Source organism: Artemia sp. Qi Xiang Cuo, chromosome 8, assembly GCF_049724085.1.
Source record: "Artemia sp. Qi Xiang Cuo chromosome 8, ASM4972408v1, whole genome shotgun sequence".
Taxonomy (NCBI): domain Eukaryota; kingdom Metazoa; phylum Arthropoda; class Branchiopoda; order Anostraca; family Artemiidae; genus Artemia; species Artemia sp. Qi Xiang Cuo.
In genome coordinates this window covers 3,152,153-3,296,331 of record NC_142801.1, presented here as the reverse complement: position 1 = coordinate 3,296,331, position 144,179 = coordinate 3,152,153, and the positions used below count along the sequence as shown (strand labels likewise).

The window sequence follows — 144,179 nt, the reverse complement described above, 5'->3', positions numbered from 1 at the left end:
AACAAAGGATTATTGCTCAATCATTTTTGTAAATTTCTTTTTCATTGATTCCAACCTGGTTCTTATTTAGTTTTTGTTCTGTCGTTGTCAAGCTAACTTCGAAAGGTTCGGTATTCGTTGTTTTCTTTTTTCTTTTCTTTCTTTTTTGTTTAGCACTGAGGACGACTTGGCGGAGGTCCTTGTCGAAATATTTGCTTGTTTCTTCGTCTTCATGGTTCGCCACTGGCTGACAAAATCTTCGTTTTTTCATCCTTTTTTTATTTTATTTTTCATTCTGTTATTGTCTTTCCTCTCTGAGTTTCATCAGGAATACATATACATCTTAAAATTTTTAAAAAACACGCAATTTTTATGAAACAGCCTCCACGTTCGGTAATGCTATTTTTGGTGGCAGCGGCTACCTAATCTAAAAGAAAGAAATGTGGATAAAAAAATTAGCAAAAAACAAAAATATATGGCACAGTTTAAAAATCTGTAATTTTCGCCTGAAGGCGGAGTTGTCGTAAGGAGTCAACATGTTCTTGATGTTTGAGTTTTTAATGACGAAAAGCGTTAACAAGCTTAACTAATTAGCTCTGCTTGATTATTTTCACGGCTCAAAGTGGCAAAACTGAAAAAATGTGATACTGCCCTAAGAACTTCGTAGTCCTGAAACAACCCAAAGAAAAATCTTAGGAAATCTCGGTTTTCAGGCATGAATAGACGTAATATAAGCTCAGGGGACAAAAAAAATATTTCGATTTTTGGTATAATTGGTATTTTAAAGGGAGTTTATTTCTCAAAAAAAAAGAAAAGAAAAGAACAGAAAAAAAAATAAAAAGAAAGATTTGAATCAAGTTGAAAGTTGAACCATGATTGACTTACCATCCTATTCTGGATAGTTCTTACTAATTCTTCTTTCATTCTTGAATTTCTCAACTTATACTCTGGGATTATCTTCGATTTCAGTTCATGAACATGTGACTGCATTCCAGTGAGCTTTGTGGTTAACTCCAAGACATCCTTTTCTAATTCAGCTGTTCCTGTTTTTGCTTTAATTTCGGTTACTTTGTTTTTAACTTGCTGTTTAAGCTGCTCCGTCTCGCAGAGCTGATTTTTCGATTGTTTCAGCAATTCCTAGAAGAAGTGAACTTAATGAAAGTTATAAAAATAGTTTTGACAAATAGATAAGTATAAAGTAATTACTAAAGCATATTGAAAACTGACAAAAGTGTGTCTCTAATAGGTCATAAGAAACAAAATTTGTACATGAGCAAACTTGTTAAAAATAAAAAGGGGGGGGGGAACGAAATGCCCATTTACGAATATTTTAGGCAAGTATTTATGATTTTTATACAGTATTTTTCAGAATTTCGTAGGTTTTCTTCATATGTGCCCCTCTGCTTAGCAGTTCTGACATGTAACAAAACAAACAAGAATTGTAAAGCGAAAACATTACGCATTAAAATATTAAGTAACATACAGTGAGAATAACATACAGTCCTTCCCAAGTCGTTCTGTTCTTGAGTAAATTAGTGGTATTTTAGTTAAACTAGTTCAATTCGAGCAGCCAGCATAGTGGTAAAGGCCTATAGTAACTTTGGTCAAAACTCATCATAAAAAGGAATATTCAGAAAACAAACCCCTGATCAAATGAGAGTACGTCTGTGGCAGCCATTCTGATTTCTACACTACTGCCAGCAGTTCTTTGTACCGAACTTTTGGCAAAATTTGTGGAAGAGCCAGTGTGATTTTGGGGCTAATCTAGAAGCAAATGCCTATAATAAGCATAATTGAACCAGAATTCTCACCAAAACTCACCATGAGAAACAGGAAACAGCGCACATCAAAAGAGAGCATGTGTGAGGCAGCCATTCTCATTTCTATGATTTTGGCAGCAATTTGTGGAAGTTCCCTTAAATATTGATTGTTTTTTTTTATTTATTCAATTACTTTTTATTGTGTTGATATGTTAAATTTTTATCCGTGTTAATTACGAGTTAACACGAGTTCTGTTATCTGTTGGGGTGTATAGTGGGGTGTCTTGTTGCTGTGTTGTATTGAGTTGAGTCAATAAATTCATTCATTCATGTTAATACAGGCAAGTACTAGCAAATTGGTGCCTAAGATCAAATTGGGATTTCGCCCATTCTGTACTCTTGTTTTGAAAGTCACATTTTCTTTCCCCATCCCAGTCTCATCTTAGTAGTATTTTGTTATATTTAGTTTTCTGAAAAAGAAAGATTTTTGACGACAGAAACAGTCAATCCCTCATTTATGTACTATTATATTATTTTATATACTATTATATACTATTATAATATTGTTTATTATTTATGTACATAAATAATATACAATACGATCACGGCTCAGTGATTTTTCGCTACTACATTCTCGGTACATACAAACAGCTCCCCCCATTTAATCTGCCATCAGCGGTCCAGTGTAAATTGCCGTGGAACACGTATTTCCGCAAAAACTTTCTCAAAATGCCTTTGATACTAACTCGAGACTTTGAAGCCTACTTGTAATTTCTATAAACATCTAATAATAACATTACACTATTAATTACCGGTTTTCATATATGTATTGGAATAAATTAATTTAAAATTAGATTCTTTAAAATTTAGTATTACAAAGGTGAAGCCAAGTTTCGCGTTCAAGAGAAATCTGTTTTGTCTACTCGTGAAAAAAACTTATGTCGCTTATGTTTATACTTGTTTGAATGTCCTCCAGAGACCTTACATCTCGGTCCGGCTTTGTATAATGGTTGAGATAGGGAATGATCCTACTGTATTTTATTTATATACAGTGGTTTGGACGTAGAAAATCTAAAGTAAACAAAAATGAAAATAGTACATGGTTGAACACAACTTATTTCTTTTTCTTTTTGACTATATTTTGGCGACACTAATTATAATCGTCAGCCCAAATTAGCAAAGTAAACTTCAAGTTTCCGATGGCTGAAAGCGATGATCAGGAGGTTACACACACCAGGTTGTCTGACATTTTTATACTAAATTTCGTATCGGATATAATGCGAACACTACACTACATTCATTACCTTTGACTTCATGAAATGATTTAAAAGCTTACCTTTTTATGTTTCTAAGTTCCACTCTTCTAACAAATGATTAATTATCCGAACCTTACTTTGCGCTTGAACATTTCGGTATATGACATTTCAAATTTAAGAAGATATTTCATGGTCTTTCTACGTTCAGTTCAGACTAGAAATAATAGGTTTGCTTCTTTTCTGCTATTTTGAAATTATCTTCTTTTCTTTTACTCTTCCTTTGAAGTAATGTGAATAATGGATTGTTGATTACATAACATTTACATCTGCTTCCATTTTCATCAGATGACTGAAAATTCTTCTCGTTCTTGCAGGGTGTAAATTGTAAGATATTACTAATAGAAAACAGACAAAATTTCTATAACTTTCTGTGTCCTCCAAGGGTGCATCCTCTCCCCACTCTTTCAACCTATTCCAGCAAAATGTCATCTCCCTGCTCCGAGAGCATATACTCCGAGAATGGGGTGGAAATAGGAGGGACTTAAATTAACAAACTGGCGTATACTGACGATGTCGATCAAATAGAATAAGCGTTCAAGATTTTTAAAGAAAGGCAGACAGCAACTCGGTATGTAAGTAATGACAACAAAACTTTGGTTACATCATTCCACAACAATTCTGAACCGCCTCTACAATAATCTATGGCGAGCAAGAGGAAAGAGTTCATCAAATTCTTTACCCCAGCAGTCTCTTAACGGATAACAATTGCCACACTACATACATTAAATCCACCTATTCTTTTCTGGCCACAGTTTCAGAAGACTTTCAAATTTACAGAAATCCAGCAGCCTTTCAAAGTTCACCTTTTCAACACCTTGATCATACCAATTGTTCTCTTGAGGGTGTGAATTATGAACAGTAAATATCAAAAACGAGCACAGCCTTCTTGCATTCAAAATGAGGTGTTGACGTCGAATAGGTATGATTGGATGCACTGGTCATGTCACAAACAGAAAAGTCAGAAAGACTGAAGTCACCAGACACGATTCTAAAAAAGTCATATAACAACAACTGCGCTAGTCAGGCACGTTAAGAGAATGAACCCTGTTTGCCTACCCACAATATTTCTCAGAAGAACAGTTGAAGGAGACGAAGAAAAACAGCTCCTATGAGGTGGATTTATAACTTTAACGGACAGCATTTCATCCTACTAACCAGAGATGCCCCTCAAAGGGCAGCACATAAGGCCCTGGTATATGAAACTTCCAAAGGAGCGGCACATCGCAGTGGTTGGGGCCCCAGTTTGTTTGTCGTCACCTTGTTTGGACCTTCTGAGGCTGATTCTGATTTTTAAGCTTTTCCTGTTGTTGATAGCTGCTTTAGCTGCCTCGCTGTCTGAAAAATAACGACCAAACAGTCTGCACAACATAATCTCATAAGACCTATGTTTATCCATGGCTGTTATTTCAGCTTGATATGCTCGAGCTCAATTTTATTGCATAAAATCAATTTTATGCTCGAGTCTTTTTCGTAGATTAAGACCTCTTCATCGATAAGCTTTTAATGGTCCCATTCTTCTTCTAGAACACCGGAAACACATGAAATTCTAATAATTCCTCATGTACATTATCCATTTTAAAATTTAAATTCCTTTCTCATTTTAGTCTCCGTCGACAACTCAACTCAAAATCATCTATTACAAAGAACACCCACTAAATTAAAATAGTCCCCGAAAAACAGCTCCAAAAGCAATTGCAGCGCCGTGGCTTTATACACCAAACTATTAATCAAATACATACCCCCCCCCCAAAAAAAAATATTAGCCAATCCCTTATCTGCCTGAATTATCATGCTAATGAGAACAATAACAATACAAAAAGGAACCCCATTTGTTGAGGAATTTATCTCAAATCCTCGGAACCAGCGGTAGGGGCTGGTAGCCGGGAAACAAAGCCAAGATCCATAGTTAAAAATATGTACATTGTAAAATAAAAATTGACTCTTTCATAGGTTTAAGACATACATGCTTTATCTAGGCTATATATCTATTCCTAAAAGTTTCTTTTAACCAAGTAGAACGAAACTTCAAAGCCCCTTTTTTTGAAAACATCTTTCTCTGAAAAAAAAAACTTTCACTGTCACTTTTTAAAAGCTAAAATTATAATAAATAAAAATTCAAATAGGAATGACTATCACTGAATATGTGACCGAAATATCTAGTATTTTTTTTCTGAAATTTATAACTATCTATTAAATGGATTTTATCACTATTTGAACTTTTGTTTATCGTAATGGAAAATCAGCAAGGTCTTCGAAATTATCTACTACAATTGTATTAATGCTCATAAGAAAAACTACAACAGGTGATGTCTCTAATTGATGCCTCACAAAAGACACATTCCAAACTGTTTTTAAACTTTTCTATTCATAGAAGGTGAATCGAGTTCTTCGAGTTTGCTAAAACTGTTTATATATATTATTATAAAGTAAGTCAAAAGGGTATTATGAACCGTTTTAATCCGTATTCAGAATTCAACTAAATATAATATTTACAACAGTTGTTTATATACTATCAATTCATTCTTTCTTCACTCGGCGTTCATTGTTCTGTGACGTCAGCCCATGCGACAGATCACGTAAGCCATTAATTGGTACATTTGAGATCAGCCCATTGGAAAGGTCACGTAAGCCATTAGTTGGTACATAAAAGTCCCTCCCTTTCCTCGAAGTTTGTAAAGCGTCAGAGGTTTGTGTTGCGGTAAACTTGGCAAGCATATTATCCGGTTGCTTTGTTCTCGCTTGGATTATGATTCTCTCGCCATTGTTATTGGTGAAAACCATTTCGTTTGTCACTATTGTTAGTAGAGGGGTAGCAGGAGAAGTGTAGTCAATCATTTTTCTAAGGCACTCGTGCTGTTTCCTCCGTACAGCTGCCCCTGGACGTTTCCTTTTTGACTTCGTCAGTGTCAGAAATGGGATCTCGGTAGCGTTGTTCACAGCCGATACGGCTGGTCGGAGCTACCCGATGGCGCCGGATGCTTCCCTGATTGGCTCGAGTTCCGGAAGGTCCTCATAAAAACCCTCGGCGATGCCAACAAGCTTCGCAGACGTCTCGTCTATTTGAACGTCCCTGTCTTCCAACAGGATGATTTATGCATCTTCTTCCATCTAAAAAAGAATAATATTAACACACATATTTACATACAGAGCAACACCTGCTACTTAGAGGCGCGAGAGGGCGTCCGCGTTAGCATGTAATTTCCCTGGTCTTGCACGGATTGTGAAACTCTATTCTTTAGGAGACAGAGCCCATCTTTCAAGGCGATGATTACTACCTCTCACAGAGTATAGCCATGCCAGGGGATTGTGGTCCGTTCCTACCTCAAAATGTCACCCATATAGGTAGTAGCGGACTCGTGAGAGGGCCCAAACCACTGCAGGACACTCCTTCTCTATCGTCGCATATCGAGTCTCTCTGTCCAGCAGTTTTATCGACAGGTAGCAAATTGGATGCTCTCCATCACTGAAGAACAGGGACAGCGTGGCTCCAATTGCTATGTCGGAAGCGTCTGTTTGCAAGAAGAGAGTTTTAGAAAAGCCAGGAGGACACAAAACTAAGTATAATGTAAGTCTGCATTTTAGTTCTTCGAACAAGAATTGGTGTTTAGGCTCCAACGGTAAAATGCCAGGAACTTGTTTCTTGGTTAGTGTACTGAGCTCCCATGAGAGTCCGTCATACCCCTTGATGAACCGAGAATAATAATTGGTCATTCCAAGGAAGGTTCTCAGCGCTTTCTTGGTGGCTGGGCGCTGGAATGTTTTGATTGCTTGTACTGAATGATTGCTTGTACTTTGTTCAGTACTGGACTGATCGTACCTTCCCCCACAGTGTGTCCAAAATATTCTACTTTGGTATAACCAAACCTACTCTTCCTGGTATTGATTTTTAGGTTCACTCTGTTCATACGTTTTAATACTTCACTCAGGTGTCTCAGGTGCTCTGCCAAAGTGTCGCTGAAAACTTATGTCATCAAAGTATGCTCGAAAGTGTGGGTATTCTCTCAATACTTCATCGATCATCCGCTGGAAAGTAGCGAGTGCGCCTTTCAGCCCAAATGGCATTACACGAAACTGGTAATGACCAAATGGAGTCGAAAATGCAGTTTTCTCGACCGAACTACTTGCCATCTTTACTTGCCAGTATCCTTTTCGGCAGTCTATTATCGAGAATAACTGTGCAGTCTGGACGTTTCCCAATACTTTATCAATGCGCGGCATGGGATAGGCGTCGAATTTAGTTATAGCATTTACTTGCCTATAGTCAATGCAAAACCTCCATTCACCGTCCTTTTTTTCACGAGAACTACAGGGGACGACCATTCACTATGTGAAGGTTCGATAACGCCATCTTGCAACATTTTTTTCATTTCTTGTTTCAGTACTTCCCTCTGAGACTTTGGCACACGATACGGTGGAATTCGAATGGGATGATGGGTTCCAGTGTGTATTTCATGTCTTACATTTGTAGTCCCGAGGCTCGTTGACAGAACTTCTTTCTGGACCACGATGTTATTTAGGATTTCTTCCCTCATCTTGTGTGGCAAGGCAGGGTTTATATCCGGTATTACTTCATATTCCTCTTTTTCATAGGTTTGAATGGCAACTGTGTTTTCTTCTTCTTTATAGACCGTTGCGACGAAAACTTCATTGGTGTCTTTCTCATCTCTTTCCTCAAACTTCCTTAGGAGGTTGATGTGTTAGATTGCTTCCTTTTTTCTTGAGCCTCCAAGCTCTATTTCATAGTCGGCTGGCGAAATAATACGAAGCACTTTGAATGGTCCTTGCCAACGGACATCAAGTTTATTACTTCCTTCCGGTTATAAAAGTAGAACTTGGTCACCGATGGACAAGGTCCTTGGGTTCGTTGCTCGGTCGCTGTACCGCTTCATTTTTGCTGCCTCAGTTTCTTTTGTTTCTGTGGCAAAATCGCATATTTCCGATAATCGCAGGCACATCTGTCGAATATATTCTGCAATAATTATTAGGTCTTCCCCCGTTTTATCTTCCCACTCTTCTTGCATTAGGTCCAGGGCCCCGCGAGGATTCCGTCCATACAGTACCTCGAATAGGCTATACCCAAGACATGGATGAGTTTTTTCTCGACATGAGAATAGTGAGAATGGTATATACTTGTGCCAGTCGATAGTTGATGTCCCTACGTATTCCCAAAGCATGGATATTAGAGTCCAGTTCAACCTTTCAGTTTGTCCATCCGTCTCCGAGTGGTACGGACTTGTCCTTATCGGTTTTATATTCAGTACGTGGTACAACTTCTTCAAGACAAAACACAGGAAATGATTTCCTTGACCTGTCAAGTTATCGTCGGGAATTCCATAACGCGAGACGAAACTGGCAACTTCATCTGCAATAACGGGTGATTTTGTTGACCGCAGTGGTATAGCATCAGAATATCTAGATCCGTAGTCAGTAATAACTAGAAGCTACCAATGACCTGCGGAGCTTTTAGGTAGAGGTCCAACTATATCAATGGAAATTCTCGAGAATGGCTTAATTATGGTGGGAAGAGGCCTAAGGGGTACCTTTTCCTTTGGTTTGCGTCTGGCGGTCATTTGACAAGCTGTGCATGACTTGATGTAACTACCGACGTCTTCGCAAATTCTGGGCCACCAAAAACGACATAGGATGCGGTCACTGGTCCTTGCCCTGCCTAAATGACCACTCATCACGTTGTCATGACCTATCTTAATAATCTGTGATCTATACTCACCGGGGACAATCAGCGGCTTTTTTGTTCTACCAAGATGATCAGTTCAAAGTCGGTAATAAATTCCGTATTAGAATAAAAACTGCTGAGGAAGAGAGCCATCAATTTCTCGCAATGCTGTCTCCTTCATAAAATTAAATGTTGGGTTCTTTCCTTGGAGCTGAGACAGTGCTTCAGATGTGTTGTTCTGGCGCTCCCTGCATGTTGTTATGTTACTGACTAATTCCGGATCAGAACCCAGATTTCCAGCTTAGGTTGTTGTGTCTGAAATCAGATCCTTGTTGTTGGGGTCAGACTGATCTGTGGCAGAGAAATGAGGCAGGGTTGTGACCTCTGTCTGAGAAATCATTTGTCCTGAGCTTGAAACATCTTGCAGTTTTGTCACTGATGACATGTCGCGGGGTCAGAATCATGCAGAGCCACAGTCGGGGCTTCATGGAACTATGGTTCTGAGCTGGGACAACTATGATTCCTTGATGATCTCTGCCTGGCTTGACATCGTGTCGTCACAAAGGCTTCCTTTGTTTCCGCTTCGAGTTGGTATCCTATCAAGGTGGTATCCAGAGGGAGGGGGTAGGGAGGTATTATATTTAAATGATAATATCTCGACATTTTTTTATTGAAAGCAGGGATGCCAAAAAGTTATTTTTTTTTTAATTTAAAGCAGAAATGGCATCCTATCAAGGTGGTATCCAGAGGGGGGGGGGGTTAGTGAGCTATCATATTTAAATGATAATGCCTCGATTTTTATTTGAAAGCAAGGATGCCAATAATGAAAAGTTGACAACAATTGACAAGATTTTCGTGAGTTATACTTGATACAGCAAGAGAAAGGGACACATGCGTCCAACCTGTTTTTTTTTTCTTATTGATAAAGCGATTTTACTTTGAAAACATTCATTCATAAGTACCAGACAGATTCACACTAAACCGGATTGGTGTGACGAAAGCGATATCGACATCCCCACCTAACGTTGCGCTCCAGTGAAAATGGTGTCCTTGGTCCAGTGCCCAAGTTACATTAAAAGGCCAGGTCATAATAAAAGCTTTCAATTTGAAAGGTTTAAACAGGAGTCTTTGACAGTCTTATAACCTCAGGATACTAGATGTTGTAACGTTCATGCGTATCTACAGTGGTTTAAAAAATTCGATCACCCCAAAAATGATGACCAAAAATATGCACAAATATAACAAATGTAACATTCGGAATATTATAACACTTTTTTCAAAGCTTTGAAGAAAAGAAAAAAAGGCTAAATACCCCTAACTACGCTTGAAAACTATTTTAAAAAGAAACTCTTTGGAGATTTCCACGGATATGACCATAGCAGAAGCTTTGAGCCTGGGTAGGGATCAAAGAGAAGTCTTTGAGTATTTTGACCATAGGTGACTTATTGTTGCGATTTTCTTAAATTTGGTAATTTTTGTGAGCATTTGAAAATCAAAGCTTAAACTCAATAACTGATACTAAGTCTCCTAACATTTTGCTTGGATTAAAAGTGACGAACTAGGATGAAAAATCTCAACATCTTCCTGGAGCTACTTCAGTCTGCAAATTATTTCATTTAATTACATTTAAAACGGATGAGCTTTTCATTTTTTACCTAAGAAAATAGCTGGCACTTCATTTTTCTTCATACCGAATAAACCATTAAGTATTTTTTGTTTCATTGTAATTGAAATGTTTTCATGTGAAGTGTTCATCATGTATTTTTCAATTTGATAAATTTACTCCTTTTAAATGCAGTTTATAATTTAGCTGATATTAGGTATTTATGAGTTTATAATTTGGAATGGATCTACAAAAGAAAAAATGAATAATATCCAAAAGAGCAGCCAAAAGCAATAAAAAAGCAGCAGTTCAGCCTTAGCCTATATGACATATATTCTATAAAGAAGCCATAAAAAAAACTTGTAAATGCATTTTTTTTTAATTGTTATTAAAAACCAGTTTTTAATACAATGAAGGCTTTTTAGGAATCCAAAAGAGAAAAAAAAACAATCAATATCAAAGTCACCCATTTCAACTGGTTTAAAGGTGACAAAACAGATATAGGCAAAGGGCTTTATGAAAAAATTAAGCTTCTAAGTTCAAAGTTATATTCAAAGTTTTTACCCAGATAACTAACGAATTTTGTGTTGAAGTTTTATTTTTGGTAATTATTTATGTTAAGAATACATAGCTAATAGATACGTCAACTATTATGCAAGGGTTCTGAGACGCCACAGCCATTTCGTTTCTACTAGATTTCTACTTCTCTTGATGAATAACAAAGAAGACCAGTTTCCAGCCAGCGACTTATGAACTCATGAATAGGCTCGAATCTGTTGTAAATTTAAGGTGTGATTTGAGAAAGACGGATGAAAACATTAATGTTTGCGGTCAATATATATAGCGTCGGCGGCGCACCGCCGACGTCTTACCGGCGGCGCGTTGTTTTTGGCCCCGGCGCCACCGGTCTTCCCTCATCGGTGCGTTTCAGCAATCTCGAAGAAAATTTGCAATCTTAGTTTCACCTCAACATGCCAACATCGTAGCCGTTACGTGCATATCCCCTATGATAGATGGGAAATCTATCTGTAATTTTGTGCTATGGAAAAGCTGGTTACCTATTTATAGGTTTGATGGCATGGTAATAAATAAACACTAAATTTTTCTAAAGCATTGTTTCTCAGATTTTATAGTATGTGGAACCCCTCCCCCCCACCAAAAAAAAGGTAAAAAAGTCGACTCCTAAACCATTTTATAATACCCACAAAATATGCGCCATATTAGCTGTTCTTCAAGTACTCAGTGCCGGGTGTCTCCTGTTCTAGGCAGTCTAACCATACCATATCCCTGCGTGTTTGTTGTTCCGACTTGGCAAACAGCACTACAAGTCCGAGGAAAGGTAGTAAACATACTTGCTGAAAAAGGCTACTTCATGTCACATCAAATGTCCAACTTAGAAGAAGTATTGGTACTCTTTCCCTTTGCTAACCTTCTTAATAGCCTCATTTCAAAAGCGAAGAACGGAAGTCAATGCAGTGCCTTCAATTGAGTAACTGATAGCTCCTTTGTCTTGGATGCAGTAAACTGACCATCAATACATCAGGTCATTATTCAGGCATTTTCGGCTATTCTTGGAAGCTAAGTACGCCAAAACAGCATAGCTGCCTGATTGCTGTATAGCCGCTCAAGACTCCAGAGAAGAAACCCAGAGAATGCTTGCGTATGGAATTTCTTCAATAGGCCCAAATGTCAGGATCAATCAAGCAATTTTACAGAGTTAAAAGACAGTGCCCTAATGTAAAATCTCGGAACCACGAGCTTGAACCGCCCTGATGCAAGGATTCAGGAAACTAGAATACAACCCTTCCTTTGCTTGTCAATAATCGGAGTCTCGACATGTGCAAAAAGTTTAACTCGAAGTTGCTTCGTAAAACGTTAGGTAATGCATGCGAGGAAGTTTATATGCTTACATAAGCAAATTTGAATTGTGCCGCCATCTGGCTTAAGATAGCACTGTCAAATTTCTAGGGTTTTTGGAACCAGCCAAAGCGGCGGTACCAAACCAGCAAGTGCAATACTGCAGTTATTGAGGACAACACATGCTATCAGGATTAGATGGTCTAGTCGCATTCAGGCTCTGTGCAGGCTGCAAGACGTATACAGCAGAAGTAGTTGACATGGTCATGTGCGGTATCTGTGCCATCGGGGAAAGTCACTCATCTTTGTTCATCATTTTTTTTCTTTATTTGTATCTATACATTTTTAGATACCTATTAACTAATAAACAAGGAATCTTTTTATTGTAAGTTTTATTTTTTCTGATCGACTGACAACGCTTGCCTATGTGTTCGAAAATTTCCCGGGGGGGGTCCCAACCTCCTAGGAAGAGAAACAATTTGCAACAAGATCTTCTCGGAGTACTGCTTTATAATAGATCGATAAAAATATTTTGTCTATACAAAGGTCAACAAGGATCGTGAAAAAAAAAAAAAAAATACATTGTACTCACATCGATCTTTACTATAAAAATTTCAAGCCTTCCAATCACTTTCGACTATTAAAAAGGGCACCAGCCCTTTCAATTTCCAATCTAATGAGCTCGTTTTGGACTTTCTACAACAACCCTTTCTATAAAAAAAAACTTATATGCCCACAGGGCATAAATTACAACCCTTGCCCAGAGGGCTGTGAGGGGGTTCTCATCCTCAAAGACCTAATTTCCAGAACTTTCAACTAGGTTGAAGAAAATTGCTATTTTAATATTTTGATTGGATGTGTTTGGGAAAATGGTGGGCGTGAGAGAGGGGTTAGTTGCCCTCCAATTACTTTCAACTATTAAAAAAAGGCACCAACCCTTTCAATTTCCAATCGAATGTACCCTTTTGAAGTTTCTACGACAACGCTTTCAATAGAAGACCTATTTTGCCCCCCTGGTACCATTTACAACCCTTGCCCTGAGGGCGGGGGGGGGTTGTCATCCTCAAAGACCTAATTTTGACAACTTTTAACTACATTGAAGAAAATTTCTATCTCAAAATTTTGATTGGATGTGTTTGGGGAAATGGTAGGCGTGAGGGGGGGGGGTTGGTTGCCCTCTAATCACTTCCGAATATTGAAATGGGCACTAGCTCTGTAAATCTCCAATCGAATGAGCCCTTTTTGAAGTTTCTACGACAGCGCTTTCTATAAAACCATATATGCCCCAGGGCATAATTTACAACCCTTAACCTGAGGGCTGTGAGGGGGTCGTCATCCTCAAAGACATAATTTCTGGACCTTTCAACTACGTTGAACTAAATGGCTATCTCAAAATTTTGATTGGATGTGTTTGAGGAAATGGTGGGCGTGAGAGGGGGGTTACTTGCCCTCCAATCACTTTTGACTATTAAAAAGGGCACTAGCCGTTTCAATTTCCAATCGAATGATTCATTTTTGAAGTTTCTACGACAACGCTTTCTATAAAAACAAACCTTATATGCCCCCAGGGCATAACTTACAACCCTTGCTCTGAGGGTTATGGGGGGAGTGTCATCCTCAAAAACATAATTTCCAGACTTTTTAACTACGTCGAACAAATCGCTATCTCAAAATTTTGATTGGATGTGTTTGGAGGAATGGTGGGTGTGAGAAGGGGTATAATTTATCCTCCAATAACTTTCGACTATTAAAAAGGGCACAAGCCCTTCTAATTTCCAATCGAATAAGCTCTTTTTGAAGTTTCTATAACATCACTATCTATAAAAAACCTTATATGCACCCAGGGCATAATTTACAACCCTTGCCCCGAGTACTCTGAGTACCCCGAGTACTCAAAGACCTAATTTTTAAAATTTATAACTACTTTGAACAAAATGGCTATCTAAAAATTTTTATTGGATGTGTTTGGGGAAAAGGTGGTGTGAAAGGGGTGCTAGTTGCCTTCCAATCACTTTCGACTATTAAGAAGGGCACAAGCCACTCCAATTTCCAATCGAATGAACCACCCCTTTCGAAGTTTCTACGACAACTCCTTCGATACGAAGTGCCCTGGTCTAAGACCAAAAACACACAAAAAAAAATAATACATTGTGCCAACATATTTCTTTACTTAGGTAGCGCTGTTGCGCTGCCTATGACAACCCAGAAACTATTTTTGGCACATGGGTAGGTGCACTTTAGGTAAGAAAAGGAAAGAAGAGGAAAGATTTAAGCAAAGGAGAGATGAAAAATTACCTCCAGAACTGAAGAATGGTCATACTTTTCCACCAGATTCATTATTTTGTCTTTAGCCGACTCGTCTTTTAACATTTCGTTGCTAACAAAAAAATCTTTAATTTGGCCAATCAAAGAGCTAACCTGAAATAAAAAGAAATTAATAAATATTATAAAATCAAGAAATTCAATGCAGAAAACAAGAAGCTGAAATGCTAGAAAAGCAAGTGCGTTGGGAATTAAGTTTATTGACAACAAAAGACCTGATCAAATTTTCCCTCTCTAGCTTCCTTCTAAAAAGAAGTTACGTTAGTCTTTATCAAAAACTTTTCAATTATCTCCTTTCTTTTTCACTCATCCACGCCTACTTAGGACTAAAATGCTTCATCAATTGATGTTACAATTACTTTACCACTCCTATAAACCATTATAACAGGGGGCGTTGAAGTTGGCTGCCCCACCGTCTAATGAGGATATAGAAAGGGCTTCACGAAAATTCATAAGTTTACCCCCATTGCTTAAATATTTGAATAAGACAGAAATGACAAACGCAAGGCAAGCCCGGGAAACGGCAATTTGGTTCATCTGGTCATACTCATAGCTACTATCACGATTGCGCAGCTTCCGATTTTCAGGTGAAGCTATGCGCAGATTTAATGCCCACCATCCTCCATCCTCTTTGCCTCAGTTCCTTTTACTTCGCTCTTTTTGCTGACTAAACCAGTTATTATGATTTCCGATACACTAGACCTAAATGTCAAATACTTACATTTTAATGACGCAGTGATCATTCTATATGGCAGCGAGATTTCGGCCTATTTCTAAACACGACATTTACATACTTTCATAAAGTAAAATACACATTTCCAAGGATCAGCATCAATACTTAAGAGGAAAAACCTTCCAGTCTTCTATTGAAATTAACGGATCCAAGCCTCAAACAAATTAATATTTAGCATTCATCCTTTTAAGATAGGAAGGCAACTTTTGTCGTTTTTCGGAAACAAACACCTTCCAATGTGAAAATCAAGACTTACGGCTAAGAAAAAATTTAATGAATATTTTTTATAGCCGGAGTTGAGAGTGGTCGTCAGAAAGGAGGTCATGGGCCAATGCGATGATTCTTAGATCAATATTATCCCGTCAAGGTCAGTTTTATTTCCAAGTCATATGCAGCGCACTAGCGCTGACTAAGTAAAGAACGATGTGGGCACAATGTATTTTTTTTTCTCGATACCCGGGCAATTCGTATCGAAGGAGTTGTCGTAGAAACTTCTAAAAGGGCTCATTCGAATGGAAATTGGAGTGGCCGGTGCCCTTTTTAATAGTCGAAAGTGATTAGAGGGCAACTAGCCCCTCCCCCCACGCCCATCATTCCCCCAAACACATGCAATCAAAATTTTGAGATAGCCATTTTGTTCAGCGTAGTTGATTTCCCGATAGAAAATATATTTTTGAGGAGGACACTCCCCCACAACCCTCAGGGCATGGGTTTTAAGTTATGCCCTGGGGGAATATAAGGTTTTTATAGAAGGCGTTGTCGTAGAAACTTCAAAACAGGCTCATTCGATTGGAAATTCAAAAAGCTAGTGCCCTTTTTAGTAGTTGAAAGCGATTGGAGGGCAACTAGCCCCCCCCCCCACGCCCATCATTCTCCCGAATACATCTAATCAAAATTTTGAGATAGCCATTTTGTTCAGCATGATTGATTTCCATATAGAAAATATGTTTTTAAGGAGGACCCTCCCCCAGAGCCATCAGGGCAAGGGGTTTTAAGTTATGCCCTGGGGGCATATAAGGTTTTTAAAGAAGGCGTTGTCGTAGAAACTTCAAAAATATCTCATCCGATTGGAAATTCAAAGGGCTAGTGCCCTTTTTATAGTCGAAAGTGATTGGAGGGCAACTAGCCCCCCCCTCCCAGGCACATCATTCCCCCAAACAAATCCAATAAAAATTTTTAGATAGCCATTTTGTTCAGCTTATTTGATTTCACGAGAGAAAAAATTTTTTTGAGGAGGACACTCCCCCAAAACCCTCAGGGCATGGATTATAAGTTATGCCCTGGGGGCATAATGGGTTTTTATTAAAATCTTTGTCGTAGAAATTTGAAAAAAGGCACATTCGATTTGAAATTGAAAGGGCTAGTACCCTTTTAATAGTCGAAAGTGATTTGAGAGCAACTAACCCCCTTCTGACGCCCACCTTTTCCTCAAACGCATCCAATCAAAATATTTAGATAGCCATTTTATTCAACGTAGTTTAAAGTAGTAGATTTAAGGACGTCAAGGATGAAAGCCCCTCCCCCCAGAGCCTTCAGGGCAAGGGTTGTAAGTTTTGCCCTGGGGGCATATAAAGTTTTTATTGAAAGCGATGTCATAGAAACTTCAAAAAAGGCTCATTCGATTGGAAATTCAAAAGGCTAGTGCGCTTTTTAATAGTCGAAAGTGATTGGAGGGCAACTAGCCCCCCCCACGCCCATCATTCTCCCAAACACATCCAATCAAAATTTTTAGATAGCCATTTTGTTCAGCATAGTTGATTTCCAGATAGAAAATATCTTTTTGAGGATGATACTCCCTCCCAACCCTCAGGGCAAGGGTTGTAAGTTATGCCCTGGGGGCATATAAGGTTTTTAAAGAAGGCGTTGTCACAGAAACTTCAAAAAAAAGCTCATTCGATTGGAAATTTAAAGGGCTAGTGCCCTTTTTATAGTCGAAAGTGATTGGAGGGCAACTAGCCCCCCCCCGGCCCCTCATTCCCCCCAACACATCCAATAAAAATTTTGAGATAGCCATTTTGTTCAGCTTAGTTGATTTCCCCAGAGAAAATATATTTTCAGGAGGACACTTCCCCAAAACCCTCAGGCATGGATTATAAGTTATGCCCTGGGGGCATAATGGGTTTTTATTGAAATCTTTGTCGTAGAAACTTGAAAAAGGGCTCATTCAATTTGAAATTCAAAGGGCTAGTACCCCTTTAATAGTCGAAAGTGATTTGAGGGCAACTAATCCCCCTCTCACACCCACCTTTTCCTCAAACACATCCAATCAAAATTTTTAGATAGCCATTTTATTCAACGTAATTGTAAGTATTGAAAATTAGGTCTTTAAGCATAAAAGTCACTCTCCTAAAAGCCCTCGTGGCAAGGGTTGTAAGTTATGCCCCGGGGGCATATAAAGATTCAATTGAAAGCGTTGTCGTAGGAACTTCAAAAGGGCTCATTCAATTGGAAATTGAAAGGGCTAGTGCCTTTTTTAATAGTTGAAAGTGATTGGATAGCGACTAACGCTCCTCTCTCGCCATCCATTTTCCCAAACACAAAAAAAAAAAAATTTTGAGATATCAATTTTGGTCAACGTAGTTGAACGTTCTGGAAATTAGGTCTTTTAGCATGATAGCCCCCTCAGAGCCCTCAGTGCAAGGGTCGTAAGTTATGCCCTGGGGACATATAAGGTTTATATAGAAAGTTTTTGTATAAATCATAGGCAGCGCAATCAAGCTGCCTAAGTAAAGAACGGGGACACTCGAGAACGAGACAAGAAACTGGGACTAAGCAAAGAGGAGGACACTCGCCCTAAGCCCTCTTGGCAAAGGTGGTAAGTTATGCCCGGGGGGCATATAAGAGCGGCGTTGGCACAATGTATTATTTATTAAATATTCCCTTTAGAGCAGGGCACTTTGTATCGAAGAAGTTGTCGTAGAAACTTCAAAAAGAGCTCATTCAATTGGAAATTGGAGTGGCTCGTGCCGTTTTTAATAGTCGAAAGTGATTGGAAGGCGACTAACACCTCTTCCACGCCCACCATTTCCCGAATGACATCCAATCAAAATTTTGAGATAGCGATTTTGTTCAGAGTAGTTGATTTCCAAATAGAAATTATGTTTTTGAGGAAATTCCCCCACAACCCTATGGGCAAGGGTTGTCAGTTACGCCATGGTGGCATATAAGGTTTTTGTATAGAAGGCGTTGTCATATAAACTTGAAAAAAGGCTCATTCGATTGGAAATTCAAAGGGCTAGTGCCCTTTTTAATAGTCGAAAGTGATTAGAGGGCAACTAACCGCCTCTCACGCCCACCTTTTCCCCAAACACATCTACTCAAAACTTTGAGATAGCCATTTTGTACAACGTGGTTACAAGTTCTGTAAATTAGGTCTTTGCGGATGACAACCCCCCCCCCCCCCCACAGCCCTCAGAGAAATGGTTGTAAATTATGCCCAGGGGGCATAGAAGTTTTTTATTTAACGCGTTGTTGTAGAAATTTCAAAAGGGGCTCTTTCGATTGGAAATTGAAATGGCTAGTACTCTTTTTAGTAGTCGAAAGTGATTGGAAAGCAACTAAAACCCCTTCCACGCCCACCATTTCCCCAAACACATCCAATAAAGATTTTGAGATAGCCATTTTGTTCCACGCAGTTCAAAATTTAGGAAATTATACCTTTTAGCAAGACACTCCCCCCACACTCTTCCGGGCAGGGTTTATAAGTTATGCCCTGGGGGCATATAAGGTTTTTATTGAAATCTTTGTCGTAGACACTTGAAAAAGAGCTCATTCGATTTGAAATTCAGAGGGATAGTGGCCTTTTTAATAGTCGAAAGTGAATTGAGGGCAACTAACCCCGCTCTCACGCCCATCTTCTCTCCAAACAATATTTCTCTCCAATCAATATTTTAGATAGACCTTTTATTCAACGTATTTGGACGTTTTGGATATTATGTCTTTAAGGATGACACCCCCCCCCCCAGCCCTCAGGGCCGGGGGGGTAAGTTATATTCGGGGACATCCAAATTTTTTATTGAAAGTGTAGAAACTATAAAAGGGCTCAATTAATTGGAAATTGAAAGGGGTAGTCCCTTTTTAAATAGTTGAAAGTAATTGGAGAGCGACTAACGCCCCTCTCACGCCTACCATTTTCCCAAACACATTTAATCATAATTTTGAGATTTCCATTTTGTTCGACGCAGTTGAAAGTTTTTGAAATTAGGTCTTTTGAGATGATAACCCCCTCAGAGCCCTCAGTGCGAGGGTTGTAAGTTATGCCCTGGGGGCATATAAAGTTTATATAGAAAGTTGTTTTAGAAATTTCAAAAAGGGCTCATTTGATTGGAAATTGAAATTGCCCTTTTTAATAGTCGAAAGTGAGGGGAGAGTAATTAACCCCCCTCTTACGCCCACTGTTTCCCCAAAAATTTGCACTTAAAGTTGAGAGGGAACCATTTTGTTCAACGTAGTTGAAAGTTCTGGAAATTATGTATTTAAGGATGACAAACCCCCCACAGAGCCCCAGGGGCAAATGTTGTAAGTTCTGCCCTGGGGGCATACAAGGTTTTTATAGATAGAGTTGTCGTAAAACTTCAAAAGGGTCTCATTCAATTCAAAATTGAGGGGGCTAGCGCCCTTTGTAATAGTCGAAAGTGATTGGAGGGTAACTAACCCCCCTCTCATGCCCACCCCTCCTCCAAATACATCCAATCAAAATTTTCAGATACCCATTTTGTTCAACGTAATAGAAAGTTCTGGAAATTGGGTAGTTGGTAATGACACCCCCCCCCCCAGGACTCAGGGCAAGGGTTGTAAGTTATGCCCTGGGGGCATATAAGATTTTTATTGAAAGTTTTGTCGTAGAAACTTCAAAAGGGCTCATTTGATTGGAAACCGAGAGGGCTAGGGTCATTTTCATAGTTGAAAGTGATTGGAGAGTGACTATCGCCCCTCTCTCGCGCACCATTTCCTCAAACACATCCAATCAAAATTTTGAGATAGCCTTTTTGTTTAACGTAGTTGAAAGTTCTGTAAATTCGGTATTAGAGGATGACAACCACCCTAACAGACCTTAGGGTAAGGGCTGTAATTTATGCCCTGGGGGCATATAAGGTGTTTAAAAATAGCGTTGTCGTTTCCAAGAGTGTTCATTCGATTGGAAATCGAAAGGCCTAGTGCCCTTTTTAATAATCGAAAGTGATTGGAAGGCTTGACATTTTTATAGTAAAGATCGATGTGGGTATAATGTATTATTTTTTGTTGTTATTGTTGCTTAGACCAGGGCACTTCGCATCGAAGGAGTTGTCGTGGGAACTTCGAAAAGGGCTCATTCGATTGAAAATAGAAAGGGCTGATGCTCTTTTAATAGTCGAAAGTGATTTGAGGGCAACTAATCCCCCTTCCACTCCCACCCTCCCACGCCCACCCTCCCATTTGCCCATTATGTTTCAAAAACTTAAGGCATCCTTAAGATTAAAATGCACTTGAGATCAAAAGGCACTGTGTAAGTGCTAATTCCGAATATAACATCTCAGCAGTATCCCAAGAACGACTGAGGGTATAATGTTAAATCTTTCGGGGTTACTTCTGCTCTAAAAATTTAACCAAATAAAAATACCGTAAGTGTATCCAGGCTATCAAAGAAAGTAAACAGATTTTTTTGCGAATTGTATCAAGTTTTCCATTTCAGGTCAACTAGGGGAGTTATGAAACAATTAAACAGTACTATTTGTGTCCAGATTTTTAAAAGGGTGTATGTTGTTAAAAATTGTTGAAAATTTTTCTCCAGCATACAAATAGCAGGCCAAACTATAAAGTCTTAAGAAACGAAAAGATTTACAGTATTATTTTCTTTTTCCCTGAAAAGACTATGTCAATATAAAATGAACAGAAATTAATTATAAAAACTTTTCCACAAAATAAGTTTTTCAAAGAAAAGTAAAGAACTCCATTAAACAAAATATGAGCAAAAATTAAATCAAATAATCTACCAAGCATGAAACTACCACAAATCAGAATCGATAAATAAATGAAACACAAAACGAACAGAAATAACAATAAATAACCAAGTTAGACTCAAAACGAGCAGAAATTAACAAAAGTTGGGCGAAAAACCCCTATGCCTTCCCAAGGCCAGAACAAAATTTGCGCTTTACTGAAAAAATACAAATGAATGTGCATTGTTTTTCAGTAAAGTGCAAATTTTATTCTGGCCTTGGGAAGGCATAGGGGTTTTGAGCCCAACTTATGTTAATTTCTGCTCGTTTTGAGTTTGACTCGGTTATTTATTGTAATTTCTTTTTGTTTTGGGTTTCATTTATTTATCGATGCTGATTTGTGGTAGTTTCACGCTTGGTAGATTATTTGATCCTCATTTTTTGTTTAATGGAGTTCTTTACTTTTCTTTGAAAAACCTATTTTGTGGAAAATTTTTTTTTAATTAATTTCTAATAAAACCGCTTTTTTCTTTATTTTACATTTTCGACTCTCTTGTTTAAGATATCTAACTCTATTGTGGGATAGTTTTAATATTAGTTTTAGAGGAAGCTAAATCCCTTAGCCTACAACACGGAATGACGTAGCCAAACCACAAAATTACAAGAAATACCTCAGCTGAAAGTTGTTCACTTTCTTCTTCTTCTTTTTCTAGAGAAGGGACTTTAAACTTCTCACAAATAATCTTTATGCTCTGAGCCAGCGCTTCAATCTCCTTTGCCAGGGATATACATTCGGATTTGTGAATTCTGATAAATTTAACGTCTCTCCAAAAGGAAAGCTTCTTCAGTTGTAAGCTCCTTATACTTCTATCTGAAATCAACAAGTTGATCAATAAATAAATAAAATCTATAAATTTGTATACGGAAATTAGCGGAAATACAAACAATTGACAAAAATTATTATCAAGCTTAATGAGATTAAAAAAATTGAAAAGCCCTCTAACTAAAAATCAACCAAAGGAAAAATTTATAATTAAAAAAATTGCGTCAAGAAAAAGTGACATTGTACGCGACGTTGCAAGCTGGTGACATAGAGTTCGTGAAACTTATACAAACAGAAGTTCAAACTGGTTTCCCAAATGAGCATCAACACCACGCATTGTTACTTACAAGTCATAAGGCTGTCTGCTTGCACATCAGTGCTATCAATGTGCTGCTTGTTGTTCTTTTTTATAACAAGTCTGTTGTTAGAACTTGCCTGCTTTTCTAGTTCCACTAAGTAACGCCGTACTATCGATGGGACAAATGAATTCAATGTTGAAGTAGCCACGTAAAAGCGACAAGCATTCTATTTTTTATATTTTCTTACCGGAAGTCGATTTTTCTTCTTCCCTTTATTTGAGTCTTGTTCATTCATTCATTCATTCTATTTATAACCCACAATATAAAAAAAAGATTGGGCATGCCCAAAAAAGTCGGAGTAAAAATAAGAACAATAGAAAGAAACAACCAAAAGAAAAAACAGTTGAATAACTACGATCACAGGGTATATAGAAAAGACCAAAGATGAAAAGACTCCTGGCATTCAGAAGAAAAATTACTAATGCGCTTCTCAATAACTCCAGCTTTGCTTACCAATCGATCATTTCTCTGCAGTAAGGGTTTACTTGTAAATGTTGGGAGTCCCATCAAATACAATAAAAATTTAAAATAAAGGCGGCAGACTCAACAATTAAAAATAAACCAGACAGAAGCCGTCCTGGCCGAATGGTTAGCGCACTAGCCTTGACATCTTGAGGACAGGGGTTCGAGTCCTGTTGCGCTAGTTATTTGGTTTGGAATGTGGGTCCATAGTGTGACTCTATAAGCTCAATCAGATTTGACCGAGTTCTAAATAGGAGAAATCTAGGGGAAAAGCACGGGAAGCGTCGGAGGAATTGCCCCCAACAGCGTATTGCACTCCCGGATGAAGGCAGAAAATCAGAAGATCGGTACCTGCGCAATGCAGACCATTGATCAGCATGCGAAAAAAAGGAAAAAGAAGCAAGATCTATTAGGTAGGGAACTTGGATGATCTACTGAAACGTTTGAAGTCAGGAATAAATTCGCAGCCTCGATATTATGAGCAAAAGAGTCTGCCATTTAATACCCCTGGGATCTTCTCTCCAGGGGAAGAAAACTATTTTGTATTTTTTTGTTAATAAATACCTTTCTCCCCCCCCCCCCCCCTATCCTTCGGCAATCCAGTAAAACAAAAACCAGTTGATTAAAATTTTCGATGAATAAAATAAATTTGAATTGAGTATACTCAACTTAGCTCTAAATGGGTACCTGGAGAAATCTGGGAAGGGTAAGCAGGACGGATGTGCCTAAGGTAGGGACTGTAAAAGTTCAACGCTATATTACTTACTTTTACTCAACGGATAATACTGATAAAAGTTGAATTCCCCTTTTAAATTCTTTTCCATAGAATATACAAACGGTCTCTGGCTCCCCAAGAAATGAATCGTATATCAGAAGGCGTCTAAAAAGCATTCCGACACCCTTGCCCCCTCCACAGAAGGTTAGGATACAGACTCGTATACATAACCCATGAAAAAAGTTTACGCGATGCAGCTTTTATCCTGGCTATCGTTTTATATTCAACGTACAATGAATACTGAGGAATACTGATAATACAACAGAAAGAAGATGTAGGAGTTCACTAGTAATTATCAGCGTTGCCAACACGGTACAATTGTACCGTTTTGGTACAATTTAGAGATCCTGGTACAATGCGGTACATTTGGAGATTATTTTGGTACAACATATCTTCGAGCAAAATATGGCTTTAATCGCTCATTTCTGACTTGAATATCTGTTCAAGTTTTTGTTTATCTAACATATTCTTCTTGTTACGGCAAATTTTTAATTTGCTGCCCAGATGGTACAAATTATCCTTTTACGGTACAATTTTAGTCGTGAAACTGGTAGTTTGCTTCAAATCGTTGGCAACGCTGGTAATGACTGTAGCTCCATAACTGAAAAAGCTTTCTTGACAGACATTCTAGTCTTAAATATAATTTATTTCAAATAATGTAACAATTTGACAGCTAATATATAATAATTTACTTTTAATTAAAAAACTTTAATTTACTTAATTTAAACTTTAATTTATCCCCTTTTAATGAACATGTACCAATTTTATATAAATTTACACAATTGAGGTGGGAACTTCCTTTATACATGAAGGATAATGTTTAGAGAGAATGGACTAGTATAGATGGTCCTCTTATATGCGATAGAATGCTCACTGAAAAGTTTTCTCAACCCTATTTAAAGGTGGTTTTAAGACCTGTTTTTTGCCAGTTGATAACTCCATCTTTGAGGTCAGTATTTCTTAATGATCCTTTAACCTAGGGCGAGCATCATCTATTGGTGTCCTTTGGCACCAAGCAATGGGTGACCCGCAGATTATTGCTGCATATTTGGATTATCAAAAAAATATTTCATAGTTATTTTCTTCATTTTGAAATGTAATTCAAATACATAAAACAAAAGCATAAGAAGGGTCATTTATCAGAGCAAGTATCAGCTAAAGTTTGATCAAGGAAAAAAAAAAAAAAAAAAAAAACAACAACGGATTAATTAATGGTATAAAGAAGGAAATTTTTATACTGATTACTGCTCTGATCATGACAGAAGATCCAATATCGAAATTCAGCTTCTTAAGAGTGTTTACAAAGCAGCACATATAGGCATCAAGCAGTAGGCATCAAGACATGGCTATTTGTAGAAAAAGCCAAGACACATAGTCCAAGTGATGGAGGGGGAAATCTGGGATAAGCCCTCTTTAAGATTGTATAAAAATGATTTTATTTGTTGATAGATAAGTCTTTCTATCATCCATACATATGTCATTGCTAGGGCAGAACTAAAGTAAGTAGCAGAACCTAGGGCAGAACCTAGCCACCAACATACACAGTTTTGAGAAAGGGGTAAAGGCTGCTACGGTCACGTCTAGTCGATTTCATTTTTTTCCTTCTTGGTTGGATCTTCCCCAGTTTATTCATCTGAGGCCTTACTTGGCCACTGTCAATGCAGTGGCCCACATTATTCTTATCTTAGTTCACAGACTAATCTTCTTATTCTTCCAGGACAGTTCAGTTGATGATTACTAATCGTAAATATGGACAAGATTAACACATACCACATTTAAAACACACAAAGCAAGATTAAAATCGTGTGTGATTGAAAGGATTAAAAGCACAAACATTTTAAATTGCTATTTCCTGCAATTTTACACTTACTTTGTTTGATGTTAGGAAAACGCTTCCCTTGCAAGCTACCTTTAAAACGCTTATTTCTGCCATAAAATTTCCCCATCTTATTTAAAAGTTTCTAATGCTAAAAAGACTGAGGTTCCGAGCCCAACGTAGCATTGCAAAGCTATACAGGTTGTAAAGAAAGCATTAGTTTTTTTTTTTTTTTTTTTTTTTTTTTTTTTTTTTTTTTTTTAGAAAAATAATGATGGAACAATAATTTTGTTACTAAGAAAATACAACTGTTTTGTCTTAAAAGCGCTTCAGGAATGGATAGACATAGCGCTTTCTTTTAGTATTTTAAAAACATTCGCGTGCAAACAGTAAAATGACTTTCTAACAGAAAAGGGAGCATAATTTCACCAAATATATGTAAAAGATTGAGGCTTTACAATAGAATTCACCTGACCCAGCCAATATATAGTAAAGTGATGTTGCATGAGCTGAGTTGTTAGCATTCCCTTGACGTTTGATAACTCAGGGTAAAAGACAATCAAAATTAGAATTAATCAAAAGAGACTGAAAACTAGCGTAAATTCAATCCATAATTAAGCGAATAGGGTCATTTTAACTACAAAAAACTACTTCTTTAGACCCTTTAAGTGGTCTAAAATCTAAACGTACATGATGACCAGGACCAATGTCCCACTAGGTCCGAAACGCTTTATATCACTTCTATGTTTAACATTTAAAAAAGGCGACAGAAAGCAAGTAACGATGATATCTTTTAAATATTACCTTTAACCAAACACTTTTCCTGACATTTTAGGATTTCTTTTTCTTTTCTCTTGTTATCTTTCTGTATGCTCTCGATGTCTTCCTTTAATAGTTCAATCCTCTTTTTCAAATCCAATTTTCTACTATTCTGAAAATATGAAAAGAAGATACAATTGACTAAACTATCCCTAGGACTGTTCACATCAATGGGTAATTCTTGTACGTGATCAATATTTATGACAACAACAACACTGAAAAAAAAACAATTAAACAAACAGGGTCTTATAACGCATAGGTTCTAAGTCGACGACCCTGGTTCTATACAGAAATTTTAAGCCTGAGGGGGATGAGAATATCCTTTTCTTCTGCCATATGACCGAAACTACTTAATTTGTAAAAAGTATTTCTCTTTTGGCTAAAACTGAATTGTTAATAAAATTAAAACTTCTAATTTGTAAACATTGATCTTTGGGAGGTGGGATGAGGATGTTCCTTGTCCCCTTCATTCTCTTCAGAAAAAATTATTATTACCAAGAAGATTGGTATTACCTTTTTGACAACAAACAATAAACAGTTTCTTAGAAGCCAGAAGGACCAGAGAAAAAAATAGTAAAAATAATGATGAAGGAGGTCTTGAAGATGCAGTTGCCCTCCCCACCTCCACCCCATAGAAAATTATGCCCCAGCTTGATAGGGCTACATCCTGGGTCAAAAATTACATCATGGAAAAAATATGTGCGAGCAAACAATATGTAAGAGCTTCACACTCTAACCCTTTAAGATTTGAGAAACTATAATCCTAACTATATAGTAAAAAAAAGAGGAAAAATTACGAGATTGAATGAAAATTATGGGCATTGAGGATTTATTCCCATAAATTAAAATTTGAAAAGGAATTGTCAGTACTATTTCCACAATAAATATCATTCTCACTCTACTTTTGCTGAGCAATTGGCTCCAAAAACATACATACATACAAAAAAAAAAAAAAAAAAAAAAAAAAAAAAACACTTCCATACAGCCAATAGGGTGTCTAAAAAAAAAATGAGTATCTGGTTATACCTAAAATCGACCCAGGCATACAATGAAAATAGCAAAAAAAAAAATTCAGTTTTGTTATTTATTTAATATGATTAAAAATCTGTCTAGACCTGCTTAAAGACCAGTGTTCAAGGCTTCTTTGAACAATGAACAGTAGAGAATTAGAGAGTAGTAGAGAGTACAGAACAGACCCGTGTTCAAGGCTTCTTTGAACAATGAACAGTAGAGAATCAACTTTTGTGTCGAGCTTTTGTCAACAGTTATGTAAAAATCGGTTCTAGGTGTTTACCCCCCTCCCCGGAAAATAGGGTTTTTCCAATTTGAGAATTTTATTTGAGAAGTGTTTTCTTTAGTTAAGTTGAGAAGTGCTAAGGAAAGTGAAAAAGCGAAGTTTACATACCAAAAGTATCTTAAAAGTTTAGGAAAAACAAACACAATTCAATTTTTGTTGAAAAGACTTCCATATGAAGTTCTGCAATTTTGGCAGGAGAGGGCACCAAATTACAAAAATAAAATAAACGTAGCCGAAAGATCATTAAAATTAAGCTGAACCATATGGCACCAAAAATTTTAAGAAGGTTTAGCTTTCCTTTGAAAGGATAAGTTGGCTTTGGGAACCAACAAATTCTTGGTACAAAAGAAAATTTCAAAAACGTATCAAAAACATGAAATTGATATCTACTCCCTTGTGACATCAGGGAATATTTCTGGTTTACGTTGTTATTATGAAAGTAAAGAGTAAAATTAAACCCCAAAATGAGCAGAATTTATTCCTTATAGGAGGGAGACTGCCCCTTCCTTATCCACACAGCCACTTCGTGGTAGCAGAAACTTCGAAGCATGCTCATTAGATCAGAAATTGATAATCCTAGTCCTTTTATTAAGGTCCAAAGTGATTGGAGACCAACCAGCCGCGTGGGGGTGGTATTTTCCATGGGGGCGGGGGTACTTTCCAAGGGGAATTTTCCACGGGAGGATTTATCGGAGGGGTACTTTCCGCGGGGAGGGTATTTTCCGGAGGACTATTTTCCAGTGGGGGGTATTTCAGGGGGGTATACGCCGGCCACCGTAAAAATCAAACAACGGAATCTTGAAAACTTTTCACCCAACTAAATAATGCTCTTAGCTGTTTATTCAAAAACAAAAAATTCCTGAATCTCATGTTATCCTTAAAAAAAAAATCGTGTGTTATTTTTACAAAACACAGAAATGTTCCTGAAAAAAAAGGACAAAATTACATCACCAAATTCAACATGTCCGAGAACTTTGGGAAACAGGGTATAGGTCAATGTCTATGTAAGGACAAAAATTCATATTTTTTCTGAGATGGACAGTCACCGATGACTGTTTATTAGTGTGTTTTTTCTCCAGGTGTGACAGTATCGAGCAAGAAATTTTAGAATACCAGGAGAACACTCATTAAAAGACATGTTTAAAGTTCTAAAGCCCCTTCCAACTAACGAAAAAATTACACCCCAACAAGGCACCGATTTTTGCCATACATGGTTGCCAATCAATCAGATTAGTTGAAAGAGAAACAAAATTATATCAATAGAAATGAGATACACGTACATTTGGTTTAGAACTACCAAAAATACATTTATTTATGCAACGTCACAGTTTTAAACGTCATGCAGCTTTGCAGAAGTGTATTCCTCCTTAAACACATATGAAGTCCCTACAAAACGAACATCTATTCTAGGTTGTCTATGACATAAATTCTATTGGTTATATTGTCACTGCAAGGTTGCATACTTAGTAGTGAGTGGGGGGGGGGGGAGCAGATCTTTTCGTGGTGGAGAGGTAAGTTACAGCTCAAGAATTGTATTTTTGGCCCAAGTTTTTAACATTCCATGACAGTTTCTTGATATCAATTAAATAAAAAAGTTTTCTTCAACTAAAAGTAAGGAACGACATTAAAAATTAAAACGAACAGAAATCATTCCGTATTTTAGAGGGGAGGCTCCTTCCCCATCCCTTACTCTTTACGCTAAAGTATTAAGACTTTTTGGAAATACTTCTCATTCAAATCCTGCCAGGAAATCCCCACCTCCCATTGTGAAAAAATTTCCAAGGAAAATTACCCCACAGAAAGTTCCTCCTGGTAGAAATTCCTTTCACATAACATACCCCCCCCCCGAAACATTTACGTATGTTTACCAATAACATATACTATACGTAAACAAAAGAAAAATTTCATAGCCAATAGCCCATTCCTCAGGGACTGTGGTTGACCATATAATCCCCAGAGACATAGTTATTGGACCTTTCACTTATGCTGAACCAAAATAGTTATTTCAAACTTTTGATCGGATATCTTAGGGATAAAAAGCGGCGTGGTAGGGAGGCTAGTTCCCCTCAAATCTTTTTGGTCCCTTGAAAAGGAAACTATAACTTTTTTTTATGTTATAATAAGCCCTCTCCCGTTTTTCCAGAATCATTGGTTGGACACGATTGCACTTGGAAAAAAAATAATAAAAAATAAACACGGATCCGTGATCTTCCTTCTAGCAAAAAATATATAAATTCCACATTTTTGTAGATAGGACTTGGAAACTCTACAATAGGGTTCTCTGATATGCTGAAACCGATGGTGAGATTTGCATTAAGATTACTTGATTTTTTGGGTGTTTCCTTTATTTCAAAAATTAGGCAAGTTTTCTCAGGCCTGTAAGCTTTGATGAGGAACATTTTTTTTTAGAGTTTTAGTTACAATTGGGCCTAGTCGGTCCTTACTTAAAATTTGTTACCCCGAACCAGGTATGGAAAAAGTTCCAAAGCTGCCAGTAGCAGAATTCCAAAAGCTGCCGACACTTTAGCAGCACAACTTGTGTTTTGACAGCTTTTCTTTGATCAAAAAGTATTTTTATATGTAAAAATGGTATTTTCAGACAAAATATGCTAATAAATTTGAAAACTGCCAAGCAGCATTGCTACTTGGCTACCCCACTTTTTAAACGGTGGCCCCGAACTGTTTGATATGAAACAATGAATTTACTCCCTAACGCTCCTTAGTTGGAGTAAGATATTTTGGCTACGAAGAAGAATATGACAATAAGTTATGTTTAGTGTAGAGGTCATATCTCCACTCTTATGGAGGAACCACAGCTTTTAACGGAGAACGGTAAATTTCTAAAAAAAAATATATTGTGATAAAAGAGTGGAATACTTTTATTTGACATTTTTTATAGAAAAAAGTTGAAAATTTAACATGAAGAGGGGAGTTGGAGAGGGCTGAAAACCCCTTAATATTTAGGATAACCATGATACCTTCCACACCTCACTTTTCATACTACATTTTTACCCTTTTTTTATCTATATTTCAAAAATAATCGTCCATCTTTTACTATTGTTCAGTTGTTTTCTGTTTTAGTCACTCTGTCAAATCATTTTGTTAATATTTTCCTATAATTTTTACACAATTTAACTGTTATTTGTTATTTTCGAGAATTCACCCAACCCGTGCATTTATAAGTTAAACATACGTACAGTTCTTTAGATATACACACATCCAAAAGGTTACGCTGGGGGCTTTCACCAGTATTTGTGTATTATCCTTTACCCCTTCTTTTCAAGAATTTGGCAAGGGATTAAAAAGGCAATACGAATTCCAACAAGTACAGAAATACACATTTCGAAGTCGTTTTTTGCAATTATTTTAGATTAATTTCGTCGAAAATTACTACTACTACTACTACTACTACTAACAACTCGCCGCAGCACCAAGCCACCCGAAGCCAACATATATTCGCACACTCCTCCTTCATCCGAATTTATTCAAAGCCTCCTTCTTTACACCCTCCCAGAAAGTTCCCGCTAACTTTGAGTCTTTTTTTATGAAATCCTCCCACCCCCGAAGAGGACAACCTGCTTTCCGTTTAGCCCTAGACGGTTGGCCGAAAAGGACAATCTTTGGCAATCTGTCATCCTTCATCCGCAAAATATGCCCAAGTCATCTCAACCTTTCTTTCAATAGCCTATAGCCCTAGAAAGCGGGATTCAACCACATTTTTCGTACAGCCTACAGCTTGAAATACGGTCAGTCAGACGGTTTTGTATATTTGTACCAACATTTTATTCGCTATTTTATTATTTGACATTTACCTTTATTTCCATCAGCATTGAAGCAGCACAAGTTAATTGAAATATTTTTTTTGTACATTTACATGCTAATGTTAACTTTAATCAATAAAAGCGTGTAAACATATTCTATATACTAAAAAACAACATTTTTTACAAAAATTAGAATTTACTATTAAGATAAATAAAAAAAACAACTCATGTTGTTTAGTATTTTGGACATATTTATACACTTACACGAGTAAAATCCTTTATTTCTAAATTTGCTTTTATTTTCCAAGCTTCTTGATGTGGTTTGACATGTCTCATTATATGCTTCCATATCTCTTCCATTTGACTTGATACAAATAAGCTAAAATTGGATTTAAAAAAGCATTAGATCAGTTAAATTAAAAGAGTAAAAAATAACGCCTACAAACACCAGAAAGATCCCCCCTTTGAGATCTCTCCTTCCTGTAATATTAGTCTCCCAAAATTAATTTTCCCCCTTGAAAAATACTTACCCCCAAGATCCAGACAAATGTGCAGGCGCCTGACATATGGAGCTAGGCCAGGCTTAAGATTGAGACTACTTTACCAAATCTTACATTAAAAATGAAACGAGACCCAGACCTTTGTGCAGGAGCCTGAGATAAGGAGGCAGGTAGGCAGACCCAGGTTATAGCCTGAGTCTAAATTTATCCAAATTTTAAATTAAAAAAATGAGGATATTTAACAGACGGGAAAGAATGAGAGGGTTAAAATCTTATTTTATATAGTTGGTAAGTGCTCATCACTTAAATTCTCAATCTGGGGCCATGGATTCGAGTCTGACTTTAGTGTTTGTTTTTTTTTTCAAATCGAGAACATATTTCTTGTCTAGTAAAAGTTGCATTTATGAAGAAAAAATCAACATTTAACTATGCCTATTTTACACTTGTTTATTTATATGAAGAGCCCAAATAAAAGGAAAGTCTATCTTATTTATGTCTCATGGTCAAAAGTGGTATGAAGCTGCACCAGCCTGAGCAAAACCCGAGCTAAAGACATTACTACTGAACGAGCAGGCCCATAAAGACCAGTTTTATCTTTGCAACCAGAAATTGCTTGTTTTATTTTTCGCTCTGAAAATATCATTAAAGCAGATATAGCATATGACTAGAAAAATGGATCCCTTGCCAGAATTTTTCAGCTAGGAATCGAGCGTACAACTGGCCTAACAGCCCGCGATTGAATTGGCAATGATATTATTATAGCCAACATGAGCATAAAGAAATTCCTTCAAACTGACACTTGACTCTACTTTGATGATCCATTGTCTAGTAGTTTGTAGAAAACTGTCAAAACTTTAATCTCCTTTAAACATTGTCACTGTGTGCGAGATGCTTTTCGGATTTAGAGGCAGAGGTCGTTTCCATTTGCCCTTTCATTCCTTCAGCCCAACCAATACGGTGTTAAAATGCAGTGCCTAGCCGACTCCTATACTTTCTATCTGTATAATGCGTTGATTCACAGAGGAAAGGAGACGGAGTTGCTTGGATCCGATGCCAACTAGAACAGCTTTATCTTTCGACGATGACAACCTTTAGCTCAGGCAGATAGATTACGACTGACAATTTACTGGTATATTTTCACCCTTTTTGATTTTATTTTTCATTTTGTTAGTTTATTTCCTCTCTGAGTTTCATTTGACTGGTATATTTCTTTTTAGCTCATGGATGAGCTTCTAAATTGGAAGTTCACCTCCGTTGTTCCTGTAAAGAATAGCAAGCGTGAAAAACCAGCCAGATTCATGTTAAACGAAACTCGTGAAGATGGAAGTCTCTTCATTGGCTTCAAAAGTAATAAAACAGTAGCTTCATACGTGCCAAAGATGAGCAAGGCCGTAGTGCTGGTATTAATCAATCAATTTATTGTCAAAATATTAAAAAAAAAACAATTCATACCTCTGGCTCCACAAAAGGCCCTATGCCCTTTGCATGTAGGGGGAACAACTATAGAACTAAATCATTGAAAAAAAAACATCAATAAAAATATACTCAAATGAAAAACTGAACCAGCCAAAACCAAGCCACACGAGATAATGCACACAAGTCAAACACTATTCACGACAAAAATATCCAACCCAACCTAGAGTCGTCCATCCCACCAATAAAAACATGTAAAAAATAACTTAATAAACATGTCATCTAGGCATTAAAACATTTCTAAAAATTCTTATGAAGATACGAAACGAGTGATCTTCTTGAGGTGATTCAAGTAGAATATTCAAAACGATATGACAAGTTGTTAGTAGATTGAAATCAGACCACACAGATGGAGTAAATGGAATATTAATATTCCTTGAATTGAGGAGATGATGTGTAAATCAATCAGTGACGAAATAGAGTAGTTTTTAGGGCTGCAGTAACATTCCCATGGAGTTGAAGAAAAGTGAAAGGTGCACATAAAAGAATGTAGAGTGACTGTAAATTTATTTCCTCTCTCCTTGCTTTATCATATAACATTGATAGTGATTTCAAAAAAAGAAGAAAAGCTGACATCCATACAGTAGGGCAAAAACAGACGTAGGACTGAGCTAAGCAATGGAACAACTACTACTACTAACAACTCCCCGCAGCACCAAGCCGCCTGAGGCCAACATAGGTACACAGACTCCTCATCCCTCCCGAACTATTCAAAGCCTCCCTCTTTACACCCTCCCAAGAAGTTCCCATTTCCCTTAAATCATTCCATAAATCATCCCACCCCAACCGCGGACGACCTGCTTTTCGTCTAGCCCTATACGGTTAACCGAAAAAGACAATCTTTGGAAATCTGTTATGCTTCATCCGCAGAACGTGCCCAAGCCACCTCAACCTTTCTCTCATTATAGCACTTGAAAGCAGGGTTGCCAACTGCCGACGTAAGAAAAGAGTGCAAATCAAGGCCAAAAAAGAGTCCAAGTTGTTAAAAGCGTGTGCAAGTCAAAAAAGTTGCGCACGCGCGACTGCCACAGCGCGCGTAGCCCCTTTCACTGTTCGGACCATTTTCATGCCATTTACACATAATTATCATATCAGTTATCCTTCGATCCATACACATATTATCTCTAAATTTTTCATATGTATTTGAAATAAAGTTAGGAAATCAACCTCTAAAAAATAAGTTAGATAATGATTATCATTCTTTTTTTAGTAGCTTAAAAGGTAAGGATCTGCTTGAAATTTGCAGGTGCTTATTTTGATTACTTAGATCTTTAACTGAACTATAGTTGACTGCATCCAATGTTTAGTTAAAGTTCTGTCTCCATTTTATCCAAAAGTTTTGAAAGGAATATAAGAGGTCCAAGTAACTAGTCGTGAACTATAGCTTACTTCACTGTAGTCAAGTCAAGTTCCGTACCCTAGCACGGCGAAAAAAAAAATGGAAGCAGAAACAAAAAGGATTTATCATCCTTCAAAACAGCACACAAAATTGCGTGTTTATTGCATTTTTATTTGCGTTTTATCACATTCTGCCTCAGTGTCACCCAGCAAATTCGGAAACCACTGAAGAAGATGCACAAGAGTGTCCACATCTTTAGGTAAGGCAACATTTGGACTTAAGCATTTAAGATTTTCCTACGTTAGGTCATTGTAGTCAATCCGTTTGCTCATTTGTGAGCCAAATTCCAAAAAAAATTCAGACAGCTCATCTGAATGCAGTGAACCTACTAAGCACTCAATAGGTCAGTGTTTTGCAGGCTTCTTATGAGGCACAGTGCATTTGGTCCCTTTATACCCAACTTTATACAATCAAGTGCAAGAAAATGAGCTGGGCTCAACCGAACTTTAAATGGATCTTGTACGCGCCCTATTTCTTCCTTTTTGACAAAGCACTTGAGGAGCAACAAATACGTCTGTCGCGAACTTCCCAAAAGCCTGTGCATCCATCTTCCCTCTGCTTGAAACTCTTTGTTTAGTGCATTGATCTTTTATAAGACAAATGAAAGAAAATACTAAGCAACTTTCACAAATGAATCACGCACAAAATCCAGAATTTTATTAGCCTTTTCTTTGGCTCCTCTATCTCAAGCAGAGTCACCTTAAAAGGAGAGTCAGAATAAAAGGATCGGGTTCCACTGCTCAAGGCTCCGCTTCAACGGAAGCTTTAAGGGTGAGCTATCGCGTACTTGAAGTCTGCAAAAGCTTATGGTTTTCCATATGTCAGAAATTTTAGTAGATCTTTAGTTCATCCTGTCTTTTTGGGCTATTTACCACATATGACACTACGTCACGAATAAACATGTCAATTCCACCTGGCAACGTCTTAGCTGCATATACAGGACAGAGAGCAAGGGAATGGCTAGTGCAGCCTAGCACAACCAAATCTGGCACATATTCTTTTAACAGTACACCAAGACCTTTTTGATGTCCAGTGTTAACACTTTCATTGTCAAAGTCAATCGCCATCAAATTTTGCAAAGGTATTCCTAGGATTTCCAAATATCCAAGCATTAGACGTTTCTGCCCTTCTGAACTGACATCACTTACTGGCAAAAGCCCCAGAAAGTCCTCTTGCACTGTATCTTTGGAGTCTTTGCACTTTGCTATAAGGACCAAGACCTTCTGCCAAGATTTATCGGTACATACGTCAACTATTAAAGAGATATGAGCTTTCTTCAGTTCACTAGAAAGCACATCTCTTTCTGCAGGGACAATGACGTGTCTAATTATCCCACTAGTCTTAGTTCTACCCTGACTGGAGCTTTTACAAAGTTCTGAGTCTCCAAAAGCATTTTTTAGGACAGGGATTAAAGTGTTCATTTTTGAAATGGGAATGTCTTCCAAGACGACCCACGACGTAAGCTTCAAGCTGGCTTCAATTATAGGCTCAGCATAATCTTTTGGGGAGGTCTTCATACTGCAGCATTTATGTCTGATTGTTCTGAACCCAGCTCTTGTAGAAGTTTGTTCAAAGATAGCACCTCACGTTTGCCACACATCCGATTATGTCTTTACAACACACTTAGTAAGCTAAGTCCTGGCATCATTTAAAAAACGATCAGAAATTAAATAAGAGACAAGTTTTCTCAACTGAAAGTAAGGAGCAACATTAAAACTTCAACCGAACAAAAATTACAACGTATATGAAGGGGATTGCCTACTCGTCATCACCTCACTCTTTACGCTAAAATTTTAGTTTTGTCCCAATTCTTTAAAACAGACTCATGAAACACAAGAGTTGTTTAAGTAGAACAATAAGAAGCTTTTTTAAAAGTACTAAAAAACTTTAGCGTGAAGAGAGAGGTGTTGGGGAGGGGGCGTTCCTCTTCAAATACGTAGTAATTTCTGTTCGTTTTAAGTTTTGATGTTGCTCCTTGCTTTCAGTTGAAAACACTTCCTTTTTTTTAATAGTGTTAAAAACCAAGGCTGAAATAAGTATGCAAAAAAGGGAAAAGGCTTGGACAGAAATACTAGGTATCTTGTTTCTCCTTGTCTCTTGTACAAGATTACTTGCTTACTGTATAAGCTCTCGGGAATGTTAAAAGGGGTGATTAGCCTATTCTACAATCAGCTTTGCCTAAAATTGAGAAAATAAGCGCTAAGTACTTCTGGCAAGCTTTGTATTATAAGCAAAGCTTGGCAAAGGCAAATAAGTTTTAAACTCAGCCCTACTTCAAATTCAGCAGGCGAAATGGATGTGGATGATTTTAATACCTGGCCACAGTTTGCCCCCCTCCCCCAAACTGAAATTTTGAGTCTTCAAAAATTTTATCAAACCTAAGATATTTTTTAGTATATCTGTCTTTTTGGTACTATATTGCTCATTTTTTGGTAAATATTGAGCAGTTCATATTATTGACTTATGAGTAAAGTAAACATACCACTCGACGCCTTTTCTTATGTTCTTTCCAAATATACTAATTGCTTTTGGCGTAAATTCACTTTACTCCCAACCCCTAGGTTATATATTTAATCATTAGGGGGGGGGGGGGCTTGTAAAATTTATTTCTGACGAAAAGAAATGTTAAATTTGGATTCAGGCTGCAATTCTGACTATAGAGGTAAGTTTGAACTTTACCCCCACCCCCATCCCAATATGAAAATGTATTCCCTTATTTGATATATTTGGGTAAAGTGAAGTGAATCTGCTCCAAAAGCCATTCTTATATCCAGACAGAGCATATGAAAGGCATTGATTGGTATGTTAACTTTATTTTACGGTCAAAAATATGAATTGTTCAAAATTTGTCTATTTTCATTGTCATTTTCAATTGACTCGAATATTTTTGGCCCTGGATTCATTTCTGAAAGTGTCATTCACCTAACTCAACTGCTTTCCAAGATAGCAATAAGTGTCTAAAGTCTAAATTACAATTTTAGCCTACCCCATATTTTACTAATTTACCCTTTTATATCATTTTGATAGTATGTGTCCCATCCAAGGAATTTGGACCACTGGCTGATAAAATAAGATGTTTATTTCAGAAAAATGGCTATCACAAGAAGATATGGGTCATTCACGCTTTAAAATGGTGCAAAGGCCTAAAGTCTTGGCAAAATTTTGTCAGTTTGAGATTAGACATTTAGTAGGTTTATTTTGGTTGTTGCTTCTAAATCGCCTTACTTCATTTTTCATACTCACGTTTCCATTTCCATGAAGAACAGTAGTTCCCAACAGCTTTCAACTTCCTTCTATAAAACTTGATTTGAATTTACCACGTTTTCACTGGTTATCTATGCTTTGATCTACTTCTTGGTAAATGGTTGACAAAACGAGAAAGACACCTGGCCTAGGGAACGGCCAAGACGTAGATAACAGAGATCATACCGGCTAGCTGTTCTATCTTTTGCATTTAAATAGTTTTATTTTAATTTTTTATTTCGCTTCATACGTTTTCTATCATCATTTCATAAAAGTATCCAAAAAAGAGTGCAAAGAGCAAATAATGTGCAAAAACAGTGCAAATCCGGTCCGTGGTGTGAAAGAGTGCAATGAAGAAAAAGAGTGCATTTCACACGAAAAGTGTGCAAGTTGGCGACCCTGCTTGAAAGTGGGATTGAACCACACCTTTCGTACAGCTTACTGTTTGAAATCCGGTCAGTTAGTCGGGTACCCAGAACAATCCGTAGGCTATTTCTCTGGAAACATCTAGCAAGTTTTCTACCGTTTTTTGGAACGCCCATGCTTCAGAACCATACTTGATCACTGTCATCACTATAGCTTCCAGTATTCCAATATTGACTGGCAGACTTATCTTCCTATCCTTCCAAATGGAACAATCGAACAGAATTTTAAAATTGATCCAGGAAAAATGCGTTTCAGTTTCCTCAAATTTCCTATATTCCTTTAGATCTTCGTGTTAATGAGTCCAATATGATGTTTGAACGAAAGGTTTTTCATTGAGAAGAATACCAAAAGATCCAAAATAGGGCAAATAGGATGGGCTGCGCCTCCACACATGGCTCTTGAAAATAAAAAACTTGACTTAGCAACATTAAGGGCAAGACAATTAGCGTCGAACCTACAGATGACTCACTTAAAAAGGTCCACTAGCTTGGGAGGAATTTAAGATTCCATTCCTACTGCCATACCAAGGGTAGTGTCATCAGCGAAAGCGTCGAGAGCGTCCTCATCCTGTTAAGGCAATTGACTTTTTTGAGCATTTTAGATAAAATTCACAATGACATAGGCGACAGCAAACTATAGTTTTCTGCTTCTTAACTGTCACTATAAGATCATTAACATAAATGAAGAACAGAAGCAGTCCAAGAACAGAGCCTTGAGGATCACCAAACTCGACTTCAAACGAAGAACCGTAAAGGGAACCTACAAGTATAGTTCTACCTGACAAATAAGAATCAAACCAAGCATAACCCTTCCCTCTTAAACCATGTTGTGATAACTTATAAAGCAGAATCCCATGAGTTGAAGAATCAAAAGCTTTATGGACATCCAGGAATATAGCAGCAGGAATAAAACCAGAGTCAAGCGCAGTGTGGATAAAAAATAAGAGTTGCTCTCTTTAAACAAGCAATAATTACGTAAGTATGAATGTATGTTTAAATTTTTTCTTGAAAATGGCTCCATATTTTTTTTTTTTTAAAATTGGCACACTGAGATTTTCTAGCCTGAAAAAAAAAGATCTAGATAGGTCAAGAGTTGGAGAAAATTCTTTTAGAGTCTTAATTTTTGAAAAAGAAATCATATAAGTGATGTCATATTTATAAGCAAATTTTAACAGCATAAATTACATCAGATTTTCCTCCAGGAGTGGTCATACCGTCTTCAGTATCTATGACGAATGCAAAATTACAAAAGATGATGAAATACTCCGAACAGCTAAGTAAAAAGACGTGGAACACGAAACAGCAAAAATCGTCTGTGAAGAATAAAGAGGAAGGAGGAATTAATTTCTAGAATCTATGAAACGTGCAAAATCACACTAGATGATGAATGACTCGGAATAGCTAAACAAAAAGGCATGACAAAAGAAACAACAGAAATCCCATTGAATTGCAAACAAAAAAGGAACTTAAAACTAAGGAATAAAAAAAGAATTGTTTTCTTTTATTCACAGCGCCAGTTACTTGAAAGTATCTGATATGCCGCTAGTCAACTACCTCGTTCCAAAACCTCGATGTTTTAAATGTCTGATGAACCTTCTTTTGAAGGAGTCAACAGAGGGATGTGCAGGAATAATATCTCCACGAAGATCATTACAGATAGAAGTGCAACGCCAGATGAAGCTGACCTTCAAGTATCAAGTACTCGGTTCTTGGCGTGGCCTTCTTTACATAATTGGACCGAGCAGTGTGCCTTCGTGTCTGCCTTGACAGCGAGACAAAAGGGGGAGGGGACAATGCAAGACAGCTCGTCTGAGAGAGGCAAATTCATGTCCCTTTTGAAAACGGCCATTGACGCTACATGAAACCTTTTATTTAGAGGCTGGAGCGAGTCATGTGTGGAGGCGCAGCCCACCCTATTTGCCCTATTTTGGATCTTTCGGAGTGGTGCCAACAGTGTTTTTGGAGCACCAGCACATAGCAAGCATCCATATTCAGCCATAGGTCTGATGCAGGACATGCAGAGTGGGATAATCAAGCTGGATGGAAGAAGGTCTTTGCAGCGGAAGAATAGCTACCAGCTTTCTTGCGCAGGAGGTTTTCACCCAATCAAGGTGGTTATTTCAAGAAAGATTGGTGGAGAAATGAATCCCCAGTAGACGAAGCTCGTTGACTCTCTTTGTAGTTTCATTTTTGAAAATTAAACTGTGTTGTTCACATGGCACCTTTGATCAACTTTTGACAGTTTTAGAGATATGTCATAAAAATATCTTTAGCAACCCAATGGGCATACTCCAAGATATTGCCTGTGAGGCCTCTTCCCTTGACATGACAGTTAACCCTTCTAAATCCACAATAGTCTCAGTAAGTTTCCTTTAAATCCCCTCCCCTTTTTCTTGCTCCTATTCCTCCTGAAACCTCTGTCACATCTCTTAAACTCCTTGGTGTTACAATTTCTTCCAATTTGAAATGGAATGCCCATATAAATAATATCCTACGACAAGCAAACTCCTCGCTTTCCCTCCTTAAACTTTTAAATAAATTCAGTTGCCCCCAATCACATTTACTACAAGTATACATTTCTTTTGTGCGTCCCATATTAGAGTATGCTTGTCCTGTTTTGCACCCTAGCCTCTCAAATGAAGCAACACAAACAATTGAACATGTCCAAAAGAGAGCTCTAAGAATTATTTTTAAAGAGGGCAAGATACCATATTTGCATTTGTTAAATATTTCAAACCTAGAGACCCTCGAGAGACGAAGAAATAATTTTTTCCTCCGTTTTGGTAAGTTGGCACTTTTGAACCCCCGTACTGCAAACCTTTTCCCTGAATACCATGTACCTGATAGAAATCGTCCTCCACAAACTGTGTCCCAGCCTATCCCCACCTTATCTCCCATTCTTTGTACTACCTTGCGGTATAAGAAATATTTTATCCCTTTTTTTTACTGATATAATAAATAGTGGTTAAATTGTACATAAATTTTGTCTTTTCTCTTATATAATAAAAGAAACAGCTCGTTTTTCTTTTTACCCTCTTTTTGTTTTTTTTTGGTTGCCTATCCCCTTTTTATGTTGTTTTTTTAACATTTGTTAATGTATATATTATTTATTTTTTCAGTTTTATCAGTTTTCAGCTTTTTAACTAGTTGCCATTTTGCAGTTTGTAATATAAGTGACAAAGGAATCATATAGCATTCCGATATTTAATTATTTATTTATTTTTATTTTTTTGCATTGGATGCCAATGTTTTAGTTGTTGTGCTTTTGTTATGATTTTCTTGCTTGTTTGTTTTTTTATGGACTTCGAAATTCGAATTTCGGCCCTTCAGGGCTTGTGATAGTAATTTCTTGAAATAAATATCTCTCTCTCTTATCAGGTAATGAGAAGCTCCTTTATTTTGACGCATTGAAGTTGATCATCCATGCAAGAGACCACTTTCCTATTTTAAAAAGATCAGTTTGTAAGGAAAAGGAGGCTTATGTTGGGTCTTCGCGTTTTGGGACGGCTGATTGTGTCGTGGTATTGTCGGTAAAATGATGTAGAGGGCTTGCCAGGTTGTTTCCCATGTCGTTTATGTTGACGAGGAAAACCGTAGGTCCCAAGACACTACCCTGGGGAACCCTTTCTTTCACTGAATATTCACAGGAAATAAACCCTTAATTATGCTATTATCAAATTAAGATATTTCAGAAATTACAATGGAATAAGGAGTGTCTGTAAAGAATAAAAAAGAAGGAGATATTGAGAATGACTCTGAAACAGCCAAAGAAAATGGCATAGAAAAAACAGCGAAAATCACATTGAATTACAAACGAAAATGTGACTTAAAACTAAGGAATAACACAATAATTATGATATTGTGTAATTACGATATTTCAGAAATTACAATCGAAGAAGGAATTGTTTTTTTGGCACATGTATAAGGAAGGAGGAATTTAATTCATATCAGAATCTGAAATTGCTGATTTGCCACCCTATGACCTAATACTAAAGAATAAAACAATGATTATGCCAATACGTACTTTAGATATTTTAGACAATATTCAGAGGAACATTCCTGGTTTATCTGAATTATCTAGCAATGTCATTAAAGCAAAAATATAACAACTGGGATAGCTAGGAAAGAAGTGTTTTGGTATTTACGATGTCATGCAAAATTACAGATGATTTTGAATGAATCAAAACTACAATTGAAATTGCTGATTCGACACCTCATGGCTTAAAATTAGAAAATAACAGGATAATTATGTTTACACATAATTAGAAAATCAAATATATACAAACCTGTTGCATGCTAAGAGAGCACACATACGTCATATTTGCCTCAGTAGTGGTTGTATTACATTTAGTGACTATGATCCAGGCAAAATTACAAAAAAAACATAGCTAAGTATAAATACGAAGCGTAATGAGTCTTTTTTTGCAAAAGGTGTTTTCATTGAATCAACATTGAAAATGAAGAACAAAGAAATATCTGGTTAAAAGAAAAATGCGGTTAGAAGATAAGCTGTAGGGAGACACAATTAGGATACTTGCGCCGGCCACAATTAAACAAGTCTAAAACAAAATTGAAGATCAAAGAATATCCTGTTCAAAGATAAGCAACAGCAAGAATTAAACAAGCCAAAAACAAAAGTAAAAAACACAGAAATATGCAGTTACAAGATATGCAACAGCGAGGAGAAATATGTGGTAAAAAGATATGCCACGGCGAGAACAGAAATATACAGTTAGAAGATAAGCGACAGCAAGAACTACAAGCGATAGCAAGAAAGCAAGTATCAAAACGTGTTAAAATGAAGTGATGAACAAAGAACTGTGCTGTTAGAGGAAAAGCGAGAGCAAAATTATGAACGCGTCAAAACTGAAAGCGAAGAAGAAAGAAATATTATGGTAGAGGAACAACACCATCATAATCTTCGACGCCAACAAAATATGGTGCAAAACCCATCAAAAACCTACAAAGATGCCATAAACTATGCAACTGTTAATTACAAATCATTGGGACCCTTAAACGTTATATGAATACCCTGTGGAACCATACATTTTCCCAAAGAAAGAGTAGAAAACAAAAGGTGACTCATTTGGAGGTGTCTGCTTACAACGAGAATCAATGTACACAAGCCTGCCGCATGTCGAGTGTCGGGGCCAAGCCTCAAAATCTGGTACATAGTCTTTTTCTTAAAACTGGCATACTGAAATTTCTGGCCACAAAAACGATCTAAAAAGGTTACAACTTTAAGGAAGAAATTGTATTTTTCCAGGGTGGTTGTATTGTACCTATAGTAATGCCATGAAATAAAGAAGAGGTTCACATTGTCTATGATTAGAGGACAAGCGAAAATAAAATCAATAGATACAAATCTGCCACGTAGCTGTACCAGGGCCAGGCCTCGAAATCGGCAACCTTTTTTTTTCTTTTTTTTATAACTTGCACATTGACATTTCTGACCAAAAACACGAACTAAATAGGTCCCGAACTAAATAAGAGAAATTAAAAAAAATTTCCCAGGGTGGTTGAATCCAACCTACGGTAACGTCTCAATATCAAGAATAGGTTGTGGTTTAAAGACAAGCAACAATGAGAATCAAAATATACAGGATTGCCGCATAGCTGTGCTGGTGCCCAGCTTCGAAATTGGCTATATATTTTATTTTTTTTTAAACACTAAGTGACTGAATTACAAAGTTGTTATTCTACAAAGGCGCTACTTCTAATTTAAGGTACATTTGCTTAAACCAAATACAAACAATATGACATGATTTAGCTTTCAATGGTTGGAAAAAGTATGTCCTTTGGACAACTAAAAAAACAAAACAAATTCAGCTTTTCAACTGAAAGCGAAGAAGAAAGAAATATTATGGTAGAGGAACAACACCATCATAATCTTCGACGCCAACAAAATATGGTGCAAAACCCATCAAAAACCTACAAAGATGCCATAAACTATGCAACTGTTAATTACAAATCATTGGGACCCTTAAACGTTATATGAAGTCCCTGTGGAACCATACATTTTCCCAAAGAAAGAGTAGAAAACAAAAGGTGACTCATTTGGAGGTGTCTGCTTACAACGAGAATCAATGTACACAAGCCTGCCGCATGTCGAGTGTCGGGGCCAAGCCTCAAAATCTGGTACATAGTCTTTTTCTTAAAACTGGCATACTGAAATTTCTGGCCACAAAAACGATCTAAAAAGGTTACAACTTTAAGGATGAAATTGTATTTTTCCAGGGTGGTTGTATTGTACCTATAGTAATGCCATGAAATAAAGAAGAGGTTCACATTGTCTATGATTAGAGGACAAGCGAAAATAAAATCAATAGATACAAATCTGCCACGTAGCTGGACCAGGGCCAGGCCTCGAAATCGGCAACCTTTTTTTTTCTTTTTTTTTATAACTTGCACATTGACATTTCTGACCAAAAACACGAACTAAATAGGTCCCGAACTAAATAAGAGAAATTAAAAATTTTTTCCCAGGGTGGTTGAATCCAACCTACGGTAACGTCTCAATATCAAGAATAGGTTGTGGTTTAAAGACAAGCAACAATGAGAATCAAAATATACAGGATTGCCGCATAGCTGTGCTGGTGCCCAGCTTCGAAATTGGCTATATATTTTATTTTTTTTTAAACACTAAGTGACTGAATTACAAAGTTGTTATTCTACAAAGGCGCTACTTCTAATTTAAGGTACATTTGCTTAAACCAAATACAAACAATATGACATGATTTAGCTTTCAATGGTTGGAAAAAGTATGTCCTTTGAACAACTAAAAAAACAAAACAAGTTCAGTTTTTCAACTGAAAGTAAGGAGCAACATTAAAACTTAAAACGAACAGAAATTATTACGTATATGAGGGGATTCGCCCCCTAGTCAATACGCTCTTTACGCTAAAGTTCAAATTTTGTTCGAATCACAAAGGCTGTTTAATTAGAATAAATAGCTCTTTTGAAAGTAGGGCTACTAAAAAAAAAATCAGCGTAAAGGGCGAGGTATTGACTAGGGGCAGAACCCCCTCACATACGTAATAATTTCTGTTTGTTTGAAGTTTTAATGTTGCTCCTTAGTTTCAGTTGAAAAAAATCGCTTTTTCTATCTAATGTCTGATCGTTTCTTAAATAATGTTGGAAAATCTCGTACCCCTTTTATATAAATTTCCTTTCCCCCAAGAAAACATCCTCCATGGAAATATCCTCCTCCGACCCTCCCCCCACCAAAAAAATCCCTCCTGAAAACGTCTGTATATTTCTCAATAATCAATTCTATATGTAGACAATGGGCAAAGTTCATAACTTGCAGCCCTTCCCCTGAGAACTGTGGGGGATTAAGTCACCCTCAAAGACATATTTATTAAATTTTTGACTATGTTAAACAAAATTGCTATCTTAAAATTTTTATTGGGTGATTTTGGGAAAAAAATGAGCATGGGAGGGGGCCAAGTTGCCCTCCAATTTTTTTTGATCACTTAAAAAGGGCACTAGAACTTCAATTTCCGTTCAAATGAGCCCTCTCACGATATCCTAGGACTACTGGAATGATACAGTCACCCCTGGGAGAAAAAAAAAAACATTTTTGCAGATAGGAGCTAGAAACATCTACAGTAGGCTTTTCTGGTACGCTGAATCTGATGGTTTGATTTTCATTAAGACTAAACCACTTTTGGGGGGGGGGGGGGTTCCCCCCTTTTTTCAAAAATAAGGCAAATTTTTTCAGGCTCGTAACTTTTTCGGGTTTTATACTAAATTTTATGAAACTTATAGATTTGAAATCAGCATAAAAATTTGATTCTTTTGATCTATCTATTGGTATCAAAATTCCGTTTTTTAGACTTTTGGTTACCAATGAGCTGGGTCGCTCCTTACTTACAGTTTGTTACCACAGCACTCGGCACGCAGGTTTCTATGTATAGATTCTCACTGTCTCTTGTCTTCTAAACGTAGATAATTTGAGCCTTTTAGTGATGTGATGACGTCCAAAATGGATCTTAAATTAGAATTGGTGTTTTTCTAAAATTGCATTTTTTTTATTGGACCTGTAACTTTCGCCTCGGGTTGCCTTTTGTCATTATGAAAGACATATCGCCAAACCTTTGTTTCTTTCAATTGTTCAGGTATGGTAGTGGGACAAAAACTTCTTTTTCTTCCAACAATTTATCTAGTCCAGGTTTTTGATTTTACAAGGTATGGAAGGCATTCATAACCACCTTTGTTTCTTTTGATTGTTCAGGTGGTGGGACAAAAACATCTTCTTTTGCCTTGGCTTGTCTTTTGTCATTATGAAATACATATCGCCGAACCTTTGTTTCATTTAATTGTTCAGGTGGTGGGACAAAAACTAAACGCAGACAATTTGAGCCTTTTCTTGATGTCATGACGTCTAAATGGACCTTAAATTAGAAATGGTGTCTTTGAATAATTATTTTTTTTTTTTATTGGACCTTTAACTTTTCCCTCGGCTTGTATTTTGTCATTATGAAAGAAATATCGCCAAACCTTTGTTTCTTTCAATTGTTCTGGTAGTGGGACAAAAACTTATTTTTCTTCTAACGATTTATCTAGTCCAAGTTTTTGATTTTACAAGGTATGGAAGGCATTCACGACCACCTTTGTTTCTTTTAATTGTTTAGGTGGTGGGACAAAAGCATCTGCTTTTGCCTTGGCTTGTTTTGCGTCATTATGAAAGACATATGGCCAAACCTTTGTTTCATTTAATTATTCAGGTGGTGGGATGAAAATTTCTTCTTTTGTCTTGGCTCGTCTTTTGTCATTATCAAAGAAATATCGCCAAACCTTTGCTTGTTTTAATTGTTCAGGTGATGAGACAAAAACTTCTTTTTCTTCCATTGATTTATCTAGTCCACATTTTGATTTTCAAAGGCATGGTAGGTATTGATGACCTTACCCATGTCAAAATCCAAAACTCAATCACCATAGGTATCATCATCAATTTGTTTGCTTTGTTACACCTTGGCTTATCTTTTGTCATTATAAAATACATATTGCTGAACCTTTGTTTTTTTTTAACAAAGGTAGGATAGGCATTGATGACCTTATCCATGTTAAATTCTCAAACCCTATCATCATTGCTATCATTTTCAATTATGATACATTTTGATTCTTGCTGTCCAGGGTGATTTTTATTTACTTTCTGCTCTTCATTTTTACTTTTGACTCCCTCACTTGTTTGTGTTTGTATGTCTTCTAACTGCGTGTGTCTTTGCTCTTCATTTTCATTTTTAACACGCTGTAATTGTCGTTTTCGCATATGTTCTAAGCGCCTGTGTCTTTGCTCTTCATTTTCATTTTTGACATGTTAGTTCAGGTGTTGGTTCCAAAGAACCATCATTTATAGTAATGGCAACTGCAAATTTTCGTTTTTCTGGCCCTTCCAACAGACATTATATTATATAATTAACTGATGCGTTGGATACTCAACAATCTTAATTATGCTATGCCTAACATCATATGAGAAAATGCTTATATGATTTCTTAAGAAATGCTTGTATTATGTAATAACATAGTGCGTGACATCATTTGCAAAAACCAAAATTAAGGCTCTTAACGATTTTTCTCAGACTTCTGAACTATCTAGATCGTTTTTTTTATGCGAGAATATCCCAAGATACCAATTTTCCCCAAAAAAACACACACATACACAATTATTAGTCACATATAAAGATGAAGATAATTTCGGAGACCACACTGCCTTTCCATGACAATAAAACAAAAGTTCAAAATAGTGATAAAATCTTTTTTAAGATACAGTGTATAGAAAATTCACACAAAATACCAGACATTTTGGTCACATATACAGTGACTGTCATCAGTAATAAAACTGAGTTTTACTGCTGATGACAGTCACTGTATATCTGACCAAAATATCTGGTATTTTTTGTGAATTTTCTATACACTGTCTATTAAAAAGGATTTTATCCCTATTTTGAACTTTTATTTTATCATATAAAGATAGTATATATAAATAAATATATTGAATAGAGAAGGGTGTTCACTGCTGTGTTTTCCTTAGGGCAACATTAACTGAAGATTTATAATCAGCAGGATAACAAATAAACTTGGGTGGTGAAATAGTAACAACCCAGTGATAAATAAATCACCATCATTGAAAGAGTTGGCTAAACTATTTGCTTAGTATTATTGAAGTAAATGATAGATCAAAGTAGAATCTTAACTCAAAGAATTAGGATTTTACATTCTTCCATTGTACATTGTTTTACCAGCTATAAGCTAATAATGAGGGATGTGTAAATATTTTTGTCATTTCTTTTCTTTCACTTGGTACAGCCTATGAGTTTGACTTAATGAATGGGAAAATTTGTCTGTAAGGAGCTTCAAAAGACCGTCCTTAAGAATAACTTAAGTTCTGGATTCATCCCCAAAATTTTCAATCACCTACCCTAGCTCCTTTGCAAGATGCCAAAACACCAATTATCTAGTTTTACCATTTAAGCTTAACGCAATTGAGAGCATGTGTATACATATAGGCCTAAAAAATATTTTATTGCATTCTTATTATGAATGCAAGTTCCCTCCCCCCTATACTTTGGAAGCTATGATAATGTATCCTAGATAATTCATCAAACTTAAAAATGATAGCTAGTGAGAAACTGGTTCATGTATTACCAGGAACATTTTTTGTCACAACATAAATTGAAGTAGGTTTAGAAGTATATTTTAAATTAAAGTTGATATGGCAAAAATTACAATAATGCTAATTTTGTTTAAAGTTTGACAGGGAAAGGTAAGTGTACAAAAGTAGACATGCACAACAGATGCTGGGCGCCAAGAGTCTGCTGGTGAGCATCCACCACCAGATGAGCTCACTAGCAGGACTTCCAACCTAATCAGTGGCGGATCCAGGGGGCGCCCCCTAGCATAGTCTAAAGTAGTGTAATTTACTTAATTAACTCAAGTTTGCATTAATTAAACTTGCTCATAATGCAAGTTTACTGGATCAACCTATTTTGCGCCCCCCCCCCCTAATTTTTCTTTATTTGATCAACCTATTCTGCGCCCCCCCCCTAAAAAATCCTGGATCCACCCTTGAACCTAATTCTGTTTGTCTGATGGTGTGTGTATTGTTTATTATGCACTGTGTAATGTTTTTTTTAATTAACCAAGTAGCTTCTTTGCTAAATAGTAACTTTTCTTTGTTACTACCTGAAGAAAAATGTCCTACTGAAGACTCAGGACAGGCCTGCTCTATATTTACGTTTTACTGTTTTGTTTTTGGTATCCATTATAAAATTATTTCTCAAAATAAGTTTTTCAACAGCTTAAAAAAAGCCAATGTTTAACCTTGCATTTTTTAAAAAAAATTTCAGGGAAGAGACCCTAGAATATTCCTCTCCCCCCCCCATTAAAATTCTAAAGTTAAGCTCATGGCAGTGTATTTATCTAACAGAGGCATGAGGAAAGTGAAGCAATTCACTTTCAGGAATGAGACAAGTAAGTATGCTACTTAGGCTATGATTTTCCTAAAGGAGTTTTCAGAATTTTTTAGGGTTTCTTAAAGAGTCCTATTATGTTAACAATTACCAGTTACTTCAAAATAATCACAAATACTTCATCATCTCATTCCCAAAACCACACTGCTTCACTTTCACCCCACCCCCCAACTGGTGGATACATATATATATCTAACTATACAGCCCTTATATCTTTTTTTAAAGACAAATGGTTGTAATGCCTGATTTGTCTATGAGACTATTATATGAGGCATATTTTATCATCAGGCATTATTGCCATCAATTTGGTATAAGTATTTACTATTGAACAAATAGTGAAAACTCAGGCTATATACAATTGGCTGTATATTTATCTATCAAAAGTTGAGCACTGTGTTCTTAGGAATGGCATTGGCTTAAGGAAATATTTATGATTGTTTCAAAATAGTTTCTAGATGTTTTAGATTTTTTTTTCAAATGTGCCCATGGTTCTAAGAATTAACTTAAATATAATTATATGCCTAATCCATAGTACATATGCAATAAGGCTGTTCTTTTGCTCATTATTATTATTATTTATTTTTAACCCACACTATACAGAGGTACAATATGTGGAGTATCACAAGGAAAAACACAAAAAATGCAACACAAGACAATATATAAATAAAAAATTACCAAATTACAGTGTAACACATTATAATTTAAAAGAAACGAGAGCAAAAAAAAAAATAACGTGAAAGGAGGGGGAAAAGAGGAGGAAAAAAAAAAAAAAAAAAAAAAAAAAAAAAAAACTGACAACTTGCAGAATCTAATAAGCAGCCATTAATATTATCATTATTGGATTTTTACTCATTATTGGATTTTTACTCACATTTTTAAATTAGGATCTAAAGACCAAATAGGTTTATGCGTACCATGTCTAACATTGCAGCAGCACTGCAACTGCCTTGGCATCTTTTAAACATTTAATTATTTGATTATAATAGCAATCCAGGTCCTTTTTGCAATTCCCTTGTATAGAGCTCTGAAGCAGATGATAGGGAACTCGTATAGCAGACAGCAGCCTTGTTAGTGTAAACGCATAAAGAGAAACATCAGCTTTCTTCCAATTACTTTTTTCAAACCATTTTGAAGACTGGGGTACTTTGCAGAAACTTGCAGGGTTTAAATTCAGCATAAGAGTAAGTGAGATAGGGAGATGGTCTAAGTCTTGTTCTTCAGCATGTACAAACACTATTGATGTAATAATACTAGGTGAGCAAATAATGTGATCAATATTGCTCTTACTGCCTGAATGGTGAATATAAGAATACAGATGATTTTTGGGTATAATATGATAAGATGGAAGGCAATCCAACAACAAATCACATCTCACTGATGAGTTATTTACATCTGTATTGAGGTCACCAATGATCATATAATCTAGAGAAATAGAAAGAATTTTTTCCACTAGAAACTTCAACGTGTTACAGGCTTTAGCAAATCTAGCCATCAATCTAGAGGAACGGTCATCATAAGGCAGATAAGACTTAATGAAAACTATAGTGCCCATACAAACAGCCAAAAAAAACTCATCCGAGTAAAAAATCACCAGCGAAACCAAATTAGGATTGTGCTTAAAAACACAAGCTAGTCCAACGGATGGCCGGCCTCTTGTGGCTCTGGCAGTAGTAAAAATTACATCATGATGAAGGCTACAACACAAAACGTTAATGCTAGAGTCTGTAAGAAGATGCTCCTGTGGTCTAAGAACAATGAAGAGTATATCATCAAAGTTCTCTTATCATTGTTCTACATGGCAGAAAAATGGTGTTCTTCAGACTTTTCACTAACATCAGGGAGATGTAAGATCTTAGAGCAAAGATGAGCAAAAGAATGGAAACCTGTCCAGAAAGATGTAAGATCTTAGAGCAAAATAATGGCCCTAATGAATCTTCTACTGGACAAAGTATTAAAGCAATGCCTATATACAATTCAGGGTATATATTAGCACATTAGGGGAGCAGGGGTTAGTAAAGTTAATTTCTGAGACAAATTAATGTTATATTTGGTTCAGGATAGAATTCTGACTCTAAAGATTCATCTATTTCTTAGCTAGGTCAGTAATCTGAACTCCTCTAAATTTATCAATTTTTCTACATATTATGAAGTAAGAATAATTTTCTTGAAATGTTTCCTTCTCAATTGACCTTGCTGTACACTAATATCAAAATTACATTTTCAAAAAATAAATTCAATGGAAAAAAGTTTGAAAACTCAAAATTAGGGCAAAACATGGTAAAATTCTAATTTGGCTACTTCTGGCTATCATGGAAAGGGTTTAAATTAGTAGAATGAAACTTTTATGGATGGTTCTACAGGCTAAAGTATGTCCCAGGAAGGCATTTTGAAGTATGTACCTCTACTCTTTCTCCCTCTTGAGGGTCTTAACCCTTAAAAATCTGTGTTAGGCCTATATAAAACTGAAACCTTGCAAAATAGATGTTCTGCTTAAATAATGTACAAAAAAATTCTTTTCATCTTCACAGATTTCCTCAATCCAATGTATAAGGCTTTTAAGGATATGCAAATACATTTTATAAATTAAAAAAAAAAAACATTGATAGCCTATAGCCTAGGCTAGCTTAATATTTTACTCAAATAACAGGAACTGCATTTTCAGAACTAAAGCCAGAGAAAAATGGTAAATATTCACCAAATAATATTAGTGAGTTACAACTAAAGTGAATATACCACTTGATGCCTTTTTTTATGCTCTTTACACATATACTAATCATTTTTGTCCGAAATGAATCCTAGCCCCCACCCCTATATATTCCAATTCAGGCAAATATTTGCATATTAGGGGGGTGGAAGGAAAGTTTAAACTTATCTCTCATTTACATCAGAAATAAAATTACCCCACCCCCCTGGGGAGGGTATTACACTCTTGGCATGTATAGCCTAGCCTACACATGGTTAATCTTTATTCAAAATAGAGCTGTCAGTGTTAACCTGTTGTTGCTTAAAAGATGTTCAACTTTTTCTTGATCATGGAATCCGTGTGACCAGAGTATTATAGACTTTTCAAGAGATTTACTTTTTCTTGTTTCCATTTTTCTGCATGTACACAATTTGAATTTTTAAATTTCATTAAAAAAGGGATTTAAGGCAATTCTGAAATTTTCCAAAGAACGAAACTTTATTATTATCATAAATAAACATCAATATTTTCAAAAATGATTAAACCTTGTTTACTATTGAAATTTAAACTTTTGTATCTACATGTAATCTTTGCTGTTTATGCCCTTTTTCACTGTTAAATCAAATTCTGAAAGTTTCAATTAAATACAAAAAAAAAATTCTTCAGTGAACTTTGGAGGGAATTAAATTAAAAAAAACTAATTTTTTCGGTACAATCCCATTTAATGGGCCTCTCGGCTCAATTGCTGTAGACTAGGCAATGCTAAAACCCGTTTTTCACGTTTTAACTGTTATAGAGCAGGCAATGATAGCAAGGTTTTCATTGCGTATACGATATTAAACTGTGGTTTTTTGGAGTTTAGAGGGGGAAAAAGGTACCTAGGCTAGGTTAAGTTCCGTATTTAATATATGCAATGCTTTACCTCCCCCGACCCCCCCCATCCCTAATGTGCAAATATACAGCCCAAATTTGTTTCTAAACTATTATATATTCATCCTATTTCATTTCATTAGCATCAACCAAACTTGACTTTTTAGAGAGGCCCATAAAATGAGATAGTGCCATTTTTTCAACTGAAAGTATAAAGCAAAATTAAAACTTAAAACGAACAGAAATTATTACGTATACGAGGGGATCGCCCCGTCGCCAATACGTCGCTCTTTACGCTAAAGAATTTTGTCCCAATTATTTAAAAATGACTCCTAAATTACAAAGGTCGTTTAATTAAAATAAATAGCTCTTTTAAAAGTACTAAAAAAACTTTAGAGCAAAGTGCAAAGTATTCATGAGGGAGCGATCCCTTCATGTACGTTTTATTTTCTCTTCGTGTTAAGTTTTAACGTTGCTCCTTAATTTAAGTTGAAAAAGCTCTTTTTATTTAATTTTAAATCATTTCTTGCTCCCCCCCTCCCTGAAAAATCCCCCCCCCCGCCAAAGAAATTCCCCCTGAAATCGTCTATATACTTCCCAATAAACAAAACTTTATGTAAATTAAATAAAAAACAGGTTTTTCCAACTGAAAGTATCGAGCAACATTAAAATTTAAAACAAACAGAAATCATTACGCATATGAGGGAGTTCGCCCCCTCGTCAATACCTCTTTCTTTAAATTAAAGTTTAAATTTTGTTCCAATTCATTATGAATGAATTTGTAAATCACAAAAGGATTAATTAGAATAATCAGATGGTTTAATCAAATGGGTGCTAGTAACAAGTTTAGACTTGAACTTGTTTATTACTTAAATGGATGAATGTGGCATATATTGAATACATTCATTATTATGATGGAGCTTGTACATTCTAAGCTGCAAAACTTTGTGGAGTCGAACTTTCATAAAGGAGTGGATAATGAAATTATTGCCAAACATGCGGCTGACTTTTTTGATGGAAAGTCTATTATAATAGCTAAAACTGACCTATGGTCTCGAGTGTTCGTGGGCAAACGTGTGCCTCGACGGCAAGGTGATCTCGCTAATTACCGTCACATAAAGGATATAATTGAGACCTTTCAGAAATGCGAGCCTGATGATTTTATTTTGCCTACTTACGTGATTATTTTGCCTACCGAGGTTCCTGTCATTCTAGCCGTTGCATATTTAAGCCTTGCATCAAGGCTTCAAAACATTGACTCCGAACTCAAGCAAATCCGTGAGTAAATTGTGTCATATGATCAAAATTTCCCTCCACTTAGTGACCCCAGTCCCCAGCTAATCTCTGATAATCAAGGTATTATTGTCATTTCAAAAGTTCCATCTCACCTTAATAATCCTACTAAACGCCGTGAAGTGATTGACCTTATACCTGGTCATGAATGTATTCATAGCATAAAGCCCTCCGGCGATAAATTGGTGGTGCGGATTGATCAGACTGCTGCTAAGGACTTTTGCGATTCTGTTCCCTCTATAATGAGCAACTGTGACGTCAAAGTAAATGAAACAAAATATATAGGTATTGTGAAAGGTCTATCAAATGCCTTTGACGTGAGCATGCTAATTGGCTGTGGCAATATTAAGGATGCAAAACGAATTGGCAATTCTTTTGCTGCTAAAGTGTTTTTTGAAAATGCAATTGCTCTTGCTAATGCGCTGAAGCTTAGCGTGAAAGCTGGTAATCCGATTTTCCGTGTCCATGAGTTCCAGCGTCCACCGAGGTGCTGCTATAATTGCCAATCGTCTAATCACCTGAAGTACTCTTGTAATAACCCTAAACGTTGCTCCCGCTGTGCAGAAGAGCATGAATCGTCACGTGATTCCCCGTGCCAGGCTACCCCTAAATATGCTAATTGCCACGGCAATTATGTTTCATTTTCTCTAAAAGGCAGAATCCTTCGTAATGCTGTAGCTAAATGTTCCAGTCAGCTAAGAAAATGACTATTAGAATCGAATTTTCTATATGCTCATTCAACATTAACGGAACGAAGGATAAGCATGATTCTTTGAACCAGAAACTATCTCATTCCAAAATTTTGTTTCTACAAGAATATCTTTTGCCCTTGGTGAGTTTGAACTCCCTTTGCAAGAGTAAAGAACGCTTGGTTTTGGCTAGAAGTGCCCGAAAAACTTCCGGGAGACCTTCAAGCGGGCTGGCAATGGCATGCCTATTAAAACATAAACTAGTCCTTCTCTCCCCTGTGTGTTATCTTGAATGTGATTATTTCATTGCAATCCGCTTTGCTAACCTAGTTCTTATTAATGTATACCTCCCTTGCGACCGAAGATCCTTTTTCTCTCTAACAAAGCATACTAAAGCATGTGCATCCCTAAAGACCCTTCTTGTTAGTGTTGAGACTAGTGGATTGGATTGAATCTTGCTAGGAGATATGAACTGTGATATAAACTCTACTTCAACACGGACTGATTTATTTTTGGATTCACTACCTAATGATTATCGCGTTTTAGATAAAGATGCATCCCATTGATACATACATAATAGCGGTTCATTGTCTGATATTGATCACTGTGTTGTTTCTTCTGGTGTTTCCATTAGCGATATTCACATTGACCAGGATGCACGTGATTATGACCATCTGCCCCTTTCAGCCACTGTCACCATCAATACGACTGGGGCTGAACAGACCTTATGTACTAATTACAAAAAGTGGACAACCAAGAGAGACTGGAATAAAGTGGACTGGCCTCTATATCTATCAACTCTTGCTCTTCTTTTATCTAAGATTAAAGTTCCATTTAATTTACTCTGTACTGGTGTTATATCCCCACAAGCTTGAGCTCAGCTCAATATATATTACAGCCAGATTGTTACCTGCCTGAAAGTGGCTGTTCCGCTTTGTTGTTTTAAGACTAGAGGTGCAATACGGAAATCTGACCCTGATTTAAAAACCGCGAAAAAATCGTGCAAAATTCTGGCTTAGAACTTGGGTAGCGTGTGGCCGCCCTTTAAGGGGTCACCTTTTCGACATTAAACAGAAAACGAAGTTGGAGTTTAAACGTTATCTTCGTAAAGTAAGGTACACTGGCGTGGAATTTCCGAAGACCTCCAGTCAGTGGAAACAAGTGATTAATGTTGCGAAATTTCATTTACCTTCTAATGCCGGTCAGATCTCTAATGCCTTTTGAATTAATCATTATAATAAGATTTTCAATATTATGAATTATGCGGTTCACTCTCAGTTTGCTAGCCTCTGTTCTTATGTATTACCTGCGAAAATTTACCTAGGCCATGTGCCTCCTGTTTCTGCTGACTGTTTGATTCGTTGTGTTAAGAATTTAAAATCTAAATCATGTAATATTGATGGTATTAGTGTGTTTTTCCTTCATATTGATTCCAAATAATTGATTTATCATTTGCAGTTAGTATTTCAAATTTGTCTATGTAAGTCTTTGGTGCCTGATTCTTTTTTGTGCGGGAGTGTCACTTCGATTCTTAAACGTGGGAAAGATCCGACTAATTGCGCATTATATAGACCTATAACGGTAGCCTGTTTGCTGAGAAAAGTTTTTGAATATGTCCTGCTTCCTGAAATTCTTCCAAAAGTTGATTATGTGTCCAATCAATTTGGGTTTAAACCAAATATAGGATGCCAACATGCGCATCGAATTTTTACTTCTTTTTTAATTCAAGCACAAAAAGACGGATCTGAATTTCATTTATGTGCGTTAGATATTTCAAAAGCTTTTGACTTGGTTTGTCACAGCCAACTATGATATTCTCTTACCCAGCTTGGAGTGAATTCATCTATTATGTGTCCTTCATTTTTGGTATGCAAATTCATATGTTTGACTTTGGTCAGGAGAGGTCTTTTTTGGTACTATTCTAATTTGGTCTGGACTTAGGCACGGAGGGGTTCTGTCACCATACCTTTTTAATGCTTGTTTATACCCTGTGCTTTCTTGTATTTTTCCGTCGTGTTTTATGGGTCTAACTAATTTATCTTATATTGTTTATGCAGATGATTTATTACTTATTAGCCGTTTAAAATTCACCCTAGCTAAGTCTACCCAGTTTGTTTCTAAGCTTTTGGAAACAATTGGCCTCGTACTTAATGCTGAAAAATGTGAGTATTTAGTTTTCAATGCCGAAACCCCAAGTAGTGATTTGAGTTGTAGTTCTTTTTCAGTTAAGCTGGCTCCTGCGTTATGTTGGCTCGGGATTAGTATCTGCTCTTCTATTTCAGCTATCTGTGCTAGTGCGCTTGCAGATATTAAGAATAAGCTTAAAGCAGGTTATGCTAAAATTGTCCTAAATCGCGGACGACATTCTCGTAAGGCGTTGGCTAAACTCTATTCTACATATTGCGACCATTCCATTTTTTTTCTATCAGGTTTGCGCCGAATTTTTTAATACTAGTGATATGCAGGATATTAGAGTTTTACATTTCCGTTATTGTAAATATCTTTTGGATTTGCCTCGTTGGTAAAGAAACCTTTATATTATTCGAATGTTTAATGCAACTGATATATTGACGTCATATAATAAGTTGGACTTTAAGTTAAAAGATGAGGCCTGCAAGCAGTTGGGTCATTTACATCCTCTTTTGCAATTGTTCTGATTTGCATTTGTAGTTCTTTATATTGATGTTGTTTTGCATGTGTTTTGTTTTGTATGTCTTTACCTTTTATTTTCTTTTGTTACTCCACTTTTTTATAATGTTAGTGGGTCAAAAATAAATTATTATTTTTATTATAGCTCTTTTAATAGTGCTAAAAATAACTTTAGCGTAAAAAGCGAGGTATTGACGAGGGGGTAAATTTCCTCATATACGTAATAGTTTCGGTTATTTCAATTTTTAATGTTGCTCCGTACTTTCAGTTCAAAAAACTTGTTTTTATTTAATTTCTGATCGTTTTTTAAATAATGCTGGGAAATCCAACACACCCTCCATCGAAAATTCCCTTCCCCCATGAAAAGATCCTCCCACGTAACTTTCTCGCCGACTTCCCCCTACCAGAAAAATCCCCCCTGAAAATGTCTGTATACTTTCCAAAAACCAATATAATATGTAAGCAATGGACAGACTTCAAAACTTGCAGACCTTTCCCCGGGGACTGGAGGGGATTAAGTCATCCTCACAGACAAAGTCATTAGATTTTTCTACTATGTTGAACAAAATGGCTATCTAAACATTTTGATCGGGTGACTTAGGGAAAAAATGAGCGTAGGAGGGGGCCTAGTTGCCCTTCAATTTTCTTAATCAATTTAGAAGGGCACTAAAACTTTTAATTTCAGTTAGATTGAGCCCTCTCGCGATATTCTAGGACTACTGGGTCAACACGATCACTCCTGGGAAAAAAAACAGCAAACAAATAAACACGCATCCGTGATCTTCCTTATATTATATGTTTGAGACTTATATGTTTGAGAAACTTATATGTTTGAGACCAACATAAAAATTCGATTCTTTTGATCTGGGCTATTTACCTTACCTTAGACCTTAGTTCCTTTTGTGCCACCAGAGGCACCCAGGGCATCCAGGAAGAGCCGCCAATCATCCCTCATATGTGCTGCTGCCCATATATCTTCCCACAGGGTCTGGACCGTCGTATTGATGTGTTTGAGGCCCCGCTGGTATGTATGACGAAGTGTATTTTTTGGCCGTCCTCTTCTACGGGATCCCTGCGGCTGCCATTCCAGTACGGTTCTAGGAAGTCTATCCTTCGTCATATGGATAACTTGCCCCATGTACCGCCATCTTCGTTGGTAATCCTCGACTGTGCCTCTTTTTCACTAGATCCCGTTCGTTCAACTGTATTTCCAAGGTCTTTAAACTCCACCACCTGCTCTACTGCGGTATCCCCGCACCTTATGTCCAGTGACGAGTCGCTTGTTGTCATGCTTTTTTTCTTGCCCGCGTTGATCTTAAATCCTAAAAGGCTCGCCATCTCTCGGATGACATCGAGAAGGTCCTGGAGCCTTTTCTTGTTTGCCTCCATCAGGGTGATGTCGTCGGCTAAATCGAGATCTCCTAATTGTTTATTGTCGCGGAGTTGAATAAAAAACCCCGTGCAATCTCGGAGCACATAATCGATTACAAGGACAAAAAGGAGGGGAGAGAGGACACACCCCTGTTTGACACCGGACATAATATGTAAATACCTTGTATTTCCTTCATTGGTCCGAACGCAACACTCGGTAAAATAATCAAGGATACAAGTTTCTCAGGGTGCCGTAATAACGGAGGATTTTCCAGAGCGACTCTCGATGTATTGAGTCGAAGGCTTTTTCGAAATCCACAAAGACATTGTACATCTTTTGCCTCCATTCGTTGCATTCCTCGATCATCATGCGCAGGACGTATATAAGGTCGGAGCAGGAGCGAGATGAACGGAAGCCATGTTTTTCATCTCGTAAGTGTCTATCTAGGGCTGCTTGAATACGACTAAGGATTATCTGCGAGAAAATTATCCCAGGGATTGAAAGGAGACTAATGCCCCTCCAGTTATTGCACTTTGATGCGTCTCCTATCTTAAAAAGTTTAATCAGTGTGCTTTTCCTCCATTCTTCGGGAACTTCCTCTGATTTCATAATGCAAGAAAAGAGTCCAGTCCACACAGTTATGCAGGCACCTAACGAGGTTTTGATCATTTCTGCTGATATCCGATCGCTTCCTGGCGCTCTGCCATTTTTTAATTTGTGAGCGGCTTGTGTCAATTCCTCGTTCGATGTTTCTGCGGTATTGATTTGAATCTCTAGGAAAGGTATTGTGGGAATATCCGCTGTTTCAGGGGGGGGGCTGGGTCTGTTGAGAACTTTCTCAAAGTGCAAGGCCAAAACCTCAGAGATTTCATCAGGGGCTGTGACTGTCTTCCCATTTACGTCTTTCACTGGTCCATTAAGGTTATGACGTTTCCAGATGATTTCATTAGTGATTCTGTAGACGGCACGAGAATCACCAGGTTTGGCTGCTTCTTCCGCCATAGCTGCCTTTTTTCTAAAAAATTCTGTTAATCCCCTCTTGCACTCTCTTTCACTAGCTTGTCTTGGTCACGGTATAGTTGATTTTTCAGTACTATGTTACTGTTGTCCCCACCATCTAACAAACGATGTTTTAGTTTTCAACGTTCTTCAATAAGGGTCTACGTCTGGTCAGATAGCCATTCGTCTTTAGGTTGCCTTTTGTGCCCAATTGTTTCTTTGGCTACCTGGTTATAGGTTTCCTTTAGGTCGTCCAGGTTGTCTTCACCCTAGCAGCGTTATCCAGGTCTAGGGCCAGGCTCTCAAACCTGTTTGTTAGCTGTTTAGTAAACTCGTGTCGCACTTTGGTGTTGGAGAGATTATCTGAATCGTAGGCAGGACTTTCTTTGGTTTGGGTTTTCTGCGTGGCTTTCAACTTGACAGCTAGCTTTGCAATCATCAAGGCATGGTCTGTAGCAATGTCGGATCCTCTATAGGTTCTTACATCTTAGAGGCTCGATTTCCACTTTTTGTTGATCAAGATATGGTCAATCTGGTTATGTGTTGTTCCGTCTAGGGAGTTTCATGAATACTTATGGATGATTTTGTTTTGGAAAAAGGTTCCTCCTATGATAAGGTCGTTTGCTATTGCAAAATCAACTAACAGTGTCCCGTTCTCGTTTACTTCGCCGAGGCCTTGGCTCCCAAGAACCTCAGGACAGTATGACTTGTCACTCCCCACTTTGGCATTGAAGTCACCAACAAAACACAGATATCGTGATGGGGGATATCTTTGGCAACGGCTTGCACGGTGTTGTAGAAGTCGTCTTTTGAGGTTTCGTCTGCATCATTAGTTGGCGCATAGCATGCGACTACTGTTAGTTTTGCCTGGCTGCCTGTGAAACGTGCTACGATGATCCTCTCATTTATAAGAGTCCATTTCAAGAGGGCTCGAGACGCCAATTTTGACAGCATTATGGCAACACATGCCTCTTTCTTTTTGTCGGTGCCACTCTGTAGGATTGTGAATCCCTTTTGAGGTTCTGATTTCCTGCAAGAGTCCAACGGACCTCCAACAGAGCCAAAATGTCTAAGCCATAACTTTCCATTACTTCGAGGACCTGTTCTGTCTTCGAGGGCTGAGCCATGGTCTTTACGTTCCAGAAACAAAGTTTTTTTTGGCAATTTGCTTTTAAAAATCGTGTCTGGGGGAGGTCTGAAGTCGTCATAAAGGGGTCCGGGGGCGGTCCATGGTCGTCATCTGGTTGCATATTTGGTATCATGTGGCTCTCGCTGAACATTTCTGTAGCAAGGCTTCTTTTTTCAGGGGGCAGGCTGCTGGTCTACCGCCCAACCCTCCTCCTTTATCCAGGCTTGGGACTGGCTGTATGTCTACAGGCGGAGTTTATTGGTATTGGTACTATTTATTGGTACCAAAATTCCGTTTTTTAGAGTTTTGGTGAGCAGACTTGCTCCTTACTTACAGTTTGTTACCGCACACTGTTTGACAATGGGCAAAGTTCATAACTTGCAGCCCTTCCCCCATGAATTGTAGGGGGCTTAGTCATCCTCAAAGACATAGTTATAAGATTTTTTGACTATGCTGAACAAAATCATATCGAAATTTGGGTCGGGTGACTTTGGGGAAAAATGAGCACTGGAAGGGGGGGGGGGCTAGCTTTTATCCAATATTTTTGGTCACTTAAAAAAGACACAAGAGCTTTTGCTTTCCGATCAAATGAGCCCTCTCCCTATCTTCTACGATCACAAGTTTGATATGATCACGTATGGGGGGGGGGAAGAAAACAAACAAAAAACAAAATAAAAACTCTTTCGTGATCTTTCTTCTGACGAAAAATGCAACATTCCACATTTTTGCACATAGGTGCTTGAAAACCCTCTAGCAGGGTTCTCTGGGCGGCCGCGGCCGGTGTTTACCGTCCCCCAAAGCTCCCCCCCCCAAAAAAAAAAAAATGACCCACGTGGAAAATAAACCCCCCGGAAAATATCCTTCCAAAAAATACCCCCCCCCCCCCGGAAAATATCCCTTGGATAATACCCCTCCCTCCCCCCGTGGAAAATAAGGTTTTCAAATTTGAGATTTTCATTTGAGTTTTTTTTTTAGTTTCGTTAAAAAGTCCTAAGGAACGGGCAAAAGAGGAATTTACACAACAAAAGTATCTTAAAAACTTGGAAAAAAAATCCAACAAAAATCCATTTTTGTTGAAAACACTTCCATATGATCTTCTGCAATTTTTGGTGGTAGGCTAGCGGGAATCAAATTAAAAAAAATTGAAGAAGAAGAAAAATGTAGGCAAACAATCATCAAAATTAAGCTAAAACATATGACATCAAAAATTTTAAGAAGGTTCAGCTTTCCTTTGAAAGGATAATTGGCTTTAGGAATCAATAAATTCTTATTGTTTAAGTTTTTACGGACGAAAGCGTTGTCAACGAGTTTTTTTTATTTTCAAACTAAAACTACCGCGAATCACTATTAATAAATAAATGAAACCCAAAACTAGCAGAAATTACAATAGATCAGAAACGTCAAACTCAAAACGAGCAAAATTAAAAGAAGTAGGGCTGGCAATACCCATGTGTTCTGAAGACCAGAATATAATTTGCACTCTACTAAAAAAAAATAAAAAAAAAAAAAAAAAAATTACCGTGTATTGCAAGTTTGATTTGCAACAGTCTTTTTATTGAAACAGAATGGCGTAGGGGTTGCTTCAGACTAGACAACTTATCAACGAGTGGCTAGACAAAATTTAAAGCCAATGCTGTCCAAAGCCTTTTAAAATGCGCGGCTCAAAGGCGATAGGCTTATCATTGAAGGTAAAGCGTACGCATACGACCGTGAATGTCAAAAAATAAAAGAAATAAATGTAAGCCACCGAATTAGGCCCCCTATTAGCGCAGTGCAAATTAACTCAGAGATCAGGGGCACAAATGCCACTAATGTGAATGAAAACGACCAGAGCTCAATGCAGAATTGCCCTTCAGATCAGTCGGATTTATCTGGTAATGAAAGCTACACGAACACGATAGTTGAAAGAAACAGCAACTTCCCGAAAACAGTAGGAACAGGGAAAGGTTGTAAGAGCAGCAAGAATAGCCCCGTCGACAATACTCAGAGTCGCGCCGCTAGAAATGTACGGTAAAAAAACGACGAGCCATCAACAAGCCGGGCTACTGGTGGCAATTGGCCACCAAGTTACAAACAACAGACACCCCATTCAGCCAACTACAGAGAAATCAACATTGGCATTACAGAGGTATTAATAGGTCTAGAAGCGACGAGTATTACCGGTTAGCTGTCCCCTTGAGTGATTAAAGAGCCCAATAGGATTGGCAAAGCCATACGCAAACTCTGAAGTTCGTATCTTGGAATGTAGAGGGTATAAAAAATAAGTTAAATTCTGTGGAAAGTGGGTTGTAAAAATCGTGACTTTGTAGCATTAATAGAAACCTGGCATAGCCGTAGTGAAACACCAAAAGGAAGAGGTTTCAATGCGGAAAGTGTATCGCAAGAGTTAGCTTTGAACAAGAGTTATTTCGGAAGCCTTTTAGTGTTGATAAATGATGAGTCTTTCATAAGCTATACAAAGCTGGAAAGCAAATCAGAAAATGTAATTTGGATTAGATTATAATGTTTAGATGGTCTGCGTATCGCAGTAGGATTGATTTATATTCCGCCTAAAAATAAATTCTACTGAAATGAAGATACTTGGAATTTGTTGGTAAAAGAAGTAGAAGAAAAAAGAGCTCATTTTGAAAAAGATAAGTTGGTATAACGGGTGATTTTAATGTTTATACTAGTGATGAAGTTGAATTAAAGACGTGTTAATTCCAGGTATTCCGTCAGAAGTCCCAGGTGGCTACAGGATTCCCAGAGCTAGCAGGAATGAAAAAAGAAGAATAAATCAATGGGGAAGAAGGTTGCTGGCACTATGCGCAGAATCGGGTCTGATGATTGGAAATAGAACATTTGGAAAGGATAATTGTCAGAATGAGTTTAAATCTGTATCAAACAGTTCGTGGTAACGAACTGTAAGTAAGGAGCGACCCGGCTCAATGGTAACCGAAACTCTAGAAAACGGGTTTTTGATACCAATAGATATATCAAAAGAATCAGATTTCAATGCTGATTTCAAATATATAACTTTCATCAAGTTTAGAGCTACCCATCAAAAGTTACGCGCCTGAGAAAATTTGGCTGATTTTCAAAAAAAGGGGGAAAGACCCCCTAAAAGTTATAGAACCTTAATGAAAATCACACCATCATATTCAGCGTATCAGAGAACCCTACTTTAGAGGTTTCAAGCTCCTATCTACAAAAATGTGGAATTTTGCATTTTTTGCCAGAAGAAAGATCACGGATGCGTGTTTATTTGTTTGTTTGTTTGTTTGTTTGTTTTTTTTTTTTCCCCAGGGGTTATCGTATTGACCCAGTGGTCCTAAAATATCGTGGGAGGGCTCATTGGAAAGGAAATTAAAATTTATAGTGCTCTTTTTAAGTGACAAAAAAAAATCGATGGCAACTAGGCCCCCTCCCACGCTCATTTTTTTACCAAAGTCACCCGATCAAAATTTTGAGATAGCCATTTTGCTCAGCATGGTCGAAAATATGATAAATATGTCTTTTGGGATGACTTAATCCCCCGAAGTACCCAGAGGGAGGGCTAAAAGATATGAACTTTACCCAATGTTAACATATAGTATTGGTTATTCGGAAGTATACAGAAGTTTTCAGGAGGTTTTTTTTCTGCTTGGGGGTGGGAAGGGGGGGTCGGGGGTTATGTTGGATGATCTGTTCATGAAGGAAGTTTTCATGGGGGAAGGGAAATCGCCATGAAGGGGGCGCCGGACTTGCCAGCATTATTTATTGGTTATTGGGAAGTATACAACCATTTTCAGGAAGGATTTTTTCTGGAGGGGGGCTAGAGGAGGGAGTTACTCTGGAGAATATTTCCGTGGAGGATGTTTCTTTGGGGTAAGGGACATTTCTATGAAGGGGCGCCGGATCAAGCATTATTTAAAAAACGATCAGAAATTAAATAAAAAAAAAACAAGTTTTTTCAACTAAAATGTAAGAACGAATATTAGAACTTAAAACGAACAGAAATTATAACGTATGTGAGGGGGTTCTCCCCCAAGTCAATACCTCGCTCTTTACGCTACAGTTTTTTTTAGTGCTTTCAAAAGAGCTATATATTATAATTAAACGGCCTTTGTGATTCAGGGGTTTGTGAATCAAATTTTTTTTCATTTTTAACGTAAAGAGCGTGGTATTGACTAAGGGAAGAACCCCCTCATATACGTAATAACATATACGTAATAAAAAAAACAATAAAAAAGCAAGCGATACGGCTCAATAGTAATCGAAACTTTTAAAAACGGAATTTTGAGAAAGAAAGAATTTTAATGAAAATCACACCGTCAGATTCAGCGTATCAGAAAACCCTATTACATAGGTTAAAGCTCATATCTGCAAAAATCTGCAACTTTGTATTTTTTGCCAGAAGAAAAATATACGAATATAAAAGTTAGTTACGTGAGTTAATTTGTAAATAAATACATTTAGAAAAATAAAATTAAAATTTTTATGAAAATAAAAGCTGCATTAAATAAAAAACGATAATAAATTAAATAAAAAAAACAATTTTTTTAAACTTAAAGTAAGGAGCGACATTAAAACTTAAAACGAACAGAAATTATTCCGTATATGAAAGGGGCTGTCCCCTCCTCAACGCCTCGCTCTTTACGCTAAAGTTTGACTCTGTCTCACAACTTTATTTTTTAAAACAATAAAAAACTTTAGCGTAAAGAGCGAGGCGTTGAGGAGGGGACAGCCCCTTTCATATACGGAATAATTTCTGTTCGTTTTAAGTTTTAATGTCGCTCCTTACTTTCAGTTTAAAAAACTTGTTTTTTTTATTTAATCTAGGACTAAAGCAGGTTTAATTGATTATGTTTTGGTGGATATTCGATGGCCGACTGACCTTAATGTGGACGTGCATGAGCTAGTAGGATCGGACCATCTATAAACAAAAAATCGCGAAGAAAGGAAACGAGGACAATTAACAGCCAGTGAAAAAATTGAAAAATTATGCAAATATTTCGGTCAAGACCTCCGCTTGACCGTCCTCAGTGCAGAATAAAACTGATAAAAATATAAAAACCAAACCTTAAAATAAAAACACAAAACTAAAATTGGACGAGCCTTTCCTAGTAACGGGGAAAGGGTAACTTTATTCTGCACTGAGGACGGTCAAGCGGAGGTCTTGACCGAAATATTTGCATAATTTTTCAATTTTTTCACTGGCTGTTAATTGTCCTCGTTTCCTTTCTTCGCGATTTTTTGTTTATCATGATTAGCCAGTGTGGTCTCAGAAATTATTTATCGGACCATCTGCCGGTATTTTAGAAACTAGATCAAAGAATGTGCCCCATAGGAGGGATATTTCAAGGGAAAATCAGATTTATAATGAAAAAGTTAGACGTCAGATACCTAGGGAATGGTCTACAGAGGAAAAAGTTAAATTAAGTGAAGCGTTTTCAGAGGATAATATAGCTATGAGTCTAAGTGAATTAGAGATGGTAAATAACCTAGATAGATTGATAGAAGAGTTCACGGAGATTTTACAATAAATAACAGGCCCAGTTTTAATTAATAAAGGAGGTTGTAAGGATTAAGAATTTTTTTAATGAGAATTATAGAATAGTAAAAAAATAAAATTGATTAAAGAATTGGAGATTTTTAGGGGAGAAGAAAACGAGGAAAATAGGCTTAGACTAGTAACAAGGTTTAAAAATGTTCTCCGGGAGCATAAACGCCTTTTAAAACAGAAGAAGAGACTGGCTATTCAAAAAGGTAAGGAGGAGCTGATCCAGTTTTATGAAAAGAGTGATATTTTGCTTTCTGAAGAAGGATAAAACAAGAGGCCTCCCTAGCCCAGCCAAAAGTATCTGACCCACAAACATGGCCGACATACTACAACGTCACGGTCCAGGAAGACTATTCGTTTGATTGCTGGCTCAGCAACGAATTATTGAGTACAGAGAAGGAGATCAGCCTCCCACTGAAAGAACACGATTTTGATCTGATAAAACCCACATCGAAAGTGGAAATCGAAGAATGCATAAGCGCCATGGAAGGTGGATCAGCACCTGATAGCGATGGAGTCCCAACAAAGATCTTAAAACAATTCCGACTTATTTATGCCCATCTTCTTGGGTATCTTCAACTCAGTTCTGGCTTCTGGAGAATAACCTTCGCCGTGGAAAACATTCTTGATTTTGCCGCTACTTAAAAAAGGAGACCCGGTGGATCACAGTATTTATCGACATATATCTTTAGTTACTTAGTTTTAGCAAAATATTAGAAAGAATTCTAGATTCTAGATTAAATCATTGGTTAGAAAAATATAGGACTTTGAAGGAGGCGCAGGCAAGGTTTGGAGATGGATATAATGCTATTAATAGGATTTTAGTCCTACCAGCGCTTGTAGAGACATATACAAAAGAGAAGAATAGGTTGTATGTTGCATTTTTAGATCTAGAAAAGGCCTTTGACAGTATTGATAGGATTCTCCTGTGCTTAGAACTGCTAACGGTAGGCCTAAAAAGACTTTTCGTTAGGTTATTAGCTGATACGTATAGAAAGACATTTGGTGTAGTGAAAGTTTTAGGGAAGGGATTTTCGTCGCCGTTTGAAATTAGATAAGGAGTAAAACAGGGTAGCAGTTTTACGCCTAGGTTGTTCACGATGTAAATAGATAATATTGTTGACTGTTTTAAAAAGCTATGGCTCCCTATAGTGTCACTAGGGAACCTGACATTATCCTTGTTGCTTTTTGCTGATGATGTGGTATTGATAGGCAAGTCACGAGAGGAACTCCAGATCTTATTGAGCATATTAGAAAAATATTTAGGTAGAAAGAAGCAAGTGTTGAATATGAAATAGACTTAGATTGTGGTTTTTAGAGGAATTCATGTGAATAAAGATGATCAAAAACTAGAATTTTATTATAAAGGTGAAACAGTAAAAGAGAATAAAAATATTAAATGTTTGGAAGTAACAGTTTCAGCAAAAGGAAGATGAAAAAATAGTGTAAAAGAGATGATTACGAGAGGGAAAGCAGTTTCAGGTGTTATTTTACGTAATTCAAGGCTTTCAAGTATAAAAGATCTAAAAATGTAGAAATGTGTTTTTACTTCTAAAGTTTTACCCACTATCTATTACGGAGCTGAACTCTTGGGGCATGACCCTGCAGCACAACTGGAATCAGTTCAGCTGCAAGACTTTAAAAGATTAATTGGTCTTCACGTAACGACCCACAATCAGGGAATAAAAGGGGACATAGAAAAATTTTCGCTCAGAATGAGTAGATTGGTACAGATGATTCTGTATTAGCTAAAAGTTCTAAGTTTGCCAAAAGATAGGTTAGCAGGAGTAGGATAATCCTATATCTGGAATGAGGGGCTAGGACCCTCAGATCAGGATGAACCGTTTTTGGCTAAGATTATAGAAAGAATAAAAGACCAGGAAGTCCAAATGTGGACCCAGCAGTTAAAACATCTGAGACATTGAAGTTTTATTCCCAAGTAAAAGGGATATTTGGATTTGAATATTTTTTAAAACTAGGATTACCAACGGCGACATTAAGGACTTGGTTTTGGATCCGAGTGAATTGCCTGCCACTAAAAAATAGAAAAGAGCATTTGAAAGAAAAAGGACAGCCCCCGATGCAGATAAAAAACCAACAAAGAGAAAAATCTCTAAAAAAAAACCAAACAAACGAGACTGTGGCCAGTGTATAGAAAAGAAAAACAACAGAAACAAAACAACGCGGATATTTCGCCTGTATACAAACAAGGCGTCTTCAGCACGAAAGACACACAAAAAAAAAAAAAAAAACAAGATAAAACTAAAAACCAATAAAACCACCACAAAAACAACAAAAATGTACAATCGGCGCAAACTAATCCACGTAGTGAAAAGATGCTAATATAGAGTTACTTCAGTGAGGAAACCAGAGTAACTGAGGAAAAATAAAAAAAACAGTAAATTACTTTAATTATTCAGTTGCAAAATAATCCTTTTGTTAGCTATTACTGAAGCAAATCGTTTTGGTCTAACAGGTAAAATAGTCCCCTGTCGATTATTTAAAATCTTTACTCCCTTATTGACAATTGATTCACTCTTTAGAAGGTTATCATAAATTGGGTAAATATTTAAATTACCCGTGTCCCTATTTATGGAAAGGTTAGCAAACATATGTTTTTTAATTTCTATGAGTTCCCTGGCCCATTGGGTGTACCCCTTATCATTAGAAATAGCCAAAGCTTCATCAAATTTTACAAAATGGTCTGGTTGAAGCCAAATATGCTCTGCTAAAGCTGAAACGAAAGTTTCTGGAGGCTTGCTTAATTGTAGGTTTTTTTTTATTGAATTAACGGTGTTCAATAAACCTTTCAACAAATTGTTGGTGAGTCCTACCAATATAGAACTTCCCACAAGAACACGGAATTTTATACACCCCACTTACTAAATTTCCCCGAGTTAAATCCTTACCAGAACTAAAAAAACTACTCATTGGCCTCAGCGATTGGAAACATGTATCAGTACTAAATTTACGTAAAACCCGTGAAAGTTTCTCCCCCAAACCAGGTACATATGGTAGTGAAATGAAGCTTTTTGATACAACTAAATCTAAAAACTGAGAAACCTCAATAACCCTACTACTATGTTTGGCCCGTCTATTTTCAATTATTTTATCAATGAACTTAATTGGATAACTATTAAAAAATAAAATATCCCTTAAGTATAACAATTCCGAATCCAGAAATTCCTGGGAACAGATTTTAAAGGCTCTATCCACTAGTGAAATTACAACCCCCCTTTTGACCGACATAGGGTGGCAAGAATGAAAATTTAAATACTTATCATTGTGCGTAGGTTTTCTGTAAATCGAGAAAAGTAAATGGAAATCCCTTTTAATTAATAAAATATCCAGAAAAGGTAATTTATTATTATCCTCAAATTCAACTGTAAATTTAATATTATTATCAAAACTATTTAAATGCTTACAAAAAAGGTCAAAGGAGTCCAATCCATGTTTCCAAACGCACATCACATCATCCATGAACCTACCCCAGAAGCAAGGGGAGATTATAAAACTGTTTATAGCGTAGGTTTCAATGGCATATATGAGTAGATTTGCCAATAAAGGAGAAAGAGAAGCCCCCATAGGTAACCCAAAAATTTGTCTATAAAACTCCCCTCGAAAACCAAAATAAAAAGAAAATTCATTTTCCAGCATAATTACCTTTTTAAATCACAATTTGAATACATGGACACAACATCAAAACTGCAAAGAATTGAACTCTCCTCCAGCGTGAAATTGCGCAATTTATAAGTAAGATCAGTCGATTTTTTTAAATAAGATTTTTGTGTTCCCAAAAGTTGATGCAAAGCTACCCACAACCATTTTCCTAATTTTGAAACAGGTGACAGAAAAGTTGACACAGTGGGGCGGAGGGGGGCTCCAGTCTTATGAATCTTAGGTAGACCATAGATCTTGGGTGCCGAACAACCCCTAGGATAATATTTGTTATAAAACTGTGGGGTAATGTGAAAATTATTTTTCATTGACTTTAATTCCTTTCTTATTGATTTTACATATTTATCTGTAGGATCAAAATCAAGTTTTTTGTATGTAATAGTATCCAAAATAATGGATTTCATTTGATTATTATAGTCTTCAGTGTTCATAATTACGATCGTTTTTCCCTTATCGGCTCTGGTGATGGTAAGGAGTTTATCCTTTTTCAAATCAGAAAGGATTTTAATGTCATTTTTTGTGAAATGTCTTTACCAATGAAGTTCATATTAAAGGTGTTTAGTTGTCTTACGATCTCAGCTCTGAGTTCTTGAGGAGTACCAACCTTATCTATAGAAGCCATAATTCCTGACTCCACCTTTGAAATTATTTTTGAATAGGAGACTGGTGTTGGAAAACAGAACTTAGAACCTTTCAACAAAACGGCTTCCTGTTGAATATTAAGAGGCTTAGAAGACAAATTCTTAATTGCTGGACCCAGACAATGACGAGGATAAAAAACATCTGAATATTGGACATTCTCAAACAAAAGTTTATTAAACTTGTCAACCAAACGAACCTTGGACAAATGAAAATCATGGCGAAAAGATCTAATGGCCATTTCCTTAATTCGTATAAAAATATCAGATGGAAGGTTATTTCTTAAAAAGTTTTCAACAGAATTTAAGTCCTTAGACAGTTTAATGTTGTGTCCATGTATTCAAATTGTGATTTAAAAAGGTGCGAGGATATTTTAAAAAGTAAATTAGAAAAACACTTTGATTTAATACAGGATGTGACGTTAGCCAGTTTGTATATTGATGTAATTATGAGACTAATTATGCTGGTAAATGAATTTTCTTTTTATTTTGGTTTTCGAGGGGAGTTTTATATACAAATTTTTGGGTTACGTATGTGGGCTTCTCTTTCTCATTTATTGGCAAATCTATTCATAGATGCCATTGAAACCTCCGCTATAAACAGTTTTAGAATCTCCCCTTGCTTCTGGGGTAGGTTCATGGATGATGTGGTGTGCGTTTGGAAACATGGGTTGGACTCCTTAGACCGTTTTTGTAAGCATTTAAATAGTTTTGATAATAATATTAAATTTACAGTTGAATTTGAGGATAATAATAAATTACCTTTTCTGGATATTTTATTAATTAAAAGGGATTTCCATTTACTTTTCTCGATTTACAGAAAACCTACGCTCAATGATAAGTATTTAAATTTTCATTCTTGTCACCCTCTGTCTATCAAAAGGGGGGTTGTAATTTCACGAGTGGATAGAGCCTTTAAAATCTGTTCCCAGGAATTTATGGATTCGGAATTGTTATACTTAAGGGATATTTTATTTTGTAATAGTTATCCAATTAATTTCATTGATAAAATAATTGAAAATAGACGGGCCAAACATAGTAGTAGGGTTGTTGAGGTTTCTCAGTCTTTAGATTTAGTTGTATCAAAAAGCTTCATTTCATTACCATATGTACCTGGTTTGGGGGAGAAACTTTCACGGGTTTTACGTAAATTTGGTATTGATACATGTTTCCAATCACTGAGGCCAATGAGTAGTTTTTTTAGTTCTGGTAAGGATTTAACTCGGGGAAATTTAGTAAGTGGGGTGTATAAAATTCCGTGTTCTTGTGGGATGTTCTATATTTGTTCTTGTGGGATACAATTAAGCAAGCCTCCAGAAACTTTCGTTTCAGCTTTAGCAGAGCATATTTGGCTTCAACCAGATCATTTTGTAAAATTTGATGAAGCCTTGGCTATTTCTAATGATAAGGGTTACACCTAATGGGCCAGGGAAGCCATAAAAATTAAAAAACATATGTTTTCTAAACTTTCCATAAATAGGGACACGGGTAATTTAAATATTGATCCAATTTATGATAACCTTCTAAAGAGTGAATCAATTGTCAATAAGGGAGTAAAGATTTTAAATAATCACCTGGGGTCTATTTTACCTGTTAGACCAAAACGATTTGCTTAAGTAATAGCTAACAAAAGGATTATTTCGCAACTGAATAATTAAAGTAATTTACAGTTTTTTTTTTTTTCCTCAGTTAATCTGGTGTCCTCACTTAATTAAATCTTTTTTATCAAACTGACCCTACTGTGTTTTTTTTGCGCCGATTTTCAATTTTTTTTTTTTTTTTTTTTTTTTGGTGGTGGTTTTATTGGTTTTTAGTTTTATCTTGTTTTTTTTTTGTGTCTTTCGTGCTGAAGACACCGTGTTTTTATACAGGCGAAATATCCGCGTTGTTTTGTTTCTGTTGTTTTCTTTTCTCTCCACTGGCCATAGTCTCGTTTGTTTGATTTTTTTTTTAGAGATTTTTCTCTTTGTTGGTTTTTTGTCATGGCTGGCCAGTTCGGCTTAAGATCTTTCACCCGATGCAGATGCGGATTACTTTTGCGGCAGATGTAACCTAGGTATTGGTGATGTGGCCCATATTCTCGCCGAGTGCCAGCAACTTTTAGAGGGGAAAGTATTTTGAGGGTGGTAAATTGGAGTTCCAGGGGATCCTGCAGACAACTGTAAAAAGGACAATCAGGCAGGTATGTAAATATGTAAATGAAGCGTTAAAATCAATGAGTGAACATTGATTATTTTTGTTTTTGCTGGGGGGGGGGAGGAGAAGCTAGATATTTATGTTATTTTACTTTCAGAGTGTATATAAGAACACGGTGTTGCATGGCCTAATTTTTTGGCTTGTAATACTCATTTTTAGTTTAATGAGGCTCTTTACTTTTCTTTAAAAAACTTGTTCCGTATGTTTCTCATTAACAAATACCATCTGTAAGTAATTAAATAAAAACAACAACAAGTTTTTCAACTGAAAGTAAGGAGCAGCACCAAACCTTAAAACGAAAAGAAATTATTACGTATGTCGAAAGGGTTGCCTCCTCCTACTCAGGAACACTTTCTTTACGCTAATTTTTTTTTAGAGTTTTAAAACAAAGCTTATTGCTCTAATTAAATGTCCATTGTGTTTCAGAAATAGATCTTAAAGAATTGGGACAAAAATTCAAAACTTTAGCTTGAAGAGCAAGGTCTTGCGGAAGGGGTAACTCCTTTCATATACGTTATAATTTCTGTTCGTTTTAAGTTTTGATGTTCCCCTTACTTTCAGTTGAATTTTTCGGATAATACCGGGAAATCCGGCTCTCTCCCAAAGAAAAATTGCGGTACTTGTGTATTATACGCCATTCACTCAAGTTTACGGTGTTTAAAACTCGAGAAGAAGCCGGTTTCTTCGTTAGTTTCTTCGTGATTTTAAAAACAAATTTGGGCCATATATTTGCACATTAGGGGGGGGGGGGTAAAGTATAGCGGGTCTGCATGCAAGGTGTATTAGGTACAATTATTCTGCATATTATGAACTAAGAATTGGTTTCTAACTTCAAGCTGTCCAAATACTTGACCCCCCCTCCTTATATTCAAATATATAGCCCAAATTATATACTACATGAATTCTGTCACTTATCTTGTCTTGTCTCGCGCTAAGCTGAAAGAAACAAACAAAGAAACCGGTTTGTTCCCGAGTTTTACTCGGCGTAAACTTGAATGAGTGGCCCAAAATACACAAGTACCAGAATTCCTTCTCCCTACAGAAAATACACAAACAAAACTTAAATAAAATTCTCAAATTTGGAAAGCCTTATTTTACATACTACTACTAACAATTACTAACAACTCACCGCAGCACCAAACCACCTGAGGCCAACACAGCTACGCAGGCTCCTCCTCCACCCCAATCGATTCAAAGCCTCCCTTTTTACACCCGTTCACAAAGTTTCCATTTACTTTAAATCTTTCTCTATGACATCCTCCGACCCCAGACGGGGACGTCCTGCTTTCCGATTAGCCCTAGACGGTTGGTCAAAAAGGACAATCTTTGGCAATCAGTCATCCTTCATCCGCAGAACGTGCCCTAGCCATCTCAACCGTTCTTTCATTACAGCCCTAGAGAGCGGTATTGAACCACATTTTTCGTATAGCCTATTGTTTGAAATACGTTCAGTCAGCCGAGTAACCAGAACAATCCGTAAGCAATTTCTCTGGAAAACATCTAGTAAATCTTCATCTGCTTTTTGGAGCGTTCATGCTTCAGAGCCATATTTGACCACTGTCATCACTGTAGCTTCTAATATTCTAATCTTGTTTTGCAGACTTATCTTCCTATTCTTCCAGACTTATTTTTAACTGTGTAAAAACACCCTGAGCCTTGGCTATTCTATTTTTAACATCTTCATAGCTCTCACCATCTTTACTAATAATGCTACCAAGGTAAGTGAAGCTGCCCACCTGATCAATCTTTTCATTACCCAACGTCGCCTTTTCATCTTCACTTATTCCTAGCCTTAGTGACTTAGTCTTTCTAACATTAATTTTCAAACCAATTCTAGCACCCTGAACTCGCAAAACCTCCAAAACCTCATTCATTTTGCTCACACTTTCATCTAGGATGCTTAAATCATCAGCATAATCCAAGTCCAGGAAACTTTTTCCTCTCCATTTGATTCCGTGGTCTCCCATTGCTTTTCCTGTGCTCCTTGAATCAAAGTCCATCAAAATAATCCATATAAAGGGGGATAGAACACAAACCTGCTTAACTCCTGATTTAATACAAAACCAGCTCCTATCCTCATTTCTTACCTTAACCGCAGCAGTGTTATTCTCGTACATAGCACTAATCACTTTAATGTATTTGTCTGGTATACCATACAAGGATAAAACCTTTACCAAAGTCCTTCTATAAACAGAATTGAACGCTTGCTCATAATCTATAAAATTGAGGGCCAAAGGTGTTTGAAAACTCAGGCGCTTCTTAATTATTAGCCTAACAGGGAAAAATTTGTCGACACATCCTCTACCTTTTTTTAAATCGCACTGCTCTTCTCTTAAAACTTTGTGTACGACATCTCTCAGTCTAAAAAGCATCATATTACTAAGTAATTTACTACCTACAGAGACTAGACTAATGCCTCGATAACTATCAAACTCACTTTTCTTACCTTTCTTATAAAGTGGCTTAATTAAGGTTTTCCTAAAATCGTTAGGTACTTCCCCTTTTTCAAAAATTATATTTATAATCTTCAATAACTTATTTTTAACCTCAGAGCCACAATATTTAAGAAACTCATTTACCACCCTATCAGCACCTGGAGCCTTATAGTTCTTTAATCCTTTTAGTACTGTTGCTAATTCCTCCTCACAAAACAAATCTTCCTTCACATCCAAGGCATCACAAACTTTTTCGTTTTCCTCTATATTTTTTCCTGCAACTCTATCTCGGTTAAGCAAGCTCTCAAAATGTTCGGCCCATCTCTCTTTAGTTTTTTCCTTATCGCTAATTGCGACCCCATTCCTATTTTTAACTGGGACAAGTCCAGATTGACTACTCCCTCTCAATTTGTTAATATGCCAGTACAATATTTTACTATTATATCGTCTAGCTGCATTTTCCAGGTCCTTAGCAACTTTATTCATAGCCTCCACTTCACACCTCCTTACTTTATATTTTAATGCTTTGTCCACTTTCTTTACATTTCTTTTGTTTTCATACGATTTATCAATCAGATAATTCTTGTACGAGTCCTTTCTCCTCTCTATTAAACATAAAGCTTTTTCACTAATATTCTTAGCTGCAGTCCTAGCTTTCTTCCATATGACACCTTCAGCAACTTCACAAATTATTTTTCTAAAATTATTCCAACCATCTCCCACATTATCAAATTTTAAACTCTCAAGTTTAGTGTCCAACTGGTCCTGGAAAGTTTCTCTCAAATTATTATTCTGGAGTCTACAAACCTCATAGCTTCCTGGAAGGTAGTTACCCTTCTGATACTGCAGCTTTAAATTAACCCTTGACACTACTAGATGGTGATCTTTACTTTTAACATCAATAACAGCACTCCTATATACCCTAGTATCGCGTATTGATCCTGCCAGTCTTCGGTTCACTATAACAAAATCAATAAGGTTTGCTGTCTTACCATCACGTGAATACCATGTTAACTTATGAGCCATTTTAAGACCATTTTATTTTACATAGGGGGGGGGGGGTATTTTCCGAGAGGGTAAATTCTACGGGAGGTATTTTCCGGGGGGGGGTATTTTCCTAGGGGGGTATTTTGTTCGGGCGGGGGATATTTTACGGAAAATGTAAGTGCCAGGAGGGTGGTAAACGCCTAAAACCATTATTGATGCTTCTAGTCCCATTATGATGTTAATATTTCTCCAATAAATGGGGTTTCAAATATTTTAGATACAGACAAACAATGAAAGGAAAACCAGAAAAAAAGTAAAAATTTTGCCTTTAGCCAGAGACCTTAACTTATACTAAGGTTAAGGTCTCTGACCAGAAAAGGTTTCAAAATCTTTTCTGGGGAAATAATTGGCTAATGGAAGATTAAATATTACATAAAAAATTATAATTGCAAAAGCTAACGTTGTCAGCCATATTTAAGATAAGGAAAGAGCAGATAACAGAAATCGGTTATCATACTTATTTGCAGTGTAAAGGGAAATATAACGCTTATTTTACCAAAGTGTATGAGTAAGAACAAGAAACAACTGGAATAGACATCAAATCCAAGTAAGGAAGAAGTTATGCCTTTGGAATTTAATCTTGTTTTCTTATTTCTGGATATTTTTTGACCAAGCAATTTTAATGACTGATTCTATGGAAGAGATTGGGGTATTCTACATGCTTTTGATTAGTTGTAATTGCCCCATACAATATATATGAAAACACTTGGATAACTTATTGTGCAAAGATTAAAATTTCAATATTCTATCTGTCTTTTCTTTTTTCCTTATTTGCTTTCTTAAAACATTATTTAATAGTCTTTCTATTAGCCTACTCGTGAAGGCCAGAACTGTTTCAAATCCTGCATAAGTGAAGTGAGTTCCTTCAATATTCTGTGACCATTTTGACTTCTATTCATATCTTTTCAGTTTGCTATACGTGTTCACTTAGTTTTAATACAAATTAATAGTAGTATTGAAACAAAGCAACTATTAGCTGTTTTGTCATGAAACATACAGTTGATGGTCCAACTATATTGTTGAATGTCTCGGATATTAAAATTGGGGGCTAAATAACTTTGGGCTACAATTTCCTGACCAAATGAGGATTTGAATTTTTTCTTTATTTTTAGCATCATAGACTTCTTGTTCTACAAAAGCAAAATATTTCCGTCGCTTTAGTTTGTCTTCTTCTTCTAATCCCGTTGGTATTCTTCTTCTTGAAATTTCATTTTCCCTTTGCTTTTCATATTATTACCTTTTAATTTTGATTTGGTGCCATTTTCGTGAGATTCAGCTCTTTTTGTTCATTTTAGGATAGACTTTTAATATTAGATTAACTCAAATAAAAGTTACCATTCGTGTATTAGCATAAAACAAAAAATGTTTTTAATGTCTGAAGAGCTTTCTTATTTTTTAATTTTTGTGAAAGCATATTTTATAGAGCTTTCAGAAAAAGTTCAAAGACAAATAACTTATCCAGCATAAATTTTTGTTAATGCCGTCTGCCTTAACTCTATTAAGTTTCAGACTGAAACTGCTGCTTTACAAATTAAGTTCAAAATATAGCTGTAGGTTTTATATTTGTTAACCAAACAACATATACATTCCACTGCTCCCTAAGAAATTTTGCTAAATCAGCGAAGATTGGTCTGCAGGAATGAATTATTCGTTAGCATAATTTAGTAATCTAGAATGTGTGAATTAATTTAAATAATGTTAATTAATATGATTAATTCTATTTTCTTAGAATTAATACTATTATTTTAATTTGACCAGTAAATTGTATTATTTTTTAACGTGTCAAAAAAATTATTTGTGCAGATAATATTTCTTACAATAGTTCTATTTAGATATTCTTAAGATCCATAAAATGATTTTATGATAAATAATAAATTATTCATAAGTATTTGATTAAAACATTTATTCATTTTATGGCTCCTGATAAACTTGGGCTAAGTCGGTATAGATTTTTGCGTAAGAATTGTTACAAAACGATAAAAACCGTAAAGAAGAGAAAAACGAGGATAATAACAGCCAGTGAAAAAACCCGCATATTACAATGCAAATATTTCGGTCAAGACCTCCGCTTGACCGTCCTCAGTGCAGAATAATGAAAAAAAAAATACAGTTGAAGATGTCTCCGATGAAAACTACCGATGATGGTGTACTAGCTCAGGATAGATTTGTCTTTAAGTATTAATGTGTGGGCACTACAAGATATAATCGAAATCAATGTTTTATTTGTTGAAAACTTAAATTAAGTTCTACAATTGAGCGAAAAATTCTAAGGAAATATTTTTTTTTTAACTTACGCCTGCCATCCCATCCTGTTTGGTGGTGTTAAAGTTTCTTTTGGTGGTAATTCTAGTTTTCTGTCATAATTCATTTACATGCAATTATAAATTTTTCCTAACTAATTCATAATTAATTTTTACAAGCAAGATAAGAAGAAGAAAGCTTTCAAGTATGCTGATAGATTAAAACTGATGCACACGCCATTTATGTGAGAACACACACTTTAAAATTTGCTTTTATGTTTTGTGCAACACAGTGCATAAGTGTTAAGAATGAACTCTAAGGATGATTTGTTTGAATGTGGGGTAAAGTGCTGTGGGACGATACAGCTTCCAGGAGAACAAAAAACCCAACCATTCTTACAAGCAGCAGAACAGGTTTTGCTGGACTATATTGACAAAAGATGTCTCTTTGACATTGACAAACCAGTGCTAATTCCAGAAGTGATTGGAAAAATTGGTAGCCAAGGTCCTCACGGATTCAAAGCAGAATACAAAGTTTATGATAAATTGAAGCAATTATCTCTCCCTATTTATATTTTTTACAGCCTTAAACCTAATAATACAAATGAAGAACTGGGTGATTTTTTGCTAATAACTAAATCGTCAGTTATTATTTTAGAGGTAAAAGCTCGTAGATTGAATGAAAATGCATCAGAACAGGATCTAGTGAAATTTTTAGAGGAAACCATTTCAAAGAAAGGAAAAAAGAAGACCCAAAAGGACCGTGTCACAGAGGTTATTAGAGACTTTTTAAAAATACATATTAGCTTTGAATCTCCTGCAATTCACTATTTCTATTTGTTCGTGAATACCGACTGTCCGAAGCAAACTGATTCCAATTATGACTTCTTTCATTCAAAGGGGATATTTGAGGTCTCATTATTCCAAGACAGTTATTTAGAAAAAATCACTCAACTGTGCACTAAAGAAGTCGAGCCAGCATCATTGGACGAAAAGAGCAAATATTCAATTAGGACGCTATTAGCATGGTTAGTAATCTTAAATTTTGATCAAGTGAATTTTGGAAAAGGCAAAAGTGAAACACTACTGTGAAACATTGCGCTTTACTGAAAAAAAATATAAATGTTTTTACTTTTATAACTTTAATAAATCAAACAATATTAACATTTTGATTAATAAATGTCAGTATATGTATATTAAACTGACAATGCACATTCATTTGTATTCTTTCAGTAAAGTGCAAATTTTGTTCTGGCCTTGGAAAGGCATAGGGGTTTTGCGCCCAACTTATGCTAATTTCTGCTCATTTTGAGTTTGACTCGGTTATTTATTGTAATTTCTGTACAATTTGGGTTTCATTTATTTATCGATGCTGATTTGTGGTTGTTTCACCCTTGGGTAGACTATTTAATTTAATTTCTGCTCATTTTTTGTTTAATGGAGTTCTTTACTTTCTTTGAAAAACTTATTTTGTGGAATTTTTTTTTTTTAATTAATTTCTTTTCGTTTTATATTGACATATTCTTTTCAGGGAAAAAGAAAATAATACTTTATATCTTTTCGTTTTTTAAGACTTTATAGTTTGGCATACTATTTGTATGCTGGAGAAAAATTTTCAACAATTTTTAACCTGATATACCCTTTTAAAAATCTGGACACAAATAGTACTGTTAAATTTAGTTTCATACCTCCTCTAGTTAACCTGTAATGGAAAAGTTGATACCATTCGCAAAAAAAAATCTGTTTACTTTCTTTGATAGCTTGGATACAGTTACGCTATTTTGATTTGGTTAAATTTTAAGAGCAGAAGTAGCCCCGAAAGTTTGAACATAATACTCTCAGTCGTTCTTTGGATACTGCTTAGATGCCTTATTGCGAATTAGCATTATCACAGTGCATTTTGATTCAATGTTAAGGCTACATTTAGTTTTTAAACATAATGAGTAAATGGGAGAGTGGGCATGGGAGGGGCGGAGTGGAAGGGCGATTAGTTGTCCTCCAATCACTTTCGACTATTAAAAAGGGCATCAGCCCTTTCTATTTTCAATCGAATGAGCCCTTTTCAATGTTCCCACGACAACTCCTTTGATACAAAGTGGCCTTGTGTAAACAACAATAACAAAAATATCAATAATTACTTTCGACTATTAAAAAGGATACTAACCCTTTGAATTTCAAATAGAATGAACCTTTTTTCAAGTTTCTACGACAGAGATTGTAATAAAAACCTCATATACCCCCAGGTCATAACTTAAAACCCTTGCCCTGAGGGTTGTGCGGAGGGTCCTCCTCAAAACATTTATTGGATGTGTTTGAGGGAATGATGGGATGGGGGGAGGGGGTTAGTTGCCCTCCAACCACTTTCAACTATTAAAAAGGGCACTAGCCCTTTGAATTGCCAATCGAATGAGCTTTTTTTGAAGTTTCTATGACAACACCTTCTATGAAAACCTTATATGCCCCCAGACCATAACTTAAAACCCTTGCCCTGAGGGCTTTGGGGGAGTATCCTCCTCAAAAACATATTTTCTATCTAGAAATGGACTACGCTGAACAAAATGGCTATCTCAAAATTTTGATTGGATGTGTTTGGGGGAAGGATGGGTGTGGGGGGGGGGGGAGGTTTCCCTCCAATCACTTTTGAATTTTAAAAAAGGGCACTAGCCCTTTGAATTCTCAATCGAATGAGCCTGTTTTGAAGTTTCTACGACAATGCTTTCTATAAAAACCTTTTATTCCCCCAGGGCATAACTTAAAACCCTTGCCCTGAGGGTTGTGGGGGAGTTTCCTCCTCAAAACATATTTTATATCTGGAAATCAACTACGCTGAACAAAATAGCTTTCTCAATATTTTGATATGAGGAATGTGTTTGGGGGAATGATGTGTTTGTGTTTGGGGGAATGAAGGGCGTCGGAAGGGGGGGGGGGGCTAGTTGCCCTCTTATCACTTTCGACTATTTAAAGGGAATTAGCCCATTGAATTTCCAATCAAATGAGCCTTTTTTGAAGTTTCTACAACAACACCTTCTATAAAAGCCTTATATGCTCCCAAGGCATAACTTAAAACCCTTGCCCTGAGGGTTTTGGGGGAGGGTCTTCCTCAAAAACATATTTTCTATCTGGAAATCAACTAGCATACGATGAACAAAATGGCTATCTCAAAATTTTGATCGGATGTGTTTGGGGGAAGGAGGGGCTTGGGGGGGGGGCTAGTTGCCCTACAATTACTTTTGATTTTTAAAAAAGGATACTAGCCCTTTGAATTTTCAATCGAATGAGCCTTTTTTAAGTTTCTACGACAACGCCTTCTATAAAAACCTTATAAGCCCCAGGGCATAACTTAAAATCCTTGCCCTGAGGGTTGTGGGGGAGTGTCCTCCTCAAAAACATATTTTGTATCTGAAAATGGACTACGTTGAACAAAATGGCTATCTCGAAATTTTGATTGGATGTGTTTGGGGGAAGAATGGGCGTGGGGGAGGGGGGCTAGTTGCCCTCCGATCACTTTTGACTTTAAAAAAGGGCACTAGCCCTTTGAATTTTCAATCGAATGAGCCTTTTTTGAAGTTTCTACGACAACACCTTCTATAAAACCTTATATGCACCTAGGGCATAACTTAAAACTTTTGCCCTGAGGGTTGTGGGGGAGTGTCCTTCTTAAAACATATTTTCTAGCTGGAAATAAGCTATGCTGAACAAATGGCTATCTCAAATTTTGATTGGATTTGCTTAGGGAAATGATGGGCGTGGGGGGGGCTAGTATGCCCTCCAATTACTTTCGACTATTAAAAAGGGCACTAGCCCTGTGAATTTCCAATCGAATGAGACTGTTTTGAAGTTTCTGTGACAATACCTTCTATAAAAGCCTTATATGCCCCCAGGGCCTGACTTAAAACCCTTGCCCTGATGGTTGTGGAGGAGTTTCCTCCTCAAAAACATATTTTCCATTTGGAAATCAACTACGCTGAACAAAATGACTATCTCAAAATTTTGATTGAATGTATTTGGGGAATGATGGGCGTCGGAAGGGGGGGGGACTATTTGCCCTTCAATCACTTTCGACTATTAAAAGGGAATTAGCCGTTTAAATTTCCAATCGAACGAGCCTCTTTTGAAGTTTCTACGACAACGACTTCTATAAAAAACTTTATATGCCCCCAGGGCATAACTTAAAACCCTTGCCCTTAGGGTTGTGGAGATGTGTCCTTCTCAAAAACATATTTTCTATCTAGAAATCAACTAGCCTACGATGAACAAAATGGCTATCTAAAAATTTTGATTGAATGTGTTTGGGGGAAGTGTGGTACACACGAAAGAAGTCAAGTTTGGTTAATGCTAATAAAAGAAAATAATGATATAAAATGAATATATAATAGTTTAAAAACAAATTTAGGCTATATATTTGCACATTGGGAATCGAGTGGTGTTGGTAAAGCTTAGCATATATTAAATACGTAACCTAACCTAAGCTAGGAAACTCCCCCCCCCTAAACCCCTCAAAAAACAGTTTAAATATCGTAAATTCAATGAGAAACCACGCTCTTCGATATATTTAGATAGCAATTACCAGCTTTGCGGGTGTCCATCACTGCATTCCTTCGACAATCTATAGCGCTGTGAGTAGTATCTATATAAGCACTTTCAAACCTACATGAAAACTTACATTGAATTTAACAAACAAGTAGTCTAACCTGTGCATTGACTTACCAAGGACAGTGATATTTAGGTCAACCACACATGGAATTGCATAAAAATATGCTCAAAAGTGTAACAGATATGAAACTTACATGAAAACTTACATTGAATTTCACAAAAAAGTAGTCTAACCGGTACATTAAGTTACCAAGGACAGTCAAACCTTACCAGGGTTTGGTCATCACGACAACTTGATTGGTGATTGGATTTGAATAAAATGAATGGTTTTCATTGTAATTCATATTAGTAAGAGAATTGAATTCAGAGAGAATAGCTTATTTGAGAGGATATTAGTAGAGAAAATGAGTAGTGCATTTACATTATTGGAGATTGATGGTGGAGCCGGCAGCAGGAATGATATAAGAGTACGAAATGTGGCTGTGGAAATAGCCGGAGGCTGTAGACTATGCCTTGAATGCGACGATATGTATGCCAGATACGTGATATCATTAAGCAAATTTAAGCAGGAAGAGCAACTATGTTTTGCTGCGAAAGTGAATATTCTCCATATAAATAAACTTTGGGCAACAATAGATGTCCTATCAAAATATATTGATGAGAACAAAATGCGTCAGTGAATATTATTGTTGTAATTATGCTCAATAAAATTGTTTCTAAATCAAAGGTATTTTTCTTTCTATAATAGACTAGCGTATATTTTTTAGAGTAGAAAAATTTTTGGTTAGTCTGAAGATGGTTGTGAGAGTGTTAGGACTCCATTACGAAATGGATAGATTTGAGAAAGAGCGAATAATGGGGAATCTAGTGCTTATGGAAAAATGTTTGATTCTAGATGACGATTTTCTAGAGCTGTCTATTCAAAGGAAGATATTTTCTCGGGGAATGCTTATCGATATAATGAAAACTGATTCTCCATCATTAGACTATTGTATGAAGCTTCTACGTCGTGGTCCAAATGCATTTACACAATTTATTGATATATTGATCACAACACAGCAAAATGATATTGTGGATATGCTTTTAAACATTAGTTTAGAAATTTAGGGCTTTTTTCATGAGAAAGATAGGGTTCAAGGATAATTTACTCCTCTCTCTCTCTATCCCAGACAATTTTTTGTTGTTGCTAGCTCAGTTTCATTGTGGCGGTGAGAGTGTCAACACATGAAAAAAATGTTCCATACATGTCGGCTATGTATGTAAACACTAGGCAGCTGGTCATCATGTGAAAATTGCACAATGATTGATGATTATGATGAAAAGTGTAAATTATGCAACCCGTGGCTATGACGGAATGTGATTCGACACTTGAGGACACTGTATGTGAAATTGCTTGAAATAAGCAAATTGAAACATTTGAATTCTATAGAATGAATGAGAATAGTATCATTGACTATACAAAAAGATATGACAAGACTGAAGTTACAATCTACTGTAAAAAATGTGACCCCGACATTGCAGTACATCAGGATCCGTATACTGTGAATTCAAATAATCTACCTACAATAGTTGTTGTCGAAAAATACCTATACCTAATAGAAGAGGAAATCTAAAGAGCAGAAAAGTCGTTTTATCATATATATAAATTTTTATCATTTATTAATAAACAATTTCACATACATTTTTAGAAAATTTTATTCGTAGGGCACTAAAATCAATATTAAATACGCTTGTAAGTATATTTTCCACTAGAAAGTCGTTCAATCTAGGTAAGTCAACGTAGATGTCGAGAAAATACTTGTAGGTGTAACCACGACATCTGAACATGAAAAAGAGTAGTGCATGAAAGCCACATGTCTTAGTCGTTAAATCCTGTACTCTTCGTTGATTTAGAATAATGGTTTTTCCACTGCTTTCAATAAAGTTGCTGATGTATGGCGTGTAGAATTTATACGATAGACCAAGAGGATCAAAAAATTCAATATTCTTCGCCGTTTGAAAGATGCATAGCCAATGGCCGGTCTTCAAAGACGATGGACTGCTATTAATAATGACTAGGGTATTGTTAACACTTGGAATTTTTTCAATGAAGTCCGAAGCTATGCAATAGGAGTTGTAATGGGACATGTATGGATCCATACTAAATACGTTGATTTTTTGGTCTGTGTTCATGGTGCTAGGTCTAGTAGAACACTGACGTCCGGTGTGATTTCCAAAAAGGTTTCAAATTAACTCAGTGATATTAGCGTCATACTCTCAGTCAGATCATTGGCAAATATACACTCTAAACATGCATTCCCTGTTCGTACTATGCTCATATCCTGAGTCCCCGACAAGTCCAAAACAATTACCCAATGATTTTTTGAAAACATTGAATCGGTTATTCCATTTTCGAATAGTTGAGAGTCATTATCTTGGGATTGCATGGTCAACTCGTACAGAGTTCAATAGGATTTTTTGTCAAATGATAGAGTGTACAGTGGAATACCATTCACTTTGCAAACAAGGCTAGATAGACCAAAAAAAAAATTAAAATCATGGGGGGATTCAGTCCAGGATCCAACGGCACTGTCACTCTTCACAAAGGCCAATGCCAATTTTGATGGGATTTCTCCATTGATAAATGATGAATCGCTATAGCTACGAGAGCCGGTGGCAATGTGACGTTGATTGGTGATCGTATGTGGGACAAGAAATTTAATGTTGTTACCATTGGCTCTTAGCTTTTCCACTGCCAATGCAACAGAGCTCATAACCTGTTGTTTTCGGACGTGGAGAATTGCCGATGTGATAATGACATTTGCATCGGGTGCTGCAGGAAGGGTTTTCTCAAAATGAAATTCGATGGGGCCAGCTGTGACTTTATGTCAATCTTGACATTGGGGGGTAACCATTGGGATATATTGAATATCTCATGATTTAATTTTCTAACTAGATGATACTCCTGGGTTACTGCAGTAGTCAACTCACCGTCAGTATCAACACCTGATCGATATTCGTAGCCCAATGAGTGTCCTCTCAACTCCTTGTATGCCTTTGGTGTCCTCATCAAAAATTGTATGTAGCTTGCATAGTTGGATAAATTATTTGTAGTGCTCACCAATGTTCCATTAATAAATACATTAATTTGTTTGAACAGATTGTTTAGAATACAGTTCTCGTAGGAGAGACCATCAGCAAAAGTTGGAGTTGTATTATCTGACTTTTTTTTCACCGCAACATTTAAAGCAATAAATGTTGATGACAAATCAATGAAATAGTCTTCATTGGAAAATATTTGAAAGTGTATATTTTCCGAGAGGAGTTGTTGGAGGTGAAATTGTTCATAGTAGCCATACTTGACACAGACATCAACATTTTCAGCATTGAATAGATTCAATGAAGAACTGATTGATGGATATGATTCCTTGTGGGGGAAATAAGTAATCTTAAGAGAAGAAATCCTTCTTTGATCTAACAATCTTTTTCTTCTTTTTCTGCTTATTGGTCTTCCTTGTTTTATTCCTCAAAGTCCCTGTTGATGTCCTTCGCTTCCAGCCTGGGTGGAGACTGATGAGTGAATGACGCGCACGCATCATTTTCAATCCCTTCTATTTTGCCGAGATTTTAATTGCTCACCAACGGCTGTTGCTGAAGATCTAATATTTTCCTTAACACTCTCCTTGAAATTCCTGCCCGACCCCCAGTCCTGTAGTGTTGAGGCAGCAAAATTTGATGCAGCAGGTACAAGACATTTTCTGGCAAGGGGTATTGCAGAGCGAAATAGCCTAGCAAACCAGCTACCAAGACCATAGCCAGACATTGTAGTACGCTCCTTGTACTAGTCCAATCCATTGCCTATTTAACGTGGACTCTGAGTACCAACAAAGCAATCGATATCGGGACAAACAAATGGAATTCTTCTATTGTTAATTTGAGGTCATTGTGCTGTCGCCGACAATTGGTCGAAAATGACATGTAATCACTGCTAAACCTTTTGTTATTGCTAGAGGATCACCCAATTCACTTCTTAGTGTTAACTGACAAGAGTTCCAAATAGGAAGTGTTTACAGGAACATATTGAAGATGCTTTATCTTATAGTGATGAACAAGTTCATGGTTTGTTTTTCGTTCAAGAACACGTAGGAGAGGGACATTTGAATTACTGACTCTCGATGTTTCCACAAAGGATTCATAGAGAAATATGCAAGAGTCCGAGGTGAAACCAGGTGGATAATCAGCAAAAATAACTTGATCCATCCCGTAAACGGTGCCAGTATTTTTCCAATTGATCATATTCTGTTTAAAGCCAAGAACGTCTCTCAGATTGTCATTGAGAATAATTATTTCAGTGTCAACAGGTGAGGTAATGTAAATCCTATCATGTTCCAATGTATAATTAAAATGGAAGGTACCATTCCTACGATATGAGATTTTTCTATTGATTGGACGACACAAAACTGTCATATTATATTATTCAATATATTTAAATTTGGCATGTGGATATTAGCTAGATTTAAGTGCTTCAACCCATTCATAGTCGACAAAGAGTGTCCAATCGGATGGTATAACTTTTATATCATACACACGGTCCTTTCTCAGGATGTTATAGGTGTTTTAGAGAATACAGTCGACAAGAGCCACTTCATACGCACCGTCAACTTTGATGGCTGGGGAGATTTTCGTCCAAAAATCACTTGTCGTATTCAAGTCTTTGTAGAGAGGATCGGAAACATTGGACATAAAAGTTACATAGAAATCATTGGGTATTGTCAATATCTTCAACACCAATCCAAGAATCAAAATCAGAGTTTTATCCTAGCCCCCGAACAAGTAACTGTTTCTTACCCCTGCGAGTACGAGTCTTTAATATATTTTCAATTTGATAGATCTAACTATTATTTTTAACTTTTTATAGTTCATAGTCATAAAAGCCACCGAGAATCTCTTCATCTTTGGTATCACCCAAACGATAAGTTATGGGTTTAGTTTCTAGGATTTTTACCACTTTAAAAAGTTATGTGGACCACAAGTAATTCCTCTTTTCAAAAACATTAGTTAATCTATTAATTCGAACAGTATCACCAACATTGAATTTATTTTTCTTCTTGACAATCGTTTCATTGGAATATTGTTTAAGAAAGGTGTCAATTGTGTCTAGATCAGAATGATGAACATCTGTTGGGGTTGAGTTGGACAATGATCGATGAGGTCGTTGATTATAGATCAACATGATTTTATCTAAATCCTGAATAAAGGCCAGTGTATTTTTCAATGTACAATATCTTGAAATTAAAAGTCGAATAGTTCTTATCAATCGTTCGGCAATTGCAGCCATTATAGTACCATGACTATGATAGACCAGCGTACTATATTTAACTAGTACTTTTGCAACATGGGGATTAGCAAATTCACTACCGCGGTCCGTTTGAATTTTTTTAAATGAATCCTGTTCGAGAATACTTTTAATGGCCTGAGCATCTTCAACACCTCTCTTTGATCGCAATGGAATTGCATATGCATAACGACTATAAACACTGATTGCAAGTAGAATGTACTTGTATGGTGTATTGTAACGTTGTTGAATATCATATAGAGTCAGGAAATCTGCTTCTATTATATGCAAAGGGAAAAAGGCTTTAGTTTTTCGATAATGATTAGCACGAAGTCTATGATTTCTATGCAGAGTTTAACTTGATTCATTTTGTAGATAGTCTTGCACACTTTTAGTATGAACACCAGTGACTTTGGAAAGAGTTGTGGTTGAACTTAAACTCCCCGCCTCACCAATATTTTCATAAACGCCTTTCAGAACTTCAACAATTTTGAATGTAAACACGTTGTGAAACGTCCGCTACCCTTTTGTATAATAGTTTTGGTTTGTGATGGGGGTAATGATAACATGATACGTTTTCGCTTTTTCATCGCCACCATTGTCAAGTTTCCACTAGGTATGCTAGTATTTTTCAAGATTGATTTAAAATTTTCTTCTTCTTCTTCTTCATGTCTTAATGTTGATGATGATGATGGTGCATGTTCATTTAATTTTTTTTAGAATTTTTCTATTGCTAATAAGGCTTTTGGGGAAGTTTAATGTATTTAGAAAGTTGTATAGATGAGCGTCAAATAGTAATAGTCCTTTACGATTTGTAACGAAATTATAGATTTAATCAAGTAGATTATAGCTCTTGCCCTGAATTATGATCCCTTTCTCATTGCTCTCAACTTGAATATGATCTTGACCACTTTCCATGAGATAAGTTAGGAGTCGGCTACTTTGTTCACGATATGACTTTGGCATTAGATTTCCAATTTTCAATACAATCGAATCCAATTCCTCCTTCTTTAATTGTGTTCCAGCAGCAGCAGTAGAATTCTGAGGAGATGATTCTTTTTTTGTAATCAATACCACTGGCCCTCGATCGATAGGGCTTATGTTTGTCCTCTTGGCGAAGTGCATCTTGAAGTAAAAGCAGTTTTGTATCATCATCAATATTCTCGTTGTCAAGGAATTTTCTCAGATTCTTCTCAAGGTGTTCCACGGGTGAGAGATCGAGTTTTATTTGAGCCAATTTATAGGGTGTTTCATTCTCTAAAGAAAACTGTTTACAAGTCCTGTCAATATTGGCAGTAAAAGTGTGAAAAAGCTACCGCTCACCTGAAGATGACGTTTCTTTTTAAAATTCTTTCCTTTCCTTTTAGAGGCCAATGCACGTACAATGGAACGATGTTGCTTTGCCTGTTGCTTAACTACTTCTGACAGTTGAACATTAGCCTAGGTCAAATTTAAACAAAGTTCAGATAATAGATTAATGAAATAATTGTCAATACAATGTTTGAGTACGGCTTTCCTAAGCAAGGGTTTTGAAGTGCTTAGAGCTGAAAACAGATGTCTTTTTTCATCTAGTTTCTTCAGTGTCATGATAGCGACTAATAGGTCTTGTTAGTGTTCACGGGAAGATATACTGTAATTTCATTGCCGAAAATATGTGTGACAACACGCAGATCCTCGGGTGTATTTTGATTAAGATCTAATAGGATATAGCCGTACGGTTTATTAGTTGCCTAATTGTATGCTGAGAGCCGAAATTTTGGGGCACCGGGATATATCTGTTTATTGAGAGTTATTAGTGAGCTAGAATCACGAACAACTCTGTAGATGATATAGTAGGCACAGTTCAATGCAAGTGCTCGCATGCATTTGCTCTGAGGAAAGAGATTGAGTAGAACCAGAGTAACGGAAATCTGTTCATGATGAGAGCGAACAGTGAACAGTTGTAGCATTTCCTGGGACCCTTGTTCTATAGATTCAGCCAGATCATCAATAATCAGCCAAGAGTTTGGTTCAATAATGATGAAAACATCAAGTGGCAATTGCTTTTATTTTATCGTATGACTCCTGCCAAATACTGTAAGAGCAGTAGATTTTTTTCTGACTTTTCCACAAACATTTTATCGCAATTTTTAATTATTTTAGTTAAGAGTGTTGTTTTGCCTGACATTGACGACCCACACAGAAACAATCTGAATGGTGTTTTAAATTGATACCTGTTCTCTTCAACAGTTCACCTAGACAACTAACTGTAGACTATGGTTGTCTAATCACTAAATAATTTCCCTATTACAACTCCGTTCAAGAAGAAGAAGAAGAAGAAGAAGACGAATAAAGAATCAAATTTTCTTTTATTCTACAAATAAAAGTAACAACACTTAAAAAAATACTACATTGAAAAAAGCACATTAAACATGAAAAAAAATACGCTTTTTTAATTTATTTATAATAAAAAATACAACATTTACATAGGCACTAGAAAAAATACTTAAATAAATACACTTTTTTTATTTGTTTATAGAAAAAATACAACATTTAATGAATAATTCATTTAAAATAATATAAATTTTATTTACAGCATTTGGTATGGGACCCCCACGGTGGCGGCCACTGCGGCGGCCACGAGGGCCCGCTGCGGTGGGCCAAAAAGCACCGCGAAAAGCGCCATGGACCGGGAGGTGGGGGCCCACTGCGGCGGGCCTGGGTCGGGGCATTAAATAGTGGAAATTGCTCTGCCTTGCACACACACATTGAAAATTGTTTGTGATATAGAAAAAAAAGAATTTTAAAACACTCCATTACCCAAAAAAGCATCCCACCCAATTTATATTTTTTTAAATGAATTTAAGTTATTTTTTCTAGATCTAGTTGTTTTCTGTACTCTATACATTCAACTGGGTCTTAAATTAAATAATGTCCGTGTGGTAGTACCTTCACACCATCCTCAAGTACATAGACTTTGTCCGATATGGCCAACATGGCCTTTTTCTCAACTCTAACTGTGTAGTTTTTAAATTGTAAAGAGCGAATCGCTATGACCTTTTGCTCTTGGGACTATACTACGTTCCACACAGTTTCTATACACACTCATGTCGAAATTATTTTTTACAAAATGTGTAAGTACCCCCTTTCAAACTTGTTTTATATCCTTGTTGTGCGTTTCCACACAGTATTCCTTCGAACCAGGAAACACACCACTGGATATCAGATCGCTACCCGTTTCAGATTTTAGCATTAACAATTGATTTGGGGCCTGGTGTTTCACCAGCACTGGGTATAAAGATTCGTCCCAATTAGTGTAGTCCATTCGTGAGCTAATGTACTCACCATTTTCCAAATCATTCAATAGATTTTCAGTTTTGACTTTTAACAGGAGTGAATCAGTGTCTCGTAATAAACTTGAACTTGTCCCTCAATCGGCCACTGTATCTTGCATACATTATAATAAAATGACAACATGAGTTTCTTAGATATTTCAGTTATTGCACTTCCGCCTGCAATATTTATATTTAAAACAATGTTTCTTTTCTTACGGTGTAGGAGCACCATATCAGAGTCTATTATTGTGAACGATGTGAAGTTTGGATCCGCAATGAGTCGAGCACAATCTTTGGGGTTGGTTACAATGTCACATCGACTTCTGTTTCATACGCTTTCGCACATTTTACCGAAATCTGAGTTCAAAATGAGTTTATAGACTTCTTTTTCAACTCTCGTTTTCGCTTGTGAACGCTTACTAACAAAGGTGTCAATAAACGTTTTCATGTAAGGCTTTTGATCAAATTGTAGGGCTCTATGAATCTTTGTGACTTTGAAACCATTGGACACCATCTATTTCAATAGCACGTGAACAACGATATTCTGTTTCGGGTTGAGGTTGGCAATTAGTTTTTGTTTTGAAGGTACCCAGTGCATACTCCCATCCTCTACTAAAGATAAATTGTAGGGGCTCAGAGAGTCCTTGCCCACCGGTCTATGTATGCACGGAAAAACAAAATCTTTTACCGAGTCATGGATTTCCATGGGTATTTCAACGTTAATTTCAAAAAAACATCCCTGTGCCCCATTCTCCTCAACACTAGCAATGTCGGGGAAATTCGAAGCACAGGGATTGTCAAGCCATTTATAATTGCCACACGGCAAACAGTAGTGAGACATTGCCGATGGGTAAAGATATGGGTAAAGAATTCATATCCAAAAAAACTGCGTCCGACTTTTCATCGGTGTGCTGTCTGGTCGGATCAGTTTTCATGATACAGTCCCCGTGAAAAACATACCCACCCCTCATTGATGTCTCTACAAACAGATGCTGATCCATATTGGCGATCAGACCTATTTCTTCTTTGCTGATTTTAAGTATCCAGTCCATCTCCGGATGAGGAGTGTAAAAATAATGACCTACATCCAACCCAAATTCCTCATAGATTTTATCCTATTTTTGCACACAATGTCCAGAAGAGTGAGTACGTCACTGGCCAAGTATAGTTTGTAATAATCCCACCCATTTTTACATCCTCCCTTTGCCCAAACCCTCTTAGCAAATTCATAGTCGCTTGTGGTGCACTCACTCTCAGTAAGAGAATTGCAAAAAGCTTCAATGGGCGGTAGTGACACCTCCTCTAGCCTCGAGCCAGATTTGTAATAATCATATGGACATATGCCCTTACACGTTAATATATCATACATTTCATCATCAGGGACGCGCTGTTTAAGGAGGGGGAAGCTATCAAAGTTGTTGCTTTTCTGTCCTGAATCAATTGAATTTAAGACTTGGAGAAGAAACTGAATGAGTCTATAAAAAAGAATTTATTCAGGCACATGCTACCCATGTCAACTGTTTTCCCCATGAATTCTAGCAGCAGTAGCTTCTCCGATGATTTTGGATATGATATTATATGAAAGAGAATCATCTATCCATGCGTCATCTACAACTCCACCCTTGGCAATGTGGGCAAACGCCGGTAGAACAAACTTTAAGTCGTAATTGGAATTGTGTATAAGACAGGTACGAAATATTGTTGTCTAAAGTTTAAATTGCACGACTGATGTGCTACTCCTCTAAAATTACTCCCTCCCGATGTAATTTCCTGCCACAAATGGTCATGGTCGATCACCTTCCTCCTCACCCCCCATTCCCAACACCCTCATCAAATTCCCCCTTGGAAACCCAACACATTTTACGATTTTTAATGGCTGTTATGTCATCTGGTGATAGGAGCATAGGATAGTTTGTGTAACGAAGGCGCGAAATTGCACCGTTTGCTGTTTTGATTAGACTGACCAATGCCGAGCACATGCAGTCTTCATCGTCGCTCAACATCTCACCTACATCCAGCACTTGCATAGTATTATTGGAATACCGTTGCGCATAAGTGTAAGAGACCGCTATGGCTTCATGTATTTTAACAAGATTTGAATTTGACGAATCGTACACGTCTGTCAGTTTCGATTCGCAGTCTAAAGCGATCTTATTGCTCTGCAGGAGCGTGTTTTGGAAATTTTTAAAACGTAAGATCGCTCGATTTCCGCTTACCGTCTCCAAAGCCTGGTATCCATGAAGTTTACAGTGTTTCATGTGATGCTTTAACTTTAAATCAGAGTGAAATCTTGAGAGGCATGTTGGACAGCAATAACACATACCATTCCGCTTTTTACACTCACTTAGAACCCTACTAATATCATTAATTGGATTAAAATGACCAATTGAATCGGGGTCTGTGGGTGGAGTGTATAGAAGCCACATACTACATCCACATCCACACATTCTACTGATTCAATTGAAGGAGCCAGCACAGGAAATAATACCCCCTTCTTATCGGAACGGTAACCCTCCTCAAATTTGGTTTCATACTGAAACACCGTGACACTAATCTTTAAAGGTGCATTAGCCCGCTCGAAAATATCTATTCCTTTTAGTGTCACAGGAAAGTGACCATTTAAAAAATTAAAATATACTTTGGGGAACTTTGAACCCTCCCTACCATTAACTGCCATTTCATCCAACTTTTTCTTAGATGCATCTATTTGAACTGGTCTGTATGCACCAATTAAAAATGCATACTTGAAACACTGTAGCCTCGTATCGAAACAGATTCGTTGTATCCCCCTACATCCCTCTAAATCTGAAAGATATTTTAAAACTATAGCCCTCTCCCTAACCCCACCACCTTTTACAATAAAATCCTTTTTAAATCTACAAATATTAACATTTAAACTTTCAATATATAAAACCACCGAGCCACTACCCCCCTCGTTATAATTTTCCCACTTAGTTTGAATACTATTAGCCCAATTGAGAAAAACCTCCCCATAATTTGATAAATGTGGGCGAATTGCCAACATCTCAGTGTGTAAGTATTTCGAATACACCTCACCCGTATTTTCATTTACAAAAAATATTTTTAGTGCTATTGAAGCTTTTAAACTGACCACCATCACCCAGACTCCCATCTGTTGTTCAAGAATGGCTCGAATCTTATTAGTATATAAATGTGTAATGGCCGAGGGATCTGTTATTATATCCCCCGACACTAGAGAATGAAAGGGATCACCGAAATTGGCACTGTAGACCTTTGTTTGGTGCAAGGCAGAGTTGGAAAGAAAAAAATCTGGAAGAGGGAATACTGGTGTTGTTGTTGCTGTATTGTTACTACTACTACTTCTACTACTAGATTTAACATTAAGCAGAAGGGTGGGGGGTGACACAGAATTGTCAATAGCACCACCCCTAGTCTGTTAAATTACATTGGATTGACATGGCATGAAGTCCCCTAGGCTAGTTAGCATGTCTTCCAGGGTGTCTGGGGATAGCTGATCAAGCCAGCCTGTATTGTCCTGTGATGAAATTTCTATATGAGGACCCGGTTTAGATGCACTACTAACATCGCCTAAATGCTCTCGCATAAATCTATCTGTCCATTCTGGGTCCTCCATCATGTAAATGTCACAAGTTAAATCCTCTAGGCTGTCCATGTCCCCAAAACAATCATTAAGAAAACCCCTATGCCGCTCCATATTGTCTAGAACTAATGTAGGTTCCTCTCTGAATTCTATTGGTGGTGCGATGATAGGCTCAGGTCCACTAAAAATTGATGTTTTATAACCCAATGAAGAAGGCTCTGCTAATTCATTAATCTATAGAAAAAAGGGCTAATTTTTGATGTGAAATAACCACTATTTTTATAAAGTTAATAAAATAAGTCAATTTTTCATAGTCATTGTCCCACCACCTGAACAATTAAAAGAAATAAAGTTACATTGGCATATGTCTTTCATAATGACAACAGAACATGTTCAAAATATATTTGGTTTAGTCAGGAAAATGAAGCCTTATTCTTATATGTGAAGTTAGAACAAGAGAATGTTATAAAAAATTAATGGTTTTATTCGAAATAATATAATGTTCAGAATGAAAATGCAAAATAGGGATCCAACTCTAGTGCTTGCCCGTCTTGATTGTAAGTCTCAACAAAACCCGTCCATCATTCAACCGAGGCAGTATGTTCTATGAAACATTGCTCTTCAGCTTCGGTTAATGGTTATGCATCCCATACATTGGATGATTGTGGTGTAAGTTTCTCCCTTTTCTCAACAATCCGAATTTTCCTATGTCGCTTGGTGATGGATTTGATTGAAGTGGTGGTAGCAGTAAACCTGGACTAAATAAATCATTGTATGAAAAAGAACTTTTTTCTACTTCCAAATCAACAATTAAAGTGCCCCATCCCCCCATCCTCATCCCATTCCTCCACACTCTTTTTGTTCTTTTTTTTTCTACAATAATTAGCTCTCTTGAGAAAATGCATTTACACTTATAAGTGGCTGATTCAAAATTATTATTATTATTATTCCTCGAATAAGCAATATCCTATTCATTGAGTTTGCATTAATTTTGACTATTTACCTCATATATTGTTTATTCAGAAGTAGGTAGCTTACAGGCATATAGACCTAAATTTCAATCATCTTAATATATATATATATATATATATATATATATATATATATATATATATATATATATATATATATATATATATATATATATATATATATATACACACACACACACACACACACATATATATACATATATATATATATATATATATATATATATATATATATATATATATATATATATATATATATATATATATATATATATATATATATATATATATATATATATATATATATATATATATATATATATATATATATATATATATATATATATATATATATATATATATATATATATATATATATATATATATATATATATATATATATATATATATATATATATATATATATAAGAGACATGCTAATCCGGTTTCATTCGCGTCGTCAGTTGCGAAAGAGCCTTCTTCACCTCAAGCATAGAAGGAATCAATTTAATAAATTATTATAATTTTTTCAGAATATCTATTTACACTTATGTCAAAAATCACAGCAAGGTCGCTAGAATCCTCCTTTCCTTCGGAATGGGGAGCTTAGTGAATTACACTTGGCCTGATCGAATTTAATGGTTTGATCAACAATGTCTCGACGTTGTCCTCGGGTCCATCCAACTTTATACGCTTTTGTTGTGATGGCTGATCAACAACATCCTAAAATAAAAATAAAAAAATTTTCAGTTTTCAAAATATTTCGCTTACGAGAGGGCACTGCCCCTTCAATTCCACAGTACCAAACCCCCAAAACTTGAAAAAATGGCACAATTTAATTAGCTACTTCAATTCTTACTTATTCAGAATATTAATGGGGGCACTGGCCCATTCAATTCCACAGTACCAAACATCAAAAGTTGACAATTACAGATCTTTTTCAATTTTGTTTATCATGCTTTAAAACTTATATACCTAAATTGCAAAATACTTAAAATCACATAAAAAGGAAGAAGAAGACCCCTAGACGTAGCCTAAACCAAAAAAATTATTAAATATATGAAGGGGTTCGCCCTCTACTCAATACCTCACCCTTTACGCTAAAGTTGTTTTAGCACTTTCAAAAGAGGTATCTATTCTAATTAACTGGCCTTTGTGATTCAAGAGTTTGTGATTCGAACAAAACTCGAACTTTAGCGTAAAGAGCGAGGTATTGACTAGGGTAAATTCCTTAATACACGTGATTATAACTCAATTATGAGAAAGCCATTTAGCCAAAACAATAAAATTAATATGCAAATTTCATTCTTATTATTCATGCACGGTGAGCCAAAATCAAAGCTGAAATAATTCAAAAACCTTCAAAAATTAAATTAAAAAAACTAGTTTTTTTAACTGAAAGTAAGGAGCGACATTAAAACGAACAGAAATTATTCTATATATGAAAGGGGTTATCCCCTCTTCATCGCCTCGCTCTTTACACTAAAGTTTGACTCTGTCACACAACTATATTTTCTAAAATTATAAAAAAAACTTTAGCGTAAAGAGTGAAGCGTTGAGGAGGGGACAGCCCCTTTCATATACGGAATAATTTCTGTTCGTTTTAATGTCGCCCCTTACTTTCAGCTAAAAAAAACTTTTTTTTATTTAATCATGTTCTAAAGGCCAATAAAAACGTTTCATAGCCGTTGAATCTTTATGATGCATAAACTTGCAGTAAAAAAATTGGAAGGAATTTCGTACATTATGCAAAAATTGTTGTTTTTGCGTGAAAATACAGCACGGTGAAAAAAGCGTAAATAAGGAAGGTAAAAGTTAAGTTGAATTTTGAGGCAAACATTGTCTGACTCATTTTTGACTTACTTTTTAAAGACTGTGGCTCCAGAGTATTCAGTGTATTATGTGGATCCAGATTAGTTAATGCTTGTTGTTTTAAAGATTCTAAAAAATGAGAACATGGAAAAATATAATTTAATTTTGATGGCATTTTCAGACGGCTTATTTTGCTACTTCAATTCTTACTTATTCAGAATATTAATGGGGGCACTGGCCCTTCAATTCCACAGTACCAAAACCCCAAAAGTTGTCAATTATAGATCTTTTTGAATTTTATATGCCACGCTTTTAAAACTTATATACCCAAATTGCAAAATACTTAAAATCATGGAAAAAGGAAGAAGAAGACCCATAGACGTAGCTTAAACCAAACATATATTTAATATGTTTTTTTAAAGGAAATTCCTCCTTAACATAACGACGAGACAAAAATGGATTTCTTTTTATTATAATATAAGAAAATTTTACTCACCAGAAGTCGCTTAAACCATTCCATATGTCTACCAATGTAAACGATCGTAAAATATATATATCGATAGAATGAATGACGTATTCAAACTGTATAAAATTCCAATTTGAAACTCGATTTTATAGTAAAAAAACTGAATATATTAACTCTAACCCAAGATGCACCGGTTTTTTGACACGGATAATGAACTTTAGGCATGTTCTGCCCTAAAAGGCATGTAGGCCATATATATATTATGAAGTAGAAATCTGGCTTACTTGAATTATGACTCGGAAACCTGTCCTTCATAGCATGTACCACTATTATGCAGTCACTGGTGAAGCCTATATATCACTGCCCTTGGTAAGTCAATGCACAGGCTAAACCACATTTTTTTGAAATTCAATGTAAGTTTTCATGTAAGTTTTGTATCTGTTACACTTTTGAGCATATTTTTATGCAATTCCATGTGTCATTGACCTATATATCACTGTCCTTGGTAAGTCAATGCACAGGTTACACTACCTTTTTGTGAAATTCAATGTAAGTTTTCATGTAAGTTTGAAAGTGCTTATATAGATACCGCTGATGATTACCATTAAGTGCAACTGTACCATTTTTTTTAGACGCTACAGAATAAATTTTAGCTTGTTTGTTTAGTAAAAAAAACAAAATTCCGACTCGTTTTAATTCTCTTGCAAGCCTCCTGTTCCCAAAAAAATACCTCCCCCCCCCCAAACATAAATCTTGGATATGACCTGTTCTAAATTCTTAGATTTTTCTTTCCACGAAAACATCACTATCAGGGTCTAGGAACAGCGATGATGCTGTTCCTCAAAAAAATACCAAAAAGAGGTCTGGGAGGGGCATTTGCCCCCCCCCCCCCCCCAGCGCCATTGCAAATTACACCCCTGCTCCCAAAGACTACTACACCTTCACAGGAAAGCTACACATTCTTAACCTATTTGTTGCCATAGGTTTTTAGTGAGTTTTTAGTATTCTTTAGTATCTTTTAGTAGCTGTCTTTTGCCACAGGAAACAAACTTATGACATGTTTGCTGCAATATTTCACAGAGGCAAATGAAATTAAAAAATACATAAATAAAGACCTCAGTTTAATTAGAGATATTCCCAAAAACCAAATATGAGATAACTTTATATAAAGATAATTGAGTCAGATTTGGAGTCAGATATATTTAATAATATAAAAGTAAAGATATCTAAAATTAACCAAGGCAATAAATCAAAACATAAACAAGCTAATATTTTTTTGACGCTACAGAATAAATATCAGCTTGTTTGTTTAGTACATAAAAACATAAATCTAATGCGTTAAATTCTTTTGCAAGCCTTCTGTACCCGAAAAAAATACTCCCCCCCCCCAAACAGAAATCCTGGATATGACCTGGCCTAAATTCTTGGATTTTTCTTTCCACGAAAACATCAATATTAGGGTCTAGGAACAGCGATGATGCAAGTGTATTTTTTTCTGTCTTTTCTATCTCTTTTTTAGGTTCTATGGTTCTCATCTAAGTTATTTGAATATATCAAAGAAGGTTTTCAAAGGATCAAAGGCTCAAATGATACAATGGGATTCAAAAAAAGAAAACATAAAAAAAATCTTGGATGAAGAATACAAACCGAAGAGTCCAAAAATGTACAAAAAAGAAGAAAACAAAGAGAAGAATAAGAATAACGAGGAAGCAAATACAGATTTAGCAGGAATATTCCTAACTCCTCTTCAAAAAAAGATTACAGAATGTGATTATCCGTATTTGCAGATCGTTGGTCTACCAGGGACTGGGAAAACTTATTGTTTAATTCTGAAGATGGTCAGGGTGTTTTTAGAACTTTGGCATTCACACCAAAAACAAAATAGAGCGATGAAAGAATTCACCATTGTGTATCATCGAAATGAGGAAACGCTACGTGTTATTCAAAAAACATTTTGGCAGACCGTCAAGAAACAAATTGAAGGAAACGATCGACCAAAAAATTTTTTCAAGGAACTCACTGATTCAAAACTAATAAGATTCATTGGTGGCCGAAAGCTTATGGTGCAGAAAATGAACTCTTCTGACACTGACACGGAGGAGCTGTTTCAGGTTAAAGAATATACTTTAGGGACAAAATTTAAAGTATTTTGTGATGATGTAATTTTTGGCCATCAATTGCATCCAATCATTTGGTACTCTGGATTAGGTGAAATAATTAAGGCAATTCACCAGTCCAATTTATGCTGGATTACTTCATATTCAATCTTACCTCCAGTAAGAAATATTTATTGCCCTCTATTATGCATAACAGTAAATGGGCAAAAGATATATGATACTTCGCTCTATGTATATCTTACAGAAAGTTTGAGATATACAGGAAGTATACACGCTGTTATCAACTTTATGTTAAATCAACTTAATACATTTTCTAGTCTAGATTTCAGTCCAGGAACTCGTGTTATTGGGGAAAAACCTCAGTTTATTTGTGTAAGAGATTACAACACAATGAAAGACAAAGTACAGGAATTACTTAATAAATTGGATAAAGAGGGATTTCAAAGAAAGGAAATAGCCGTTATCAGAAATGATAAGTGGAGGAAAATATTGATCCCCTTGATGAAGCAGTGTAAAAATATAATTCAAAGGTAAACAAGCATCCTTCTATCTGTTAAGGGTCTATATTAATAGCTTTTAGGTTCTATATTCTTTCTAGAGGAAAGAAGAGAGCCCCAAGAAGAAATTTTTTGGTAAAAACGACTTTAGCTTTTCTAAATCGTAGTCCAAATCATGATCATCATAGCAGAGAAAGTTTGCATAAAACGCGTTACAATTTTAATGTCCTAGGTACCAAATATTTACTACAAAAATAAGATAGAAAAAATTAAGCGTTTGTATATTTTTATTTTCTATAATCTTAAGAAACATTTTGAAAAGCTAGTTTAAAAAAAGTAAAAACACTACTAACTCTAAAACACTACTAAAAAAAGTAAAAAACACAACTAACAAACGTAAGAGTTGGGCTATATTCCCTCTCTGAACCTTTTTAAAGGCACAGGGGGTGTTGTGATTGCTGGTACAAATGTGCAGAGTCAACGAATTTTCCTCTGACCAGTACATCTTTAGCATTTTTTCTTTAAGATGGAAATTTAGTACAATTTTTCCAAATTGGTAAAAATTCAGAACATTAACTTTAAAATTCATCAATTTTTCTCGATGGCCAGGATCAGGATTCTCACCATTCATTGGTGTAAAAACATGATGCCTCGTGACTTCTGTCTTTCTTCATATTCAAGATTCATTTATTTAAAACAGCTTTCTTAGTATTGGTAAAAGCCTCAACTAAATTACGCAATCTCTTACAACACAGAAAAAAGAAGAAAAAACTAAGCATGATTAATGACACTTGTATAAAACGGTATAAAAGAATTGTTGAAACAAATTGTTCTGCATCTTATTGGTTCGAACTTGTTCGTGTGTCGAGAATTGGCGTTGGGGGCAATAAGCGGGGGTAACAAAATACCGTATTTTTCACTAGCAAGGATTCAGAAATTCACAAGCTCTCCAAATTCACACATCACATAGGATCTTTGTTCTCCTAGTATTGGTATTTTTAACGTTGCAGTTGCAGCTGCATACGTGTCATATTTGGGTCCCAGTACGATTTTTGTCACCATTTTTTGAAAAGCCTTGATATCATCACTAAATTAGTCGATGTGCACCTGTGGTTCCCAAACATGGTACACGTATTCTAGCAAGTGACATATATAGTAGATATTCGCTAATCGTAACTGATTCACTGGAAAATCTAGTCGTCGAAGAGCAGTCAGTGATCGCAAAGCATATTTGCCCTTTTTCACAAGGTTAGAAACATAGTGGCTGAAAGAACAGTCAGTACTGAAAGTCTCACCAAGAGTAATCACTATAGAACTGGTAAGGAGCCAGGGGACAAGCTACGTCTCTATTAAACGGTTAAAGTGAATAATTTTATTTTATTGACAATAATTTAAAGTCCAATATTCTTGCACTGACCAGTGAAACTGTCTTTCAATTCATTTTAGAACTGGAGTATTGCTTGGGAATTATCCATTGATAATTTGAGCAAGGCGGACATATCATCGTCGTATTTAAAGCGTCCATCAAAGTAATCGAAAACGTAGCTGATCACTGCCATGAACAGTAAGGCATTCAGCTTAGTACCTTGGGGAGCATTACATGTTATTTCAGCCCTTCCAGAGTTAAGATCTCCAGAAAAAAACACATAGACACAATGGTGAAAGCTTTTGAAGAAACTGAGTATCATCAGCAGAGTCTGTTTTCTATCCTCCATTTGCTTTAGGTTTCGTACAGCAGTGATATGGCGGATAAAATCGAACGCACTACGGTAATCAGAGAGCAAAAGGTCTACTGTGGTGCTTCTCTTATCTAACCATTCAATTATCAGTTGATAGAGACGCACAAGATAATGGGTAGGGTTGCTTGCTTTCAAACATCCACACTGGGAAGGGTCTAGGGCAGAGTTGATTCGGGTCAGGAGTTCACGATATATAGAAGATTTGGTGACCTTGTTGAGATTCAGCTACTCAAATTTGACTGAGTTGTTTACATGATTTTGGGTCCTCTACCTTAGGTACAATCTGGACATAAGCTCTTTTTCATGCTTGATGGAAGATCACGGAAGTACTGATTTATTATGGAAGTAGTATCCCCTCTATGGTTTTTGTACACCCATAGGTGCTATTCTTTTCTTCTTCACCGTTAATCACGAAGAAGTTTAACGGCTCTTCCCTCAGGGAAACTCCCAGGTATTATTGATTGATTATGTGCATGCTGTTACGTAACATGTATGCTACGTAAAACTATAGTACACCTGTTTGTTGCATAATAGGGAGTGGTTTCTTCAAGATGTAGGTGCTTGTTACATAGTTGTTTACCAATATTGAGACTGACGTAATCTCGTGTCATTTTTTAGAGCTCTGGGTCCGATAGTCAAGTGAGGAACCCCCAGTTGTATATTTCTAGTTGTTCACTAGTTCACCATACCTTCTAGTTGTTCAGAAGGCAAATTTATCAAATCCGCTTTTGAATTGATTGATTGAATTATTCTTCACCAGTTCACTAAAAACAATCAGTTAGGTAAATATAGCCACTACCTGATGGTCAAATGCACTTTGACTCATTTAATTAATTAATTCACTTTATTAAAAACGTCAAATAAAGACAAAAATAAAATAAACAACATGTCATTAAAAAGGAACCTGACCTCACCCTGCGTTTCGACTAAAGAGAAACCTTTTGACCACTGATTAAAATGAAAAAACTGATTCAGAGCCTCTGAGGCTATCCGGGGAGCTATTTCAGAGGGTAGCGCTCATGTGAAAAAAAACACAGGGTGGTACTATGCATAAAAACACACGAAATACTAATTTGTGCTTTGGCCGAGATATGTTAGCAATAGTTAATTAGTTCTTAAAATATTGTATTTCCTTTCATAGTCGCAATGAATCAACTGTAAGTTTCTTTTTTTATTATTGCTCCCAGCTTTTATCCTTATCCTTAATTTTACTTGTTCCGTCGAAGTTGTTTCAGAATTGTTTATTTGTCTTTCTCAATCCAAACCAAAATATTAATAAAAGGTTATATTTTGTCACTAGAATTAAAAAGTTTACATTTTGAAAGTTAGAATGATACAAAATCTGGATATTTGGCAATCTAGCAAGAGGAAGAACAGGACGTCCTCCCATAGATAGGAAGAACAGAAAACGAGAAATAAAATTTAAATGGAAATGGGAACTGTGTTGGTGAAAAGGAAACTGCGAGTAGCATCGGGCCAGAGACGAGCCTGCGCAGCCATGTTGCCTTCAGAGTCCGACATTGAAAAGTAGCCAGTCTATTTCAAGGATTCAAAAAGATGTATGCTACACTTGAATCTTAGAATAGCCAAGAGTTAGGGTTGGTGACCTTCTTTAAACATTAAGCTTTTTATCTTTCCTCTTGTCAAAAGGAAAGGTTGCAAATATTAATAGACCATTATCCTTAGTGCCTAGTCTAAGTTAGTTGTTGGGGGGGGGGAGGAGGTATCTTTGATCCTAGGCAAGGAATAGCTAGAAAATTATTATACAATTGGCATTGAAGAGCTAGGGGACTCAGTAGAGATACTGCATAGCTGATAGGTTACTAGTGCTTAGGGCGCTAGTAAAACACATGCAATGTTTCAATATTTCAAAATTGTAAATTACAAGTTTTTAAGTACTTAAAAATAACTTCTTATGGTTCCAATTAAATGACCCTTGTGTTTCAGGAGTCGTTCTTAATGAATTGGGAAAAAATTCAAACTTTATGCGTAAAGAGCGAAGTGTTGAGGAGGAGGAAACCCCCTTCGTATACGCAGTAATTTCTGTTCGTTTTAATGTTTTGATGTTGCTCCTTACTTTCAGCTAAAAAAAGGTGTTTTTTTAAAAGTAAATTTCTGATCGTTTTTAGATATTCCCGGAAAATCTAGCCCCACCTCCACAGAGAAATATCCTCACCACGGAAATACTGTCTAGAAAATTTGATCCCGGAGAAAATTTACCCAGGATAATCACCCTTAACAACTCCACGTGTAAAATTGAGACAAAAAAAGAGAAAGCAAGACATATAAAAAGAATTTTGAATAGGAAATCTTTCTATTTCCTCAGTGTATAATTTTTCCTGAGAGGTCCACCCCCTAGTAGCTTTCCTCCTCATGGAATATTCTCCCAAAAAAACCCCCAAGCAGAAAATTCGTCACCCCACCCTAAAATGTATGCATGTTTCCCAATAACAAATACTATGCGTAAACAATGGGCAAGTAGTATAACTTAAAGACCTTTAAGAGTTGTTTTTTTCTGGGGGGGGGTCAGGTTTATACAAAGGTATAGTTATTGGGCCTTTCCAGTATGATGATCAAAATGGCAATCTCAAAATTTTTATCGGACGATTTTGGGGAAAAAAGGTATGGGGAGGGAGCCTTGTTGCCTTCCAGTCTTTTTAGTCACTTAAAAAGGGCACTAGAAATTTTAATTTCCGTTTGAATGAGCCATCTCAGAATATTTTAGAACTGCTGGGTCTATACAATCACCCCTGGGAAAAAAAAACAAATAAAAATGCATCCATGATCTTTCTTCTGGCAAAAAATAAAAGAATCCACATTTTTGCAGATAAGTGCTTGAAACCTTGACAACAGGGTTCTATGATACGCTTAATCTGATGGTGTGATTTTTAATAAGATTATAAGACTTTTAGGTGATGATTTTCTCTTTTTTCAGAAATTAGGCATCTTTTCTCAGGCTCGTAGCAGTTAATGGGTAAGACTAAACTCAATGAAATTTACATCTTGGAAATCAGCACAATAAGTCATTTCAATTGATTTATTTACTGGTATCGAATTCTGTTTTTAAGATGTTCGGTTACTATTGAGCCAGTTTGCTCCTAACTCACAGTTTGCTACTATGAACTGATTGACTTTATGAGTAATATTAAAGAAAAAACACCTAATTGAACAATATTTTGATTAGCGCCAGCTGAAGGTGCATTGAGGAGTGGGGATATTTAGCCTCAAAAATTATATTATTGTTGAATATTATTGTATATTATAACGAAAAGTATATTATACATTTTTTTTACAATTACCTTTTTTTTATTCCAGTGCCAAAAAAGACGATCCTGTAGCTCCGAATTGTCTAGAAGATTTGAACTTTTTAGTGAGTGCTTTAGATATTGGTGATGAAGATCTAGAAATTGAAGATACATATTTTATAAGTTCTATCCATGAGCTATTATATGATGGTGAAAATTCTCCAACAAGAGGAATCGAGTTTAATCATGTTATCGTATGTGTATCATGTTATCGTTTGTGTAGAGTCAAAGACGAAATAATTATAGGCAGAAGGAACTTATATAACAAGATGAGTAAAGAGAAAGGACCGTTCTGGCCAAACTTTGCCAATATTATGCTTGCAATCTATGACATAGTATGGCGTCAAAATCAGGGATCTAACGAGATGATTAGACGCAAATATGATGACCTTATTGAAGCCATAAGTAGGGCGGTCACTGGTGTTACCGTTGTGTATGAAGATGAAGATATGCTAATTGCTGAAATAGATGACCGTTTCAAAGCCTACTCGCCAGAAATTCGTCCAGATAGCACTTACAGGAAAAACTATGAACTCTGTGGAATTATTAGGGAAAGCCAAAGATTCAAACTTCTCCACGGTCCTTGTCAAAATTGGACAGATTTTTTTCACTTCTTGTATTTTAGGTACCATGTTGTAAGAGCCGAGTGTAAAAAGACAACAACAACAAAAGCACCGCTAAAAAAAATAAAAAAACAAGGTTTTTCAGAACCTTGGCAACATACAGAACCTTGACTTCAATTTCAAACTTCAATTTTGTAAAAATTTAGTAAAAGAGGTCCGCTGCGACTCGGAATATCTTTTCAAAAGTTTGGTCATAAATATGGTTATAATAGAACAAATTACATCATTTTTGGATGTAGTCCTTAGTCATTTTGATGATTATAAGGCAATTGTGGTTTACTGTGGGAAATTGAATAAACAAGTAAAAATTGAGCTTGGTAGCGATCAAATTAAAGAATATTTGAAAAACTGGAAGGAGGAAATAGCAACAAAAACTGTGTTTCAATTTTTCCACGTTTGGAAAATAACACCAAATTTGAAAAGGTGTATGGTCATCCCTTTTCATTTTTAGTTGAGACTATGATTTTTATTATAGAAACAATGTGTTTCCCTATAATGCCTATCATTAATCAGAATTATCCTTTAACACGTAAACGACAGACTAGCCATAAGTTAACTTTTAATTTATGGTCGAGATCTATTAGAGTCGATATTGTCCATAATTGGGATTCCACGAAGCCCATGGATTCTTCGGTTGATTCAATGTTCAATAAATATTGTCCAGGTGAATATACTCTATTTGGTAGAAATATTGTTTCCCACTTTGGTTTAAAAGGGACTGACCATTTTCTCAAGAGTGATTTGGAACTATATTTTACAGACCTAAGGGCAAAGTTGACTCGCAATGCGCCAACTGACTCAATGAATTATCTCGGTCTGGTTTTCTATACTATTGAATTGCCCAAGAGTCTTAATCGTATTAGCAAAGATGTCTTAGATGCTCTAAGACATTTTAATCATGTTTTGTCTGGTTCGGTTAAAGTAATTTTGCCTTGATTCGATGCTAACTTTACTGATGAAGTAAGGCAGACGTTCGACAAAAAATGGAGAAATTTCATGGATAATTCTCAGGGTACTGCAAGTGTATGAAGGAATACATATTTAAGATAATCTATATGCTTTTTTAGTGAAGAGATTTATGAAAAAGTTTTGCTCTGTTTTGTAATGGTTTTCATAAGTAAAATGGCCAATATCAAGTGCGTGTTTTGCGTTGTAAAAAAGTTTTTGGTTTGCAAAGTGAATCAGAAATAGAATTGTCTGTTTTTTAAAACATCAGAATAAACTAACATTTAGATGTTTTATCCTGTTTCCTAGAAAAAACCAACTGATATTTTTGAAATAGAGAAATTTACATCATACTTGTTGTGTCTAATAATATCTACTACGATTATCTTTAATTTTACCGTTTTAGTTGATAATATTTAGCCGTGTGGATATGCGTGAGTTTATTTTTATTAGCTTGATATTGAAAGTCCTGGTAATCCGTGAGATGTTGCTCCTGAGATACATTCTCCTTTCAAATGTCAAACATACTCAGTTTTATTCTTGCCTTTTTTGGGAGTTGGAATTATAGGACAAGATCAATTCTTAACCTATTACGTTCGCACCAAATATGGTAAGCAGTGTTGCCAATCGACGGGTATATAAAAACGATGCCGGTCGAGTAAAAAGCGGTGTCTTCGCGGTATCCTTCCTACCGAAATTGGGAAAAATTTGCGGTGAATTTTGATGCCTGTAATACACCCATTTCGTTGCTATTTAAAAAGAATCTCAAATAAACTAATCAACCAAACAAATCAACTAATACCTTGTACATGTCTTGTACTTAAGTTTAACTTTTAAAATGGCAGATTTTACCCATAAATTTGCCCAAAAAAGTGGGAAAATGGCAAAAGAAGTAAAGCACATGGACCTCCCCCCCTCACATACAAGGGAAAATAGAGTCCTTGACACTAAATTTAAAGGTTTCTTGTCAATTTTCAGCATTCTTGTCCGTCTTTAATCACTGCTACTTTTACTACTACCAACAACTCACCGCAGCATCAAGCCGCCTGAAATCAAAACAGCTAAGCACGCTCCTCCTCCATCCCAATCTGTTCAAAGCCTCCCTTTTTGCACCCTCCCATGAAGTTTTCATTTCATTAGAAATATTTCTTTATGACGTCCCCCAAACCCAGACGAGGACGACCTGCTTTCCGTTTAGCCCTAGACTGTTGGCCGAAAAGAACAATCTTCGGCAGTCTATCATCCTTCATCCACAAAACGTCGCCTAGCCACCTCAACCTTTCTTTCATTATAGCCCTAGAGAGCGGTATTGAACCACATTTTTCGTACAGCCTATTGTTTGAAATACGGTCAGTCAGCCAGGTGCCCAGAGCAATCCTTAAGCAATTTTTCTGGAAAACATTTAGCAAATCTTCATTTGCTTTTCGAAACGCCCATGATTCAGAACCGTATTTGACTACTGTCATCACTGTGGCTTCTAATATTATAATCTTGGCTTGCAGACTTATCTTCCTATTCTTCAAAACTTTTTTTAACTGTAAAAAAAACACCCTGAGCCTTGGCTATTCTACTTTTAATATCTTTACTGCTACCACCATCTTTGCTAATAATACTACCAAGGGATGTTAAGCTGCCCACTTGATCCATCTTTTCATTACCGAACGTCTCCAAATAGATAATTCGTCTCCAAATAGGGTGGAGGATGTTGCAAGGAAAGATTCTTGGGAAATAGGAACATTCTTGGATGGTCTAAAGAGTTAGGCTTTGAGTAGGTTAGGACGGGGAAGGAGTGTGCGTAATTGTGTTGTCCTCAGGTGATTTGGTGCTGCAGTGGCTTGTTAGCAGCAGTAGCAGCAGTTGTACAATTGGCAAATTTTGTTATTCAAAGCTCTTTCCTCAAAAGGACAGGTGTTCATGTCATGTCCAGATACGTGATTGTTGGACCTTTTAACTATGCAGAACGACAGGAATATATCAAAACTTTGATGTGATGCCTTTGAGAAAAAACAAGATTTGTGAGGGGGGTTAATTGTCATCCAGCCTTATTGCTAACTTAAAATGTCCCTAGAAAATATAATTTTCGTTTGAAAGAGACTTCTCCTGATCCAACAATTTTCTAGGATCTTTGGTTTGAAACTATCATCCCCGAGGAAAATAAAACGAAAACAAATAAATGCGCATCGGTATTACTTCTTTCGGCAAAAAATTTCATTTTTTACATTTCCCTTGCCACAGAAAATTCTGTCTGTAGAACATTTCTCCACGCAGAAATCCCCTCCCCTGCAAAAAAAAATTTATATGCCTAAAAACCAATACTAGATATATAAGACTGGCAAATTTCATAGTTTAGAACCCTTTCCTCAGGGACTGTGAAGCTAATGTGATCCCCAGAGGCATGGGCATTGAACCTTTGAGCTAAATATTGATCAGATTACTTTGGGAAATAAGGGATGTGGGAAGAGGGATAGTTCAATCAAATCGTTTTGATAACTAAAAAAGGGCACTAGATATTTGAATTCCCGTTTAAAAGAGCTCTCTTTCGATCTTCTTGTTCATTTGGTTTGATATTATCACCCCTGGAAAAAATATTGCCTAACCCTTATCTTTGACCTTTCTTCTGGCCTGAAATTCAAAATTCCTAACATTTGTAAATAGGAGCTGAAAATGTCTAAAATAGGGCTGTCTGATGCGCTGAATCTGATTGTACGAATTTATTTAATATTCATCGACTTTTTGGGTGTGTTTCCTCTCTCTTTAAAAAATCAGACATATTATTTCATTCAGTTTTTGAATAGTGAGGACGTAAGCTGTATTATACTTTGAATTTAATTGGACTGCACAATTTGCGAAACTGTTGAAAGTAAGAAAATTACGAAATATTACAAATTTCCTGATAACGAAATATTATAACTTACCGACGGCTTGATCGAACACGGACTATGATTTTTGAATATCATTTAGATTATGGGGAATTTAGTTTTCGTTCCCTGTAAAATGGACTTAGTTTATATTTGTCCAGTTTTGAATTTTCTACAGAGACAAATTATTAACAAGGCAGACAAGGACCCTGTTGTTAAACTAGCAGCGAAATTTTTCGGAAAAGATGCATTTAAAGAGACTATTGAAATCCGTCGTGATATGTTTAAAGTGGATATTCTTGAGAGGCACCAAAGCTCACATCCGAGTGCGGCTTTTGTGGCTGACATTTACGAATTGCTATCGGACCCATTCTCGAAAGATAATCCTGTTCCACGATTTGCGATTATCGACCCGTCAGATGTTCCGGTTTTCCCAAGCGAACCAAATACTACTGTGGCATCAAAATTAAATGACTGTGTTCGAATGTCAAATTTCCTCGTTGAAAAACAAGAGTCTGTTAGCACAGATATGGATGAACGAAACCGTTTGTGTCCGTTCCTTCCTAAGCCAGAAAACTTCCTAAGTCAGGAACTGCTACAGTTCCTGTTATTTTTAGTAATTTACTGCAAGTATGCAGTCTTCCAACCCCGCTAAGAAGCGCGAGTTTATTTCAAATTTCGGATGCTTAGACAAAGTCGACCATGTTGAGCAACGGAGAGATAGGCTACTGGTGTTAATGAAATATATTAATTCTGCCTCACCGGTGGTAAGTGCACTACCAACCGGTTCACGCATCAGTGCTAAGATCGTAAAGAAGGAACATCTATGAATTATACGGATTGACAAGGGCTTTGATGAAACATTCAATCATGAATGTTTTTTTTATTATTTTTTCCCCAGGGACAATCGTATATAATGTATGGTCCAAGAAGATCAGGAGAGGGCTCATTTAAACAGAGTTCAAAAACTATAGTACCCTTTTAGAGTGATCAATAGCATTAAAGGGCAACCATCATTCCTCCCATTCTCCTTTTACCCCCAAAAGAACCCGATCAAAACTTTGAGATAGCCATTGATTAGACATACCTGAAAGGTCCAATATCTATACGTTTGGGGATGGCATGACTCCCATGGTCTGTTGAGAAAGGGCTAAATGCTAATAGTGTGGGTGAAAAGCGTCAAAAACCCAGAATACTTCCGTGTTTGAAGAAAGCACCAAAATTGGGTAAGATGTACTTTCGAGCATGTTCTTTAAAATGGCTCGATTGGGCAAGCGAAATTTTTCCTCAGAACGCCGCTAGGTGGCTTGAAATCCAAGACTGCGGACGAAAATCCAAGTTTGTCAAAATGAGAAGACACGGTCCATTCAAATAGGCTAGTATGGGTTAATTGATGGCATAGGTTCTAAATATGAGCTTTAAAACAACTCAAGTTGTACTATAATGCTGCTAGGTGCCTCAACTTCAAAATGGTGGGCGAAAATACAAGTTTGTTAAAATGAGAAGACATGACTGGTGGACTAAACTGAATTGCAAGACCTCATACAAACGGTGGAAACAGACATGATTGTGATTGTGATCTCAATCTTTGATCACATTGGATTATCCGAACTATTTAATGCGTTTGGTTGCGGTACCAACCTAAAGCACGTTCCCATTCATGAAATAGTTCGATCACTCAGGTCGACAAAATCACAAGCACTTTTGATCTTCCACGCGTTTACAGGATGTGATACCATTTCTACTTTTCTCCACCAAAAAAAGAAGCAGTTCTTGGCAACTTGGCAAAATATACCAGGACTGACGAAGACTTTCCTTCAACTGACAAACCAGCCTTCCCAAGCGACAGAACTGCAAGTACACACCTTGTACGCTTTGTCATGAAGACCTCTGACGTAAAACAAGACTGCTACGACGTGAATGAATTCAGGAAAGAAACATGTCTACGAGAAAAGACAAAGAACATGCAGAGACTTCCTTCAGCTAATGTTTCGCTTTCACAACATGTCGTTAGAGCTGCACTACTATGTCCCTACAATCCAGGTTATGTGAGGAGTCACAGCCTAAAATCACCACCGCCCTTCCCAGCTTTCCTGACTTTGGCTGGATCAAAGACACCGATGGAAAGTGGCTTCCCAGTTGGTTAGGTTCCCTTCTGCCAGCATCAAAAGTCTGTCGCGAGACAGTGCGTTGTGTGTTGCGAAAAGGGTTGTGAAAAAAGGTGCCACTGCAGGAAGTTTGACCTTAACTCTAGCCCACTATGCTGATGCAAATCAAAGTGCTTTAATTATTGAACATATGATTATTTTTTTACCAGAAGATTTTATTAATCCCTTTGTGTTCATGATAAAAAATATATTTCTTAAATGCTTTAATCCGGCCGTTTAGCTTCTGTTGATTAATTTACAACACATAAAGAGATGAAGAGTTAACACAAATTTTACCCAATTTGGCTTAGAAAATCTAAACAAAGGCCATAAATTGGACGCGTCTGGGCCCTATTAAATAAAAAAAAAAAGTTTTTTTTACTGAAATTAAGGAACTACGTTAAAACTTAAAACGAACAGAAATTATTCCGTACATAAAAGGGGCTGTCCCCTCCTCAACACCTCGCTCTTTGCGCCAAAGTTTTTTATTGTTTTAAAAAATCAAGTTGTGAGACAGAGTCAAACTTTAGCGTAAAGAGCGAGGTGTTGAGAAGGGGACAGCCCCTTTCATATATGGAATAATTTCTGTTCGTTTTAAGTTTTAACGTCGTTCTTCACTTTCAGTTAAAGAAACTTGTTTTTTTAATTAAATTTTTGACGTTTTTGAATTAACGCAGGTTTTGATTTTGGCTCACCGTACATGAATAATTATAAACAAAATTTGAATATTAATTTTACTTTTATTTGGTTAAATGGCTTTTTCGTAAATTGTTTATTTTATTTACGAACGTTTTTATTAGTAATAAATATACGTAATTTACGAATTAACTTACGTAACGAACTTCTATATTCATAGATTTTTAATACATATATTAGGGGGCCTGACCCCTAGTCAATACCTTGCTCTTTAAGCTATAACTCAAATTTTGTTCACGTTCTTTAAAAAAAAAGCTTAATCACAAAGGCCGTTAATTAGAATAAATAGCTCTTATGAAAGTACTAAAAAATCTTTGGCTTAAAGAGCGAGGTATTGAATAGGGGGTGAACCCAATCATATATGTAATATTTTCTGTTCGTTTTAAGTTTTGATGTTGTTCCTTACTCTCAGTTGAAAAACTTGTTTTTTTTTATATTTAATTTCTGATCTTTTTCTTTAATAATGTTGGGAAATCCGGCGCCCCCTTCATAGCAATGTCCCTTCCCCCATAAAAACTTCCTTCATGGAAAGATCCTCCCATATAACCTCCGACCCCCCCAACCCCCACCTATCCGAAAAATTCCCCCTGAAAACGTCTGTGTACTTCCCAATCACCAATATTATATGTTAACATTGGGTAAATTTCATAACTTTCAGCCCTCCCGCCGGAGATATCGGGAAATTAAGTAATCCTAAAAGACATAGTTATCATATTTTCGACAATGCTCAACAAATTGGCTATCTAAAAATTTTGATCGGGTGACTTTGGGAAAAAAATGAGCATGGGAGGGGGCCTAGTTGCCCTTAATTTTTTTGTATCACTTAAAAAGGGCACTAGAACTTTTAAATTTCGTTCCAATGAGCCCTCCTAAGATAATATAGGACTACTGGGCTTATACGATCACCCCTAAAAAAAAAACAACAACAAATAAACACGCATCCGTGATCTTTCTTCTGGCAAAAAAAAATGTAAAATTCCAAATTTTTGTAGATAGGTGCTTGAAACCTCTTTAGTAGGGCTCTCTAATACGCTGAATATGATGGTGTGATTTCCATTAAGGTTCTATAACTTTTAGGGAGCTTTCCCCCTTTTTTCTAAAATCAGCCAAATTTTCTCAGGCACGTAACTTTTGATAGAAAAAACTAAACTTGATTAAACTTATATATTTGAAATCAGCATTAAAACTTGATTCTTTTGACGTATCTATTGGTATGACAATTCCGTTTTTTAGAGTTTCGGTTACCATTGAGCCGGGTCGCTCCTTACTTACAGTTTGTTACCACGAACTGTTTGATATTTACGCAATTTTTACTTTACAGAATGTACTACTATTAGGCTAATGTCAGAATGGAAAAGCGATATTTAAAAATGCTGCATTAATTACTCCACTCCAGCCTGTGGTATCGGTATCATGAACCTCGCGCGATTCGGAAAATTGACATTTTCTTCGGTCATTTAGACCCCAAGCGGATCAACGGGTGAACTAAATTTAGACCCCAAGTGGATCAACGGTACAACTAAGGTATATTTATGTGCATATATGTGCGTTTTCAGAATCTGAAGTATCGATTGCTCCTAATCAGCCCATTTGAACTTCTTGTTTTAACAAAACTTATATTTTTCGATCGCCATCTTGAATCTACCCCATACTGTCCCAATTGAGGAATCATATCTTTTTATTTTGATAAACTGAGATTCTCAACCACAATTTTCAATTTTAGGCACCTCGTGGCACTACGGTGCAACGTAGGTTATTTTGAAGCTCATATTCGGAACCTGTGCCGTCGATTAGCCCATTTGAACGGCCATGTCTTATCATCATTTTGACAAACGCGTATTTTCTTCCACTATCTTGAATTTCAAGTCACCTAGTAGTGTTCCGAGGAAAAAATTCGCTCGCGTAATCGAGCCATATTAAGAGCATGCTCGAAAGTAAATCCCATTCACTTTTGATGCTTTCCTCAAACACGGAAGTATTTTGGCGCCTTTCGCCCGCACTATAAACAATTTGTACGTTGTTCACATAAAGTATACAAATACCAAAATTCCTTCCCCCTATGGAAAATACAAAAATAAAACTCAAATAAAATTCTAAAATTTGGAAAGCCTTATTTTCCATGGGAGGGGGGGGTATTTTACAGGAGGATATATACTGTGGGGTATTTTCCGGAGGGGGGGGGATATTTTCCACAGGAGTTATATTCCAAGAGGAATTTTACGGGGGGAAATTTTCCAGGGAGGGGGGGGAATATTCCGTTGGGTTTTTTTCTTCGGACGGTATTTTCCAGGGGTTATTTTCCGGGGGGTATTTTCCGTCGGGGGTATTTTCCGTGGGGGTCTATTGTCCGGGGCAAAAGTACTCCTCGGAAAATACCCCCCAACGGAATATCCCCCCGAAAAAAAATAGTGGAAAATACCCCCCGCAGAAAATACCATCCCATAAAATACCCCCTCCTCCATGGAAAACAAGGCTTTCAAAATTTGAGAATTTTATTTGAGTTTTTTTTTTGTATTTTCTGTAGGGGGAAGGAATTTTGGTACTTGTGTATTTTGCACCACTCACTCAAGTTTACGCTGTGTAAAACTCGAGAACAAATCTGTTTTCTGGAGGGTATTTTCCACTGGGGGCATTTTTCTTTTGGGGGGGGGGGGTATTTTTGAGGGGATATAAACGCCAGGAGGGGGTTAACACCTGGAACCATTATTGATGCTTCTAGTCCCAATATGATGCTAATATTTCTCCAATAAAAGGGGTTTCAAATATTTTAGATACAGATAAACAATGAAAAGAAAACCAGAAAAAAGTAAAAATTTGCCGTCAGCCAGAGACCTTGACTTATACTAAGGTCAAGGTCTCTTTCCAGAAAAGGTTTCAAAATCTTTTCTGGGAAAATAATTGGCTAATGGAAGATTAAATATTAGATAAACAATTATAGTTACAAAAGCTAACGTTGTCAGCCATATTTAAGATAAGGAAAGAGCAGATAACAGAAATCGGTTATCATACTTATTCGCAGTGGAAAGGGAAATATAACGCTAAATTTACCAAAGTGCATGAGTAAGAACAAGAAACAACTGGAATAGACATCAAATCCAAGTAAGGAAGAAGTTATGCCTTTGGGTTTTAATCTTGTTTTCTTATTTCAGGACATTTTTTGACCAAGCAATTTTAATGACTGATTCTATGGAAGAGATTGGGGTATTCTACATGCTTTTGTTTAGTTGTAATTGCCCCATACAATATATATGAAAACACTTGGATAACTTATTGTGCAATGATTAAAAATTCAATATTCTAGCTGCCTTTTCTTTTTCCTTTTTTGCTTTTTTAAAACATTATTTAATAGTCTTTCTATTAGCCTACTCGTGAAGGCCAGAACTGTTTCAAATCCTGCATAAGTGAAGTGAGTTCCTTCAATATTCTGTGACCTTTTTGACTTCTACTCATTTCTTTTCAGTGTGCTATGCGTGTTCGCTTAGTTTTAATACAAATTATCAGTAGCATTGAAACATAGCAACGAATAGCTGTTTTGTCATGAAACATACAGTTGATCGTCCAACTATATTGTTGAATATCTCGGATATTAAAATTGGGGGCTAAATAACTTTCGGTTACAATTTCCTGACCAAATGATGATTTGAATTTTTTCTTTATTTTTAGCATTGAAGAGGTCTTGTTCTACAAAAGCAAAATATTTCCGTCGCTTTAGTTTGTCTTCTTCTGCTAATCCCGTTGGTATTCTTCTTCTTGAAAGTTCATTTTCCCTTTGCTTTTCATATTATTACCTTTTAATTTTGACTTGGTGCCATTTTCGTGAGATTTCAGCTCTTTTTATTCATTTTAGGATAGACTTTTATTATTAGATTAACCCAAATAAAAGTTACCATTCCTGTATTAGCATTAAACAAAAATGCTTTTAATGTCTCAAGAGCTTTATTTTTTTTATTTTTGTGAAAGCTTATTTTATAGAGCTTTCAGAAAAAGATCAAAGACAAATAACTTATCCAGCATGAATTTTCGTTAATGCCGTCTGCCTTAACTCTATTAAGTTTCAGACTAAAACTGCTGCTTTACCAATTAAGTTCAAAATATAGCTGTAGGTTTTAAATTTGTTAACCAAACAACATCTATACATTCAACTGCTCCCTAAGAAGTTTTGCTAAATCAGCGAAGATTGGTCTGCAGGAATGAATTATTCGTTAATATTATTTAGTAATCTAGAATGTGTGAATTAATTTAAATAATGTTAATTAATATGATTAATTCTATTTTCTTATAATTAATACTATTATTTTAATTTGACGAGTAAATTGTATTATTTTTTCAACGTGCCAAAAAAATTATTTGTGCAGATAATATTTCTTAGAATAGTACTATTTAGATATTCTTAAGTTCCATAAAATGATCTTATGATAAATAATAAATTATTCATAAGTATTTGATTAAAATATTTATTCATTTTATGTCTCCCGGTAAACTTGAAATAAGACGGTATAGATTTTTGCGTAAGAATTATTACAAAACAATAAAAACCGCAAAGAACAGAAAAACTTGGATAAAAACAGCCAGTTAAAAAAAAAACACATATTACAATGCAAATATTTCGGTCAACACCTGCGCTTGACCGTCCTCAATGCAGAATAATGAAAAAAAAAATACAGTTGAAGATGTCTCCGATGAAAACTACCGATGATGGTGTACTAGCTCATGATAGATTTGTCTTTAAGTATTAATGTGTGGGCACTACGAGATATAATCGAACTCAATGTTATATTTGTTGAAAACTTAAATTAAATTCTGCAATTGAGTGAAAATTCTAAGGAAATATTTTTTTTAACTTACGCCTGCCATACCATCCTGTTTCGGGGTGTTAAAGTTTCTTTTGGTGGCCATTCTAGTTTTCTGTCATAATTCATTTACATGCAATTATAAATTTTTCATAATTAATTCATAATTAATTTTTACATTCAAGATAAGAAGAAGAAATCTTTCAAGTATGCTGATAGATTAAAACTGATGCACGCGCCATTTATGTGAGAACACTCACTTTAAAATTTGCTTCTATGTTTTGTGCAACACAGTGCAGAAGTGTTAAGAATGAAATCTAACAATGATTTATTTGAATGTGGGGTAAAGTGCTGTGGGACGATGCAGCTTCCAGGAGAACAAAAAACCCAACCATTCTTACAAGCAGCAGAACAGGTTCTGCTGGACTATATTGACAAAAGATGTCTCTTTGACATTGACAAACCAGTGCTAATTCCAGAAGTGATTGGAAGAATTGGTAGCCAAGGTCTTCACGGATTCAAAGCAGAATACAAAGTTTATGATAAATTGAAGCAATTATCTCTCCCTATTTATATTTTTTACAGCCTTAAACCTAATAATACAAATGAAGAACTGGGTGATTTTTTGCTAATAACTAAATCGTCAGTTATTATTTTAGAGGTAAAAGCTCGTAGATTGAATGAAAATGCATCAGAACAGGATCTAGTGAAATTTTTAGAGGAAACCATTTTAAAGAAAGGAAAAAAGAAGACCCAAAAGGACCGTGTTACAGAGAGCATTAGAGACTTTTTAAAAATACATATTAGCTCTGAATCTCCTGCAATTCACTATTTCTATTTGTTCGTGAATACCGACTGTCCGAAGCAAACTGATTCCAATTATGACTTCTTTCATTCAAACGGGATATTTGATGTCTCATTATTCCAAGACAATTATTTAGAAAAAATCACTCAACTGTGCGCTGAAGAAGTCGAGCCAGCATCATTGGACGAAAAGAGCAAATATTCAATTAGGACGCTATTAGCATGGTTAGTAATCTTAAATTATGATCATGTGAATTTTGGAAAAGGCAAAAGTGAAACACTACTGTGAAACATTGCGCTTTACTAAAAAAATATAAATGTTTTTACTTTTATAACTTTAATAAATCAAATAATATTAACATTTTCATTACTAAATGTTAGTATATGTATATTAAACTGACAATGCAGATTCATATGGTGATACTCCTAGATCCCTTAGATTTACGTCTTTTGTGTATCTGATCAGTAAAACTATCAACTCCATAGTTCTCTAAATCTCCAACTTCCCCATCCACCAACACTACGATCCGATTTTAGTACTATTATTAAGTGTCATTTGAAATGATACAAACGTCAAGAGCTGGCTAGAGACTGCCACTCGTTTGACACCTTCAAAAGAATATTAAAAAAACATTTGTTTTCATGTGATTAATTTTTTTTAATTTTGCCTGCTGCAAATTGTTTTTTTTCATTTATTTATTTTTTTTATTTTTTTTTTTTTATCGTTTTATTAAGCAAATGCTTTACATTTTAAAAGTTCAAATGCTTATGTTTATATGTTTAAGTATTAATGTTATGTTTTTATTGTTGAAATCTTAAGTGTTGAAATGTTTAATGTTTATTTGATCTTTTCATAATCCCCCTCCTACAGGCCATGGAGCCTTTGTGGGGATTTGTAGATTGCTATGTAATTATTTTACTGGTATATGGAAAATAAATCTATCTATCTATATATCTATCTATTTGTATTCTTTCAGTAAAGTGCTAATTTTGTTCTGGCCTTGCGAATGCATAGGGGTTTTGCACCTAACTTATGTTAATTTCTGCTCGTTTTGAGTTTGACTCGGTTATTTATTGTAATTTCTGTTCGTTTTGGGTTTCATTTATTTATCGATGCTGATTTGTGGTAGTTTCACGCTTGGTAGACTATTTAATTTAATTTTTGCTCATTTTTTGTTTAATGGAGTTCTTTACTTTCTTCTGAAAAACTTGTTTTGTGGAAAAAACTTTTTTTAAATTAATTTCTGTTCGTTTTATATTGACATAGTCTTTTCAGAGAAAAATAAAATAACACTCTAAATCTTTTCGTTTTTTAAGACTTTATAGTTTGGCATACTATTTGTATGCTGGAGAAAAATTTTCACCAGTTTTTAACAAGATACACCCTTTTATAAATCTGGACACAAATAGTACTGTTAAATTTAGTTTCATACCTCCTCTAGTTGACCTGTAATGGAAAAGTTGATACCATTCGCAAAAAAATCAGTTTACTTTCTTTGATAGCTTGGATAAACTTACGCTATTTTAATTTGGTTAAATTTTAAGAGAAGAAATAGCCCCAAAAATTTGAACATAGTACCCTCAGTCGTTCTTGGGATACTGCTGAGATGCCTTATTGGGAATTAGCATTATCACAGTGCATTTTGATTTAATGTTAAGGCAACATTTAGTTTTTAAAAATAATGAGCAAATGGGAGGGTAGGCATGGGAGGGTGGGAGTGGAAGGGCAATTAGTTGCCCTCCAATCACTTTCGACTATTAAAAAGGGCATCAGCCCTTTCTATTTTCAATCGAATGAACCCTTTTCGGTATTCCCACGACAACTCCTTTGATACAAAGTGCCCTTGTGTAAGCAACAACAACAAAAATATCACTAATCACTTTCGACTATTAAAAAGGGTACTAGCCCCCTGAATTTCCAATCGAATGAGCCCTTTTTCAAGTTTCTACGACAGAGATTTTAATAAAAACCTCATATACCCCCAGGGCATAACTTATAACCCTTGCCCTGAGGGTTTTGGGGAGGGTCCTCCTCAAAATATTTATTGGATGTGTTTGAGGGAAGGATGGGATGGGGGGGGGGGGTTAGTTGCCCTCCAATCACTTTCGACAATTAAATAGGGTATTAGCCCTTTGAATTTCCAATCGAATGAGCTTTTTTTGAAGTTTCTACAACAACGCCTTCTATAAAAACCTTATATGCCCCCAGGGCATAACTTAAAACCCTTACCCTGAAGGCTTTGGGGGAGTATCCTCCTCAAAAGCATACTTTCTATCTGGAAATGGACTACGCTGAACAAAATGGCTATCTCAAAATTTTGATTGGATGTGTTTGAGGGAAAGATGTGCTTGGGGCGGGGGCTAGTTTCCCTCCAATCACTTTTGAATTTTAAAAAAGGGCACTAGCCCTTTGAATTTCCAATCGAATGAGCCTGTTTTGAAGTTTCTACAACAACGCCTTCTATAAGAACCTTATATGCCCCAAGGGCATAACTTAAAACCCTTGCCCTGAGGGTTTTGGCGGAATGTCCTCCTCAAAAACATATTTTCTATCTGGAAATCGACTAGCCTACGATGAACAAAATGGCTATCTCAAAATTTTGATTGGATGTGTTTGGGGGAGGATGGGCGTGGGGGGGGGGGTAGTTGCCCTCCAATCACTTTTGAATTTTAAAAAAGGGCACTAGCCCTTTGAATTTTCAATCGAATGAGCCTTTTTTGAAGTTTTTACGACAACACCTTCTATAAAAACCTTATGCGCCCCCTGGGCATAACTTAAAATCCTTGCCCTGAGGGTTGTGGGGGAGTGTTCTCCTCAAAAACATATTTTGTATCTAGAAATGGACTACGTTGAACAAAATGGCTATCTCAAAATTTTGATTGGATGTGTTTGGGGGAAGGATGGGCGTGGGGGGGGGCTAGTTGCCCTCCGATCACTTTTGACTTTTAAAAAAGGGCACTAGCCCTTTGAATTTGCAATCGAATGAGTCTTTTTTGAAGTTTCTACGACAACGACTTCTATAAAACCTTATATGCCCCCAGGGCATAAGTTAAAACTTTTGCCCTGAGGGTTGTGGGGGAGTGTCCTCCTTAAAATATATTTTCTAGCTGGAAATCAACTATGCTGAACAAAATGGCTATCTCAAATTTTGATTTGACGTGTTTAGGGAAATGATGGGCTTGGGGGGGGGGGGGGGCTAGTTGCCTTCCAATCACTTTTGACTATTCAAAAGGGCACTAGCCCTTTGAATTTCCAATAGAATTAGCCTGTTTTGAAGTTTCTACGACAAAACCTACTATAAAAACCATATATGCCCCCAGGGCTTAACTTAAAACCCTTGCCCTAAGGGCTGTGGGGGAGTTTCCTCCTCAAAAACATATTTTCCATCTGGAAATCAACTACGCTGAACAAAATGGCTGTCTCAAAATTTTGATTGAATTCGTTTGGGGGAATGATGGGCTTCGGAAGGGGGGGGGGGCTAGTTGCCCTTGTATCACTTTCGACTATTAAAAGGGAATTAGCCCTTTAAATTTTCAAATTTAAAATGAGCCTGTTTTGAAGTTTCTGCAACAACGCCTTCTATAAGAACTTTATATGCCCCGAGGGCATAACTTAAAACCCTTGCCCTGAGGATTTTGGGTGAGTCTCCTCCTCAAAAACATATTTTCTATCTAGAAATCAACTAGCCTACGATGAAAAAAATGGCTATCTCAAAATTTTTATTGGATGTGTTGGGGGGCCGGATGGGCGTGGGGGGGTTCTTGTTGCCCTCCAATAGCTTTTGACTTCTAAAAAAGGGCACTAGGCCTTTGAATTTTCAATCCAATGAGCCTTTTTTGAAGTTTCTACGACAAACCTTCTATAAAAACCTTATATACCCCCAGGGCATAACTTAAAATCCTTGCCCTGAGGGTTTTGGGTGACTGTCCTCCTCAAAAAAATATTTTCTATCTGGACATCAACTAGCCTACGCTGAACAAAGTGGATATCTCAAAATTTTAATTGGATGTGTTGGGGGGAATGATGGGCGTGGGGGGGGGGCTAGTTTCCCACCAATCACTTGTGACTTTTAAAAATGGCACTAGGCCTTTGAATTGTCAATCTAATAAGCCTTTTTTTAAGTTTCTATGACAACACCCTCTATGAAAACCCTATCTGCCCCCAGGGCATAACTTAAAATCCTTGCCCTGAGGGTTTGGGGGGAGTTTCCTCCTCAAAAAGATATTTTGTATCTGTAAATCGACTATGTTGAACACAATGGCTATCTCAAAATTTTGATGGGATGGGGTTGGGGGAAGGCTGGGCGTGGGGGGGGGGCTAGTTGCCCTCCAATCACTTTTGACTTTTAAAAAAGGGCACTAGGCCTTTGAATTTGCAATCGATTGAGCCTTTTTTTAAGTTTCTACGACAACGCCTTCTATAAAACCTTATATGCCCCCAGGGCATAAGTTAAAACTTTTGCCCTGAGGGTTGTGGGGGAGTGTCCTCCTTAAAATATATTTTCTAGCTGGAAATCAACTATGCTGAACAAAATGGCTATCTCAAATTTTGATTGGACGTGTTTAGGGAAATGATAGGCTTGGGGGGGGGGGGGGGCTAGTTGCCTTCCAATCACTTTTGACTATTCAAAAGGGCACTAGCCCTTTGAATTTCCAATCGAATGAGCCTGTTTTGAAGTTTCTACGACAATACCTACTATAAAAACCATATATGCCCCCAGGGCTTAACTTAAAACCCTTGCCCTAAGGGCTGTGGGGGAGTTTCCTCCTCAAAAACATATTTTCCATCTGGAAATCAACTACGCTGAACAAAATGGCTGTCTCAAAATTTTGATTGAATTCGTGTGGGGGAATGATGGGCTTCGGAAGGGGGGGGGGGCTAGTTGCCCTTGTATCACTTTCGACTATTAAAAGGGAATTAGCCCTTTAAATTTTCAAATTTAAAATGAGCCTGTTTTGAAGTTTCTGCAACAACGCCTTCTATAAGAACTTTATATGCCCCGAGGGCATAACTTAAAACCCTTGCCCTGAGGATTTTGGGTGAGTCTCCTCCTCAAAAAAATATTTTCTATCTAGAAATCAACTAGCCTACGATGAAAAAAATGGCTATCTCACAATTTTGTTTGGATGTGTTTGGGGGACGGATGGGCGGGGGGGGGTTCTTGTTGCCCTCCAATAGCTTTTGACTTCTAAAAAAGGGCACTAGGCCTTTGAATTTTCAATCAAATGAGCCTTTTTTGAAGTTTCTACGACAAACCTTCTATAATAACCTTATATCCCCCGAGGGCATAACTTAAAATCCTTGCCCTGAGGGTTTTGGGTGAGTGTCCTCCTCAAAAAAATATTTTCTATCTGGAAATCAACTAGCCTACGATGAACAAAATGGCTATCTCAAAATTTTGATGGGATGTGTTTGGGGGATGGATGGGCGTGGGGGGGGGGGCTAGTTGCCCTCAAATCACTTTTGACTGTTAAAAAGGGCACTAGACGTTTGAATTTTCAATCGAATGAGCCTTTTTTGAAGTTTTTACGACAATACCTTCTATAAAAACCCTATATGCCCCCAGGGCATAACTTAAAATCCTTGCCCTGAGGGTTGTGGGGGAGTTTCCTCCTCAAAAACATAGTTTCTATCTGGAAATGAACTATGTTGAACAAAATGGCTATCTCAAAATTTTGTTTGGATGTGTTTGGGGGAAGGATGGGCGTGGGGGGGGCTAGTTGCCCTCCGATCACTTTTGACTTTTAAAAAAGGGCACTAGGCCTTTGAATTTGCAATCGATTGAGCCTTTTTTTAAGTTTCTACGACAACGCCTTCTATAAAACCTTATATGCCCCCAGGGCATAACTTAAAACTTTTGCCCTGAGGGTTGTGGGGGAGTGTCTTCCTTAAAACATATTTTTTAGCTGGAAATCAACTATGCTGAACAAAATGGCTATCTCAAATTTTTATTGGATGTGTTTAGGGAAATGATGGGCGTGGGAGGGCTAGTTGCCCTCCAATCACTTTCGACTATTAAAAAGGGAACTAGCCCTTTGAATTTCCAATCGAGTGAGCCTGTTTTGAAGTGTCTACGACAATACATTCTATAAAAACCTTATATGTCCCCATGGCCCAACTTAAAACCCTTGCCCTAAGGGCTGTGGGGGAGTTTCCTCCTCAAAAACATATTTTCCATCTGGAAATCAACTACGCTGAACAAAATGGCTGTCTCAAAATTTTGATTGAATTCGTTTAGGGGAATGATGGGCGTTGGAAGGGGGGGGACTAGTTGCTCTCCAATCACTTTCGACTATTAAAAGGGAATTAGCCCTTTGAATTTCCAATCGAATGAGCCTCTTTTGAAGTTTCTACGACAACGATTTCTATAAAAACTTTTTCTGCCCCCAGGGCATAACTTAAAACCCTTGCCCTGAGGGCTGTGGGGATGTGTCCTCCTCAAAAACATATTTTATATCTGGAAATCAACTAGCCAAAGATGAACAAAATGGCTATCTCAAAATTTTGATTGAATGTGTTTGGGGGAAGTAAGGGCGGGGGGGGGGGGCTAGTTGCCCTCCAATCACTTTTTACTTTTAAAAAAGGGCACTAGCCCTTTGAATTTTCAATCGAATGATCCTTTTTTGAAGTTTCTAGGACAACGCCTTCTATAAGACCTTATATGCCCCCAAGGCATAACTCACAACCCTTGCCCTGAGGTTTGTGGGGGAGTATCCTCCTCAAAAACATATTTTCTATCTGGAAATGGACTACGCTGAACAAAATAGCTATCTCAAAATTTTGATTGGATGTCTTTGGGGGAAGGATGTGCGCGGGGGGGGGCTAGTTTCCCTCCAGTCACTTTTGACTTTTAAAAAAGGGCACTAGCCCTTTGAATTTTCAATCGAATGAGCCTTTTTTGAAGTTTCTACGACAGCGCCTTCTATAAAACCTTATATGCCCCCAGGGCATAACTTAAAATCCTTGTCCTGAGGGTTGTGGGGGAGTTTCTTCCTCACAAATTTATTTTCTATGTGGAAATCAACTACGCTGAACAAAATGGCTATCTCAATATTTTGATTGGATGTGTTTGGGGAAATGGTGGGCGTGGAAGGGGTGTGAGTTGCCCTCAAACCACTTTCGGCTATTAAAAAGGGCACAAGCCTTTGTAGTTCCCAATCGAATGAGCTTTTTTCGAAGTTTCCACGACAACTCCTTTGATACGAAGTGCCCGGGTCTAAACAAAAAAAAAGAATAATACATTGTGCCAACATCGTTTTTTACTTAGGCAGCGCTATTGCGCTGCCTATGATATTAAAGATACTTCCTTTAAACAGCCTGATTCACATGATACGTTTTCATTTAGCTCAACACATCCTCAACATTTCTAGAAAATATCCAAACTTTGGAGGGTACAAGAGCCCACTTAGTGCCCTACGATAAGAAAATTTGATGATAAATTAGAACTTCATACAAGGTGGCATGTTTTAACTCTTCTTCACACTTTTGGAAGGGAAATTGAGAATGGAGGGGGTGAATAGTTGCAAGCTGGCCTATATGCTTACGTTAAAACCGAAACAATTTCGATTGGAAGTTTGTGCATAAACCCCATTTAAACATGGCACGCTTGGCTTTTAGACATTCGCGGTTGGAATCAAAATTTGCTCTGTGAGGAAGTTATCAGTAAGTTTGGTCTTCCAATTGCATATACAATATATCTTATTCCAGTTCAAATAACCACGAAATATCTGCCGTTTTCCTGAGAAAAACTAGACGGCATGAATTATATGGGTATCACACACTGAGTTTGCTTTTTCAAACCTACAGATCAGAAGCTCTTGTTATGATCCACTACTACTAACTACTAACAACTCATCGCAGCACGAAGTCACCTGGGGCCAAAACACCTACGCACGATCCCCCTCCATTACAATCTATTCAAAGCCTCCCTTTTTACACCCGCCCACGAAGTTCCCATTTCATTAAAATATTTCTTTATGATGTCCTCCCAACCCAGACGGGGACGACCTGCTTTCCGTTTAGCCCTAGATGGTTGGCCAAAAAGAACAATTATCGGCAATCTGTCATCCTTCATCCGAACAACATGCCCTAACCACCTCAACCTTTCTTTCATTATAGACCTAGAAAGCAGTATTGAACCACATTTTTCGTATAGCCTATTGTTTGAAATACGGTCAGTCAGCCGGGTACCCAGAACAATCCTTAAGCAATTTCTCTGGAAAACATCTAGCAAATCTTCATCCACTTTTCGGAGCGTCCGTGCTTCAGAGCCATATTTGACCACTGTTATCACTGTAGCTTCTAAGATTCTAATCTTGGTTTGCAGACTTATCTTCCTATTCTTCCAGACTTTTTTTTAACTGTGAAAAAACACCCTGAGCCTTGGCTATTTTATTTTTAACATCTTCACTGCTCCCACCATCTTTACTAATAATACTACCAACGTAAGTGAAGCTACCCACCTAATTAATCTTTTCATTACCCAACGTCACCTTTTCATCTTCACTTATTCCTAGCCTTAGTGACTTGGTCTTCCTAACATTAATTTTCAAACCAATACTAGCACCCTGAACTCGCAAAACCTCTAAAACTTCATTCATTTTGCTCACACTTTCATCTAGGATGCTTAATTCATCAGCATAATCCAAGTACAGGAGACTTTTTCCTCCCCATTTGATTCCGTGGTCTCCCATTGCCTTTCCTGTGCTCCTTAAAACAAAGTCCATCAAAATAATCCATATAAAGGGGGATAGAACACAACCCTGCTTAACTCCTGATTTAATACAAAACCAGCTGCTAACCTCATTTCTTACCTTAACCTACCTTATGATCCACTACTATAAGGGTATGCCTAAGAGGGCATGGGACATGCCTACTCCTTCTACTTAAAGGATGTTGATACGAAAAGAAGGGCGTTGGAAGGGTAATGAACCTATTTTAATTGACACTGAGGTACATTTTGTTCTTCTTTCCGTTTGTTGGATTTAGTAAAATAAACATATAGATTTACAGGCTTTAGGATATTATTCTGCCGACAAATATGTTTTCCATTGACCATCTTCCTCTCCACGGAGTAAATTTTATTATATATTTCCTGGAGTGATTGATACAGGAATTAGGGGACGTTGAAAGAAATTCCACTATATTTTCAGTAAATTTTTTGTTTCAAACTAAATCAAAATTGTAAGAAAGTAACTGCCTTCAGGTAAAGGAAAGGTTGTCAGTCAACTGCATTTTCACATTGAACTCATATCTACTGGAATATACCGAAATTTATGTAAATCAAGCGGTCTAATAAAAATATTTAAATAAAAAGTAGATACAGATATTTAAAATTTACCAAGGCAATAAATCGAAACAAAAGAAGTTAATATTTTTTTGGTACTGTTGCGCTTAATGATACACACGAAAGAAGTCAAGTTTGGTTAATGCTAATAAAAAAAAAATAATATAAAATAAATATATAATAGTTTACAAACAAATTTAGACTATATATTTGCACATTGGGAGTGGGGAGGTGGTGGTAAAGCTTACCACCACCTGTTTGTTGCCATATGTTTTTAGTGTGTTTTTAGTATTCTTAAGTATGTTTTAGTAGCTGTTTGTTGCCACAGGAAACAAACATATGACATGTTTGCTGCAGTATTTCACAGAGGCAAATGAAATAAAAAAAATACATAAATAAAGATCTCAGTTTAATTAGAGATATTCCCAAAAACTGAATATGAGATAACTTTATATAAGGATAATTGAGTCAGATTTTGAGTCAGATATATTTAATAATATAAAAGTAAAGATATCTAAAATTAACCAAGGCAATAAATCAAAACATAAACAAGCTAATATTTTTTTTTGACGCTATAGAATAAATATCAGCTTGTTTGTTTAGTATATAAAAACATAAATCTAATGCGTTAAATTCTTTTACAAGCCTTCTGTCTCCGAAAAAATACTTCCCCCCCCCCCCAAACAGAAATCCTGGATATGACCTGGCCTAAATTCTTAGATTTTTCTTTCCACGAAAACATCACTATTAGGGTCTAGGAACAGCGATGATGCAAGTGTATTTTGTCTGTCTTTTCTATCTCTTTTTTAGGTTCTATGGTTCTCATCTAAGTTATTTGAATATATCAAAGAAGGTTTTCAAAGGATCAAAGGCTCAAATGATACAATGGGATTTAAAAAAAGAAAACATAAAAAAAACCTTGGATGAAGAATACAAACTGAAGAGTCCAAAAAAAATACAAAAAAGAAGAAAACAAAAAGAAGAAAAAGAATAACGAGGAAGCAAATACAGATTTAGCAGGAATATTCCTAACCCCTCTTCAAAAAAAGATTACAGAATGTGATCATCCGTATTTGCAGATCGTTGGTCTACCAGGGACTGGAAAACTTATTGTTTAATTCTGAAGATGGTCAGGGTGCTTTTAGAACTTTGGCATTCACACCAAAAAAAAATGGAGAGATGAAAGAATTCATCATTGTGTATCATCGAAATAAGGGAACGTTACGTGTTACTCAAAACACTTTTTGGCAGACCATCAAGAAACAAATTGAAAAACAAAAAGGAAACGATAGACCAGAAATTTTTTTCAAAGAACTCACTGTTTCAAAACTAATAAGATTCATTGGTGGCCGAAAGCTTATGGTGCAGAAAATGAACTCTTCTGACACTGACACGGAGGAGTTGTTTCAGGTTAAAGAATATGCTTTAGGGACAAAATTTAAAGTATTTTGTGATGATGTAATTTTTGGCCATCAATTGGATCCAAAAAAATCTGGAATAGGTGAAATAATTAAGGCAATTCACCAGTCCAATTTATGCTGGATTACTTCCTATTCACTCGCACCTCCAGTATTAAATATTTATTGCCCTCTATCATGCATAACAGTAAATGGGCAAGAGATATATGATTCTTCGCGCTGCGTATATCTTTCAGAAAGTCTGAGATATACAGGAAGTATACACGCTATTATCAACTTGTTAAAAAAACTTTTTACATCATCATCAAAGTATGAATTTTTTAGTCTAGATTTCAGTCCAGGAACTCGAGTTATTGGGGGGAAACCTCAGTTTATTTGTGTAAGAGATTACAACACAATGAAAGACAAAGTACAAAAATTACTTAATAAATTGGATAAAGAGGGATTTCAAAGAAAGGAAATAGCCGTTAGCCCTTGATGAAGCGGTGTAAACATAGAATTCAAAGGTAAACAAGCATCCTTTTATCTGTTAAGGGTCTATATTAATAGCTTTTGGTTCTATATTCTTTCTAGAGGAAAGAAGAGAGCCCCAAGTACTAATTTGTGCTTTGGCCGAGATATGTTGGCAATATTTAATTAGCTCTTAAAATATTGTATTTCCTTTCATAGTCGCAATGAATCAACTGCAAGTTTCTTTGTTTTTATTATTCCTCCCAGCTTTTATCCTTATCCTTAATTTTACTTGTTCCATCGAAGTTGTTTCAAAATTGTTTATTTGTCTTTCTCAATCAAAACCAAAATATTAATAAAAGGTTATATTTTGTCACTAGAATTAAGAAGTTTACATTTTGAAAGTTAGAATGATAAAAATTTGGATAATTGGCAATCTAGCAAGAGGAAGAACTGGACGTCCTCCCATAGATAGGAAGAACAGAAAACGAGACGAAAATTAAAATGGAAATGGCAAATGTGTTGGTGAAAAAGAAACTCCGAGTGGCATTGGGCCGGAGACGAGCCTGCGCAGCCATGTTACCTTCAGAGTCCGACATTTAAAATAGCCACGGAACAATGTATTCTACACTTGAATCTTAGAATAGCCAAGAGTTAGGGTTGGTGACCTTCTTTAAACATTAAGCTTTTTATCTTTCCCCTTGTCAAAAGGAAAGGTTGCAAATATTAATAGACCATTATTCTTAGCGCCTAGTCTAAGTAAGTTGTTGGGGGGGGGGGAAGAGGTATCTTTGATCCCAGGCAAGGAAATAGCTAGAAGATTACTAAACAATCAGTATTGAAGAGCTAGGGGACTCAGTAGGGATACGACATAGCTGATAGGTTACTAGTGCTTAGAGCGCTAGTAAAAAACCTGCAAAGTTTCAATATTTCAAAATTTTAAATCTTAAGTTTTTTAAGTACTTAAAAAAACACTTCTTATTCTTCCAATTAAATGACCCTTGTGTTTCAGGAGTCGTTCTTAAAGAATTGCGACAAAATTCAAACTTTATACGTAAAGAGCGAGGTGTTGAAGAGGAGGCAATCCCCTTCATACAAGTAATAATTTCTGTTCGTTTTAATGTTTTGATGTTGCTCCTTAATTTCAGCTAAAAAAGGTGTTTTTTAAAAGTTAATTTCTGATCGTTTTTAGATATTCTCAGAAAATCTAGCCCCACATCCACAGAGAAATATCCTCCCCACGGAAATATTGTCTGGAAAATTTGATCCCGGAGAACATTTACCAAGGATAATCACCCTTAGCAGCTCCACGTGTAAAATTGAGACAAAAAAGAGAAAACAAGACATATAAAAAGAATTTTGAATAGGAAATCTCCAAATACTATGTGTAAAGAATGGGCAAGTTGTATAACTTAAAGATCTTAAAGAGTTGTTTTTTTTTTTTGGGGGGGGGGCAGGTTATATCCAAAGGTATAGTTACTGGGCCTTACCACTATGATGAGCAAAATGGCAATCTCAAAATTTTTATCGGACGATTTTGGGGGAAAAAGGGATGGGGAGGGAGCCTTGTTGCCTTCCAGTCTTTTTAGTCACTTAAAAAGGGCACTAAAAATTTTAATTTCTGTTTGAATGAACCATCTCAGAATATTTTAGAACTACTAGGTCCATACGATCACCCCTGGAAAACGAAAAACAAATAAACATGCATCCATGATCTTTCTTCTGGGAAAAAATACAAAATTCCAAATTTTTGCAGAAAAAAGCTTGAAACCTTGACAACAGGGTTCTCGGATACGCTTAATCTGATGGTGTGATTTTTAATAAAATTATAAGACTTTTAGGTGGTGATTTTCTCTTTTTTTTCAGAAATTAGGCAATTTTTCTCAGGCTCGTAGCAGTTAATGGGTAAAACTAAACTCAATGAAATTTACATATTGGAAATCAGCATAATAAGTCATTTCAATTGACGTATTTTTTGGTATTAAATTCTTATTTTAAGAGGTTCGGTTACTATTGAGCAAGGTTGCTCCTTACTTACAGTTAGCTAATACGAACTATTTGACTCTAAGAGTAATATTAAAGAAAAACACCTAATTGAACAATATTTTGATTAGCACCAGCTGAAGGTGCATTGAGGAGTGGGGATATTTAACCTCAAAAAGTGTATTATTGTTGAATTTTATTGTATATTATATCAAAAAGTATATCGTACATTTCTTATGTAATTACTTTTTTTATTCCAGTGCCAAAAAAGACGATCCTGTAACTCTGAATTGTCTAAAAGATTTGAACTTTTTAATGAGTGCTTTAGATATTGGTGATGAAGATCTAGAAATTGAAGATGCATATTTTATAAGTTCTACCGATGAACTATTAAATGAAGAAGAAACTTTTCCACTAAGAGGACTCGAGTTTAATCATGTAATCGTATGTGTATCATATTATCATATGTGTACAGTCAAAGACGAAATAATAATTGACAGAATGAACTTATATAACAAGATGAGTAAAGAGAAAGGACTGTTCTTGCCAAACGTTGCCAAGATTATGCTTACAATCTATGACATAGTAAGGCATCAAATTCAGTTATCTAGCGATAATCTAACGATGATTGAACGCTAATATGATTACCTTATTGAAGCCATAAGTAGGGCGGTTACTGGTGTTACCGTTGTGTATAAAGATGGAGATATGCTACTTGCTGAAATAGATGACCGTTTCAAAGCCTACTCGCCAGAAATTCGTCCAGATAGCTCTTACAGAAAAAACTATGAGCTCTGTGGAGTTATTAGGGAAAGCCCCAGATTGAAACTTGTAGAAATTCTCAACAGTCCTTGTCGAAACTGGACATATTTTTTTTGCTTCTTGTATTTTAGGTACCAAGTTGTAAGAGCCGAGCGTAAAAAAACAACAACAAAAGCACTGCTAAAAAAAGAAAAATTCAAGGTTTTTCAGAACCTTGGCAACAATCAGAACCTTGGCTTCAATTTCATACTTCAATTCTTTAAAAGTTTAGTAAAAGAGGTCTGCTGCGACTCGGAATCTCTTTTCAAAAGTTTGGTTGTAAAAATGGTTATAATGCGGCAAATTATATTATTTTTGGATGTAGTCCTTAGTCATTTTGATGATTATAAGGAAATTGTGGTTTGCTGTGGTAAATTGAATAAACAATTAAAAATTGAGCTTGATAGCGATCAAATCAAAGAATATTTGGAAAACTGGAGTGAGCAAATAGCAACAAAATCTGAAATTGAAATTACCCGCGTTTTGGAAAATAACACCAAATTTGAAAAGGTGTATGGTCATCCCTTTTCATTTTTAGTTGAGACTATGATTTTTATTATAGAAACAATGTGTTTCCCTATAATGCCTATCATTTATCAGAATTATCCTTCAACTCGTAACCGACAGACTAGCCATAAGTCAACTTTTAATTTATGGTCGAGATCTATTAAAGTCGATATTGTCCATAATTGGGATTCCACGAAGCCCATGGAATCTTCGGTCGATTCAATGTTCAATAAAGATTGTCCAGGTGAATATACTCTATTTGGTAGAAATATTATTTCCCACTTTGCTTTAATAGGGACTGACCAATTTCTCAATAGTGATTTGGAACTATATTTTACAGACCTAAGGAAAAAGTTGACTTGCAATGAGCCAACTGACTCAATGAATTATCTCGGGTCCGGTTTTCTATACTATTGAATTGCCCGAGAGTCTTAATGGTATTAGCAAAGATGTCTTAGATGCTCTAAGACATTTTAATCATGTTTTGTCCGGTTCGGTTAAAGTAATTATGCCTTGATTTGATGCTTGCTTTACTGATGAAGTAAGGCAAGAGATTTAGTGAAGAGATTTATGAAAAAGTTTTGTTCTGTTTTTTAATGGTTTTCATAAGTAAAATGGCTGAAATCAAGAGCGTGTTTTGCTTTGTAAAAAAGTTTTGTTTTGCAAAGTGAATCAGAAATAGAATTGTCTGTTTTTTAAAACATCAGAATAAACTAACATTTAATTTTTTATCCTGATTCCTAGAAAAAAAAAAAAACTGGTATTTTTGAAATAGAGAAATTTACATCATACTTGTTGTGTCTAATAATATACTACGATTATCTTTAACTTTACCGTTTTAGTTGACTATATTTAGCCGTATGGATATGCGTGAGTTTATTTTTATTAGCTTGATAGTGAAAGTCCTGGTAATTCGTGATATGTTGCTCCTGATATACATTGTCCTTTCAAGTGTCAAATAGACTCAGTTTTATTCTTGCCTTTTTTGGGATTTAAAATTATAGAAGATCAATTTCTAACCTATTACGTTCGCACCAAGTATGGTAAGCAGTGTTGCCAATCGACGGGCATCATAAAGCGGTGCCGGTCGAGTAAAAAGCGGTGTTTTTGCGGTATCCTTATACAGTCCTTGACACTAAATTTAAAGGTTTCTTGCCAATTTTCAGCATTCTCGTCCGTCTTTAATCACTAATAGTAGAAAACTTGGTCTGAAAATAGCGAGTAGCACTATCTAGATTTTTCTATTCTAAAACACATTAAAAAGTCGCCAATCCCTTATTGTTCCTTTTTTGCGGCAAATTTAAAAATAAACTTAGCACAAAATCTGAAAGTTTCTTGCAAACTTTCAGCATTCTCGTCCGTCTTTAATCACTGCTACTACTACTACTACCAACAACCCACCACAGCATGAAGCCGCCTGAAACCAAAACAGTTACGCACGCTCCTCCTCCATCCCAAACTGTTATAAGTCTCCCTTTTACACCCTCCCATGAAGTTTTCATTTCATTTAAATCTTACTTTATGACGTCCCCCAAACCCAGACGAGGACGACCTGTTTTCCATTTAGCCCTAGACTGTTGGCCGAAAAGAACAATCTTCGGCAGTCTATAATCCTTCATCCACACAACGTGGCCTAGCCACCTCAACCTTTCTTTTATTATAGCCCTAGAGAGCTGTATTGAACCAGATTTTTCCTACAGCCTATTGATTGAAATACGGTCAGTCAGCCGGGTGCCAAGAACAATCCTTAAGCAATATTATAATTTGATTGTTGCCAAGTTGCCAAGAACAATCCTTAAGCAGCTTCTAATATTATAATCTTAGCTTGTAGACATATCTTCCTATTCTTCAAAACTTTTTTTAACTGTGAAAGAACACCCTGAGCCTTGCCTATTTTACTTTTAACATATTCTCTGCTGCCACCATCTTTGCCAATAATACTATCAAGGTAAGTTAAGCTGCCCACCTGATCAATCTTTTCGTCACCCAATATCACCTTTTCATCTTCACCTATTCCTAGCCTTAGTGACTTAGTCCTCTTAACATTAATTTTCAAACCTATTCTAGGACCCTGAACTCGAAAAACCTTTAAAAGTTCATTCATTTTGCTCACACTTTTTTCTAGGATGCTTAAATCATCAGCATATTCTAAGTCCAGGAAACTATTTCCTTCCCATTTTATTCCGTGGTCTCCCATTTCCTTTCCTGTGCTCCTTAAGACAAAATCCATCAAAATAATCCACATACACAACCCTGCTTAACTCCTGATTTAATACAAAACCAGCTGCTAAGCTCATTTCCTACCTTAACTGCAGCAGTGTGATTCTTGTACATAGCACTGATCACTTTAATGTATTTGTCTGGTATACCATACAAGGATAAAACCTTTGCTAAATCTCTTCTATCAACAGAATTGAACGCTTGCTCACAATTCATGAAACTGAGGATCAAAGGTGTTTGACAACTCAGGCACCTCTCAATTATTAACCTAAGAGTTAAAATTTAGTCGGCGCATCCTCTACCTTTTCTAAAACAGCAACGTTCTTCTCTTAAAACTTTGTCTACGGCATCTCTCAGTCTAAAAAGTATCATATTACTAAGTAATTTGCGACATACAGGGACCAAACTACTGCCTCGATAATTACAACACTCACTTAAATCACCTTTCTTATAAAGTGGCGTAGTTAAGATTTTTTCTAAAATTGTTAGGTACTTGCCCTTTTTCATAAATTATATTCATAATCTTCAGTAACTTATTTCTAACCTTCCAGCCACCATATTTAAGAAACTCATTTACCACACTATCAGCACCTGGTGCTTTATTATTTTTTAATCCCTTTAGTACTGTCACTAATTCTTCATCACAAAACAAATCATCCTTCACATCCAAGGTATCACAAACTTTTTCATTTTCCTCCATATCTTTTCCTGCAGTTCTATCTTGGTTCAACAAATTCTCAAAATGATTCTGCCCATCCATCTTTAATTCTTTCCTTATGGATAATTATGGCCCCCTTCCTCTCTTTAACTGGTCCAAGTCCGGATTGACTGCTCCCTCTGAATTTATTAGCATGCCAGTATAATATTTTACTATTATGCCGTCTAGCTACATCTTCCCGATTCCTCAGCAATTTTATCCGTGGCCTCTAATTGACACCTTCTTATTTCATTTTTTAATGCTTTCTCCACTTTCTTTACATTCCTTTTATTTTGATATGATCTATCACTCAGACAATTTTTGTGCAAGTCCTTCGTCTTTTCTATTAAGATAAGGCTTTTTCACTAATATTTTTAGTTGCAGTCGTAGCTTTCATTCCTACGACACCTTCAGCAACTTCACAAATTTTTTTTTTTAATTTATTCCAACCATCTTCCACATTATCTAATTTTAAACCCTCAAGTTTAGTATTCAACTGTTCCTGGAAGGTTTCTCTCAAATTCTCGTCCTGGAGTCAACCAAAATCATAACCCTTCCGATATTTGATTCCTTGACACTACTAGATGGGAATCATTACTTTTAAAATCAATAACAGCATTCCTATATACCCTTGTATCCTGTATTAATCCTGCCAGTATTCGGTTTACTATAACATAATCAATAAGGTTTGCTGTCTTACCATCACGTGAGCCATTTTATTAACTTATGAGCCATTGTTAACTATTGTTAACTTATGAGCCATTTTATGACCAAACACCGTGTTGGTTATAATTAGATTGTTATACCTACAAAATTGCAAAAGTCTGTAGCCGTTACTGTTTTCTTTTCCTACACCAAATTTACCTAGGCTAAGATACCATCTATCCCTATTTCAACCGACCTGGGCGATAAAATCTCCTAGTAAAAACATCATATTTCTACCTGGGACCCTGTCTATTTGCTCCTGTAACTGTAATTAAAATTCATCTGAGTCACAAGTACCTCAGCCAGTTGGTTTTACAGGCGCGTATACTACTTTAACTGATACCCTGAACCTTTTAATCATAAAATGAACAATTAGTATTCTATTGTTAATACCTTCCCAACCAAAACAAGACTTAGCAGCTTCCTTATTCATCATGAGCCCTACTCCCTGTCTATGTACCCCATCCTTCCTGCCTGAGTAAAAAATTCCATATCATCTAATTTCATGCTTCTTACCCTTGGGATATGAGTTTCTGAAACTCCTAATAAGTCGAGTTCAAATCATCTGAATTCGTCAGTCAAGATGTCGATACGATGGTCATTATTTAACGTCGGAACATTCCAAGGTCCAATTTTCATGTTTTTTAAATCTTTGAAATTTGTCCTTAGGAAAAGCAATGATCCCGGATACCAGTGCAGGACGGGGATCAAATATCTTCTCAAGTCTACACCAAAGTGCTTAAGCCGGCTTAGAACCCGACACAAAGAATTTCGTGGGACCTCCATGAATGGATACTTTTTGCAATCCTGGAACCATCTTGGTCATAACATGGCTTTCAGCACTTGGCGATGCTCTTCTATCAAAGAGATTCGAAGTCCTGCACAGACAATCTGAAGCCTATTACCACCGACTCATTATATATTCATATATTCAGCCTATTACGCCCTTCAAACATACCAAGCCCAGAAGAATTGTCCATTGATCAAAATCCCATGCAAATGCTGTGTTGTTTACTAGGCTATAATTTCCTTGAGGGATCCCACTCCTCAAGTGGGATTGGGGTTAATCGCAAGGTCCCCAGTCTTGCAGGTACACCGAAAGGGTCGATACAGCCCTTTGCGGAGGCCTTTGTACATATATCCGGATCTTACGCCCTACACTGCAGTTGTCCTCTTATAGAAAATCCACCCGCGATGGTAGGCTCCATCACCATGAAATTTAGCCCATTACTGGGAGAAGGTTTGTAACTCATGGGACTTGTGGACACACCAGTGGGTCCTATTGAGTGCACATTTAAGAAGCCTTCTTTCTCCTCCGCTTGCACTTATGACCCCAGATGATGGTGCCCCAGTTTTTATTATGGACCTCAGGTACAAGGTCCACCCTTGGTCCGTGCCTCCTAAGCAGGTACCCTACATATTTATAGGGCGATCCCCTTTCGCCAGCTGGGGACACACTAAGTAACCTGGGTGAGGCCAGGAGCATAAGTTAAGACAATAAAGCCAATACAATAAAATGAAAGCAGATTTCCAAAATGATAATAGAAATTATGGTACTTAGATTACATAATATAGCAACCACACTTAGGAAGTGAAAGAAACTAAGTAGGCCTAACTGAAAATCATCTAACATTGCTAAGGATAACAGATGCAAGTTGAGCTTATGCATCCATGCTTCTCAAAATTAAAAGCTAAGTGGGCCTACCTGAAAATCATCTAATTTTACTAAGGATAACAGAAGCACTTCGACCTTTCGCATCCTTGCTTCTTAAAACTAAAAGCTAAGTAGGCCTAACAGAAATTACTGCTTTGTATCGAGACACGGGTGAATTTGGGCTGAACTCTATCTATGATAACTTATTAAAATATAACAGAGTACTAGAGTAAAGTTCAATTCACCCAATGTAGTTGTTGTCTGTCTAAATGTTACATCATTGAACGCTAATGAGCCGAATACAAGAAGGTCAAAAAGAAAAGCTTCCGCCTTTGCTTTGAAAAGAGTTGGAGAATTAAAAGAATCAAAAATAATAAATAAGTTTTACCTTTCAAATATTACTGAGAAGCTGACTGGTTTACACGAAAGGTTTTCGGAAACAGTATATCGGTGTTTGTCGCCTTACCATCGTTTGATAGTTTTGTTATATTAATTTCATTTATTTATTGTTATTGTTGTTGAATTTTTATTGGTGATTTATGTTTTTTATGTAATGTTATTGTTGATTTTCGTTTTTGAATCACATTTCTTTCCTTTTTTTAGTGTTTACTCCACTATTTATCTTGTGATGTGAGAGGGTTATAAATAAATACTTTTATTATATTATTTAAAATTTTTAGCCATTGTTTTGCTATACCTCAAACGAGCTTAGATGATCATAACATGCTAGTAAATGAAAATTTTGCTATCAAGAAAAAACTAAACATTCTGTTGTTCAAAAATATGTCAGTTGTATCTTTATTGAAAACTAAAAAAATACCCATGCTCACTCCCCAACAGTTATGAGAATTGGCCATCCAAATGGTAAGGAAATACCACAATTAGTATCTTGGGTGGGAATTAATATGCCAGTATTTTTCCTATTCCCAAAGGATACATCTTTAGACACCATCTAACAATCTAGTTGTAATTATGAATTGACAAGATATCGATAAGATTGTATGCTTAAACCGTTTGTAATTTACGCAGTGGACATGAGATCTATTATGGTTTGTGCTATTGGCTGAGATACGTATGCTCTATTTAAGACATGTTTTCCACTGACAAACCGGATTCAGTGGAACAACAACAACTACTACTACTAACAGCTAACCACAGCACCAAGTCGCTAGAGGCCAACAGAACTACACAAGCTCCCTCCTCCATCCCAATCTATTCAAAGTCTACCTCTTTACCCTCTCCCAGGAAGTTCCTATTTCCTTTAAATCTTGCTTTATGACATTCTCCCAAACCAACAACGGACGACCTGCTTTCCGTTTAGTCCTAGAGAGTTGGCCGAAAAGTACAATCTTTTGCAATCTGTCATCCTTCATCCGCAGAATGTACCAAATTCCTCTTAACTTTTACCTCATTGTAACCCTGAAAAGCAGGATTGAACCACGCTTTTCGTACTGTTTGAAATACGATCAGTAAGCCGGATACCCAGAACAATCCGTAGGCAATTTCTCTGGAAAAGATTTAGCAAATCTTCATCCACTTTTCGAAAGGCCCATGCTTCAGAGCCACATTTGACAACTGTCATCATTGTAACTTCCATTATTTTAATCTTGATTTGCAGACCTATCTTCATATTCGTCCAAACTTTCTTAACTGTGAATAAACACACACTGAGCCTTGGCTCTTCTGCTTTTAACATCTTCACTGCTCTCTCCGTCTTTACTAATTATCCTACCAAGGTAAGTGAAGCTTCCCAACTGATCAATTTCTTCGTAACTCAACGTCACCTTTTCAATTTCACTTATTCCTAGCCTTGGTGACTTAGTCTTCTTAATATTTATTTTCAAACCTATTCAAGCACCCGAAACTCCTAAAACCTGTAAAAGCTCATTTATTTTGCTCACGCTTTCATCTAGGACGCATAAATCGTCAGCATAAGTCCAGAAGAATTTGTCCTCTCCATTTGTTTCCGTGGTCTCCCATTACCTTTTCTGTGCTTCTTAAGACAAAATCCATTTCCTACCTTAACCGCACCAGTGTTATTTTCGTACATAACACTAATCACAGTGTACTTTTTCGGTATACCATACAAAGATAAAACCTTTGTTAAAGCTCTTCTATCAACCGAATCGAACGCTTGCTCATAATCTATAAAACTGAGAACCAAAGGTATTTAATAACTCAGGCACTGTTCAATTATTAACCAAAGAGTGTAAATACCTCGATACTTACCACACTCACTCTTATCACCCTTCTTTTTCTTATACAGTGGTTTAATTAAGGTTTTCCTAAAATCGCTGGGTACTTCCTCTTTTTCAAAAATCATGTTCATACTCTTCAGTAACTTATTTCTAACCTCAGAGCCGCCATATTTAAAAAACTCATTTACCACACTATCAGTACCTCGGGCGTTATAATTTTTTATTCTTTTTAGTACTGTTGCTAAATTTTCTTTACAAAACAAATCTTCCTTCACATCCAAAGTATCACAAACTTTTTTATTTTCCTCTATATCTTTTCCCGCAACCCTATTTTTATTTGGCACGTTCTTCAAATGTTCTGCCCATCTCTCTTTAATTCTTTCTTTATTGCTAATTGTGTCCCCGTTCCTATCTTTAACTGGGACGGGTACAGATTGACTACTCCCTATCAATTTATTAACATACCAGTACAGTATTTTACTATTATGCCGTCTAGCTTCAATTTCCAGATCCTCGGCAGCTTTATCGAGGGCCTCCACTTCACACCTTAGTTCATATTTTAATGCTTTCTCCTCTTTCTTTACATTCCTTTTAATTTCATATGATAAATCACTCAGATAATTCTTGTACAAGCCCCTTCTCCTCTCTATTAAACAATAAAAGCTTTTTCACTAATACTCCTAGCTGCTGTCCTAACTTTCTTCTCTAAAACTTAATCGGCAACTTCATAAATTGTTTACCTAAAATTATCCCATTGATTTTCCAAATGGCCAAATTTTAAACTCTCTAGATTAGTATTCAACTGTTCGTGGAAGGTCTCTCTCAAATTCTGATCTTGGTGTCCCCCAACATCATAACTTCCCGGGAGTTAGTTATCCTTCCGAAATTTCAGCTTAAAATTAACCCCAGACAATACCAGACGGTGATCTTTACTTTTAACATAAATAACAGCACTCCTATATACCCAAGTATCTTTTATTGATTCTGCCAGTCTTCGGTTTTCAATAACATCATCAATAAGATTTGCTGTTTTACCATAACGTAAACACCATGTTAACGTATTTGCCATTTTATGACCAAACACTGCATCGGTTATAACTAGATTGTTTTATCTACAGAATTGCAACAGTCTGTAGCCATTGCTGTTTTCTTTTCCTACACCAAATTTACTTAGGCTAGAACACCTTCTTAGACTATTTCTACTGACCTGGACGTTAACATATTCCAATAAAAACACCATATTTCTACCTGGGACACTGTTTAGCTTACGGGACACTGTCACTATCTATAAGTTATAGTAGTATATAGGGACAAATACTACTATAACTGATACCCCTGAACGTTCTAGTAATATAATGAGCAATCAGTAATTTATTATTAATACCTTCCCAGCCTAAACAAGACTTAGCATCCTCCTTATTCATCATGAGCCCTAATCAACGTCTATGTACCTTATACTACCTGTCTGAGTAAACAAATTCTATATTACCTAATTTCATACTTCCTACCCCTGGGAGATGAGTCTGAAATTCCTAATAATTCAAGTTCTATTCTAAAACACATCACAAATTTGTCAATCCCTTTTGTTTCTTTTTTGCGACAAATTTAAAAATCAACTTAACACAAAATCTAAAAGTTTTTTTTACCGACTTTCAGCATTCTTGTCCGTCTTTAATCACTAATAGGGGAAAACTTGGGCTGAAAACAACAAGTAGAAATATCTAGTTTTTCTTATTCTAAAACACATCAAAAATTCCCCAAACCCTTCTTTTTTTCTGCGGCATTTTTTTCAGAAAAGCAGGGCATACTATCGTTTTTGCCTTATTTCTCTATTTTTTTTTACATCGGACTTACAGGTTTTGTAATCCAAAAAAAGGGGCAGAAGTATTCGTTTGCGTTCCCAGTTCTCTGTTCTATTTTCTAAGAAAGTAAATAGCCTGGAAGCGCTCTAAAAGATGAGAATGATAGAATTAGAAACTGTTGTCGTCTCAGCAAACATATAAAATGACATCCCCATTACCGTTTTCTTCTGATTTTTCATTTTATTTTAGACCTTTCGCGTCATCTAAGCAGTTTTTACACTATTTGCCTTCCTAAAAGAGGCTTTAAAGAAGTAAATGTAAATAATATTGTAGTTTTTAGTTATAGTGTTGTACATTTTCAGCTTTTTGTGGGTGTATACCATTTGCCTGTTAAAACGAAATAAACAAACAAACATCCACACGGTCTACATTTTGAATGTGTCTATATCTTCTCACCCTCTTCCCTCTCTAAAGTAAAGGACTTGGCGACACCTTTTTCTACAATTACAAATAATCAGCACGGAAGTGTAATTTTGCTTCTTGATTATGACATCCCCCCCCCCTCTCCCTTCCAAAGCCTGTCTCCATTTTTGGGTGGATCCGCAGTTAAAAAACAAAACAAAAACAACTGAAGT

At 36.3% G+C, this 144,179-nt stretch overlaps 2 protein-coding genes and 1 pseudogene across 6 annotated transcripts in view; 2 read left to right on the top strand and 1 right to left on the bottom strand.

The window, feature by feature from the left end:
- The window catches only part of LOC148949074 (uncharacterized), a 121,554-nt gene extending 68,624 nt beyond the window's left edge, over positions 1–52,930 (bottom strand). Inside the window, exons 1-6 of the mRNA XM_089092814.1 lie at positions 52,783–52,930; positions 31,539–31,653; positions 26,202–26,328; positions 21,834–22,033; positions 14,485–14,607; positions 865–1,116 (exon numbers count right to left, since the gene is read on the bottom strand). Coding sequence (XP_088948940.1) covers positions 865–1,116; positions 14,485–14,607; positions 21,834–22,033; positions 26,202–26,328; positions 31,539–31,653; positions 52,783–52,883 — 918 coding nt within the window. The 5' untranslated portion in view covers positions 52,884–52,930. The remainder of the gene's footprint in view (positions 1–864; positions 1,117–14,484; positions 14,608–21,833; positions 22,034–26,201; positions 26,329–31,538; positions 31,654–52,782) is intronic.
- Positions 52,931–64,263: 11,333 nt separating this feature from the next.
- LOC148949073 (uncharacterized) lies at positions 64,264–108,800 on the top strand. Of its 4 annotated transcripts, XM_089093148.1 has the most exons (5): positions 64,295–64,375; positions 73,447–73,491; positions 79,408–80,255; positions 100,821–101,948; positions 106,970–108,800. In XM_089093148.1, exons 3-5 carry the CDS (start codon positions 79,537–79,539, stop codon positions 107,691–107,693), a joined length of 2,571 nt encoding a protein of 856 aa, XP_088949274.1. In that variant the 5' UTR covers positions 64,295–64,375; positions 73,447–73,491; positions 79,408–79,536; the 3' UTR covers positions 107,694–108,800. The 4 variants fall into 4 exon arrangements, with proteins under 4 accessions (XP_088949275.1, XP_088949274.1, XP_088949272.1 ...); XM_089093149.1 differs by lacking the exon at positions 73,447–73,491 and having other exon boundaries at positions 64,264–64,402; XM_089093146.1 differs by lacking the exons at positions 64,295–64,375; positions 73,447–73,491 and adding an exon at positions 77,427–77,534.
- An 8,420-nt stretch (positions 108,801–117,220) lies between these two features.
- On the top strand, positions 117,221–136,241 carry LOC148949072 (uncharacterized; annotated as a pseudogene). The gene is made up of 5 exons (XR_016142156.1): positions 117,221–117,327; positions 119,204–120,047; positions 129,920–130,993; positions 131,101–131,120; positions 133,221–136,241. The product of XR_016142156.1 is annotated as an uncharacterized LOC148949072 (transcript).
- Positions 136,242–144,179: the final 7,938 nt, after the last annotated feature.

Excerpts from the sequence above, each read along its gene's own strand:
- LOC148949073 (XM_089093149.1), top strand. The coding sequence starts at position 79,537 with ATGAACTCTAAGGATGATTTGTTTGAATGTGGGGTAAAGTGCTGTGGG. Across the intron at positions 80,256-100,820 it reads ATTAGGACGCTATTAGCATG|GTTCTATGGTTCTCATCTAA; the intron begins GTTAGTAATCTT and ends TCTCTTTTTTAG. Across the intron at positions 101,949-106,969 it reads TGTAAAAATATAATTCAAAG|TGCCAAAAAAGACGATCCTG; the intron begins GTAAACAAGCAT and ends TTTTTATTCCAG.